Here is a 144,179-nt window from a genome sequence, read left to right as displayed (position 1 = left end):
TCTCCAGAGCTAGTTACTCAAAGATCATAAATACGTGGATTACAGTTTCTAACTTCATGAATTCCTGGACAGTTGACACCAAAAACTGTATTTCTATAGTAAAATATGAAGACATATCTCCCTCTAGTCCCTTTATTCACAGTGTCTTGAAGATGCCAATATCTGTAATTTGTTTGGTGTACTGATTCAGAAGTCATGGCGGACCATATAAAACATCCACTCAGCTTAAAATGACTGCAGTTAAGTCCCAACTGACTATTACCCACTTCTAGAGATCCATGTGGGTGCTAGTGATATAGACAGCAACAGCCTGAAGAACATTAAGAAGGACTGCAGAGCCCTGGGAGAGGTGGTTAGGGGCTCTGGAGCTCAGATCGGCTTTTCACCAATACTCCACGATAAAGGGAAGGACCTTAAAAGGGCGAGGTGGATTTGGCAGGTTAATAAATGGTTAGAACAGTGGTGCCATAGTTAGCGGTTTGGGTATTCAGGTATTTGCCAAATGCAAGGTCCTACACCTGGGTCGAGGCAGTCCCAGGCATAGCTACAGGTTGGGCAGAGAAGAGATTCAGAGCAGCCCTGCAGAGAAGGACTTGGGGGTGGTGGTCAGTGAGAAACTGAACATGAGCCGCCTCCAGTGTGCGCTCGCAGCCCAGAAAGCCAACCCTATCCTGGGCTGCATCAAAAGGAGCGTGACCAGCAGGTCGAAGGAGGTGATCCTGCCCCTCTACTCTGCTCTTGTGAGACCTCACCTGGAGTATTGTGTGCAGTTCTGGTGTCCTCAACATGAAAAGGACATGGAACTGTTGGAACAAGTCCAGAGGAGGGCCATGAGGATGATCAGGGGACTGCAGCACCTCCCGGATGAAGACAGGCTGAGGAAGTTGGGGCTGTTCAACCTGGAGAAGAGAAGGCTGCGTGGGGACCTCATAGCTGTTCAAGAAGGACAGGGAATTGCTTGAAGGAGTCCAGCGCAGAGCCACAAAGATGATTAAGGGAGTGGAACATCTCCCTTATGAGGAGAGGCTGAGGGAGCTGGGTCTCTTTAGCTTGGAGAAGAGGAGACTGAGGGGTGACCTCATCAATGTTTACAAATATGTAAAGGGTAGGTGTCAGGATGATGGAGCTAGGCTTTTTTCAGTGATATCCAGTGATAGGACAAGGGGCAATGGGTGTAAACTGGAACATAGGAAGTTCCACGTTAACATCAGGAAGAACTTCTTTACTGTAAGAGTGACAGAGCACTGGAACAGGTTGCCCAGGGGGGTTGTGGAGTCTCCTACACTGGAGATATTCAAGGCCCGCCTGGACAAGTTCCTGTGTGATGTACTGTAGGTTACCCTGCTCTTGCAGGGGGGTTGGACTAGATGATCTTTTTAGGTCCCTTCCAACCCTTGGAATTCTGTGATAGCAGCCTTCCAGTACCTGAAGGGGGCCTATAGGGATGCTGGGGGGGGACCCTTTATTAGGGACTGCAGTGATAGGACAAGGGGTAATGGGTTAAAACTTAAACAGTGGAAGTTTAGATTGGATGTAAGGAAGAAGTTCTTTCCTGTTAGGGTGGTGAAGCACTGGAATGGGTTGCCCAGGGAAGTTGTGAGTGCTCCATCCCTGGCAGTGTTCAAGGCCAGGTTGGACAGAGCCTTGGGTGGCACGGTTTAGTGTGAGGTGTCCCTGTCCATGGCAGAGGGGTTGGAACTAGATGATCTTGAGGTCCTTTCCAACTCTAACTATTCTGTGATTCTCCTAATTATGCCTCAGAAAGGAAGGGGCAAAAGACATGCAAAGCAACAGGAGGCATATGCATTAATATTAGTGTTATGTTATTGGTTCCTGTGCCCTATGGTATCAGAGGAAGCTATTTTTGGCAATTTTCCTGTTATCAAGAAGGCCCAGGAAAGTAATCCAGGTGGCAATAAGTTACATAAAGCAACTTCAACTTTTCTTAAGGCATGTCCCACATGGTTTATATGCTAGCCCAAAGGTAGCAATCTTGGTACATTTATGCCTACCCTCTGTGATTGGTATTTGTTCAAGCTGAATGATCATCTGTGATGAATAAATGGCATATGTTAAATCATTGGTTTTAGTAACTTGCAAGAGAAAGCTCAGGAGTTAGTCTCAAAATAACTTTGAGACAGCTCAAAGCACCAGTCCCTCATATGCATCCATTTCTTCTAAGAGCACTTCGAGTTCCCTTTGCTTCCTTTAAGAAGCATTTCTCACTGCCACTTCTGACCAGCCCAGTCCTCGCAGGTGCCCTGGGCTCTGCTTTCTTAGGGTGATTATTTCTCTCACAGAGTAATTCCTGGTACCTTGCCACAGTTTATCTCAATAAATCTTCACCATTTTTATTAAGCTTTTTTCATGTCATGTGTTGAGCAAGTGTCCTGAACCCAGGACGACAGCAGTCTATATTACATCATTTGTACTGAGTGTTCACTGTCATCAAGAGCAGAGAACAGCCTACTGGATATGATTTCCTTTCAGAGGTGAAACAAAGGAATTTTTACTAAGCCTGAGTGTTTACTAAGCCAGCCAAATACGGCGAGGCTGACCCCAGCCTTTCACATGTGTAGAACCAGTTTCAGACTGCCACCAAACACTGTAGAGCCCACTCACCTTTCAGAAATGGTTGGTTCACACTAGCAGAGCAATGCAGGATGATTGTATTCCAGTTCAGCAGCATTTAGAGTCCCATTTGTGTAGGAATAAATAGCTACCCGAGGATCAAAGGCAGAGAATCGGAGCTTAGTGTCCATACACTGTATGCAAAATTAATGGAACATGTGAGGAGAAATTATTGCAGGTTGCTTTTTGTAATCGTTAGGATTGCCTCATTCTAAAATGCTGTTATTAAACAGATTCAAGGTAAATTGTGTCTCTGGTAATAACTAGAATACTTTCAGGACTAGATTTTCGAGTTATCTATTTGCATGTGTGCCTGCACAAATCGTACGTGCTGCATCTCTTGGCACTAGCATAGCAATTGTGTGCATGGAAGTGGCATCTGTGCACACACATGGCCAGCTAGCTACCAGGCTGGACTTGGACTGAACACCCAGGTTGTAGACACAGATCCCTCAGAGCAGTTGGCTCTTACTTTTATTAAGTTACTGTCAAAACAGTGCAGATAATAGAGCAGCAGGAGCTAGAAGCCAATTCCAAGTAATGTAGACAAAACTGAGTTCACATATCACTCAAGCAGTGCCAGCAGCTCCTTTAATTTTGCATCCATCTTTCCTAAACATGCAGCATTCAGCAGTTCACACCTCAGGTGCGATCACACCTCAGGTTAAAACATTTCTTCTTTTGTAAAACCCTCTTGCCAAGTATGCTTTTGTATTTTATTACCAATGCCTATTATTTGGATTAAGTTACTTCCTTTGTATGATTGGCTACCTTCCAGATGCCTCTAAAATCAGTAGTGATGAAGTGGGAGAAACAAAAGCAGCAGATGCTCTTCCTTCAGGCCTCACCACCCACACTGCAATGCGGCACTCAGCACTCCTTCCCCAGACCTCTGTCCTCTCTCCATCCCTTGATTTCTGGAGCTAGGGAGGGGGAGAACTGCTGCTGATGGCAAGTGGGATGGTGATAAAATGACATTTTCCTCTTACCTCTTTATAATAAGCTCTGTCAGAACGTTTAAAAACAACACAATCAAACCAAACAACAGATCTAAAAAAAACCCCAACAACAAACCCAACCACCCAAATTCCATTGTCCTCAACAAATTCCCTTGTCCTCAGGCTCTTCCTATTTTGTCTTTTGGTACCCATTTTGGTACTCACTCAACACTTGTAATTATCATAAATTTTGCTGTGTCTAACTGGAAATCTCTTAGCAGTCATTCCAATATCAGGCACTGAGAGATACATCATGACAACACCATCTCTATTCACACTTCTCCAATATGCCCTTGATAAATCATCTACTATATTTTCAACTCCTTTTCTGGATTGGCATTCAAACCTTCACTTGGTATTTCTGGAGTGTTAACAGCTGTCTCCCTATTCCTGGTGAATGCTTAGTGAAGGTTCTTGAAAATAATCTCAAACACCTAATGATCTGTTCCTAGGGCTGCTCAAGTTTTCCATAGATGCACTAGTGGGGATCATTAGGAGCACCACTGTTGCAGTCACCCCTTGTGACACTGGTATCTTGGTTTGCTAAATGCTGCTTGAGATTAGAGATACACTTATAAAAGACAATGCTGAGGTGGGATGGGAGATAAGCTGCAACACAAAGAGAGCAGATGTGGAACTGAGGCACATTTGGCTTTCAACCAAATATGCAGTGCATGCTCCATATAAACACACAAGAGAACAAGTAGGTGGCACATGAAAGCTCTTAAATCTGTCAAAGAAGAGAAGAATAACAATTCTGGATTATCAAAAATTACCTGTTTCACAATTCAGCAATAAAAAAATCCAGTGGATAAAGATTCAACTACTTCTTTGGGGTCTTGGGTTTGGTCCCTGACCTGCCAAAAAACTCGCAGTGCAACCTTTAGAAAATCACTTCATTTATTTTGATCTGCATCCCTGTCTGTAAAATGGGAGTAGTGGCATTTATTTACTGTGGTGCCAGACAGCAGAAGTTTGGAGCATGGGGGTACTCAAATGCCACAGAGACTACTACTGCTCCTCAAAAGCTGAATATTCTCCACCTTATGGAGTGGGTTTTGATGTGCATGTAGCAGAAGGCAGCTAGCAAAATGAAGCAATTAGTTCCATGACATTTTCAGCCGCCTAACGAGTTTCTCTTCTGCTTGTCACACAAGTGTTTCAGAATTGGAGCTTGTGTTACCAGTTCTCAACACTTTATGCTTTTTCAGGCTGCAATTCAACAGCTGTCTCAATATTGCAGTTGGAGCCAACAAATTCCATATAGATTTTCCTCAATATGTTGCCATTTTTAAAAACCCTTTGCCATACCTCTTTGCTGTTCATGGCTTGATCTTGGCGACCCGTTCATTAGAAATCTGTCACTTGAGTCTTTTTCCTACTAATGTGTGAACTGGAGTTGTTTGAACGTCACGGAGATTAATTTCTCTGAAAGCTCGGGTTTCTGTCCCAGCACTTTCACCCCGCTCTTCCAAGCTGCTCCAAGCATCATGTGCCTGTTAGTCAGTTCTCCACAAAAATACCACAAATCCTATATATAATATTACTCTTTCCAGCCCTTCTAATTTTGCTTTCTAAGTTCAAGAAGGTACTGTATCACACATGATATTGCAGGGCTTTTTCTGTCCAGCCCCTGTTCCTTAAGGGTTAATCCATGAAAATTTGTCCTTATAACAGCTCTATATGCTGTCATGTTTAGTGTTATTCTCCCCAAAATACTGTATTGTATTGAGGGTAGGCTTCCCTTTTACTCCTTCTGACCTAGTAAAAATCCTTCTGGTGGGGAACTGCACTGTGAATCTCTAGCCTTTCTTTCCTGTCCTTTGGTACGGTTAGAGCTGTACTAATCTTACACTTAAGTTCTCTGCAGTGATTTCACCAGCCCTAATGCCAAGTATGTAAGAATCTCGATTCATGCAATTAGGAATCATTAGAAGTGCCTGTATTGATTTAAGAATTAAACTGACAGTATCTTTGCCACCTATACATAGATCAGTATTTTTTGAAGCTTTTCATTCCTACTGTTTTGCACATCCCACAAGAAGGAGCCCCTTTCTGTGGGATGGACTCTCTGTGGAAGATCCATCAGTGTCCAGGGCTTGAACATGCTTGCAGAGTATTGTCTCTGAGAAGATTTCAATCATCTACTTTGGACCACTTGAACCACAAACATTTTAAAAACATGATATTTAGGGAAAAGGAAAATATATCTTCGTATTTGATATTACTTTAAATTACTATTATAGTATTGCATATATTTCTGGAATCAGACTGTATATATAAGAACAAACGATCATTTTGTTCATTATTAGGAAAGGAGGCATATTCTCTTTTTATCCACTATGCTTATCATGCAATCTGCACGTACAAAGAGAACATTCAAGACCTCAGGACAAATATATTCCTCCTTTTCAGTTATACTATTATATTCTTTTGCCTTCTGAAAATAACTTATGCAACTTGTCAAAATCTGCAAGTTCAGAACTATTTCTGAACTTCAGGAATATTTTTAGATCACTCATACACAGCTCACTGAATATCATCTTTGTTTTTGTAGCTTTGGCAACCTTCTTTCTTAAGTCACCATATGTTACCAAAATCTGTGAGTAGTCCCTTGCCTTCCTTCTTTCCCAGGTATCACAACCATAAATGCTCTATTTTGTGTGTCTCAAAGTTCTTTGTCCTCTGAGGATTAATCTCATCAGGCTGTCCTCCGAGTATTTCCCTAGTTCCTAGTGCCTCACAGCCTAAATAATTGCCTCCATTTCTCAACCTCTTTCAGGCTCTGTTTGCCCCATGGTGGGTTTGGATAAGTCTTCCTCAGTCCATCCCTGCTGCATGGCTCCGCCAGGTTGAAATGCTGAACTCATCTTCGGGATGGAGTGACTCATTGTCCCCTCCAGCTCAGTGTTACCTGTGGCACTATCGCTGGGTACTCATTCTCAGCTCAAACTTAGGGGATCAGTGCAGGATGACTTGAGCAGCACTGCAGTGGTGATAGTGCTGCTAGGAGACCTATGCAAGTTGCAGGGAAGAGTCAGGGCCGCATCCCCCATCTCCTGGGTAAATAGTTCAGCCTTTAAACTAATGGGTGAAGAGAGCAATTGCAACAGCCACTGTGTACTTTGTGTACTTTCCCCTGCTCCCCCTTCTAAACAGCTAAGTGAAAGGTTTTGTTTCAATTAACTTCCTTTCATTTTTTCTCTGGTGAGGAAAATGGAAAAAAAGAGTATCTTGCTTGAGCCGAGAATGCAGCTTACACGTCCTGTACCTGCAAGAAGAGAAATGTTCATTAGTGGTATCAGAGGGAACAACTCTGCATGAGTTACAGAAGGATAAACTGTCTCCTGCCACACTAGATGAGGCACGGCTCTCCTAAACAGCCCTAATCAGTGCAGTACCTCAGAATGTCTAAACTCTGTGATCCTTCCCCAGTCCAGCCCACCCTGAAACATTCCTGTTCTGCATACAGACCTCAGGTGCCTTGGTGATGGCACTGGCCATCCCTGGCAGGGTGATGTGCTGGCTGGAGCTCCTGGACACCTAACTGCAAGCAGCTTAGGCTGTCTTTGAAGGTGTCACTGCTCTTTACCAGCCAGGTTCTAAAACAGTTGTAATTTGGCAAGCTGGATCCCATCTGGGCCCAAGAGGCCCTATGCAGGCATGCCCCAGTGAGTTACAGCCATGCTGTGAGCCAGGCAGAAGCACCACCACAAGCCCTTGCAGGGCTCTTTAGCTCAGGCTGGGGAGCTGGGGCATCACAAGCAGCCAGGAGGGAGGTGGGACCATGGGGCATGTATGCTGCAGCTGTCTACAGAGGACCATGGAGCACTGCCCAAGAACACCAAGCAGCAAAACCAAAGGCTGGGAAGAGCTTTGCAATACATAAATTATTGTTGAGAAATCTGAGGACATCAGACACAGATACGAAAAGGTCACCCACATCTTCTAATGTACAGAGACAGCACTGGTTACTCTTAGTGAACAGGACATGCTCTCATATAACTCTTTTTCCTGCCTGCTGTCACTGCTATAAAATATTATTTTCCAGTCTAAGCTCCATCCTTTCGCCCCCTCCACTGCATCTGGTTTTGTTCCAATTCTGTCTATTGTTCTCCTTATGCATGCTATAATAATAATAATACTGATATAACCTCATACCCTCTGCTAATAGAAGTCAGTGTATGAACTTCACCAAGGGTCAGCACCCTTATTTCTGTTTCACAGTAGCTAAACAGAGCCATGAGGAGATGAAGTGATTTGCTGGAGACCATTGACCAGATCCTTGACAGCTGTGAGACAAGAGGCCAGGTCCAACGAGACCTTAATCCTTGCCTACCCACTTAGAAACCGTTCTTCCTTTCCAACACACATGCATGCAAACAATGCACCTATTGTGGGAATAGGAAATTAACCCTGTTCTTTCAGGATGAAGAAACCTTTCACTACTGTTAGCAAAACCTGCCAATTCTGTGGACACAACCATCTCTGGACTGGAGCAATAGCTGCATATATTAACATCAGACACAAACGCCTCCTCACTGAATGGCACACACACAGCAGAGAACTTGCCACCCAGATTTCATCAGACACAGGCAGATCACACACAGGGCCAGCAAATTGCGCATGGGCTTGGGGCTGGCAGAGACCACCACACTTCCGTCCCAGCCACAGACTGCATCACCTGGATCTTAATACTTCCCACTGGCAGGTTCATGCTTCACCTGCTGGATGCCTTCCTTTTCCCTCATCTTCTCCCTTCTGCCATCAGGAAAGTGGACCCACCTTTCCCACAAGCTGTGCCTGGCAGTCTTTCTTTTCCTGCATTGAGGCTCTAGGTAACTGCAGATTGGTCCAGGAGGGAGAAAGGGTGCCCCCAGTGACCCATACAGCCCACATCTTCCCAGGGCTCAGCCAGGCAGAGCAAAGAGTTAAAAAATGATGAGGGATTTCTCTGTGAGACACGGAAAGGACTAAGAAAACGGAAACTGGCCTGAATTTAAACTGAAGGACCCCATTCTCCTGCCAAACCACTCAGTTCCTTAATCAACTGGGGCCTTGTTTCACAGTCAGTCATCAGAGGCTTTAGAAAGTGGTTCAGACAAATCTGTAACGGGAGAGCCACAAAGAATGTCTTTTTTGTGGCACTCTCTACCTAGAATATGTAATGCTTGGGGATAGGCCTGCCCTCAGTGGTGCTTCTATACCACTGGAGCACAATATACAATGATGCTATAGGATACTTGCACTGCTGAGCTCCTGCTTATTTAAATAAGCATTTAATTAAGGCAAGTCCTGTAGAAAATCAAGCACTGAGCTTCCCCAATGGTACTTCTCCTCCTCCCCAAAATAAAATCTTCGTTGGTATTAGGAATGGGTTTCAGAATCACTGCAGTCTGCTCCAAATCAGACTCCTCTTTCTCTCATTGGCCCTGCAGTCTTGTCACTTACTAGATTTCTAGCTTCTAAGGAAACACTTAATCCTCTTTTTTTTAGCTCAATTTAGTAATGCTTTCAATGATTTCTGATAACTGCACTTTTATTACTCATTATAGAGTCAGGAGGAAAAAAAATATCCCACATAATAGCAGATATCTGATTATTCTGGGAAACTTTGAAGTTCCCTTCTGCAGTGGTATTCTTTGATGTTCCTATTAAATAAATAATGATTTTTACATCTAAGGGTTATCTGAGAGTGCAAAATACACCATGATTCTCAGTGTAAAAAAATCTTTTCATTGTTAGCCACAATAAACATCAGTGGAAGCTGTGATTCTGGAGTGCTTGAAGCTGACCTGCCCAGGCATGGGGCAATGTATTTTTTTCACATCAACTATTTGTGAAGGAGAAACCAGCGCTGCAGACAGAGGTATTGCAACAGGGGGAGGAAAGGAAGATGTTAGATCAAAACGGAAGAGGCACACAGGCAAAAAAGAAACTAGCAGACGCTCTAAAGGCAAAAAAGCATCAGATTAGAAACAGAATATGAGTCTTTTCATAAGGTTTTCAGTCACAGCCTTGGGCTCTTTGTATGACAGTGGGAAATAGGATGACTTTTCTGGAACTGTGCTGCCTTAAAAATAATAACAAAAGAAGATCAGAATTTACTGTAGAAGGAACTCGTTAAAGACTTCAGCAATAGTACATGCAGTATGTGTTGTGTAAAGCAGGCCACCTAAATTAATTTGTTCTATTTCGGTACCTGTACAGCCCTCTCTTAGGTCAGGGCTTGTGGCTTGTGCTGTTTGCTTGCTCCCATCACTGTGCCTGGCAAGTGGCAGAGCTAGGGGCAGGCTGACCAGGCTGTGCATCCCTGAGCTCTGACAGAAAAGCTACTGTAGAGCCCATGGGCTTAAATTGGAAGGTGTGCTGTCCGGGCAGCTCCCAAATCTCCTTCATCATCTGACTTTCACCCACATCATGCTGGCGTGGGGAAGCCAGACTTCTGCACACAAGCCTTGCAAATCCCACATGCACGCTGGTTTGGGTGCCTGGTGCTGGGCTGTAGGCATGACATTCCTTCAGGAAATGCAAGGGGCTCCCAGTCCACCTGCCTGAGGTGGGCACTCACCCAGGTAAAGCCTTTACTTGTGCGTGTCAGAAAACACCTCCAGCAGCACCCACTCTGTGAGCCATGCAAGGAGGAGGATGGCTGAGATTCACAACAATACTGCAGGCAAGAGAGTAGAGCAACAAAACACCAACACTGAGCATAGAGGGAACAGAAGGAGCAGGACAGAGAAGCAGAAGCTGGAAGGAGTGCTCCCATATTTTTTCCTGCCTTTATGCCCACTTTTATGTCCTGATTTCTATGAGATTTTTTTTTTTTTTCATTACAGACAAAACCCAGAAATCTTCTCCATCCTTCCCACAGCTACCAAATATTTTTCACACTCCTGGAATGGCATGCCTTTCACTTCCTTCCTTATCCCTCACTTTCAGCTCCCACCTGCACCTCCTAGAACCTCCCTGAGCCACTGCTCTTCTCAGCAGTCCTATAACACTTTTTGTTAGCACTCTGCAGCCACACTTATCTGACAAGACTGGAAGAAGTAATACCACAGACTTCTCGATGCAGAGACTCAATCTCATGCTCAGAAGGAAAGCCCCCATGCAACAGTTTGCTGGAAGCTGGGAACTTACCCTGTCAGTACGCCACTCTTCCGAATGTCCATTTACAGAAATCAGAGGTGATCATCCTGGGAAGTGTTTGCATCTGAAATGGAAAAGTTATGTTTAAAATAAAAGCATAAGAAGAGCAACAATGAGAGGGTGTTTATTTTGAATGCCAGTGGAGCAGATAATACCATGGCTGTATTCCTATGTGATCACTGTGCAACCACATGCACCCTCCAAACCTTGTCTCATCCCTGTCCCAGAAACCCTTCCATCCCTGTCCCAGAAACCCTTCCATCCCCTCCATTTGCTCCTGAACAGGAGCAAACATTAGTAAAGTGAATTGGAGAGAGCTGTGACCAGTAGTAAAGTGAATGGGAGAGAAGGCATTTATCTAGAAACTAGAGCTGCTTCCTGGCCTTCGGACTGTTGACCTGTATTAATGGATCAGCCAACCCCATCAAACCACCTTTGGCTGACTAACTTCTTCCAAAGGACGTTTCCAAAAGAAGGCTCCTCTGTTGCAGTCCTGCTCACTGGAGCTTAGTGCAAGGCTCTAGGTTTTGTGTGGCTTCTACCTGAGGTAGCTAAGAGGCATTTCCAGTGGTTTTCTGTTTTTCAGTCTCCTGAGCTGCTGAAACCAGTTTATCCTAAAGCATTATTCAGATTAGTTTTCCTGTAATCCAGTTTCCTTTTACTCAATCCAGTCTAAGTGAAGGCTACCAAACAGAGTAGTATTTTTCCCTCTGTCCTACCGGACAGGGCCTCCTCAGTCAGATTGTCATATGCATAGTTATAGCCCGACACAAACTGAACCTACAACACATAGAATGTCAGCTGATTTGTACTGGATGAGCAACATGATCCAATTCAGCCGACGGCTTGAGGATCCCCAGAGGTGAAAGAACAGAGAGGGCAGGAATGCATATGTGGGACGTGGAGAGGCCACCTCTGTTAGAAGCAGCTTGCATTTAGATTGGGTTAAGCATTTCATGAACCTACAGCCTTAGTTACACTGGATTTAGCTTCCAGGCCCCCCTAGTTACCACAATTTGCAGCATCCCTCCCAGAGGCTAGTCCACAAACTGTACCACACAGCACATCATCCTCTCCAGCACTTCTCCCTTTGTGTAGCCTGTAAGCTGGATGCAGGGGTTTATGCACATCAGCACTACTAGCTTTTGACCAGCCAGGGCAGGCCAGAGCTGTACTTTCAATGCTCCTTTCGTGTACTTGGGTTGCAGTAGTCCAGAGAAGCCTTAGGCCTGGGGTCTGTCCATGTTACAGCATGGCAGCTATGCCCAGCCACAGGGAGGAGTATCTGGACGGGATGACACACTGCTGCTGCCCATCGGTCAGCAGTTTCAGACAAATGTGTTTAGCATCTCATGAGCACGCTGTGATCAAGTCCTGGGCAGCTCAAAAGGCCACAGGCAGGTAAATTAACAGAGGACAAACATTAGCTCCAGTATATGTGGCTTGCCAAACTGCGGTTGGTTTCATGTCCTCATGAACTGAGTTCAAACATGACAGCAGTTCCTAATGCAACAGGAGACTTCAAAAAAGCCCTAAACCCAGCACCATAGGGACAGCAACTTCTGCTGCCTAAAATAAGCTGATTGAAATTACACAAGAGGAAGGGGGTGGCAGTATTCAACTTCCACCTTTTCCCAGCTTCTGCAGTTTTTCCAGGGAGAGTGTTGATCTGCTTAAGAAATGTCACCTCCTGTAGATTCACTTAGTGAAAGTGCTTACAGGAACTTTTAGGAAGTAACCATGGACTGCATACATGGTTCTCTGCCCAAAGTCAGCCCAACGGCCTTGCTTCTTTTTCTTTACGTCTGTGGCAAATCTGTTGCACAGGGCATGGTACCATTGTCCTGGTTCAGTAAAGATCATGAGCATATCTATAGCTTTGTCCAGCTGCTTAGGCTGCAGTTCCATCGCTGGTTAAGTGAACTTAAAGTCGTGTCACTCTGGTCTTCTTCTTTCCCTTACACTGGCTGCATGTCCCCATCTCTCTCCCTTACATCAGCAGTGGCATTTATCTGACCCCTGGAGCTGAGTGGAGCTCCAGACTCCAATCTGGCAGAGAACTAACTCCACAAGAAAAATGAATATTTTTTTGCTAGTTTAAACTACCATAAAACCACATCCATAAAACCATGACTGATCTGAGCCCTTCATAAGACAATTTCAATGGGCAAGTTACTGTAAATTTAGGCTCCTCTTGCATTTAGCATTCTGCAATATGTCAGATAGATTTCAGAACCATAGACAATTAAATTTTGGAAAACATGAGTAACTACAGACCTCCTTCTCCAGAAAGCCTTTCTTTCCCGACTCTTGAGGAAAAAAATGCAACTGTGTTTTCCAGCAATTTCTTTTTTAAAACACTTTCAAAAACCAAAAAGCTTACAAGATTACGGGAAAAAAAAAAAAGAAAAAAAAAAAGAAAAAGAAAAAAAAAGACCATTTTAGTAGAAGAAGCAAAAATCTTGAATAATTTCTCGTAGTCTTTTACTGGAATCCAATAAACACATTACCAAATTACACTGTATATTTTACTAGGCTAAGATATATTTGTGTGTATTAGAGGCACAGCATGAAGAAAAACAATAAAAAATATTAGCCTCCTTCATATAACTCAGTAGAGTTATAAAATATCTAATTGAATAAACTCCATTTGACATGAACAAATGGTGACATTTCCATGCAATGTTGTCTTTTTGGCTTCCTGACAAAGAAAAGCTTAAGGAACCATGATTTTTGTTTCCTAAGGGCAAGTTCTTCTATTTTTATAAACTCAGCAATCAATATTAGAGTATGAGCATAAGCACTTTTAATTTATGAACTGTATACTTTCAGTGTGTTTAATAGTTTAATCCTACGCATGTTGTTATAAGAGTGGGGGTTTTTGCTCTACTGCATAGGATTGCTTAATGGAAAATATTGCATTAAGGCATAAAAGCAGCCATATATGTAGAAAACCAGAAAAAGAATAATTAAGACACAGCAAAATTAATACTATGCTGATTTCTTGTAAGCAGAAGAGCACCATTAACTTGAAGGAAAACACAACCCCAATAGGGAGCCTGCACTGATGTCACCCACAGACGGAAAGCCATCAGAAGATATGAAAATCCTCTCTGTGATTACTTAGATGAACAGGCTTCTTCCTCCCTGGCAGACACTTAGCACTTTTCTTTTTCCCTTACAGAGTAGAGCTCAGCACTCCTGAGTTTTGATATTTGGCTCAGGTGCAGTTTTGTTCCCAATTTTCCCAACTCTGATGATGTGGTTTGTCCAGCATGTCTCCTCCAAAACACCTCTCCAGCACCTGTGTTTGAATTGACTGGTGGATCTGCCAGTTCGCGTGAACCTGGGAGTCAGAAGGGGTTGCATGTTTAAACTGACCTAAAAAGGACTTACCACTAACACTTGTCTATGAAAATATCACTGCTATTCATCTCGGAGAATAAGAACTAGACTTTCATGAGACTAGCTATGGAGTGAATCACTGCTGTCCATTATTCACAGCAGAAATATAATGTGACCTGCTGTTAGCATTAGGGAGAGGACAGTTTTTCCCACCAAACCCATGTTCAGATCTGATAAGGATTTTTCACAATGAGTATTTATCATATAGAAAGCAGGCTTTTTTGCTTTGTAATATTGATGTTAGTCACAGATGGGCTGCTGGTTGCCATGCGGATGATAATGCTCCAGGGAGTTTCAGTTAATATTAAATGGAAAGTGCTCAATTTGCATGTCTCTCTAGAAACGGCACAAAAAACATCTTGAGAATCAATATTGATAATACTCTGAATGTGAAGCAGAAAATAAGCACACACAGCAACAAGGAACACATATCACATGGTGACTCCTATAGCTGTTAAAAGACGGCAATATCTTGCAACAGGAAAAGCAGGACATTTAAAAGAAGACAAATATCAAATCTGGCCTATCCAACTTTGCCAAAAATAACATCACAGCCAATTCTTCATAACTGCATTCTAATTAAGACCATGCATTAATTAACGGATTGCAGAACATCTGTATGCTGCCACAAACTTGCCAAATGCATGTCCCAGTGTAGGTGAGCACTATGTGCAAGAAGAGCACACACAAAGAGCAGGCAGACCGAGGCCAGCTGAGCTGTAGGTCATGTCCTAGGAGTGTTCAGGGGCTGGGAAGAGACCTCTCACCACCCTTTGGCAAGGGAACACAGGGCTGAGGCGAGCCCATGCTTGCATTGTTGGATGTGGGCCTTTTTGTTCTTTTTGGCCTATGAAAATATAGTGAGACAAAGCAGTCAGCGAGGAGGTTTGTTTCGTAATTCTAACTCTCAACCCAAATCACACAGAAGAAAAGTGATATTTGCTTCCCCAGCTGCTTCAGGCTAGGATGGTGCTCATGACCATGTGGATCTAATGGCTCACATGGCTCTTATCTTTCCCAGAGGAGTCTAACTTCTCAACCTGGTTATACAGTCAGTAATTCATGAAAAATCATATCACCTCAAGAGCAGCTACATCGGCCAAACTGACCTCTCTTGATTGCCTGCTGTATTCTCTCAGTGTCAGCTTTCTTACTTCTGTTTATGGGGGAAATATAAGATTTTCAGGAAAACCTATGTAGGGTGTATTTCTTACCCCATTTTATGTTACCAGTAGCCTGACCACTGCTGAGTATTCAACTAAAATAGATTAAATCAACCCGTAAAAACAGAGGATGTTTCAAATCAAGACGTGGCATTGAAGACCAGGCAAGTGTGGAGCCCTACACACTCTCTGTAGGTGAGTTTCATCATACAAGCAGGATTCTCATTTATTTGGTTAAACAAGAGTGTGTGTGTATACACAAGAGGAAAAAAAAAATGCTTTACTGGATCTGAAAAAAATTTAAGCAAGCAAAACCCACAGCAGACAGAGCTATGAAAGACACCCTGTGGCTGGTTTGGAATTTGAACCAAGGGAAAGGCATTTTCCCCTTAGCTCCTCAATGATCGCTCACAGTGTTCATCCAAGCAGAGCCCAAGTTATGTCCTAAACTTGCCAGTGAAGGACAGCATTGAGATTCTGGACGCAGCGGAAAGACTGAATACGTGCAAAACCACCAAACAACTGTCAATGCTGGGGTAAATCCTGATTCAGGGCCACTGATAAGCCATAGCAATTCCACTGACCTGGATCCAGCTCCACTCCTTCAGCTCAGGCTGGAGTCAGGCATCCTGCTCATTTCCTGATGAGCAAGGCAGCATCTTCACTATCCACACGCACACTGAAGAGAAGGATGTCAGAAACTAACCCGGAATGCAGAAGCAATTTGTGCATCACTTAGTAAAATGAAGGAAAACAGCACATGAGTAATTGGAGTCTCAAGGAAGGGAAAACAGAGAACAATATTGGCAAAGCTGAAGTAAAATACAAATGAGAATGCTTGTGTCTTCCTCCATCCGCAGCCTCAGCTCTCCAGCCTGCTTACACAGGCTTGCCCCTCAGTACATCAGGCAACTTCTCTTCAGTGAGAGGAGAAAAATCATATGCTCAGCTCAATATCTCATGATTTAATACCCAAGAAATTTGCTTAGTTTTTAACTTTTTTATAGTGTGCTATTTCAGCTGGACCCAGATAGTTTGTTTTAAAACGATCATCAGAGGTTTACCTTCTCTAACAACAGTGATTATGGATACAAATTATCTATCACATTATAGTTGTTGCCACAGAAATAAACTGCCATGTTATAAGCACAAATATAAAGAGCCTGCTGCAAAGGAAGATGTGGCAGCCACAGCTTTAAGGAAGTGCTTTTTCGGTGATAAATGATGAACCAATTCCTCCAAACCTCCTGAGCTACAGGAGGTAATGCAGCAGCTCTGGCTTGCGTCGTTATAGAACTGCGCATAATGTCTCAAATCACTTTGGCAACAGAGGGTGCCTCATACTTGATGGCTTGAGGTTAAATGGTAGTTTTGTCATACCGGGAACTCAGCTGGGACTTCCTGACTAATCTCTCCATTACAGCCTGTTCTTCTGAACTACAATCCCAGGAGCGCATGGTTGCCAAAAAGAAGTCTCTTTTTGTAGCAATAATATACATGCATGAGCACGACTAAGATACCTTGTAGCAGACCCATCCTTTCAGAAACTCCCCTTAGGCAAGAGGATTTCTCTGCTGGCCTTAGGGTTTGTGACTGTAGGCATGGGATGCCACAGAAAGCTAGAAGGGGGCAAAGTCTGCTGTGATCTAGGGGCCTGTTTTAAAGTGAGAAAAGGGAAAACAAAGGGGAAAGGGAAAGGGAAAAGGAAAGGGAAAAGAATCTGTGTGGTTTTGTTATTCTTGCATGGTCAAGGCAAAAAGTACATGGTCTCAAAAAACCTCGCTTGCAATCAGTTATAGATTTTGAGAAGAGCCATCTCCTAATCTTGCTCAGAGGATTCAATAGGCCATTAGTAACACCCCAACCCAACTGGCTCATACAAGCCCCAGTCTCATGCATGCTGGGCTGCCCCACCAGAGACGGGGTGTGTGGAGGCAACAGCCACCAGAGACCACATGCTGGGGAGACACCTCTTTGGTACTCAGGTTGAAGACATGGGTACTATGTATGTACGGAAAACAATATTGACTGCAGAGAAGTCCTGACACCCATATGTGCTGGTTTGCATCTTGTGAAGTCTGATTCCAGGGCACAGGGGTAGTAAGAAGCTGTGGTTGCAGCTACTGCTCTGTGCTACATGTTCACAGTGTGAAATAGGTTTCTGGCCTTTTCAAAGAGCACGTCTGTGCCAGGGAGGGGATGTGGAAGTGGAGCAAGAAAGGACACAAGCCCACCACTCTCACCGTAAGCAAGTTCCATCAATTAACAGAGAAGAGACACAAATGAGGTTGAAATAAAGCTCCTCATTATTTTTTATTTTCTAACCTGCCTTTCCAGCACCTCCAGAAGAATCAGAAGATGAGGCTGTGTGCATCCCTGCCTCACTTGATCCTAACACACCCTTGCTTGTTAGGGCTCTGCCTTGGCTGGGCAAAGCTGCAAGTCATCAGCCCTGGCATCTGCCTGTGTGGGAGCTGGGCGGCCTGGCAACTCCAATAGCCAACCACCTCCTGGGGAAAACAGCCTCCCTGGAAGGTGCATGAGCAGGCACGGTGTGGCAGAGCCAACAGGCTGGGCTGAACCCACCCTCCGTGCACATCGGTGGCCAGTGGCCATCAAGAACAGAACATCCAGAGGACACAGCAGCAAGCTGTGGGCATGGCCAGAGCCCACCCTCCATCTGCTCTGTGGGTACAAGCAAACTTTGCTTGCGCAGTCTCAGGCCAACTCATGTCACAAACAGCCAATTAGCTTCTTAAAAGTCAAACAAACAAACAGAGCAGGAGATTATAACTGATTAACTGAAGGGCAGGAAACATGAGAAGCTGGTTTGCTAGAAAGGAAAGCTCTTGTGCTGAGATCTCCAGTAATTAGCAGCAACAAGACCTACAGAAATTTATGAGGGGGAAAAAAAAAGTGAACCCTTCCTGTTTGAATGTTCTCTTTTCACATGTTTTGCTTGGAAGACTAGCTTTAAATACAAACACAGACTGGGTCTCAAATACAGAAGAGATTCATGCTCTGCAAAAGTCATATGCTCGGATTGCAAATCAAATGAACACGGGTCAGTGCAAGCTTCCTCCTCCCCAACCTCCCCCCTCCCAAAAAACGTCTATCTTGTTAACAGCTGTCAGATGGACAGCTCTATACTTTTCTCCAAGCACCTGGAAGGCAATTTGGTTACTGCTAGCAAATGCTTCAGGTCCTCCTTGGAACACAATTGTAGACCAAAGCTGCTAGAGAGTAAAGGGCAGACTTCCTTCGCTGCTGCTGCACGGTGTGATTCGGTAATAATTCAGCAATTTCAGCGTGGCAATAGCTTATGTGCCCTGCTTATCAGTCTGCAGTGGAGCTGCTGTTGATTGTGCAGAAACCTACCTGGTTTCATTATTCCCTTTAAGAAGTATTCTTCACCTGGCTCATGGAGCAGCAGAGAGTCTCCCTGATGCACATAATGAGATCCCCAGGCAGAGCTGAAACCCTGACCTAGATTTCAATGGCTCTCCAAGCTGTGTTTATGCACCTTCAGCATGGCTGTATTTACTCTTTGAAATTGCAGATAAACTGCAAATTAAAGGGAACCCTGAGTCTTGTCTTTTTCATTTATTTATTTATTTTATTTTTCCAGTTTAAATGCATTCATCTCTGCTTTGCTGTCCTGGCTTTGCCTTTCTTTGGCTTTGTTGGATAGTTCAGAAGAAAATTTGAAACAAAATGAGGACTTGCTCAAATAAATAGCAATAGCATACACTTGGAAAAACAGCACTAGCAGACCAGCAGTGATTTCACTGGGAAGGAGGACGGCAGGTCTGATCCTGACTGAACACACAGAGCTTGTTAGTGTGGGGTTATTATTCTGCATTATTGTGTGGGAAGGTCCCAAGAGCAAGTACAGCTCCAGGGATGCAGGCCTCTGTGCATGGTTAAGGATGGTGCTCAAACTCCATTACCAATGGAGAGGATCATTATTCCATTTCCCTGACAGCAAATTGCAAGAAAAACTCAAGGTAAATCTGCACATTGATACAAAGGAACACAGAGAATAAGGGGTGGCTCTCAAGAGTTATTTGGCTAATGGCATCATTCATCACCGCCAGGGTGTCCAGCCCCTCTCCTATGCAGGGTTATCACTTAGGTGTTTGGACCTAGCTTCCAGAAATCCTTAGCAATGCTCAGACTCTTCTGCAGCTGAGACCAGTGGCAGCCACCAAGAGGATTCTGGAAAGCCCTCACACGCAGAGCAGCCCTCCTTCCCCTTCCAAAATCCATCATGACATGGGGAAGAAAATACCCAAAGCTTGACCACCCTCGCACAGGACTGCTGTTTCTCTGTGTGCACAACCTCACCACAGAAGCTGATGAGGTGATTAGCACCCATTATTCGTCCTGTGGGAAACCAGAGGGGTCCCATATTTCCCTTGCTAACTTACCACCATTGGAAAGCATAGAGCTCTTTTCCCAGCCAGAGATGCAGGAAGTGGAATTTGGCTCCGTGAGCAGACACCTTGTACCTGTTTAAAAACCTGCCTGTGGACACACTGGAGGTCCCTGGCTGGGGCCGCTCCAGAGCAGGGCTGGTGTGAGCAGTGGGTATGTGCTCTGTGGAGCCTGCCTAAGCCTTGTTCATATTAAAAAGCAAATGAGTGGGTGACAATTAAAGTGTTGCATATTTTTGTCTAAAAATAGCTCTCCCACAATCTCACCCCACTTATTTCAGCACAGCACTGAGCTGCCATTAATTTACACTTACCAGAAAAGAGAAGGAATTATAATAGTTTACTTCCTTACATAAATATTTTCTATTTTAGTGCCTGACGTTGTGGACTCTCTTTGCAGCCCAGCCCAGAGGTGCCAGCGAGGGCTGATATACTTGCAATAGTAAAAACACACTTTCAAAACCATTTTTAGAAATCCCAGTCAGTGTTTGGGTATCTACAGAGCTGTGAAAGTCCAGCTGCCCCCAGAAGAGCTGTCACCCAACAGGAGCTTCCCAGCAGCCAGCCCTGTAAGTTAGAGGCACAGGTCTGCACTGCAGGTATAGGTGGGAGCTGGGGAAGAGCTCTGCCCTTTTGAGCCCATCAGTTTACACTCTGATTAATCTTGCTGAGAACAAAGTAACCACAACAAAACCAAACCCAAACTACGCAACAGGGCTGAGAGGTGGAAAAGAGTGGTAGAATCAGGGCCCTTTCTGCACTCAGAGTGAGGCAGGGTTTGAAGAGTTTTTAAGACTGAGAAGGGAATGTAGTTCAGCACTGAACGTGTTTGAAGCTGGAGACAAAGTCTGAATAGTCTTCATTAAATCAAGGACTTTCTTTTCACCTCTGCTTTTGCTTTGTGACAGGTACCACAGTCATTTCCCCCTCAACTGCTCTTTGTGCACACCAGCAGAGTCTCCGAGCTGAATTCCTCACCACCCTGCTCCCAGTGCCTTAAAGAGCCATGCTTATGCCCAGGAGCTAAACCTGGAATAAAGCCCTGCCCTTCATGATGGGAAGTGAGACAATCGATGCTTAGGTGAGCAGGAGTCCTCTTCCCATCGCCGATGTGGACTGTACCCTCCTGAGCTGTTATGTCCTGGGGCTTTCAACCACATGGCTATTCAGCAGGTCAGAGCCCGCTCTCACCGGGCCAAAAGTTATCCCACCACAAAATGCTTTGCAGTGAGCCTGGCAGGGATGGGGAGCCAGCCTCCTCCCTTCACAACATGCAGTTCTGACAGACAAAGCAAATCCCTAAAGCATTCCCTGCTGCACAAAATGCTGTAAGCCAGCTGTGAAGCCACCTCCTCATTGGCACGGTACCCCACACCAAAGACAGTGTCTACCTCTCAGGCTGACAGCTGGCCAAAAGAAGAGTAGAAAAAAATTGTCCAAGAAGTGACATTAGCTTTTCTTTCAACAGTTCACTGAGCAAACACTTGGAAACTGGTCCCTGTTATGAGGTGGGTATTACATTGCTGTTGTGCATCTGGGGCTGTGTCTACTCTGACCATTTCCCCCACAGATACGTTCATGACACTACCTCTACTCAAAGCCTATTGCTGGCCCTGCTCATGCAGCCTGAACGCTGTATTGCTGTTTTCAGTCAGGGCTTTTGATAACCCTTTTGCAGGTAGAAGTCCCTGTCTCTCAAGCGCTTGCACCAGTAGCCTCTTCTGTTCATTGTTAATCTTCAAAACATAACTTGGTTAAATGAGAAAATCTAGTCTTTTCCAGCCACCCTGATAGCATTGTCATGCCCTGTTGTGATGGCCATGACTCTGCCCATTAAGTCTCTCAGTCTGGGCTTATCTGCACTGGTGTGACTGTTTGGTGCATCCCCCACCCCATCTCACTCTCATCTCCAGTCTGTTCCTCTGCTCCTCCATATGGCACAAACCAGGGCTGTGATGCGGATTAGAAGAGCTTTAAAATTTATCTTGTTCGATTTACATCTTCAAAGCTCTCTGAAAAAATTTAATCTGTATTTTGGGAAAGAAAAAAAGTACATTTTTGAGACAGCTCCTGTTTAAGCACATGCGACAAAAGACAAGGAAATGGAAAGCCAGAGTGACCAGCAAGGTATGGGAACCCTTTTTCTCTCTTTTGTTGAGTGGCTGGGGCCATCACTGGTGGCACAGTGGGCAGCACTGCAGGGTTGACCCTACCTGGTAATTACAGGCATGGTCCAAGTGAAGGACCAGGCTGTTCCCCGGGCAGCTCTGTCAGGAGCAGCTTATCTTCAGGTGGTTAGACAAAAGAGTGAAAGGATGATGAAAGCAGTGAGAGGCGGAGGTGCCCACCTGTCTGTGCAGCTACAGTGGGGTGAGAGGCTGGAGGAGTCCCTACCTGTTTGAGACTGTTGTGGCTCCCTGGGCAATGCGAGTGCACTGTGGGCTTGTTTACTGCCCACATTTTGTGATGTGTCCTTGGGAAGATAAGAGACCTGTATAAATACAGATTAATGCAGTAAAAAAGATTTGGATGCATAAATGGGTAGCTTTTAGATGAGATAGCTACTGCAGGACCCCACTGCTTTAAAAAAGGAGGAGAGAGGAGTACAGGAAAGGTTATTGCCTGCCCATGTGTTCCCATGAGACACACAGAGTGCCTTTTATTTATTTATTTTGAAAGAGCACTGGAGAACCACGAGACCAGTAATGGACCATAATGAGCTAGAACTGCTGACCAGGACTTAGCTGTATTTAATTAAGACTCTAGTACATACATAGCATTAGCAAGGCAATGCCAGGGAGCAGTGTACAGCACTCTGGCAGCCTCCCCACGAAGGGCCTACTAACAGTCCATCACCTCTTCCAGAAGAAGATGTCTGTGCCAGGAGCCTTCCCTTGGCACTGCTGACCATCCGTAGCCAGTCCTCTATCCCAGCAGGACTGCGCACCCTCTCCAGTCCTGCACGTCCACAGGAGGGAAGCTCAGCCTTCAAATTAGCAATGCCTGAGAAATTAGCGATATGAATAAACAACAACCTACCAACCAGCAGCACTTGCGGATGCCCTAGGGGTGGTACAAGTTCTTTTATGTTCTTCTCAATTAGATTCACAGGAATTCATTTGGTGATGCCAATACTGCAGGCCCAGGAGTGCTACATCATCCTTTATGGGAGCATAAATACGTGTTTCATTCTGTCACATTTAGTATCGGCAATGATTTCACACACAGCTGTAGATCAGCTCCCTTTTGATCACAACCTGCCACCATTTTCTAGCCATTCAAATTTATAGCAACATTAATAGTTCAAAAATAATGGTGTTTACTGCATACTAGATTTCTATAAATTAGGAGGAAACAAGCGATCCTAACAAAGACTCCAGAAAGCAACAAAGCTGGACTGAATGTCAGCTTTTTCACCCCGATTAACACATCCTTGTCTATTGGCAGAAAGTTTCCATTGCAGCTGTGAGAAAATAATGCCATGGATTATGTCACATCGATTCAAAGTGAAATTCAAAGCCAAAGAGAAAGCAGAAAAGCATTCCTTATGTTCTTACAGAAAATATCACTGCTTCAATTAGGTGCTACAGATGCTTGGAGTAAACATATTTTCCACCAGTTTTCTTAGAATCATACCCACTTAAATCTCCAATATTCTTCTGCATGTTCATTTTTCACCCCAGTTTAATACCACGCCTCTGGGTGTTGGTGGTTAAGGGGATATTGCCAAGCAAGGAAAGCCAAGAAAAGCTGGGATAAGAAGGGAAAATATGGCCTTTTAATAGTAAATAAACTTTTCAGCCTTAATGGTATGGCTGCTGTCCGCATAACTCAGAGGAGGGAAAAAAATCTCAGTGCTAGTTGTACCTTTCATTTCTTGGACCATTTGAATGCCCAGTTCTCCAGTTTTCAATCTGCTTCCAATCCAATGGAAATAATGCACACAACTGAGCATTCAAGCCTGTAATAAATCTCATCTTTGTGTGGAATCGCTGGGATCCAGTATGGAAACAAAACTAGACAACACTTTTCAATATTTCAGTGAATATCAACATCTTTCCAGTAAAAATTTGAGTTCCAGGGAATCGAAATACACTGCTGATATAACTAGCACATAGCTGTAAGGTCAAAATTGAGACATCAAGTATCTGGAAGTATCACTTGTGAACTGCATGCAAACACATGTTCCACCTGTATGGGTCTCTTCAAAACGATAATAAAAGTCAGCAGCTTTGTTGCCAGCCAGACTAAACTGAGAGCATCCCAAACATGAATGCCCTAGAAGATAAAAACCTCCTCACCTACAAAAGTCCTTCCCAGCAGTGCTGATGGTCGGGGTAGTCCAGAGGTGGGAATGACAATGGAGCAGCAGATTCCTCCCTGGCTGCAGCATCACCTTCCATAGCACCTGTGATGGGAAACTGGAACTGTGGCTCTACTTCTGCTCACTGTTAGAGGATTCAACTTAGTCCTCTCAGTGCTCAGCTTGGTCCTGCTCATGCAGCCAAGTCCCCCTGAACGTGCCATGCTGTTTTCCACATACACCAACAGGAAGTTTTCACCCTGAGTTACTATTATGTATATCCTTCCCTTGCAAAAGTGGCAGGGGAGGAAGAGGGGAGGAAATCACAGGTTTTATAGGCATTACAAAGCAGCTCACTTTAGAGCTAAAAATTTCTGACAGATGGTACCCAACATCTGGGAGAATGTTAAAGTCCAGATATAAAATTTGTTTTCCTTATTTGTCTTTATTGGGATAGTACTTGGCAACAGTGTGTGTGATAAGATCTATTTCCTATGCCTGTCTCTTAAATTTAAACCTCAAAGCCACGTTTATAAACATTGCAACCTATCAGTTATTACTGTAGTGCAGGGCTGAATTCAGATCAGTGATGGTATGCATAAATATGTCACGTAGAAGCATATCTGCAACACTTCCTCAAACAAACCTCCAAGAATGATTTTTTTTTAAAGAGATGGCTGAAAAAAAAGAATAAAAAATAGATTATATTAGCATATCCCAGGAAAACAAATAGCTTGACCTTGTAGGAATTAAAGTAGGAGCAGCTCCATTAATCACTTAACCCCCAAAGGTTCACTGTTTTGGGAGCAGTAATCATCCCACTTTATTCATCGTTGACAGCAGCAGGCACAGCAGGGAGCACAAGCCACAGCAAACACTCCTAAGCCCTGCAATAACTCTGCACAACAGCCATTCCTAAGACAGAGGCTTTGCCTGATGAAGCATGGGAAGGCTGCCGAAGTTCCTGGGAAGTTCCTTAAGCCTCTCCCAGCCGGTCACCAGGGAGCTGTGAGTGCTCCACTGGGGAGCAGACCTGAGGATGATGCTGGGCTCCTGTCTAGGAGCCTTGCCCACCCCAGCATGTCAGGGCTTGCTGGGCTGCAGGAGCACAGCATGCTTTCCACCCATACCTTGCCCTTTCCTGCAATTAGCTCTGTTTTCGGAGTCAATGGAGAAATCTGGGTTTCCCTCTTCTGACTGCTGCCATGACTCCCCCCAGCCCTGCCAGAGATGCCGTGCAGATTTTGCTTTCCATCAACCATGCAGGAAAACCATGGGTCCTCTCTGTTTAGGATAGCAGGTCAAGTCTGTTCCCAGCTGAAATGCTCTAGGAGGAAACAACAAAGTAAAAATAGCTTCTTCCCAGCGCTGCACCAAGAGCCCTTTGTGCCAGCTTTCCAGGGGCTGAGGGAAGAGAGAAGCTCTGTTAGCTCTCTAAATTAACAGCTAGGGTACCAAGGGCTATCTACAACAGCTGCACACCTGAAAAGCCTGAAAAATATTCCCATCAGAAACATGGTAGTAAGAGACCTGGAGACATATGTCTTTTAAAGGCTGTATCTCTCCTAACATCTCTCTCTTCTTCTACCATAAACACAGGCTAGAGCAGACAGGCAAGGGAGGGATGCTGGCAAACACAGCCTGCCACAGAGCCTGTGGATAGCCCAGCTGTTATCAGCAACATAGATGGAATGGGAATATTTTCTCCAAGCCAGGTAAAATCTAATGGTAACAGTTTATTTCCAGAGCCCAAACCCCTTTGCAGTGCATTAGCAGTTATTGCTCCAGCCTTTTGCCTCACTCACCATTGCACCCAGCTCCCAAGGTCACTGTGGAGAGACAGCATCACTCCTGTGCACAGGCTGCCCAAGATGGTGCTCACTGTGAAGAGGCTGCAGGCTTCTTCCCTTCCAGCATCAATCGTGGTGTATCCTGGAGGCCCTTCCTTCCCTTCCCCAGCCTGGCTGCTGGGCTGGCTCCACCTGCCTCACCCCATCACCCTGGCTAGTCTTCAGCTGCAGCTTCCGGATTTGGGTGGCAAGGGATAGTCAGACACAAAAAGGCTAGTGAAAACCAGACTGACGTTCATTCCAAAGCATTTGGAAACCAAGTTGCTGCTCTGTATACCTAAATTTGGACACCCCAGTTTGAAAGAGTTAATTTACCAAGTTATTTCCTTGTTCTACTGCTAATTCACCAATATTAAATAGACTATTAATGCTTAAACTATAGACAAAAGCAGTCCCCCAAAGCAAAGATAATGATTCACCTTGCACGAAATGCTAGCAGGTTAGCTGGAGTAAGGACTCCACCAGTAGAGCCCTGGCTTTGTTATCGGCATCTCAGTGAAGGACAAGTGCAAAACTAGTGAAAGCTGGGTGCTAAAAGCAGCACAGAATCCAACAGCCTTCACCCACTTGTATGACACCTTCTTACAAGGGCAGATTTACAGACAGGATATCCTTCAATTAACCAGTGACATACTGGATCAGGGGCATCTTTCGCTATTACAGATTCCTGAAGTTAAGGAGAAACAAACTCTGTGGAAGACCATATCTTTTACAAGTGCTCTATGAAGTAATACTGGGGAAAAGAAAAAAGGATAGAGTCATTCTCAGCCTCACACTTCAGTTCATTACGAAAAGGTATGTTTCTTCCCTTGTGCTATTGGTGGTAGGTTGAGATTTCCTTCCTGTCACCTCATAACAGAGCAGTTCCCACCCCACAATGGTGTCTGTCTTGCTTATGGTCAGCTCAGAAACTTTGCTGGGGATTGCCAGTATCAGGTCCTGATGACTCCACCAACCAGGTCTGTACGGAGTCGTACATCAATGCTCTCAGCACTGGTGTTGCTGCTCCAGAGGGTGACCACAAGTTGCAATAAACTAAATGAGATTTTTTACCTTCTGTACCCAGAATGGGACATTTCTCTCTAGCAAGGTCAGGTGCTCTCCAGAGACCTTCTGTTACCTTTGGCCAACTGAATAATTCCATGTGAGAAGAGAAAGAAAAAGAAACTTACCTTTGCAAACATTAGCATGGGCTGCAAGAAATGCATAGATACGATGACAAGATAAAATGAGATTGCTTTTAATAGCAAAAACATGTTTTCTTTGGCCTATATGCAACCTAGAGCTTTCCAGGTGCTCAAGCTTAAACTAGTCATATAGATCTAGAGAGGCATTCATTATTTAACAAGCACAAAGAAGCCTGAGGAAATGATTGCTTCTTCCTCCTATTCTGTGCACGGGTACACCTAATCCTGGCTCTCGGATCAGAGGAGCGGTTTTCATCTGCTCTAAAAGCCTGAGTTTTGTTTTTCCTTTCATTTCCTTCCTGCTAAAGACCTCCTTGGTGCAGAAAGCCCTGAAGTTTATTCATGCTCTCCTAGCAGAAGCTCAGCTTTGGGCAATCCCTGCTTGAAGTCAGATGCTCAAGCCCCAAAGATAGACACTTGCCCTCAGAGGTGCAGTTGGAGCCCACCAGAAACTGCTGCTGGCAGCTTCGTGTTTCAGTTCTTTATCTGGTTGTCAGAAAGGGTGTATGGGGTAGAACACTCATTTCTCAACACCAGGTAAATGTAGCCTGCCAGGAAGCTGGGAAGATGCTACAGGGGCTAATGTACCAGTGACCTCGCCAAGCTGCTTCATCTGCTCCCAGACAGTGAGATGATCTTCATCTTTGCTGTGCTGCCCATGCATCCAGACCGCAGGGCCAAAGGCTGGTTGTCCAAGTCATCCCTCTGACCCTGCTGATCAGAAATGCGAGCAATTAATCTCCTGCCTAAACTTACAGCGAATGCTTCATGTCAGGGAAAACGAACTGCTCCAAGGGATTGTCCTGGGAAATTAACAGCTTTCCAGAATTAACGATTTCCAGAAGCACACACTGTTCCCAAGACAGATGACTCAGTGGATTCATCTTGTCATGGTATTTTGTTCTCAGCCTTGGACACCAGAGCCCCCAAAAGTACCTTTTGCCACACCTTTTGCCACACAGCATCCCCATTTTACAGCTAGTGTGAGACAGATGCCATGACGAAGGTACAGGGAAGCTAATTCTTGCTGCCTAGAAGTACAGATATACCAATAATACCAAGAAATACCAACAACAAGCTGGTGTTGGCTTCTGTCAGGCTTTTACCATTACAGTCATCAGCCTTGTAATGTGTGTTTCCTAACTATCACATTTAATGCTTGCTGCATTTTTTCACAAGTGTTTGTACAATTTGTGACTACTTTAACTCAATTAATTAGGAAAAAAAAAAAGAAAAAAAACCCCAATAAATCAAAAATTATCCAGATGAGACTTTTCTTATGCTCATTTTCTTAGGCTGTGTTGAGCAATATTTTCTCCACACTTAACTAGAGTGGAAACAATGTAGATTTGAGAAGGAGCCCTTACATCAAGCTAAAACATACTGCAAAAGACAGGCTTTGTGAAAGCTAAAGTAGGTCAGAATAAAACAGGCAAAACAGACACATGTTCCTCATCTATCACATAATTTTATAAGATGCTGTAAGTGAAGTTAGTTTTAAGAGCTGGCTGCAGCTGGTCTTCCTAAGGAATTTTCAAGGGAAATCAGTAGAGCTTCAGCTTTATGTTAAACCTCCATAAGGAAGCATAGTTTATTTGCCATGAAAAAGGGTATTTGTAGTCAGAACTTCATTTCTATTCATACCTCCCAAGTGGGATGTGAGTGGGGTGATGCTGTGAGCCTTCTGTTTGCCCACTGGATCAAGTCTGGTTTATCTGTTATGACCCAGAGGTATGATTTCTACTAAGGCAAAATAATCCAGCTATATGCTGTTATGTACCTCCTCCGAGCTGTAGGGAGCACCTTCTGCAGTCATTCAGGAATATCTCAGTGCCGCAAAGCCTCTCGTCAATCTTTGCAATGCCCACAGTCAACAGAAAAATAGCTGGGAAGAGCTACAGGGAAACTAGGTGGAAAAGCTCAGTCTTCACCTACTGCCCAGCAGCAGCCCTGTGACACAGAGAACAAGGTGGGATGCTAATACTTGTTCCCACACCTTTCTAAGCAAGCCAGTGATGGTTCCTATGCTCTTCCATCCCAAAGTTTAGCACTTGTTTCTCACTTCCCCCACGCTCCTATTGCCTTACCATAGATCCCAAAAATGCAATGAGATACTTTCTACCTTGACCAGGGACTGCAGTCAGCACAGAGTCCCAGGCAAGACCTTTTTCATGGAGGCATGCACACAGATGGTGATTAAATGCACCTTATTGCTGCTGTGCCCTGCATGGTGGAAATGCTCTGCATAAGGCAAAGTCAGAGCTATTGCTGCTGTCTGTAGCCAATGTATTGAACTGCTGTATCTTTCAAATGCAGTTTTACACTCTTCATTTAAAATAGCTGTGCTTTCTTTAAGGCAGAGCTGATGACAGAAAAACAATCTACCCTGGCCATTTCTGTTGCAGTCCTTGCAAAATATTTTGGCTCAGCCTTCAACTGTCTTTAGGGACTGTGTGTCTGTACTATCAAGTCTGCTTTACCAGACCTTAAGGTGGGCCATGGGTGACAGCTGAAGAATCACTGTTTAATCCCATTTGAAACTCCATTTGGCTTTGTCCTAAACTGGAACACAAAAGGTCACATTTTTGAAACCTCCCTTGAAGCGTGGGAGCTCAGAGCATTCTTGGCTCAGATGCTTCTTGTGGGGAATCAACCACATGAACCTGCTCAGATGAGCGGCTGTCAAGCTGGGTTCAGAGGCCCTGTGCTCCTCACTGCACATGTGTGTTGAACTCCTGACAGAGCACCTACCCCACAGTGAGTTAGTCACAGGAGGGTGTTAAGCTACTGTGGTTTAGCCAAAATGCTGGCACAGAGCCACCGTTGTAAAACCAGACAAGTATCAACATTTCATCAACATTTCCCAGAGGAAATTTCTCCTCTTGATTTCCCTGACGGAGAATTGCATTCCCCTCCTCCCCCAAATCAAGCGTTCGTTTTTTTCTTTTCTAAAAAAAGAAACACTACCTTTTACTGAAACCACATTATTTCTCTCAGGAAATTGTGAGGGTAACCTCCCAGCTAGCTCAGCTTAAGCAATCTTCTGTACAGCATCTGACACCAAGAGATGCAGGCTTTCCATTCAAGAGGTGTCTTCCCAGCCTGGAACACAATACCGTGTAGCCTTTTCATCATTAAAGCTTCAACCTGGAAGAAACACAGGAAACCTGTAATACAAAAGCACATGGGTATTCCAAGCAAACAAAAAACAACAGAAAAACAAACAGAGTTTTGCTGGTTTTGCAGTCTGGTCACAAGAGTCCAGATGTTTTCAGGCTGTTGCAGAATTCAACAGCAAGTTCAGTTCAGTGTCAGCCATGAGTCTGAAATACATCCATAAGGACATAAGCACTATGTACAAGATCATCTTATTGTTCTTATTGAAGTGATAAATTGAACACAAACACCTGCCATAGTTACAAGCAGATCTTTTGGAAGGACGGAAGGTAAAGGGAAGGAGATATGGTGCTTACTCAGATAATAGAGATTCTCCTTTTAATAAATGAACAAACTTTAAAGAGGGATCTAATTAAAAGGCTGTTTATACAGCACTTTAGGAAACTTGTAAACGGGAGAAAACTTGAACTTTTGACAGGTACAATGACAACTTTCAGACATCAGTGATGGATGCTGAGTCACGGGTGTTCTGGCCAAAAAAGGGTTCTTACTGATAACTCCTCTGGGAAGCCAGGGCCTATATACATCTATAGATCTATTTTGTTCTGCTACAGACCTTGTCCCACCGAGTGCATGGACAGGTTACCAAATCTGAAACCACCCAGGACACAACATGTATGTTCAATAAAAGGTGATTTTAGAAGAAGTAACAAGGGAGAGCATAGGAAGTATCTCCTTTGGAGCAGGCTGCAGCAATGCCATAAAGCCTGGAAGCTGAGCTTTGAACTAAGAGTGAGATCTTTGACATATAAAAGCAAAACACAGCAGAAAGCAAACCCTTCACAGGTATGTCCTCTTAGTAGTCAGGTATGGTGAAACCTGTGCTAGCTCGAGTGTAGCACACGAAGCCTGCTCAGCCTGACTCTAGGACCTTTCCTTGACCTACCACTAAGAACTGAATGTGCAGAATGTGTTAGTTGTACTTATTAAAAATCTTCCCATGAGACATACAGATATTATCTTCTGCCATGGCCTAAAAAACACTTTACATGACAGTTTCCTGAAAAATCAAACAAAAATTTATATTGAGCCGAAAGATGATGACAGACTTCAGTGGGATTAAGCAATTCCTCTCAGCATTTTTGCGGGTTTAACTAAACCCAGAGATTACAAGCAGAGAGGAAAGAACCACCCCCAGATTTTCCATTAAGAAAAAATAAAAGCAGTGAAGAAACATTCTGAAGGAGCTATAGAAGGTAAACAGACCAGTTAGACATGACGTACCGCAGCCTTGACCTCCTAACAACAACTCTGTTATTCCCATTCAAATCGACTGCTGATATGGTTTTCTTCTCGCCCAGCAGCTCCAGCTGTTTCTGAATGCTTCTGCTTTCCACGCTTGTAAAAGGAGACCACGCACAGGGAGGAAAGCAAAACACATTAAAAAACCCAGTAAAACCTTTGGCTCTACAAGCACCAAGAGACTGACCAAAACTGCAGCACCTCTTCAACAACTTGCTTCCAACAGCGAGAGAAACAGGAGCAGGGCAAGTATCACAGATAAGCAGGCTGCTTCTGCAGAGAAGTTCAGGGAAGTAGCAAGTCAGTGAATCACTCCCCATGATAGAGGGGAAGAAACCCACTCATAGGTCTTGAGAAGTCAGATGGACTGATTGCACCAGCTTTGCAACAAGAATCTCACATTAAAGCACCTTACCTGCTGCTTCAGAAGCACTGTACAGCCCTCCAGATGACAGAGTTGATCATTTTGAGTGCACAACATGTACAATTGACAGGAGAATAAACCTGAATCATGCTGGATGCTTTTGTCAGAACAGGAAAAAACTTAGTCATCTCACACAGAAAACCACATTGCAAAATTAGAGGTGAAGCCTGCCAGGATGGATTTAGCTATGTTTATGAGGTGCCTGTCAGTGATGTGCACACTGTCCACAAAAATTAAACAATGTACTTGATTGCTAGAAGAAGGACCAAAGATCAGTGGAAGTTCACAGAGGAGCTTGTGCATTTTCACACAGAAGACTAAGGCTGAAGATGTTAATGGTATATACACCCTGTAAGTACACTGGAATTTATAATGTGCTTTCATAATATACATTCTTGTACACGTGTTTGTGCATAAAGATTATGTATCCAAATCCATTTTCTATTCAGGCCTTGAAATTCTCATAAGTATTTTAGTTCTAACATAACCTCTATGCTCCTGGTGCCCCTACTGCCACTGCTCTGTAACGGACATGGTGGGAATACTTCCTCAAGCATGGACAGCCCTCTCCCACAACACACTGTGAATGCCCCAGCCATCACCTACCTTGTCAGACATTACCTGCAGAGATGCTAGCATCACTTTTCTGTCACCCTTCCTTAGTGACACAAGTCTGGATCACTTTCATATTGCAAAGAGAAGACACCTGAGATAAATGTCACTAAAATGATGCTCATATACAACATGTGACTTGGAAGATTAATGCAGCAAGTCCCACTGAAAGTATGTCTCTGAAACAGGGTCTTGATGGATTAATCCTTGCTAGGACCTGAAAACTGGTAACTTTTTAATGACACAAATGGTAAATTAATAAATTCTAGGATATTAAACCTGAAATAGAATAGAAAGAGTGAAGTTAATATCAATATCTCTTATACCAACAAGAAAAGTCTACAAAGATTTCCTAAACAAGGCTGGAAAGTCAGACTTAACTTCTTTCTAAAGTAAACAGTAAAAGAGGAAACAAATGCACTTTAAACAAGTTATTACAGTTAGCTGCTTGTTACATGATCTCCAAAGAGTTAAGTACCAAAGGTCAGCAGTTTTTCCAGGGTGTTTTACATTTTTCAATACTTATACTGAGAACTATCGAGCACATTACCATATGCAAACATCTCCCACAAGCTGGCTTCTGCTCCAGTTGACAGTTGAGAAGATGTGAGAACTTGAGAGGCTTGGGGACTGCTGAGCACTGCTCTGGCGTGCTGGGGTGGCAGCCAAGCCACACAGAAAAGGACAAGTCAGGTAACTTGTTACAGCAGCTATTTTTCCACTTATGCTTTTTGTGACTCCAAATAAGCATACAAAACAAAATGCAGCGGTGAAGTGCATCTGAGTGTATGCGAGGTCAGGCTTGGGAGGGGAGGCAGGCAGGAGCAGCTGTCCTGCAAAAGGGCTGAGTCACAGGGAGCTGGGATGCAGTGATGCAGTGTGGGATGGGATAGGGAAAGGTTTGGGGCACAAACACTTAGCCCTACTGTGGCCCAAGGATGACACACAGGGAGGAGAGTGGGACGCCAAGCAGCTCCAGAGGAGGAAAGTGCTCCAGGCAACATGTGGTTCTGCTCCACCAGTCACAGGTCTGGCCCCACAGCAGCAGCGATGCGTTTTGAGTTTCCCAGTACATGCTGAACGCCTGGTTCGTTATTCTCAATTAAACTTAAGTGAACCATACTAGCTCCTTCAAGGACACTGCTGTTCATGCTGCTTTTCTGCACAGCATACTGAACTGATTTAGAGGACGAGAGAAACTGGGTTTGGCAACTCAGATGTTTTGGGGTTTTGGCAATGTGACAAAACTTCCTGATGCGATGGACGTATGTAATACCCTTTCGCTGGCTGCTCTCCTCAACTCAGGCATCTGTAAGCACTTCTCTTTGGATCATCTGGAAGTGACATTTGGAATAAGTCAGATTTTAAGTAGATCATAACCTCTGCTAGTAATAGACACAAGATAGTTGGTTACCTGGATCTGAAGGGCCAGTTCTCTTCGTCTCCTGTGGAGGAATATTCAACAGATAAATCTTAATAGGTAACAAAACCACGTGGGATTCACCAGGTTAGACAGTAATTTACCCATCATTAGCAATCATTAGTTCAACATCTGCTAATACAGTTACACAGATTAACTGAAGAAGAGAAATAGCTCTGTTGAAATACCTTGTGCAGAATGGCTAACTGAAAGAACACAAAGACAAATATTCTGTATATTTTGTTTATGGTAATGTATTTACCATCCTGAATTTGCTTGCCTTTGATTTCTGATTATGTATAATCCAAATGACAAAATACATAACAATAATAAGCAACTTGCACACAGAAAAGAAGGGCAGCCCCATGGGCTTTATGCCTGTCTCAGTTCCTCCTCTGAAATGGTGAGTTCTCTGAATGGTGACTGTTAAGAAAACTCAAGCAAACAGAAACCAGTCCTCACCCAAACTGTGATCAGCAGTGCACCAAAGTGCCTTGATCCCTGTTTAGAGGGAATCTAATAAATCTTTCCAAGGAAGCTATGCATGCCAGCCCATGCTGTGCAGAGCAAAGTCAGGTGGTGAGGCAGAGGACAAGGCTGCTTTCCAGGGCTGCCAACCTCGCTGAGCATCATCGCACTCTTGGTGCTTCCATGGCACTCACCATCACCTTCCGCAGCAAAACAACATGCAGATGACTCAGACCAGCAGATCTGTGACAGTCAGTAGAGCTGTGCAACTCTACAGCCGCCAAGGAGAAGAAGAGCCATTGTTTTAAAAGCTTCAAACAAAATTAAACCAGAAGACCATAGTCTTGCACTTGACACGTTACTGGTACACAGGCCTGACCTTGTTGATAATAGCAGAATCACTTATCTTTTCAGGTAGGTATTCTGCTGTATTTAAGCAAAACTGCTTTTTCATTTTCCGTTGTCTCAATCTTCCTCAGATAATCCTGTTCCATTATACAGGCAGGACCTACCATGCCAGGACATGGGACCATGGAAAGCATTAAAGTCATATCACAGCAGCAATTTTGAAAGATGCCTTGAATGCACAGGCACAACCATCTGCTGTGTGTATGTATATGGGTTGAAGACTCTGTATGCTGCCAAAATGCTCCAGACCCATGAGAGATTCCTGTGGCAAAGCCTTTGCAAGCTGGAGAATATTCCCATTCATTTATCTCTCCCAGTAAATTGGCCAAAGCCACCTCCTGCAGCTTGAGCCTCAGCAAAGCTCCTGGGCAGGGGTTTTATTTCTTCCTAGGATCCTACACACTCATAACGCTCAGTGCTCTTTCCACTAACAAGGCTGAAAACCACAGTGCAAGCAAGGATGAAAAGCCGCCGGTGGCACACGTGTGATTTGGTATGCAGCCCTAGTCTCATCCCCATCACCATGTGCCTCTGTTCCAGTCCCGAGAGAAATTTGCTGAGTTTGCTCGGAAATGGAGTTTCTGTCAGGCATCAGCTTCTACATATGGCTTTGAGGATGCAGAAATACTTCTGCATCATGAAACAGACTTATGTCTTCCTCCTTTGTCTCGGTAGTACATACAATAACACCCCAAAACACATGCGTTGGCATGAAAACAAGAACAGAGATAGAAATGCCTGCAAACTGTTCAATTAAAGATTCAAAAGTGAGAGAAAACAGGCTTAAAATACAATGAAACTGCTAGCTGTCCACAACTAATTCCTTTCCTGCATTTAAGACAACATTTAACCTAGAGCAGAACTGCTTTCTCAGTGCTTTAATGCTTTTGTGGAGAGCTAAAGACGCAGGCTTGACAGTCAGTACAATGTAACAAATACAAACCCCAGGTTCTGGCACAAGAAGGTATTTTGGAAGTTCAGACCAAGGTCCCAAGTAGAAGCTACTGCCAAAAAATGCATCTGATGTAAGAAAACAGGTAACAGCAGGGTTTTGGTAAGCAGGTAAACTTTATTAGAAGGCCTTGTTGTCTCATGTGGGTCATGGTTACAAGGGGCAGCAGTACCATGAGCTGACAAGACATTAATCTCTGCAACTCTAACTACGTTTCCTGACTGCAGTGCTGACTGTCATACATTTAGCACGCAGAACTCCAGAGCTTTAGAGCACACAAACCATTAATCTAGCAAAGCAAGCAGCTCCTGCTCCTCAGGTCATAGGGATGCTCTGTCCAGGAGCCCTGCTGCATTTGTAAACACATTTGCAGTTTTCATATTTGCTTCTTTTTTAGGATATTATGAGCAAAACTCAGGTAAATACTTCCCCTTCAACCAGAAAGAATTCAGTGGTGGCATCACTCCGCAGCCCGGCTTTAGAAATTGATGCAGTGAGAAGGAGGATGACAAAGTCACTGCAGAACAGCTGGAGAAAGCAAGGAGGAAATGAAGACAGGCAAGGAAGAAGTCTCTTGACATTTCAAAGCGTGGTTCTGCTTTACAAGAGGGCTTAGCACAGCACTGTGGGTTTTCCACATTGTCTTTGTGGTACTGGGATGAATTTTCTCATGCTGAAATCATAAAGAAGCTCTAGCAGCAATGAAGAGTTAAACTGAAATTTTCCAGGCTTACATACTGTTACCACTGGTGAAAGTAATATGACATAAACTGAAGTAGCAATTAGAAGTCTTCCTTCCCAACTGCCTTTGGCAGTACTCGGGACTCCCCAGTGACTGTGATTAGTGTGGCATAACTGCAATATAGGTGAGCACTTACTGTGCTTTGAACTTGATTATCTAACTGATCTCAGCAGCGCAGGCTGAAGGACCTTCCCTGCCTGGGTATCTGAGAGCATGTATGATCAATAAAACAAGCACCCAGGAAGGTGTTTAAAGGGAGGCACTTTTAAAAGCTGTTTTCTTGTCTACTAGTCTTCTGCTACCTTTTAAAGAAAACCAAGTACTTCTTAACCTCCAAATGAATCTGAAGCTGGATGAGCATGGGTTCGAGGGCATAGCAAACATTGATTTTTAAATACATCACTAGTTTTGTGTAACTTTGGAGGAGGAAGCATGCCTGGCGGACAGCAGAACAAGGACCACACTGGGGAAGAGAGAAAAACATTCGGATTAAGTGGGAGGAGAGGGAGAGGAGGAAAAATCATGATTTTCTGCAGTTTGACGGTATTTGACCCAGAAACTACAAGCTTGAGAACAAGAAACTACTTTTTATTTTTTTTAATGCTTATTTCAAAGTATTTGTCATCACAATTCACCCAACGTATTTACATTAACCTGCTTTGCTTTTGCTTGGAGACTTGGTATTTAAAATGTTTGTTAGAGACTAAAGAACATCCTCTGAGAAACAGATCTGCTGGTATTTCTGGCTCGGCATACTCAGGCTACAGTTTTGAAAGGTTGGGTTTTCAGGGTGCTTTGTTTCTTCTCTAAAAAGGAAACTAAAAAAGACTCAGCTTTCGCTGCTGAAACTGTATTTTCTCTTGGCCTCTTCCCACACCGCACCCCCCCCCCCCCCCCCCCCCCACACTTCATTTAGAAAAACAGCAAGAGTTGCACGTTTGAGAGCTTGGCTTTTCAGTGACCAAGGCTGGAAGGATTTTGAGGGCTCTCAGCTTCAAACCCCTGTTCCTGCCCAAATCCTGTATCAACATAAGCTGCAGGTTTTGATCTTCAGAAGAGCGCCTAGCACTTGTTGTCCCTGAGCAAGGCTTTGCTGGTGGTAGCATCATTGATCCCTTTTATACAGAGTGCACCAAGAAACAAGTTTATATGGAATAATCTAACCTTAAAAAGGATAGGAGATCTGACACATGAAGCCATGCCACGAGCTGCTCTGCACACTGCTCCTGCAGTAATCCAGCAGGGTGGAGAGCAACATCAGGACAGGCAAAGAGCCCAGAGGCAGAGGCTGCTTTGCCCACAGCAACCTGGAAACCTTTTCTATCTAAAACTTTAATTTGTTAGGACCTCTGCTGAATGGCATTTAGATTTATGCACACCGCAGCCCCTAATGCATTCTTGCAAGTGTAATTTACTGATTTTTCAGTTGACCTACTTCCAATCAGGCTTGGTATTAAAGAAATCTTTCAAAAGGCACTAAAAGCTCCGCTGCTACATGCTAAATGCTTATTTGTGTGGCCCCTGAAAAGCAAGAATGAGAAAGGCAAACCTGATAGCATTTTACTTTAATTCCTGATGAAGCGGGAGCTGAGGTCCACTCTTGGCCTGGGCCACTGGTGCTGTGCAAGCAGTGCACTCCATCCAGCTGCTTCCTCACAATTCCAAGGCTTCCCAGGTGCAGCAGGTAGCTGTAGCCACCAACTGCCTAGTGCTTCTGCCTCCAAACCTTTCATTTTCATGTGCTTTTAAAGCTGCACCACTGAAATCAATCATGTTGAGAGCTTTTTCCCAAGCCAGGTGTTTCCCTGAGGCTGAGTTTTTGGGGAAGATTCTAGTGGGAGTGTTTGCATCAGAAATAAGAAGGAAAAAGAAAATTACTCATTTTGACTCAGTTAAAACCTTACAGTGGCTGATCTGGATGCGGAGCAGTGGTTTGGCATCATGGAGGGTGCTCTCAGCGGCCTTCAGTGTTTCTGCAAATACCTGCTTCAATAGGCTACGTCCTATGCCACTGCAGAAAGACACCCAGCCACAACTGCCCCCCAGCTACGGGATAGTGGATGCGATGGGAAGAGACAGAGAGTTAGAAGGAGAAATTAGGGGTACAGAGATAAGAAGGAAAGCAGCCTAACACAGGGATATCAGCTGGGATGAGTGCGTTTGAAAGGAGCCATCATCACTGCAAATCTCCCCAAAGACAGAGCCAGTTTCTGAACTGTCTCACATCTGCCCATGGCATCCAAGGGAAAAGCACGTACCCCATCCCTCCCAAATGCTGCCTGTAGATGAATCACTGGGAACCTTCTGCTGCTGCTTACTCCAGGACCTTGCTGAAGGATGGTGGGAAAAAACAAAATATATGGAACACATAAACTGCACTGGCTGAGATAGAGCATGAACAACACCCCAGGAAGGGAACCGAGTGCTTGGGAGCCTCTGTGATGCCAGGAGCTGGAGGAGAGCCTGCTGGATCCCTCCTGTGGAAACTCGACTCAGCCTCTCCCGACCCACAGGCTCTCTCGGGCTTCTGCCTGGCGCTGGCAGCTCAAGCGCGTTGGCTTGGACCTGGAGAGTGAGGCACAGAGCACGTGCTCACTCCCCCGTTGGACTTTCCATCTGCACTGCCATGAGATCTGCTGGTACTCGGCATTGCCAGCTCCCGTTAGCAGCAGTGTACAGCCAACAGAGACAAACTGGGAGCCTGTGAGCAGGGAGGGCAGCTTTGCATAGCTTCTGCTTGAATGGATGCTTAAAATCTGCAGGCAAGCAGCCAGGCAGTGAGCAAAGGGAGGAACCTGGCCCTTCACAAGGGCTGTGCTGCCCTGCAAGACAGCAAGGCCCTACTGCCTCTGTAAAGCTTCACCACAAGCAAAACAGCAGCTCGTTTTGGTATCCTCCTGCACCTTGTGTCCTCCAGCTCTTCCAGTATTACTTGAAGCAGAAGTGAGCTTAAAAACACCAGTAGCATCTGAGGTCACAGCGTGTGCAAGATCCTAGGGCTGCCTCTAATGACCAAGTGTGCTTACATCAGTGATTTTTTGCTGAGTACAGACGTAATTTGAATAACAGACTTGAGCTGTTCTACACAGACAGACTTACTCTGAGCAGAGCCTGCTGTGGCCTGCCTGCAAAAGCAGCCCCATGCACATGATTTAATTCTGGGGCTACCCTGGTGTAACTCTGGAAATCATTGGCCCTGAAGCATCACGGCAAGGAGGTTCATGTCAGTATTAACAGCCTCTCTGGATAGCTTCATTCCAGCATCCCACTTCACAGCCCTCTGCTGTGTGCTGCTGCTCAGGTCTCATCAAGACAAGAGGTCTCCTGTGCATCTAAATGCTGGCAGCAGGCAAATTGTTCCTTTTGAGCACCAGCATTAGAGGATTAGGCTTGTGATCGAGCAGAGCTACTGCCATGCATAGAATCATAGAATAGTTAGGGTTGGAAAGGACCTTAAGATCTGGAAAGGCGCTGTGGTACCAGAATGTGTGGGGCAAGGGGACACCATGGCACTACAAGCCAGTGCAGACAACCACTACAGCAAGGATATCAATGCAGCTCTTGCCAGCTAAATGAGGGACCCTGATACACACTGACCAACAGGTACTGTAACATGGCAAAGGGCTGGCAGTCGGCTGGTGAGGGGTCAGACAAATCCCCGCCCTGCTGAGCTGTCACTGGTCCCCAGCCTACACCACCAGCTGCAATTCTGACATAGGAAACACCACACTTAACACCAGTCATTTCCTCTGCACACCATCAGCTGCTGTGGATGTGCAGGAGCACCTCCACTGAGACCTGCTCCTTCCCTCATGGGGCACGGCTCCCACCATGTACCCAGAGCCCATGCACCCTTCCCCAGCCACCATGGTCACCCTGCTGCTGGCCCAGCTCTGGTGCAGTGTCCCGTCTTGCTCCATCCCAGGGGCCTGTTTTATGCTCAGCCCCAGCTCCCGGCTGCTCGTGCTCCAGCCATGGTGAGTCAAAAATCACAGAAAATAAAGCTCCTCTCCAGTAAGCAAGGATATTGTGCAACAGCCTGTGTATGGTTCTGAACAAAGAATATGTTGTCTGCCTTTTATTTATGGGGTATTAACATGGGAAAGCAGCTTAGCATTGACATAACAGCCCCCAAACTGTTCTGTTTAGTTCTCCCACCAAACTTAATAAAATAATATTTGTGTCAAAAGTAATTAATACAAAGCCCATGGCACAACCATAATTCTCAAAGGACATCATAACCTGCCAAACTCTTTCCAGAGAAGTCTCTGTATTTGCAACGAGCTACATCCCTACACAAGCCACCAAGCTGTCAACAACAAGCCGCAAGGGTGCTCACCCCCAGCTGCCTGTGAAATGTCAACTGATCCCCTGGCTGAGTAACAGCTTGTGGGACAGACACCCAATGGAGTCTCAGGTCCAACATGCACAACGGCAAAGGATTCCATAATTCCCCAATACAAAGTAGTGAAGCTCTGCTTTGGTAACTTAGGGCACACACAAGGCACCCCTATATTACGTACAGGAGTGAGGAAGTGCCAAGGAGGCATTTATCTACAGGGTCTTCTCAAGCAGGGAAGAAGCTCTGAAGATGGCATCCAAACAGAGCTGGGAGAAAAACAGCTTATCTCTAAAACTAGGGAGACTGAAGAAGGACGAGCAACTGTTTCTTGTTCCGGCGGCTCAACAGGCTCTGCAGGATCATGTCCCTGGCTCCGGGCTGCAACAAAGCGTTGGTAAACCACATGCCCGAAGGGTCGAGAGACACGCATGGTTCCTGAAACGCAGAGAGAAAGCAGTGAAGTGGTGGGACTTGACCAAGCAGAGGGCTGCCCCTCTCCTGCTCAGCTGAGAGCTGGCAGAGATTTTTAAAATTTAAACAAAAATTTAAACTCAATTTAAATTTTAAAAATAACTTTATAGGTGGTTATATATTTTTTTTAACCCTTATAAAAGGTTTTTAAAAATCACAATATTCAGACTCACCTTTACCAAAAAGAGGTCTAAAGGGATTTTTGCAACCCACCATAAAGAAAGGCAGTGGATGCACTGTAACTTTACAGGCACGTATTAGCACTGTATTCCAAATAAATATTGTCCCAAGTTCTTCTTGAAGCTAGGGGTGGTTTACAATAACACTGTGACCCTGATTATTGCAGGAGGGTTGCTCCCAGCTTTCCCTCAGAGACATGAGAGAGAAACTATCCTCACTGAAAGATCATTACTGTGAGTTCACATAATCCTGCTTTTAATCAAATGATAATTTAAGTGTAAATTCCACTTCATGCTTCCAGAAAAACATTGCTCTAATACCCACTGCTGTTAAAACCCCATCCTCCAAGAAGATCATTATCACAGTTGCCATGTAACAAAGCAGGAAAAAAACAGTACAATTCAGGATTTAGGCAGATATTTAATCTATATCTCTTCTTCAAAAATACGAGTTTTATGTAATATTAGAATCTCAAATAGTTACAGAGCCCCTAAAGCTAAAGTAGGACAGATAAAGCACAGAAATATTTAAGCTTGATTTTTTTCCTTCTGGAAGATAAACCTATGCCAACAATATTCTGCTAATAATCTTCCTTGAGTAATGTGTTTACAAGCAATTGCTTTGAAACCATCAGTCCTGTGAAGTTTTAGGGACCTAATTGATTTGCTCCTCACTGGCAAAGGTGTGAAAGCTGGAATATTGACAGGGATATCAAGGGAGTTGAGATGCATTAGCATGAAGTTCACATCAAATGCAAGGAGAAAAGCAAAAGAAACCACTAAGAAGTTTCGGTACTCTCAGTAAAAGCTGACATTCAAACCACTGCTCGCACCAGGGTGCACTATTATCTGCAGAGATGATAGGCCATTTCATCAGCTGGGGTACCATGATGATGTGGCTCATTATTCTTGGTAAATTATGCATGCATGATGAGGGGGATCAGGAGTGAAATCAGAAATCATTCCAGTTCATCATGCGCCAGATCACTGGAAAATCATCAGTACACACTCCAAGCAGGCAGCCAACCAGCGCACAGGCTGTACGGTCAGGTATGAGCTACACAGACATATTTCCATTTCACTTGTGATTACCCTGCTGCTGAAGAGTAGGAAAGGATCAGAATGATGCATCAGTGTCTCCTATAGTGAGCTGGAGAATTAAAAAGACCTCAGTATGTATTCCAGATTGTCACAATGATTCAGAATTACCTGGCTTAGAATAACCAGAAATGAGCAAATGCTTCAGGGCCTGGCAAAGCAGCAGGGCTGCCTCCTCCCTGCAAGCAGCAGGATTGCCACCTACACCCACCTGAGCTTAAGCAGGAGGAGGACTGAATTCTCCTGTCATTTAACATCTTCACATCAATGTGCATGAAACAAAGGCACACAGTAATATTGGGCTGGGTCCTTCTCCACATGGCCCCAGTGGAGTGCAGGGAAAGCTTCAAAGACGAGTGCTGGAGGGAAGAACAACCCATATATTACATATATATATGGTTCTGCTCTGACATATAAAAATACACAAGCATTCAAACCCTTGAAGCAGCCTGACAGACAGACAGGCTCTCACTTCCCAGCCATCCCTCACTTCAACGGAGGGATGCAGGGATTTTCATACCAAACTGGATATTCCAGTTCCTCTGAAGATAAGCCCAAAATAGATTCCAGAGTGTTTGCTTATTTTAATACATATGCAAGCCCATCCTACAGTGGGACATCCTCCTTTTGGAGGTGGCTCACCAGTGGACGAGTGTTTGGTGTTAAAAACACCGAGACCCAGAGGAGCTGTTGTGGAAGGTCTGGGATGTGGTGGCTCCCAACAGACCCCCTAGCAGAGTTAGGCACCCCTGGGTGCCCTAAGCAGGGTGACCAGCCATCCCCCAGCACACAGGGAATGATGCTGTCACTTTTGCCACTAACGCATGCCAAGTAGCCACAGGCAGCTCAGCAGCCCCCAGAGCTCTTGGCCTTTTGGAAGAAGAGCCATGTTGCTGCCAGCCCCACATGTGTGCAGCCCTGTCTGTGCTAGAGAGAACCAAGGCCAGCAGCGGAGTGAGACCATTAGGGGTTTTATCTCCATTGTCCAGCATAAAGAAACAAGACTACACAGGCAGACTGTCTTAACACCACCGATGCTCAGGTAAAGCACAAAACACAGTTGATGGACTCTGGTGAAGACCAGCCAGCACCTGGTGCAAAGTCATTTTGTTACTCCCCAGCCCAACACGATGCTTCCAAAGTTGGCTTGCAAGCAGGCTTGTGCAGCAGAAGCACCGCGACTAAATAAATAAGGAGATGGGGCCATCAGCATTGGTAAAGCACCACCTCATGCTGAGGAGCTGCTGCTGCAACACCGGCTGACCATAGTCCCATGCCATGTGGTGCCTGAGGGCCAGAGCACAAGCTCATTCAGTCCATGGGAAGCCCTCAGCAGCCGCAGGAGCTCTGCTCCCCTCTGGGGATCCAGGACAGCAGCTGAGTGCTCTTTATCAGTGCTGGGGAGATATGACAGGTAGAGAGCAGAATAACAAAAGCTCCAAGATGTGACTTGCGTAGGGAAAAAACCCCAGGCAACTTAGTATTAGTTTCCAATGGCATTTCAGAGGCCAGCCAGGACTTCTTTAGAAGAAAAATCCACATCACTTCTCAAATATTGTTTTCTACAGAGACTTCGCTGTGTTGTGCTTAGCTGGTGTTATAACAATAAACAGGCACCTTTGCCTGAAGGGATTGCAGATACTGCCAAAGCAGGCAATGTTTTAAACCTACAATAACCTTTAACTAATTGCAGAAGTCAAGCCAGACAGCCCAAACAGGCACAGAGCTGGGATTTGGGCAGGTTGGGAGTGTGCTTCAAGGAAGAGTGACACAGCATGGGCTTTTACCCAGGCGCTGCTGCCAACTGGCGTACAGAGGAGCTTCACATCACCATAAAGGCCAGAAACCGCCTCTGAAAACCTAACTACTCCTTGAACGCCCATACAGCTAACACTTTGGGAACTGAAGCCAACGTGTGACTTCCCAGCCTCCCTGGCAAACGGTGCGGACCAAGAGGAATGCGGAGGTGCATCTCCCAACACGGAGACACATGTGACTGCTCTGAGACACTGGGAATGCTGGGGGAGAACCCATTTCAGCTGAAGGGAAGGCTGATTGCAGCATGGCACACTTGCTGGGAAGTGTTAAAAGCAATGCCAGAAAGCAAGAAGGCAAATGACTCTAATCAATTCTCCCTCGCCTCAGACAACCAAGGCTAGCAGGGAGATGGGATGTGTTTGGGAAGCTGCTGAGCTTTGCTCATTAGTTGCTCATGGTTTTTCACTAGTGAAGATCAATGATAGCTCATTAAGCATCAGCCCACTTATGGGGTCAGTGGGCTGACAGCTCCAGTACAGCTACTGGAACATTTTAAGCAGGTCGGAAAGCACATTCCTATTCCAAGGATCAAAAGCATGTAAGTAGGGTATTCCAAACAGGGGCATCAATGCAGATGCTTTTGGCAGAGCCAGTGAGGTGGCACTGGTTGCCTTCCAAGGCCATGTAGCTGTGACGAGACCTGGGGTCCTTTCAGGGGGTTGTGAACCGAGGCCCTTTCACCTGACCCACACCTTAGACTGTCCTGGGCAGTTTATGTTAAACTGAGCTGATTTTTATAGTGACTGCTTATGAGCCAGGAGGATTTCATTTGAAGTCTTACATTGTTTAAAAACTATATATTTAATTAAGAGCACCCTTCCCACAGCATGGTCCATAAAGCTTTCACTGGAGATGCTCAATTGAAAGGATCTGGAACTCATCACAGTACCATCTGCCTCTCTCCGAGAGGTGATCAATCATCCTGAAAGTTAAACACCCACAGAGCCTTAATCTGTTCTAATGTTGAAATCAACCTATTTTAAACAGTGAAAGGGAGGACATGCTGTCCCCTCACGGCACAGCGGTCAAGCCCCCGCTTCCATGCCTGACAAGCTACAAAACACCAACGTTTCCTAATTTTTACAGTCAGTGCTAAGACAGAGATCCTTTTCCTTACGGAAGACACACGGGCAGAAATGGAGAACTGTGTGTGACACTGGTGCATACACTGTCCTTTACAGGGGTGAGGAAGCAGCGTGCATCCTGACACAGGAGCCTGCGGGTGGAAGAGCACTCCCCAGACCTGCTTTCCTTCTGCCCACACACAGGAACTTTGCCTGGAAGTAGACAGGGGCAAAACTAATGCTTCATCCTGCCAGGGTTAACATGAGGGGTGCACAAAGGGCTCCTTCTCCACAGGATACAGGTAAAATCAAAAGTCATCGGAAACCAAATAGATACTGGTGGCTCCTTTTCCTTCTGCTAAGAGCAGACAAGAGGCCAGGCCAGGCCAGATCTATGAGATAGCTTAATCTGTCCCAGAGGAACACTGATCAATCAACAGATAAATACATGGAGATTACTTATCCCTTGTGCTGTCTGCAAGCTTTGGTATTGAACAATGGGGGTGTTTTGGTCCACATCAGATCAATTCCTGAGAATGAAAGTGGTTTCTGGTGCTACTGAGGTCAGTTTCTCTCTGCCTAATGGTGGCTTGGTGCACAGGCTGGGTGCTGCCATAGCCCCTGGTCCCCTCTGATCCCCAAGCTGCCTGGGACAGCCATATGTGTCCAAGAGGCATCACCTGGCCTTTCAGAGAGATCAAGGGACCTGAAAGAGCTTGCCAGGAGAGCAACAACCAGCCTTTTAGATCCTGCTAGCATCGCTGTCAACAGCAGCACATTGCTTTACTGTTTGGATTTCAGATGCACCAGTGCAAGCCATCAGTGCTGGTACTGTTATATGAAATACCAGGGGAAAAAAACCATACAAAGCATTTACTATCATTTCTGTTCCTAGCAGATGAGTAGGCAGTCTATTAAGAGAGTTGAACTGAATGTAGGATTTCTGGTAACAACCTGGGATGAGACATGCTGTCATCACTGGCCTAAAACAAGTCCTGCTCAAAAAAAAGATCCCTGTTTGTCCAGATTGGATACAAATTGTTTGTTTTCTTAGACAAGAACACTGGGTAGTCCACAAGTTCATGATTCATTCTCCACCATGAAGATCTCCACCCCAAGTTTCTCTAACAGACAGCTGTTTATTGATCTGCTAAACCTTCTCTAAGCTTACCTGGAGACACCAAGCCAGCTTCATTGCGCTGATCTTCATCTACAGTGAAAAACACATGGGGCAGCTGAGGGTTCTGCTCATCACTTCACAGTTCAAGCTCCTGAACGTGGCTGTCCTGTTTTGGAAACAAGCTGTAGCCATGAAGGCTGCAATTCTGGAAAAGGCACGGTGGCCTCAGAAAGCACATAGATACCTCCTACTCTGGAAAAGGCATGGTGGTTCAGAGAAGCACAAAGATACCTCCTCCAGAATTGTCTCCATCGGAGCCTAATTGAAAGGGAAGTAGTTTAAAATCAAATTAAATGTGCTGCTCGGTGTGCACATGCAATATCTAAGAGTTTCAGGACTCCTTAGATAGGTGAAGAATAATTCAAGTACGCTTACAGACCCAGACCTCGCAGAGACTACAGACAAGCCTTCTGCTGCCTCTGCTGAACCTTGTTACAATAGGGAGCGAAAGATGAGAATGTGTTGGGCAGGAGAAGGGGTGGAATAAAGTGGAAATATTTGGGGATTTCATGAGAATGTGAACTGGGGGAGTTACAGAGGAAATTTAGGCATTGAAGTTTTATGCTTAAATATCCTGCCTGCGTTTTCACTGTGCACATCCAGGACACACTTACATGTTGGACAATTGTCAAAAGGACACCAAGCCATACCATCACCTGAAAGAGGCCACAGTAGGTATCCCGGGATAAGTGAAAACAGAATAAATCTGACAGATGCCCTACATTTATGGATTAAAACAGAAATGTCCCTGACAAGCTCTGAGCCCAAGCCAGTTGCACTGTGCTGCTACATGCCAACAATGAGGCAACCAAGGCATGAAATGCAACATCTGTCCCAGACCTTTTCAGTCTTGATCCAGCTGAGGATCTCGCAGTCCTGGCCATTTGGCAGACCAGACCATAACAGATGAATCCAAGCCTGGGTATGGATCCTCCTGTAGGAGCACTTCCACCAGCGGGAGAACTGATGGGTGAAAAAGGATTTCCAGAAACACTTATCTGCATGATAACTCATTGTCGCTGGGAGCCAAAGGCAGCGATTGTTCCCCTGCCATCAGCTGTCTGGTTCTATTCTTCTGTGTTAAAACAAGAGAGCAAAAGGCCGCAAGACCTGCTGCCACTCTGAACTTCACCCACAGGCCCATGGAGCTAGACTTGGAGACAGCTTTCATGACGAAAAGGGTTCTTGAGGTAACAAAGCCATACTGGGATCAGTGAAGACTGATAATTAAAAGCCATGTCAGATCATCCCCAAATCAAAAATACAGTCGCAGTATGTGCTTTGGGAAAGAGCAGAAAGGGACACAATTTAATTTTCTTTAAGTCAGCACATAAAATCAATGACTAATGTCTGAAACACAGCAGCCTCCGTGGTGCCCACTGAGATTTCTCTGGAGAAGAGGGAGAGAAATGTATTCAAGGCATAACACAAGTAGCACGAGTTAAGCTTTTCTAATCCTCTCTCTCCCTATCCCCAGGTTTCACTCCAGTGTCACTCACAAAGCTGTGTTTTTTCTAATGTCTGCATCTGACACATTTTCAAAGCCCAAAAGTGAACAACACTCAAAATTCAGTGAGAGCCGCTTGAGAACCGCTTTCCAATATTTATGTGAACAACCTCGGAGCTTTGAAAACATCTCAAAGCCCCCGCATCCCACAGAGGCCCTCCATTATACCCATGAGCTTTGGGTTTGGCCCAGAGCACAGGAAAAGCCTGAACTTGTGAAACAGAGGTTAGTCAGATTTGACTAAACATCTGGTCATCATCAGCGTGGAGAGCAGCACTCTGAGATGGGCGTTTATGATATTGGCCCCAAACAACTGCCATTTTTTACAAGATAGAGAATGCAAGTTTGCTGTATACAAGGCTGTTTATTGGCTCCCGTTATTGTTTCCATCGGCTTCCTTTCCAACATCCAGTCACAGAAGAAGCACTAATCGCATCCAGCAGACACCTCCCCAGATACCCGCCGTGTACTTCACTCTGTCAGCAGCAGCTGCACTGCAGTCTGCCCCACAGAGTCAGCTCCACCATGGGCCCGGGGCAATCCCACCGTGCATCCTCACTGCTCCTGGGTCTGTCCGGGCTGTTTGCAGCACATTCAGATCAGCTCAGTGGGATTAGAAGAGATGTGCGGCTCCAAGTGCAACGATAATGCTTACAGAGTCTGCAATTATACAGAAAATGTAGGCCAGCAGTTGCAAATTTGACTCTGTTTGGCAGCAGGGACTCCCTAGCACCTTCTGAAACCCATCCACTCTCGTCAGAGGTGCCTTCTTTGAGGCAGCCAAGCTGGGAAAGCGTTGGCCAGAGATGTGTGAATTAGTCAGTAACTCTGTGAGTAACAGGAAGGGAGGTATAAGGACCCAGACTGCTGCCTCGTCACACCGGCTGTGGAGCTCTGCAGAAAATGTTAAGAGCATTATTCACCCTGCCACTCACTAGGGAAATACACTTTCACTGCAAGGCACTGCGGGATGGTGCCTGTCTCTCCTCTGCAGTGTCTGTATAACACCTACACTGGAGACCCTTCCAATACCTCCATGGGACAAGTGAGGAATGTGAGCTATACTGAGACTAGGTCACCACAAATGCCCAGAGCACGTAGGAAGAAGTGAGCTCCACAACTTCTTTGGTGAAACAGAGAGGATTATTTAATGAAACTGTGTGGGGCAACATCTCCCAAAACCCAGCTGTTCTTGAGACAGCAAACCTGCCAATGGCCAGTGCGTACATACAGTGCTATTCACTATCACGGTCTTCAGGCAAGCTCAACCCACCTCAGCACTGTTCCAGAGGAGAGACCCCCATGTGATGCTGGCTGGGCTGGGGATCCTCAGCCATGAAGAGGTCTGTTGATACCACCAGAGCCCTCCATGAGACCTCGCTGAGGTAACTGCATGGTGCAGGTCCTACTACTCTATACAGACTGCAAGCCGACCATACCCAAACCTTGCAGATGGAGATGCATATAGGCTTACCTGTGTCTCTGAAGAGCCTTGCTGTGCACATCAGGGTCCTTCGCACACTACACCGAGCTTGGAAGGATTCAGAGATTACATACTTGAGGATGCACTTTACTGAAGGAAGGTCACAATTCCAGATTGTTTCTCTGTGTTCAAACAATCAGGTTAATAAATCAAAATAAGCTCTCACAAGATTCATGCTCAAGAAGGATTAAAAACATCAAGGGTTATGCCAGAAATAGTAGGCTGAGATACAGGGTTTGACCCCTCTTTTGCTAAACACACAGAAAACATCTGTGCAGTCAAGCAAAACTATGTAGCAAATTGGATCAAGATGGTTGTGACCTTCTTTGTGGGCTCCCCAGATCTTTTTTCAGATGAAAAATAAGCAAATTAATATGCAAGACTTCCAAAGCTGTGATGTGCCTCAATTTACAGGAAGGCTTTTATACCTCTAGCTGAACAGTGCACAGATTGCTTTCTTTAGAAGAGCACAAGACAAAGAATAGGAGCATTTCCACAGCACAGCGTGAACCTCGCCATTGTCTGTAGGTTAGATTCAATGCGCAAGTGCAATAAAAATGATGTCGTGCTGACAAGTTAGTGTTTTATTCAACAATATCCTAAGAATAATTCAGTAGGGATGATAAAATAGCAAGTTTATGCCTGTTCAGCACTAGATAATAAAATTTCAATATTCAGCCGTCACTTAGTAATATCACCAGCAAATGAGAGAGCCCTGTTACATGAGGAACTTTATAAACATATAACAGGAGACCCAGTTGTTGCCAAGAGAAGTCACACGAACAAAAGCACACTGGAAATTGACTAATTTAGGCATCTTCTCCAAAGGTTCTGTCGCCATTGCATTTACTCACCTAGGTTCCTGTTATTCCAGGTGGATATTTCCAGCTCTTCGGTCAAACCAAGAGCTTTGGAGTAAGTTCCTGCATATCCCATAACTCTTATTTGGAAGTAATGACCATCAAATCCTCTGAATGTGGGCTAAGAGAAAGAGTATTTGTTTACCTTGCACAAGCGTTGACCTTCTGCTTAACCCAGAGGAGAGTTTAATAGGCACAACCATACCTCATTTAGCATTTCCATCACTCACTCTCAGCTGTTTGCCTTCACGGATGGCCCATTCCAGCTTTGCTGCTTGAGCACGATCCCAGTGGAGCATGTTGCTGCAGGCAGCCTTCCCAAGGAGCTCCTCCACCCGTGAGGAGGAGCCGCTGGCTGCTGCTGACAGCAGAGGCTTTTGAAAGACGATGGGGCTAAATTCAGTTGTTGTTGCTGAGGTTGTGCTGCTGAGATCTTATCACTCTGGGAAGCACACATGGAAAAGATTTAAGCAATTACAGACAGAGAAAGCAGAACAGAACATTAGATCTAAACCTACACCCATCAGAAAGGCCGGCAATGCATTGCCTCTTGATAAGTACTGAACCTGCAGTAATGTCCTTTGCATGTGAGGACATTGTCCCTATAGAGGAGGACATGTCCCTGTAGAGGGGGGGTGGCCTGTCTGCCAGCTAAACTAGCAAAGGACATGGGCAGGACAGAAGGTGTGGTTTTAGGCTATCACTGGAAACTCCTAATGCGAGTGATTATTTATACAACGGACATCCTCCTGAGAACAGCAGTACTCCGGACCCGCCTTTCTTTTGGTACGGTGATGACACAGGCTAAGCCACTTTGAAACTGTGTGAGGTACTCCCATGTTTTAACTGGAACGCTATCGTAACTTTTTATTTCTTGGCTTCTATTACTCAGTCAGGAGCATTTCTTACAGCACTGGGCCACCTTCCAGGCATAACATCTACCAAAGGCCCCGAGTATGTCCTAGTTTTTCTCAGAACACAGCACAGGGCAAAGTAACTACAATTACAGCACGTGCAGAAGAGAAACAGCAGCAGAGAGGCCCAATAGTAATGAAAACCAAACTGAAAAAAGAGCTAACCAAATCTGCCTAATCTATGGCCCCAGGAGAAAATCGTCGTGAACAACAAACAAAACCAGTATACAGTAATGCTTTGCAGAACCAGCATTGCAACACAACTCTGCAAGGCAACACGTGAGCAGGGGCAGCCCCAGTATTCCCAAAACCCAGCGCTGCTAGATCAGCATCCTTCTGCAACCAACAGGTAGGAGGCGGGAGATGAGCACCCCTAGCCTGCACACCAAAGGGGCACCCATGGGTGGACATGGACCTGGGTACCAGAACACCCAGAGGAAGAAGCGAGCCTCCTGCAGTTGTATAACTTCTAAAAACAACAATATGTTGGATGACTGACTTAAACCCACCAGAAACAAGCACAACAAAGACACATTAGGATCTACCTCCCTACTATCCAAATCACTGTACAGTACACAACTCTAACAAGCACTTCCTGACTACAGGAAGGGTAAAAAATCTAAGTGCTGCTAAAACTTAATTGTCAAGCACAATCAATGCTTCCGCCAAAGTAGGACCATTCAGTCCCCAGGATCTTCCAGCAGCCTTTGGTAATAAGCACCTTAAAAGGCAGGAGAAAGATAGGAACAGTTTCATGAACACCTGTAAACACAAAAGGAGCATGGAGAAAAAAACCACAACATTCATGAGTTATTTCTGATCCCACCACTGACATCTCTCTGAGTAATCCTGTGACCTAGAAGTACTAAGATTCAACAAGAAGTGCCTTAACTGTAGTCTAGCTGCCTGTAATTGACATGGAAGAAAGATGCACTAAATAGCTTGTCATTCATCCAGGCAAGAAGGACTTCTTCACTGTCATCCAAAACTCCCTTTTCTTCCCCTTCCTACACATGTCAAAACTTCCATTCCACCCATCACTGATCAGCATTCATGAAGCTATTCTCAGCCCCCAGTATCCCTATTAAAGGTGACATTGCACCTCACTACCCCTCAAACAAAGAGAAATTGTAAGGATTGCAACAGGGAGTTGTGATATGGTATAAGAAAGCAGAGAAACCAGCCTAAGTACCCAAGATCCTGCAGTCTCTATTTATGCCATATATCTGCATTCATCCTCTTCCTAACTGTTCTCATCCTTCTTCCAAATGATAATGGGGACTTTTTTCATACATCAGACATAGGGTTTAGACCCCTGGATGCCTATTCAGGTGTAAAGTCTTGGTGTACTGTTGCATTTATGTTAAGCCAGCTCATAACCACTCAACAATAGACAGTGAATTGGCTATTGTTCAAAGAAATCACTTATCAAGGCCATGCCCAATAAAAACAAACTGTTAGGGCAAAGTTTTGAAGTGTATGAAAAGAGAATTAAGGAAGGAGGGTGTTGTTGCAGCCAATGTGTAAGATTAAGAGATGAGAGATCTGTTTTTTATTAAAAGGACTCTCACTGTGCTGTTGGGCAAAATCCTTTTATTTTCATTTCCTTCGGAATAAAATGGGAATAATATTATTTTCCTACCCAGTGGAGAGGTTTAAATCATTTTGGCCCTATGGCTCACAATGCCCAACCTATCTATGAAGCCCACCACAAAATCATGTTGGCCTTACTGCTCACAATGCCCACCACATCTATGAAGCATGACTTAAAAGACAAAACACAACTCTACCGACCATGTCTGATCGGCTGAATTTTTAAACTCAAATTAACTTTCATCCAGCTTCCAAACCCCAAGCTGACTGCACGCCATTAGGCTAGGAATAAGCATGAGCAATTACACTCTGCAGGGTAATTTTCTGGAGAGCTGGAAGCCCCAGGGGAGAGGCTGGGGAGGAGAGCACCTCTTCAACCGTGACCGCATGGCTGCGCCTATGACAATCTCATCAATTCCGTGCCTCAACGCAAGGTCCCAGGGGTGGCTGGAGCCCAGGGCACGCTCTGCACCCCTGCCAGCTCCTGCTCTGCGCACCCTGCATTTCAAGGCATTAAATCGCATTTATGCAGCTGAGACCTCCATCGTCCCGCAGAGATAACCGAGTCTTAACCTGCTGCCTCTCTGGAACAAGCGGGTGCATTGCATCCTTTGCAGCAAGATGAGCGGCTTTGCAGTCTCGGTGCCGAATGAACTAGGGTTTCTGAAGAAAGGCTGAGTCCAAGTCCGAGCGGTGTGAGCCGCAGATGTGCAGGACCTGGGAACAGCTGGGCTGGGAGGATGGGACTGCTCTGCTGACGCCTTGCTGGTCTGAGGGCGATCACATCCAGGGCTTCATTTCCCACATTTCTGGGGAAATTACCGCGCTGCCTCCTACATGCTTCGCAAAAGGACACAGTCGTGCTGCCTCCGGAGCCTGTCCTGCGCTCAGCTCTGACATGGCGCAGCTGGAACTGCTACCCACTGCTGTGAGAAATTGCTTTCAGTCATTAAAGGGGGGGGGGGGAAAAATCACTCCAATCTTGGCAAAGCCTCATAGGAAATTTTCAGTTTCTCCCACGCATCCTCTGCATCAGCAGGGTTATTACTATTATTATCATTACAATTTAACATTGCAGACAAACAGCTTTTAGAACATAAGGGTGACTGCTTTGGCTTTTAAAAATCGGCCAAGATGTTGTCAATGTTAAAAGAGGCTGCTGCATGCCCATAACATCTCCTTTCCCATTACCATCAGCAACACCATGCAATCCCCTATAAAGTAGAAACACATGCTGGAGCATTAATGAAAATAGATGGATAGGCTGAGGTTGCCAATGTGCGTTTCTGTGTGCAGATCAAACAAGACAGAACACAAAGGAGAAACACACAGAACAAACGCTCTCAAATAATCACCCTCCAAGTAGTAACTGCACCACGACAGATTCCCGTGCGGACAAATCCTACCAAGGAAAAGCAACTGACATATCCAGACAGGTATCCAGGATGCACCGTGGGTCAGCTGCTTGTCCTCACCCACCTCTCAGAGGCCCAAGATCCGTATGGCGGATGTGGATGGAGGACATCTCCATTCAGCATTTGCCTTGCAACGCTTCCCAAGTATTTTCGTTGTCAATACACTTTCCTTCACAAACAACTTAAAACCAGGTTCTGATGATGGTCTGAGGTTTGTCATTGGTCCTACTATAAAAGCATAGAAGAACGCAGAACACTCAGGAGACCATCAAATCTCACAGCTACACTGGAATCAAGAAAAGCTCAAATTAAGCCTGGAAAATTCCCATCCTGGTCTGTTTTTGCTAAGTTGCATACTACCCAACTGCAGCAAACTGCACAGCAGTGCTGCAGGGGCTCCGGGACTTGGGCAGCCCCCACATTCCCAACACCCTGTTCCCTCTTCCCCAGGGAGCAAGGCTCTGGAATCACTACCTGGCTGGCTCACCACAGATGGCGTGAGTCACTGTGGGGAATAGAAGTAGTCCAGACACTTCCAAACACTCTGAGACACCCCCTCATGAATCAAACAGCTGAAAATAAAACCCAGCAGCCGGATAAGTGGAGCAAGGGCTGTGAATCTGGGAGACATTACAGGAAAGAGCCTTATGGGTCCTCCTGCCTTCCTCTCCTCCCTTTTTTGTTTGACTAAAAGCAGAAGGGGTTTTTGGGGCATGGCTTTCCACATCTCTAGTGAGCTTAAGTAACCCAGCTTGTGCAAGTGGCTGTGACAGGGCTGTCTGGTATTGCAGGGGGCCACCGGGCTGACGTCAGCCCATGACTTGGCAGCTTTCATCCTGAAACCTGAATCCCGGCAACTCTCGGCTCCCAGCTACCATGCATGATTCTTCTCGGGTCACCCCGGCTGCCGCTGCTGGGTTTGCTTATGCTGCACTCCCCAGGCTGGATTCAGTGGGGATGAGCTGTGCCAGGAGGACATGTGGACAATGAGGAGGAGAAGAAGCCGTTCCTGGCATGTGCTGTGCCCAGCCGGGCCTGGTACACGGGTAGGGGCCATATTCAGCCCCCAGTATGTCCAGAAGGAGCATGTAAGGCCATTAAGGACCCCCACGTCAAGTACTCACCTTACTGGTGCCAGCAAATTACAGACTGAATATGATCTATTTGAATAAGAGGCACCTTGATAAGAGGCATTGATCATCTGGGGAGGCACAGGGACTGCGTAACCCATGCCAACACGGTACAAGATAGAGCTTGCCCACGGCTCAGTTACACGTCAAGCAGTGCAAGGGACTGAAAGCCCTGGGTACAGATGAAGGCAGGCAAAGGCAGCACACTGACACAGGAAGAAATGAAATGCTGGAGAGGCATTTGGCCTGTCATCACTTAAAACTTGCAAACACAACAGCGGTTAGTACCACAGTTAAACAATGAAACTGGGGGGAAAAAAGAAGTCGTCTCCGCTAAGAACAATTGCTGAATCAATACAGCTGCAAAAAGTAAAACTTTGGCTTTTCCCTAATAGAAAATTCTTGGCTTCCCATGGCACCTATCTTGTCTCGACTGTGTTAGCACCTTGTGCCATGTGCTACAGACTGAGGTGGCTCAGCAGCTCAAGCAGGCTGTCAGAGAGCTGCAGCTAAAGGTGGCCAAAACTTCAAGTCTGTGAGAAGTCTAAACCTCTTGAAATCTGGTTTCGCTCTGATTTGCAACAAAAACTAACATTTGCAAGATTTCTCGTCACACAGAATGACTTTCCCGTCTAAAAGGAGTATCTGGTAAACATTAGCATGAGGCATTTCCGAAACCAGCTATTCCCTCCTCAAAGCCCAGTAGCTCTGAATTAAATCAAGATGAAAAACCACAGTGAAATTGTCAGGGAACCTCTGCTCCCATCCTACCCCTTTCCCTGGCCCCCCAGCTCACACGGACAGGCTGAAACCTTCACAGCCTGCCTTAGGCCGTGGTTGTAGGGCTGGGGATCTGGGCTGCAGGGCAGGGAGCCAGTGCTGCCTGCAGTGCGAAACCACCGAAGCTGCAGGTGAAACCAGCTGGGGGCCAAACCACCCCTGCGAAGGCCAGTGGGAACCCAGCGGGACCCTAAGCGGAGCCCAGGCATCGGGATTCAGCATCCCATCCGCTGAGACACTTCTGGTGGTGCCAGAACCAATCCGATGAGTCGCTTTCCAACAACTCAACTCACTTCGGGAAAGTGTATCTATGGTCTTAAGCAATGGCTGGACTAGCATGAGGCCAGCACAACAACCACCATACCCAATGGGTAAGGAAGTGCCTGGGAAGTGGGATATCAATGCCTCGAAATGCTACATTTGATGTACAGCACAAGGTTTCACAACACTTCTACTTCATCCCAGTTACTTACACCCATTCCAGCAACCATCACCAGTTTCCCCACAGCTGCGTTCAAAGGAAGGTGCTCTTGGTGCCATTCCTAATACACGTGGTCATGCAGTGAGGATGCTTCCATCTAACATGGCCAAGAAATAAGGGAGGGAGAGGAACACAACCAAGATCCACTTACTTAGATTCACTAGACACAAAACCTCTAGCCTTTGGGATGGCCAAAACATGTTCCCTTTGTACTCACTCTCAGAATTACACTTCCCGCATTGGTCTGGGAGTGTCCTTGAATATAATCAATCTCCTTTGTTTGCTTTAATTGGGACTCCCTGGAGCATTTTAAGCCAATTCTGCAAACAAAAGCAAAACCACAAACCATGTTTCCACTCAACCTTACACCACTGAAGCTTCAGATTCAGAAAGCAACATGGGAACACCACGGTGCAGGTACGCCTCTCCATCACCAGGGAGTGACCAGCCCACGCAGGGGCAGCTGCCTGCACACAGGGCAGCAGGGCAGAGCACACAGCAATGCTCCCTGCGGATGGCTTTGTGCTTCCTGGCTCGGAGCAGGGCTGGAGCAAGCAGCTGGCAGCGGCGCTGCTCAGTGTGGGATCCAGCTGAAGAGGGAAGTCCAACAAGCCAGATAGGCTCATTGCCAACATCTAGGGCAGGCCATAACTGCCATTGTCTCCCAGCCACGCCAACCCTGATAACATGCTCTCCCAGCTCTCGTTTTTGGCAGCAATAAACACAGGGGAAAGATTTCCGTCTGTGGCAGGGTGAAAGACCAGCCCATGGGAACAGGCGGGTGTTTAATGACAGGATCATAGGTGCACATTTTTGGCCTAAGCACCCAATTCAATCATTCCTGTGAGGGCCTTGAGAGTGGTGAGCTCCAGCTAGGGGCTGATGACAGCCCTCCCATGTCTGCAGCCTCTGACCAAGCAGCACACCATCTGTGGACAGGAATGGATAAACTAGGAGATACAAGGGAAGATTAGCCTGATGCTTTGTTTTATATATATAGTACCACTCTAAGCTGCAGTCACCTATCCCATCAGGCAGTAATTCTCAGGCCCTAGAAAAATTGTTCCATATGGGATCATAGAACGGTTTGGATTGAAATGGGCCTTAAAGCTCATCTAGTTCAAGAAAAGTGAGAGGCACTGCAGAGGCTACTGCTTACCCAAAGTTTTTCCCTTACTGGTACTCAAAGGCGCACTGGGATTTAAGACTAAGGTCCCGCCAAGTAGGTCACCCCGCTCCCTTCTCCTGGGAACACCACTACAGTGTTAGGACACTGCCCTTTGCCCCCGGCAGAGGCACGGAGCTGCCTGCCCTCCTGGCCCACACCGCTTGGACCCTTCTGCACATCAGCTGCAAGACCCCATGAACATCATCTGTGGGATAGCCTGGGAGGGAACAGGGAAGGAAAATTGGTGATGCTGGAATACAAAGTTGGGGCCAAGAAGAGATGCTCTTGTAGCAGGGCAGCAGTGGGGACAGCGACTATTGCAAAAGAGGCTTCTCCCCAAGGCAGACCTGGGAGGCAGCAGAGCAAAGGCAGCACTGGCTGATGGGTGCTGCCTGCAGCACTGGCTGGGTGTTTCCCTGCCACGCAGGCACCAAGGGTGACTCAGGGCTGCGTGGAGCTCTGCAGAGACCTTTGCCCCCCCCAGCCCAGTGGGAGTGCTCACTGCCACCATGTGAAGAAAGAACAAAGGTGGCCCAGGCGCAGGGCAAAGAGTCAGAGCTCCAAATACACCCCTTCCTATCGCAGATGCCAGAGTGCAAAGAGATGATGCAGGACCTGCACTTGCTCCCATCCCCACACCCACCAGGCATGATCTCAGGTACCAGCATGTCACAGCCAGCAGCACAAGGGGAGAAGTGACACAGTGGCACAAAGGCTGTGATGCCTCGGGTGCCTTCTTCTCCCTCCGCCTCTCCTGCCACTCCCAAGGGAGCAGCAATGAGTAAAACCTAAGGCAAGAGGCGGAGGAGGCGCTTTCTCCAGTTCTCCAGGCACTTTCCACCTCTTATTCTACACCAAGAATCCCAGCTGTGTCAACAGGAGGGGGTTACTTCAGAGCAAGGGACATATTCCCACCTCCAGTCGGTTGTCAGGGTCTGTCTCATCCCATCTTCCATTTTTGGAAAGCGAGAATCAATCCTACCAGCTATGACAGCTGAAAGCCCCAGCGTCTCCTGCCTGCCCCATGCCTACTCAGGCCCGCTCCCTACAAGGTTGCTTCTGATGGTGAGATGGAACTTGAGATGATCCCAATTAAAGCAGCGAGGCTGTCAGAGTTTCAGCCTCACAAGTGAGATGAGAAAACTAATGGTGACACCGAGTATCTGCAGGAGCAAATTTACAAACCTAATCACCTCCCAGCATAGCCAGGCTGCCAGTGCCTGAAGGAGGGTGATAGGGGAGAAGAAAGCTTTCAGGGCTCTTAAAGAATATTAATTCACACTAATAAGAATCAGATCTGTCCTCACCTGTAATCAGCAGCAGAACTGAGATCCTGAGCTGGAATATTAATGCAGGTGCTCCACAGGAGATGGAAACCTCTCAAAACCTCTCTCAAATTATGAGAATTAAGCATTAGGAGAGCAGCACAGCACCCTGCAGTGCAGCTGTGCATCAGGAGGAGTCTGCCGGCAGAGGAGGATGAGAAACTCAGTGGAAGTATCACTGCCTCCTGGCAGTGCCCAGGACCATGGACCTGTACCGGCTGCTTCCCAACACACCGATTTTAACCTGCAGGCACCCTCCTAAACTTGGGCGTGATCCCCGTTTCTTCTGTGAAATGCAGGGCAGCTGAATTTTTAGTCCAGGTTGGCGGGTGCATCCTCTGTGCTTAACGAAAGCTGGTAGATGGAAACAGGAGATAAATCGCTTACTGAGACTGCTGCTGTATTTTGTTATTGTGTACGAATGCCATTACGTTTTGAGGGCAGAGGAAAACCTCTGACACTTCTTTTCAACTGGGTACTAAGGATTGGAGGTGTTCAGCTTGAGATATGGTACTGAAAATGAGCAGCTCTTCCTGAAAATGGAGCTGATGGGGAACACCTGACACCGAAAAGGGAACAGATCCAGTACATCACTTGCTGCTGAAGCATAGGCTGCAGGCACACCTGATTGTGGCAGAAGAGGAGCCTGACTAAGAGCTATCACCCTGAGGAATACACTGCAGGAGTATATCAGGCAGGTCTTTTAAAAGGCATTTTGTTCTCTTGCGTTAGCTTTCCTGTGTGGTTGACCACAGGGGTTACAAAGCAGCAGGGCACCTCTGCAGCACTGAGTCACGGTAGAGATGAACCAGCCCCACAATTAGGTAAAACCCACAGCCATATAGGCACTTTGCTGGAATGGAAGTGCATCATAGGCCAGGTTTCTTACCAAGACCCAAATGGGACACTTGCATCATTCCCATACGTCCTAACCTATCCCCAGGAAGCGCCTTCTGCTGAGTCCCTCTCCCATGTTCCCTGAGCCCACAAGCAAGCAGCGCCCTGAGGCAGGGATGTGCTTTCTGCACTTACTATCAGGGCTGAAAAGACTGAAGGTAAAAGGAGTTTTCAACTCCCTAAGAACAAAAGAAAGGTCCTGGTGAGCCTTGCATGAAAACACTAAGGAGGAGGACAAACCCCTGTTAGCACACGCAGGTTGGCAGCTCTGAGCCCCCGGCCCTGACACATGCACACTCCCACTCCACTCCCTCCTGCCCGCACTGCCCGGTCAGACTGACATGACCAGTATTTGGTGTTTTACTCGGGGCTCTCTGGCAAAGCCCCGCAGCAGGACCTCCGGAAAGGCTGGGCCTGTCTGCGGGAGATGCCGCAGGAATGGGCAGGGAGATCCTGGCATGCAAGAGGGCAGTGGCCTTCCTCCAACCCCAACAGTGTCTGTGGGCGAGTGGGGATGGAGAGTCCTCCCTGTCCTGGAACATCTTTCCATTACTCCTGTGCTGAGAGGTGAACCATTAACCCACATGGCCTGGCAGGGGGAAAGGAGAGAAGGATGTGCCAGAGGGTGCCACGGGGACACCCCCCTCTGCCTCTCTTTCACAGCCCAGACCTCTTGGCTTCACTTTGGTTTCAGCTGAGATTTCCTATTCTTCATTATTAGAGATTTCTTATTCCCTGACTATTCTTCGTTATTAAAGAAAAGCAAAGCCTAAGGGCCTTTGAGCTTTGTAATTTGCTCTGCAAGCAAGGCACAGAGTGTCTGCAGCCATGACCCCAGAGTGCTCTGCATCTCCTTCTGCTCTGCCCCACCAAAACATAGGTCCCTCTTCCCACCCTGCTCCATTGCACAATGGACCATTGCCTTCACAAAGGGGAATGGGATTAATTTATGACAACCCAAGGGCAACCCTGGGGGCTTGACTATTGATGAAAAGGGAATACTCTAATTTTTTAACCTTTGAGATTAAATTATCCACAGTTAAAACTAATTATTTGCTTTTTTTTCAGTTATTGAATGATCTGCTGTATAATTTTTTAGCAAAACGTCTTTGTAACAGGCATGTAGGTATTGTGCCTTATTTTTCTCTGCACTCAGCAGATACACAGTAACAAAGGCATATAAAATTGCAGAGCATCCATGTCTGAGGCTGCCATTAAAACAGTAAAGTACGGTAAGGAACAATTCTATTTTTCCCTATCACTTAGACAACAGGTCTTCCCAAATTAACTAGCTTGCTGGCAGACAAAAATGAATAAAAGAGAGAACAATTTGCTTTCTTTGTTGCTAATATCTCTATTTTTTTCCCCTTACATATCAGGTTATTTTAACATTCACGAAAGTGAGGATTAAAATCCTCAATTACTGGAAGGCAGGAGAGACAGAAGAGGCTTATAGGCAGCTCAGATGCACTGGACCACAGCTGAGCCTGGAGACCTGATGCTGCAGAAGGACAGACCCTGGTAGGGGGACCCCTGGGCAGGGTAGGCTGCAGGCAGCTGCCCACCTCCCAGCTGACACAGTGCTACCTGCAAGAACATCATCGCCCGGCATGATCCGGGGAGGGGAGGATGACCTGGAGCGGTTCCTCCAGTCGGCAATGAGGAGCGGGAGGCAAAAAGTGGGGTGATGCCGGCAGGCTGCCGAAGACCCTGGGCTCAGATCGCAGCCGCAGCCTGCCCGCAGTCCCCATGCTTCCGTCCGCTGCTGCTCCTGGGGGTGAAGCCCGGGGCCCGCAGTCCCCACTGGCACCGCGCCCGCGGGTGAATCGATGCCGTTTGCGGGCACCAGGAGGAGCTGGTGCGTCAGGGACGGGCGGCCATGGGCGCTCGCACCCCGGCCCTCAATCCCCCTCCCTCACCCGCACCCTGGCCCTGCAGCCACCGGCCCTGCAGCCCCGGGAACAGATCCAGTGCATCCCAGGCCGCTACAGCCAGGCTAGGCGAAAAGTAGAGAAACAGAGACATGGATCCTTAAAATAAGGGGAAAGAAAGAGGAAAAAGGAAAAAGGAAAAAGGAAAAAGGAAAAAGGAAAAAGGAAAAAGGAAAAAGGAAAAAGGAAAAAGGAAAAAGGAAAAAGGAAAAAGGAAAAAGGAAAAAGGAAAAAGGAAAAAGGAAAAAGGAAAAAGGAAAAAGGAAAAAGGAAAAAGGAAAAAGGAAAAAGGAAAAAGGAAAAAGGAAAAAGGAAAAAGGAAAAAGGAAAAAGGAAAAAGGAAAAAGGAAAAAGGAAAAAGGAAAAAGGAAAAAGGAAAAAGGAAAAAGGAAAAAGGGAAGAGAAGAGGAGGAGAGGAGGAGGAGAGCAGGAGAAGAGGAGGAGAAGAGGAGAAGAGGAGAGGAGGAGAAGAGGAGGAGAGAGAGGAGGAGAGGAGGAGGAGAGGAGGAGAGGAGGAGAGGAGGAGAGGAGGAGAGGAGGAGAGGAGGAGAGGAGGAGAGGAGGAGAGGAGGAGAGGAGGAGAGGAGGAGAGGAGGAGAAGAGAGAACAACCAAAATGAGGAAAAAATGAGGAGGGGATCTGCACACTCCGGAAATGCCAAGAGGTAAGGGGATGGGGCACCTGGCTGGACTCCAAGCAGAGCAGAGCAGCAACAGAGGAAAATTTACACTACTGTTTACAGCACATACTGGATGGATGGAGGGACCCCTCAGTCAGTGACCCCACACCCTTTCCATGCAATTTACGGCAACAGAGACCCAGTGTCTTGGCTGTGCTGTGTGGAGGTGGCAGGAGCACACCATGGGGCAGCCCAAGGAGGAGCGGGAGCTGCTGCACATTCTTTGGCTCACAGAGAGCATTTCTGGTTTGTGTTCCCATCACAAACACAGCGTTTCTGATACATGTGACACTTTTAACTCCACCAAGCAGCTGTGAAGCTTTGCCCTACGTACGGAGCACAGCAGCCACACAGATGAAGAATAGCCTGCCCGAGCTGAGAGAATAGGAACTCACCCCACAGACCTGCCAGTGTAACTCTGGGAAGCTCGGCTGTGCTCACTGCACCACCTCAGGGTTTACCCAGGCATTCACGAAAGCTGAACTTGGCCCAAAACCCAGGAAAGAAGAGCGCATTCAGCACTTGCTTCCCCGAAAGAATCAAGTTTGCCAATTTCTCCTTAGCTGGAGAGGCCAAGCCTGCGGCATCACTACCGATGCCAGCAGCTGCCTGCCAAGGTCAGGGCTGCCTGGGTGCCCGCCAGCACCCTGCCGGGCACAAGGAGTGGGCTGCACTGGGGAGCACTCCCGCTCCTCCCGATCTCCTCGGGAATACCGCTGTGCTGCTTCAGAGGAGACAAAGGACCATTCCTGTAGCCAGGGGCTAAAACAGCAAAAGCAACAGCAGCTGCCTCTGGGTTGTGGTGACTCCAGAACAAGCTCTCCAGCTTCACATGGCTGGCTGCAAATGGCTCCCACTCTCAGCATGCTTCCTGCTCCTGCAAAGAGAGACTTCCCTACTCCATCACCCAGACTGTGCAACTGGCCTAGGAGAAAAGCTTTTCCATTTGGCCTGGGATTGTTCACCATTGTCGCTTGTGAGGACAGCCACAGCAACATAGAATCATAGAATAGTTAGGGTTGGAAAGGACCTGAAGATCGTCTAGTTCCACCACCCCTGCCATGGGCATCTCTGCTACCTCCAGGGAATAGGGTCACCCAACAGCACAGCTTTCAGGAGACCCAGGGTCATGCTCTTGCTCCCGGACATATACAAGTTAATACCCATAAAAGTGTGCAGAACTCCTGCTGCTGCGGCTCATCATACCCTGCCTCCCCTTGGGCCACTAGAAGCCATTGCCTGTCAAACTTGAGTTAGGAACAAAGGAGAGGCAAAGAGAAAGAACTCTCCAATAAATTCACACTTTCATGTAAAGCAGAATTCAGATATTGAAGGAGAAAATACTTCTTTGTTGTGCTGCTTGGAAGGTAAGTATGAGCAGATTTGGCTTTTCTTTTTATATTTTCATTCCTCTGTCATGCCTTTCCCACCTCTTTCCCTTTGAGATTTACTTAATCCCACTTGAGAAAAGGAAGTGCTGATCAAGATGGGAGCTATTTCAGCATCTGTTGCTGAAACATGACTTCACTCCTTGTATCCTTTTTACTCTCCAGCGTTCAGCCAAGACTCTTAGCTTCTCTTGTCTTCTGTTAATTAAAACAGAACTAGGATTGCCTGCTGCTAACTCACACCGGTCTAACAGAGCCCAGCCTGCTGCTGGGTTTATTTTGGTAAGTGTCATGAACAGGTAGCCACAGGTCTTTCTGGAGCCCAGACTGTGCTCTGTGAGGGTTTGCTTTTTGTGTGCACTGTGCTAACTGGGGGAAAAGCTCTCTCAAGGACTTCTTTTTCTTCAAAAATATTTTAAAAGAACATTCTTATGTTTCACATTTTGCATAAAATTTACAACATTCTTTTAAATAATCATGAACAGAGGAATTGAGAAGGAACACAGGGAAAATCGATGCAACCACTCTGACAACACAACTACCTTGGTTCCAATATGTCAGAGAGGGATGACGAGCTCCCCCCTAGGGCATCCAGCTGCTTGGGCAGCTTAGGCAAACTGCACTGTCTAACCCCATCAGAAGATGTCACTGGCTACATTTAGCATCTTGGAATAGTCATATGGCTTATTCCTACTCATTGCACAAAAATCCTCCAATCTATTCTGCATTAAAAAACCAACCCTTTTTGTAAAGACGGTGTTACTGTTCCTGCTTTGCCTGCAGCCTTTTTAGCATCACTCAGTGGAAAGCAAGCATATACATCAGTGAACCCACTACTGAAATGTAGTCACAGCTTCAGAGGTAAGCTGAGCATCAATGGTCACAGCACAAGCAGGCACAACACACACACACAAGTGCTCCGCTGTCATTTGGAAATGATGAGCCCCATCTGGCACGGTTGTTTTCAGTCATATGAAGAACTCCTCCTCATCATCCTCCGCTCTGCTGTCAGGACTGGTGCGCTGTGCCTGCGAGTGGCAGCTCGACGCTCTTTGCCCTGTGTTTTTATCCCATCTGGCTGCAGCCTGCAGCCGCTGGGTGCAGCCCCGAGAGGGCAGGGTGCTGCCGGCCCCGGGTCGCGGCTGGAGCAAGCTGCTCCGCAGGTCCCGATGGAACCGGCTCAGTGCGCCGCAGCTCGCAGCGCTGCCCACGGCCAGCCCGGTGTCCACGTTGGTCTCGGCTGCCTGCCGGCGCGCACGGCCCTCCGGCAGAGAGGCCTGCAGCTTGCTGCTCCCTTGCCTGCGCAGGGACGTGGCTTCCCACCACGGCCAGGCTGCTGCACCGCCGAGGGAAGAGCAGAAGCGGCTGTGGAGGTCACCGCTGGCGGGATCAGGAGTGAGGGCTTTGCTCTGGTCGGGTTTTGTTCTGCCCTTTGTGGTTCTCACCTCCTGGCTTCGCCGCCCAGGGTTGCCCCGCTTGAGAGGGAGCTGGGCTGTGACAGAGTCCTGCAGGGTTGTGTCACTGCCTGCACTATTATGCCGATGGGAAAGCCCAACGATTGTTTCATGGCGCTTGGAGCTCTCCTGAACCTGTTGAAAGAAGTTTGGAGAGAACTCCATTAATATATCATCCTAGCTCAACCAAGTGCTGAAATCACCTGCAGCATGAATCAAAGCCCCACTAGGGAACAGCATAGGAGTCCTACAAGCCTGGGTGATGGCAGCTGAAACTTAATGTAGATAAAGTGATGCACATGGAGGAAACACAATCTCGGCTTCACATACAAAATGCCAGGCTGCAAGCTGACTGTAACTCAGGGTCTCATTTCTGTTGCAGACAGCACCGTGTTAGCATCAGTTCATGCCTGGCAGCAGTCTGGAAACCAAATGAAACCTCGAGGATTATTCCAGACAAAATGGAGAACATCACTATGCTCAGTGCAGCTCTAGTTCCAAAGCTGGACCATGGTGCCTGTCCCTCACCTGCAGCAGACAACAGAGTGTCATGGATCTGGAAATGCTCAGAAATGGACAACAAGGATAATTGCAAGTACTGTAAAGGAGCAATTGTGTATGATGAGAACTTTAAGCCTGTAGAAATATTAAACAGTAATTAGTGAGCAACTTCAGCAAAAGAGGGAGAGGATGTGGTTTATTTGCTTCTTTATCGAACTAGGTGGCCTGTGTTAACTCCTCACCAATAAAACCAAGACTTCCTGCAGGCTCAGGGGGAATGATAACTCCCTGTGGGTGGCATTCACAAGCAGACCCTTGGACTGGGTTTGCAATAAGGCAGAAAGTGTGCATGGTGTGTGTGTAAATACTTTTCAGGTACTTAGAGTTAAGATTTACAGCATTAACTGAAGAGCTGCAGAATAAAGTGCCATGTGCTAGGCTATCAGCTGCATAGAGCAGGGACAGGAGTTACACATCCCCTGGCTCAAGTAGGCTCCAGCTTCCTTCACCACGAGCACAGTGCAGCACAGCTGCACCCCTCAAGAAAGCTTCCAAGTTTCCTGCCAGTGAATTCATGTATGTCCATAGCTTGAAGACATTGTGTCTATAGCAGGAAGAACCACAGAGTGATTTAGGAAGGAACCTTTGAAGTCCCTGGACCCCGGTCCCCTGCTCCAGCAGGACCAACTTCAAAGAGACATGAAGGTGCTCATGGCCTTGTGCAATCCAAGCGGGTGGCAAAATAGTTTATGAAGTGATACTGAATGAGCAGTATGCAAAAGCAGCCCTGAGGATTAGTGTTCAGAGTAGCATGGCAATAGGCTGTGCAGAATAATTAACTTGATTTGTTATAAATGAGCTCTGGAAGGAAAAAGAAACAACACAGGGTGGGCAAATCATTTCAATACCCAAACTACAAGAAAAAAAATCAACCAGAGATGGGAGGGTTTGTTTGAATGGAAGGAGAACACACTGACCCAAACTGCCCTCCTGCTCACATGCATAATCCCCACTGTGTATCATCTCAGCACAGTCTCTCATCAGTTTTTGCTTATTTGTATTCACAAACCTCAGGACCACACACTTGAACAGACAAGGCAGAGGTTTCCTATGACATTTCTTTGCCACTTTTGCCCAATGATGACTCACTCGAAAGATCACAAACTCTATTGCATGCGATGCTGTGTCAACACTACACTTACAATACATCTGGTTTTGGATGTCAAAAATCTGCTTTCGAAACCATTTAGAACATAATGACTTACAGGAAAAGAAGAGGCTGCTATGTTCATTTAATTCAGGCAGGGAAGGGAAGACGTCAAACTAGCCTGCTCAAAAACGCTTTAATACATTCAATGTCAGACAAGCAGCAATGATGTTAATTTAACAATATGAAAACATTCCAATGATCTGTGCAAAAACCTCCTCTCAGAGCACCACAGACACATACCTGAAGCAGAATTGTGTTTCCTTCATAGTCTCGCGTTTGCCATCTGGTGCTACTGATGGGAACACACGGGTTAGGCAGCAGAGGCACCAGCTGCCCGATTTCTTGCACCTTGAACTGCAACGCTGATGACTCCTTCGGCTCAGTAGTCACCCCGATGGGCAGCTGCTTCAAGCAGAGCTGCACAGCAATAGTGTGGGTTGCATACAACACAAAGACACAGAAGTTACTTTTCTGCACGGTTGCTTCTTTCTGTAGGATCATCTCATAGAGTCTCACTGCATCCTCATAGTTGTCAAAAGTGCAGTAGAGGGTGACACGCAGGATTTCGGGGCCACAGCGCACCCGCCTGATGCCCCACACAGGCATCTGGTCATCCAGGCTATAGAAGTCCTGGTGAGCGAGGGAATAGGGGTAGCTTTGCCCATTAGCAATCTGGGCACAGCGGTAGCGCCAGGGTGGACGCTGGAATTGCTCATGGACCTGGAGAATCCGTTCTTCTCCCAGCCCCTCATGTAGAAAAAGAAGAACAGATATTCCAGGAAAGCCACAGCTTCTCTTACAATATCTCTCATGGTATTTCAGTGGAGTAACCCTCTCAGACACAAGGAAAAGGCGAATGTCCAGGCAGATCCACTCTAAAAGCCGATCCAAAGTTTGCTGCAGAAGCAATGAATGTCCTGAATTGGCGAGGAGATGCACTGTCAGAGAGTCTGCTCTGTCGTCCATCGCAAAGGTTCCTGACAAAAGAGGGTGCCTTCCCTCTCCTCTGCTGTTGGGGCCTCAGTAATATGAGGTTTGTACTGTAAAACTTCAACAGAATGAATTCAATCTCCTACTGTCTTTGCAATAACCCAATGAAATACGCAGGTATGCAGTTAATGTACATGAGGAGGCAGGCAAAGAGTGACGAGGCATTATGTGACCATTTCCAGGTCATCCACATCACAGCACAGCTCGGCTGAAGGCTCATCTTCCGACTCCAAAACTTGAACTCTGGTCACTGTGTACATGCGGTTGACATGTCCAGAAACACCCGTGTCCTACTGCTCCTGCCCTCCACAGGGCACCAGAGATTAAGAGCTCTGAAACACAAAAGCAGTAACTCTCCAAGACGAGTTGATGCTGTAAGAGCACTTGCCTGTCAGCAGTGGAAACGGACGCTCCAGATACAGGCAAATCCCACCAGTGCGCACCTCAGTGCAATCCCCCCCCTTTCAAAGGCGATGTGGCACGGAGTTTGAAGAGCTCAGCATATTTTCTGGTAGTCAGGGGGCTGGCCGCAGCTCACTGTGAAAAGCTTGTGATCTTTGTGAGGCACACCCTTCTGGGGCACGCAGATAAGCTATTCTTTAAAAACGAGGAAGGAAAACAGGCTAACCAAAGAAAAAAGGGCCGTGTGAACACAACAGATAACAATAAGGGCAGATACGAATCAGCTTTAGGAAAGAAGAGCTTTGGGAAAAAGCTCTGCTCCTAGTTACGCGTTTCACAACACGGGTAGCTCGCTGACCAGCTGCAAAGCTGGTCCTGCGTTGTAATATATAGCCCATAAAAGCTGGGTACCAGCCTCCCTCCTTTCAGTGCCCTGGTTTTGCCTCTTTTTCCTCCTCCTTCTCCAAGATACTCATGTAACCAGCACCCTTAAGCAAACTCTAAGGCTTTTTTCCTTGTTCCTTGGGTTTACAGATTGGTACTTAGTTTAGCTTATTGTGCAGACTACAATATAGGAATGCTGAAAATACACCTCTTTCCAGGCCTCTTCAAGCGCCTAGACAATAAATCACACTGTCCCTTCACCTCCTTATTTTGCCAGCCCAAGAGCAATACATACAAGTCAAGCCAACCCCCATTTTCTATACTGAATTAACCCCACTGCAGCCAGTATTTAGGGCCTGTGACGATGCATCCAGCTCCATCTAATTAAGAGCAACACATCTCTCTGACATACCAATCTCTCTGTCAAACAGCCAGGCACACAAAAGCAGTGGCTCACCATGCAGAAAGCCCAGCTTTAATAAGAGCCTTTTACTCAAAACTCTGAACTATATATATTCTTAAATACAACGCTAGCTTTATATTCAACTTTCCAAGCAAAATCTCCAAGATTTAAAGGTAAAAGTAGCAGTGTCCTGGTTTCCTTTGTGTAGCTCACTCTCTCTATTGGAAATAAACATTCATGTTTTAAAACTGGACTGATGAACACCAATGCACAATAAAAATAATAAAAAATTATTACTAATATTAAAAGGCTGACTAGAAAATGAGTAAAAACCCCTAATTTGCACTCACAGAGGCAAACCCATCTGCTAACTACTGCCAAGCATGTAACAGCAACAGCTGGGAGGGAGACAAAAAATCCAGCCTTTGGACAATTGCAGGAAGAGAGCAAAGAGAAGAGTGCAAGTGCTCAAAACATTAACGCATGAACTCTGAACAGCACAATTTTACTGAAACATGGAGAAGGAAACGATTCATCAACTCTTTGCTATAGGGCATGGGCAAGCCGTCATCTGCCTTTCCTGCGTGCAAGGAAAAGGGAAATTTTGCTTGTGCAAGGAAACACTGAAACTAAGAAAGTTCATGGGGCTCAGTTTGCAGCTGGAAGCATGAGCTGCATTTCAGGGTCCCTGTTAGTGATGGTGCCGTGCCATCCATCACTACAGGATAGCGCAGCTCTCTGCCTCCATCTTCACTTGAATCGCATCATCCAGGCTGTTTAAAACCCTGTGGGGTAGCATCATCATAGCAAAGAGGATATCATAGCAAAGAAGATAAAGTGCTGGTAATGTGAGCTCCTGCAAAGCAGCCATAGCAAGTAAGGGCTGGTGAGCCAGGAGGAGCGGGGTTAGGAAACTGCAGACACCAGCTCTCCCTCTAGCTCCTGGGAGGGTTTCCAGACTGGCAGGAGCCTCCCGCAGGGACTGCTGAAGGTGACCAGCATCTCCCCTGTTCAGAGCTGGGACGTGACGTAGCTGCCATCCGTTTCCAGCATCACCAGGTTTACAACAGCCAAGAGACTGAGCCTATGCACAAAGAGGAATAAATGCTGAACCCTTCCACCATGCTGTGTTTGCTCTGTGAACAGCACACTTGCTGGGGCGGGATGGGGAAGCAGTCTCACCTCTGAGCTCTGATGGAGCTGCATAGAGAAGAGTTTTAGACCTGGTTCTCAAACCCATAAGCTCTCCAGCAGCTCCATGTCAGGGGTACCCACCAACATTCATACCATGAGCAGCATGAGATGAACCTTTGCTTGGGGTTGCCTTTGCTTGAACCCATCCCTCAGAGGGCAGCCCCACAACCCTGGCTATGCACAGTCTGCTTCCCCTTTCCCTAGCTTTCCAGTCTGGCTGCCAAACGGAAAAGCCCCATTATTCATAGTGACCTACTCAACATGCCAGAAAAGACTCATTTAAGAGACTAGAAAAACAGCTCTTCAAACTTATGCGAAGTCACTCTGCTGAGGGAAGGCAGGGGGGAGAAGTCACAATGTGGTACTCAAAGTGTATCAGAGCCCTGCTCCCACATAGTGGTGACTGACAACACAGCAGAACATGCAGCAGACTGCGAGGGTAGTCCAGCTTTGCATAAAAGCAGGTCAAATATTAATACTGGAATCTACCACCTATATAAACACCAATAAGCCCTGCCTAAAATGAAGTCTGAATGTAAGTAACTAACATGCTTTATTGTGCGCAGCCTCAGAGAACACTGTCTGCGGTATTTTTCAACTCTTGTGGTGGAAAGGCACAGCAAGATAATTAAAAATGCCTTTTTATAATGAACTCTTAAGATGTGCCTAGTCCTCCACAGTGCTCAGAGCCCTTCACTCTCCCCGACACCAACAAGACTGATGATGCATCACAGGATTTAATAAGTTCATAGTAACATCTGTAAGGAACCTACTTTATAAGGACTTAGGCTTTGCATACTAGCACATAATTAACTTCAGAGAGACTGGGTGTGAATTACCTAGCACCCCGGGAGCAGGCCTAGTTAAATGCATGCAATGTCTTGGGCTCACTAACTGTTAAAAGACATTTTTTGGTTTATGGCTACCTCAAAGTCACCCTACAGCAAGGACAAAACCACTAAATTAACCAGTTAGGTGACAATTACCTGCCGCATAGGCAGCACCGAGACAAAAATCAGGATTAATGTGTTACTTGAATGCAGTGAGCTTTTCAAAGAGTTTGTATCTTGCTTCAAATCTTCTGACTCCAACATCTCTTCAGAGGAAAGTAAAACCCCAATGACCAAAAGAGTAAAAACCCATCTAACCTGATACATTTATTTAAGTGGACTTCTCTCCCAAATGGTTCTTGTTCCTTCTTTTTAACCACCTAACAAGGAGTAGGAATCCAAAAAGGGTCTGTCAGCAGACACACAGAGAGCTCCACCGCACACTGAGAATCAGGATCCAAGCATACATGGTCACAATGAAGAACAGGAAGGAAAACCGAGCCCCGTTATAAAGAGGGCAGGGAAGCTTGCTGCAGGCTGCAGCTTGCCTTACCTTACATTGCTACCCATAGGGCTGACACTCAGCTGCTGCTGGGAATCACAGCTCTGATGTGGCAGCAGCAGCACTGGTGTAGCAGGCTGCAACTCCTTCCACTGATGGGACCCAGCGACTTGAGACTCCTGCCCAGAGAAACACTATGCTGGGAGATGCCCGGACAGGATAGAGTTTCAAGGCTCATGGGAGACAAAATGTAAACTAAATGAGAGAGGCTCCTCCTGACCCTCAGCCACAGCAGCTGGGGGAACGGGCATCCTTGCAGCACTACAGCGCACACTGTCAGAGGGACAACTAGGATCAAACCACATTTTCCCTGCACATTTAGTGACTGCATTTACAAAAGTGAAGCAAACAAGTTATCCTCAAGCTACATGGACCTTGGTGCAAGTGCAAGGCTGGGGAGCAGCACTGAGACACAGAGATGAGGAAAATCACTGGCAACAGACCAAACTGTGACCCTGCCGAAGCCCATGTTAGAACTCTCACTGCCTTTGAGGCAATCAAGCTTTTACCATTGCTACCTGAATGATCTCCCAGGAAAAGGAAAGTTGAGACCAAGGACTGAGTTTTCAAATACACACCAACATCAACAGGATCTTGGAAACCTCACATTAAACCAGTTACTGCAGTGATGTGAATGAGACTGACACCACAGCTGCCAGCCCAAGCAAGTTCCCATCTGCTTCAGCAAAGGGAAAGGCAGTGGGGAGAGAGAGGATGCTGCTGCGGTCTCTGATGGTGTCAGATGAGAGCTAGCCCACTGACAGCACCAACTATGCAGCAACACCGCCACCCTCCAACCCCTCTTCTGAGACCCAACAGCAAGACAAGGGTCAGGAAGAGGAACAAAGAACCTCTGTGTATGTGAGTCAGCTTTTCCACTCCTGATGCCCTAAGATGCATGAGGCACACATGGTTATACAAATGCCTCTGACAGATACTGGTGCCCTTCCAGTTACATGGCTGGTGGCCACTACAGCCACAAACAGCACAAACAGCAGAAAGCAGGCTCTAGTCATTCAGATGGTTCAAATCCAAGCAGTTTGAACTCGGGTAAAAGTAGACAGCCGGCCGAGTTAAGTGCATGTAATCAAAGATGCACAAGTTTCTTAGCAGAAACTCCTATGCAGTTCAAGCCTTGATGCCCGCAATAGGCACACGCTGCATGCCCCAACATGCTGTGAAGTGCACTTTGCCCTTCAGTAACAAAGAGGTCACAAAAAGGCACTGCATGTCTTTGCCTGACTACAGACACGCCACCGCAGCCACAGAGTTTGAGAGATTTGGATTTCTATGACCTGGTCAAGGCAGCTTTTGCATTCAGCTGCAACCAAATTTGGGCTATGTGACTTCAGCAAGTTATGGGGCGCTTGCAGACAGACAGATTCTTCCTCAGTTTTCAGCTTGTTTATATCAGAAACCCCCCAAAGCACTCCATACACACAACCCAAGACCCACTAAACATAATGAGCCAACAGGAGGTTACAGCAGGAATCAGTATTAGAAAACAAAGTCAAATCTGTTGACTTAACTACACAGAGCCAAAATCCAACACTGTCCCGAGATGGTATCTTCGGGAGCCCTCTGCCCACATCCCCAGCATCAATGCAACTCCCAGCCAGATGTGTGTGGGACGAGGGGGCAGACAGCTTGCCTACACGTGAATTGAAGAGCCTTGCTTCAGCCACTCATTTCTGACAGATGTAACCTACCACGTTTTACATCCGTTACATTTCAGTTGAAAACCTCCCAGAAAAAGAAAGCAGGTACATCCAAACAAACCAAGACTTGCAGGGCCCCGCGAAGTGTTTATTTAATGAGCTTACATTCAGCATTGCTGAAGACAACTCAAGCCAAAATTCTTGGAAGGTCAGCAGCAGACGCTAAGAGAAACTGCACCCTACCGAGCGTTAATAAGAGCAAGTCCCCAGGAGCTTGTGAGCTTGCCAACGAGTCCAACCTCCAGCTTAACAAACAAGCCAGGCCTACGCAGAGTGAAGACTTCTAATTAATCCTTTTCCTGAGGACAACCCTCCCAAGATACAGAATGATACACCCCAAATTCTAATTAAAAAAAGACAAGTGTTGGCCCGCATCCCACATTATGTTGGAGTTACAGATTTGCATAATTAAGTTGATAACAAACGGTGTGGCAGACAAGCTGCAGGATTATTAGCTTCATCCTCAATAGAGTTTCAAAAGAAGCAATATCCAAACATCAGGTATTAGCAGAAGTGACTCACAAGGTCTCAGAAACAACTCAGGTGTTACTGGTATTTAGGGCACGTTCTAGCAAACTTTGCAAAGAAAAAGCTGCACACCAAGCTATGAACTGCTATGAACTCAAGGACCATAGTGAGGCACTATCAGGCTCTGACGCAGCTTCACTCTCAGGACTTCAGGACTCTCCACTGTGATTTCATTCTTCCCAAGAACAGGACTGCTAGAAGCTACTCATCAACAGTGAATAGAATCTGCACCTCCTGGTGGATTCCCCTTCCCTCCCAGCTTCTCCTCAGGCAAAGAGCAGCATGTGGCTCTCGGATCACCATCTCTCCAATTCCTTGTCTTGTCCACAGCTAATCCACATCAGCAGTTCCAGGACTCGAGGAGATGAGACAGGCCTGTCTCTTCTAAACAACAATACGCCTTCTTGCTTCAGGACAAACAGCTGCTGAGAGCAGGCAGACTGTGTCAGGCTGCCTGGAGACCCAGGCAGATATTGCTGTGTTAGTTTCAGTCACACCACATTTGCAAGATTTTCTCTAAAGGCAAAAAACCCCATGAAAACAAAGGTCAGTTTGTGTTTGGCATGAGAAGACTGAAGGACCAGGAGTACCTGCCTGAACCTCAAAGCCTTAGCATGAAATGAGGCAGAACCACAGTTTGTGAGAGGGCTTTCCTAAAACAGCTGGTCTGTCCTTGAAAAACCTGGCTTCATTCCGAATGTAAAAATAAAGAAATTCATGTTAGGTGCAAATAGTGGTAAGCTCCTTAAAGCCAGAACCAATGCTGTAGCTTTCCACATACTGGGTAAATAAAATATGATCACAACAAAGGCTTCAGGTACTAGCATAACAAGAATAACACACACATAATAAAATGCTCAAAGTTTAACAACCACCTGCCCACAATCATCTCAGAACAAGCTTTGCTCCGCACACCTCCCTTGCTCTCCCCGGAGATGCACCTTCCTGCCTGCATGACAGTCGATGTGCTATGGTGAGAGCAGAAAAGCCCCCCCACTGCAAGCACGTCGCTTTGCTGCCTAAACATTGCTTTCCCGTGTGTGCACTGCACCACCTTTGCTTTAGCTTCAGCTTCTGACAGATCAAACATCAATGCTTTGCAACTGTTTGAAGGATGAGGCATACAAATCAAGTGAATGGCAGCAATACGGTGTTCAAAGAGGAAGAGCAGAATAGCAGTCATTAAGATAGGAAGGTTCCTCAGTGGCTGTTGTACCTGGAATAAAAGCTGAGTTTTGAACTGCAGGAGGAAGAATAATTAATAAAACATCACTGCTGTAAGTTCAAACGTTATTTCTTTTCCTATCCATAAACTTCATCTCAGTGAAACTAAATTCATTAGCTCCCATGGACTCGCTCCCCAGAGTTCCAGTTTTGGAGGAGAAATGAAGAGCAAGACCCTGACAGAAGTGGAGCTGTTTTACAAACCTGACACGTATTAATGCCAACACAGCAGCACCTTCCTGCAGGGAGAGCTCCAGTCACACATTGGGAAGGTCACACCGCACCTGGGGAGACCTGCTGCTCTGAAGGAGACCACAATACCTCAAAATGTAAGCCAGGTTGCACTGATGTGGCTGTTGTTGCACAATGCCTGTTTAGCACTGCTGTTTGTTGAAGGTGTGACATGATTTTCATTTAAAACAGCATCTTTACATTATTACATTGACATTCATTTCTGCCATGCCAGATACAGAGTTAAAACATGGATAAAGTCAGCTGAATCATTCAGAACATTCAGTCCAGTTCAGGCACACTCTGGGCACACTTCCCCACACACCGAAGAACAGAAAGTTAGGTGAATAATTCTCCTGTTCTTTTAATCAGCTTTCAGTTGGGTACATACAAAGTTCTGCATTTTACAAACACGACACATTCTACGAGGCAGAGGAGCCATTAAACTCATGTTTCAGATTGAGCACATTGGTTATTTCATTTACTGTTCAAGATAACAAAATTACTATTAACCAAAACTGGACTTTGGTATAGACACAATAAGATGATCCCTCTTACCAGCACTACACACAGCTGTGAGCCTAGCTCTGGATTATCAAATCTTTGTTCTAAAGCCACAGGGGCTCCGAGTAACTGGGAGCCAAGGATGAGCACCCACCTTGTTTCTAACCACTGTGATTAACAAAGCAGATACCAATTTAGCTATAAGGGTTCTGGCCAGGTTTGGACATACAACTAGTGGTCACACGTAGTCCCAGTTTTTGCTGCTTTTGACAAAAGGGGAACCCCATCTCTGTGCAAGCTTGTCCCCTAAACCATGCACCATGACAGGCTCTATTACCATACATACATGTGCCACCTGTACAATTTAATTACATCTGAGTGAAAAATATTTCAGTCATCCAGAATATTTAGTGCAATGCTTCTGTTTTTAAAGGTCCAGAAAAGTAAATCTTTTGGCAGCTCCCAATTCTCAATGAGCAAATGCAAAAAACCCATACAGTATTACACTGAGAGCTTTAGGGTCAACTGGGCAAAGTCTGTATTTAGGAAAGGAGGTGAGAAGAAGCATTTAATTCAGGAGTAGCTTAGCATCAAAGACTCAGTCTGCTTTGCAGACATGACTAACGTCAATTTGTTCTGCAGCAAACAGGGAAATTGCATGGATTAATCCTAGGAGACAAAAAGAGCAAGTCAAAACTGTAAAGACAGTGAAGATAGAAAACAGCAAGAACTGAATGATGGAGATACATACAGGACAACCTTATTTGTTACGACAGCAAATGAAGTCTACTCTCAACCCTTTAAAATAAAACTTGTAGACAAGCAAAGCACATGCCTTTGTACCTTCAAACAGCTACAAAACTCCAAACCTACTTCTAATTAAAAAAATTAAGTTGCAAACTCCATCTTAATTATGTCTTGTTACTGCATTTAGCTCCATGTTAAGGCAAAGAAACCAAACTTACTAATAATTACACTCAATTTGTGTGACTACAATCCTACCAATGAAATTATAACAAAATTACAAAGGAGTTTTAAATGGAAATTAAGAAAGGCAGCAAAAGTGAAATAAGATAAGGCATAGCAGAATTCTGCTACGGACTGTAAGAGAAGTCCCCCAAATATACACAGAGCTTTAAGGCACATGCATCAAACTCACCTTAAGCAAAGTCTGAGTGACATCTTGTTCTCTCTGACCAGTTTTCACATTTTCTTTGGATCTTCTTGTTCAATGGTAAAGGGCACATTTCCAAAAGGTGACATCAGCAAAAAATCACTTTATGAATAATCAGTGTCTTCAAAACTCTAATGGAAACTAGACTCTTAGCATTTCTTACTGAAGATAGCCATCATCACCTGTTATTATTTTAGCAAACACTCTAGCCCACGTAGCTTGTAAAAATAAACACCCTTAAACACATAATTATACAGTCATTCATACAACATTCAGGCTAAGCACTTCCAAAAGCCACCAGAGGTAGAAGCTTCAGCTGATGCACAGGAGAAATGCAATCACAACATTAAGGATGAAGTCCTCCTATCATGGATAGCAACATTAGTATCTGTATAAGCTTCACTGGGGAAAAAAAAAATAAAAATAGATGAACACCTTTCTCCCTGAAAAGCACATGGGAAAGCATTAACATGCAATTATCACAACATTCATGCATAAAAGAAAACCTTCACATTGATACACAGAAGAGCGAGTTACACTTTGAGGAAGATGTTTCTGATGACTTAAAACACAATCCAAACCCCAGAACTCATTCAACCTCTATTTAGCCTTGTACTATGGCTAAACAGTGATTACACTTCTACTTAAGTTTTGCACATACTGTACAGGGACACACAGGCGTTTTAACAACGGTCAGCATCACATTTTTAGAATGGCCTATGGACTAGCTGTTTTCTTTCAGAGCTAAATTCTTGACGAACAATGGCAGGAAATGTCCCTCAGCCACCTCCCCTCTGATGACTTAAAAGCTAATACATGTGTGTGTTGGCGGGTGTGCAGTACTTAAGTAAAAGCTTCTTACAAAAGCTTCAGAATAGTCACGCTAAAAATATCACCCAATTCCAGGCTTCTCTCTGTAGAAGAAACATCCTACTACTTAACAATAGCCAGGGTTTGTATCTTAACAGGCCAGAGAGGTGTGAAATTGGGGACACATTATGAACACTCTCCAGTCCAATTGCTATGTCACACCACCACCACATATTTTATACAGCTAATCAAGAAACGCTCTGGCAGTATATCAATGTTCTACAACTAAGTTTTTGTTTCAACTGCAGGACTGCAACTACTACACGCTGGGAAGTACATCCCAACTCTATTTTTTTGCATCTACGGACAAAAGTAATGTGAACCAAGAAAAAAAAAAAAAACAACAAACCACTTGTTTGGAGTTACAACAGAAAACAGCTATGGCTGAGAAACCACGTGATATATAATATGTGCACTGGAATGTCACAAATATTGTTTAATAAAAACTCTGCAGTACAATGAACACTTCAAACAATTTCTAACTCTGAGAATAATGATGCCACTAAACTGCAATTTGTAATCTATTTTTGCAGTATACTGATAAGAAAAAGGTTCCAGGGTAAAAACTAAAAAATTCATTACAGTAACAATTTTTTATTGCATGTTTAAAATGCACTCTTAAAAACAAATAGCGCTTGCTGGCTTCTCTTTAATCTCCTGAAATATGCACTTAAGATGGGAAGCCCTGGGGCTATGGATCCATCTATGATGTTTATGAACAAAATAGAATCCCAATACATTTCCCCAGGAGACAGTACTTAGTTCCAAAAGATTGTCGACCCTGTACTCTAACACACTTATTTGTTTGTGTACACTAAATCCATTTATTTTAAATTTATTTTGTCTACATTTAGTGAAATAAAAACATAGCCCTGTACAATCCACCATCAGCAGTGAGTACAACAGCAAAAATTATTATACAGTTTATACACACTAAAATCTTTTCCTTCTTTCTATAAAGAAACCAGAACAAACCTAATCAATATAGAGTTTGATTTAGAAGAACTCAAATTACAGAAGGGAAAGCCAAAATTATTATGGTCATTTCTGAGCCTCCAGAAGCTCCTGATTCATGTTGTTGGAACAGTGAGTGCAGCTGGAAGAGTGAAACATGCTCAAGTTGTCTTCTTGGGTCTTCAAAAAACTACCAAATATTTAAATTAAACATGGCTAGTTAAAGGAACATTGGAAGCAGAGCAATATAACCGAGAATTCTGCCCTACCAGTTGTGGTTTCTTTTAAACCCAACTTATACAATGCGCGAAGTGCTAAGCAACACTACAGAAACACATTTACATCAACACTGAAGACCTGGGGAAATGAAATTCCAACAATTTTATTTTTTTAAATGAGCTGTATTTTCTAAATTTGTTTTTATTTTTCTGTTTTCATACAGTATTGAAAACAAACGCGGCACATTCACATTTTCCCGAAGAATTGTAAGGATGATCTCTACAGGGATAACGTTGAAAAGCCTGAAGCTCAATCAATTGATGTTGAAAACTCTCAAAAGGAGTAAAAGGCTTGATCTGAATGGTCTAGAACATGTACTGTAATTTAATAGAAGAGATGGTCGTCTTAATATTAATGATTTAAAAGAACTTCCCAGTTCATGCGAAGAGTATAGTCCAAGAATAAATCAAATTTTCTGAACGCATTTTATGCTACGTAAGTGTATACTTTGCGATCCTCAGGTGTTCGTGCCAAATATTCTCTCTCAATAAGTCCTTCAATACGTTTTTTAATAACAACTGGACTTGGTAAGAATCGGGCCTTCAGCTGCTGAGTTACCTAAAAAATAAGGTCAAAACCAAAAATGTAAGACACCACAGGACAAGTAAGATCGTTAAGTATCCTAACTGACCAAAATAATCAGAAAAATACATTTAGACAGGGCCGGCTATAACTGTGAAGTGTAAGAAGCAGTCTGCAAACTTCTGACAGTTCCCCCCATCCCATCACCTGCTTGATCATTTTTGGGTATGATTCAAAGAACTGAACCTCTACTGATGGATGGTCACAACCCGAGAATCCTCCCAGTTTCACAGCCCTAAAGGAGTTCAAGAATGGAAAACATGTACTATTCCCAAAGGTGCCAGAACTCAGGAGTTAAGAGCAGCAGGACTTTCTCTTTCCTAAGAGCTCAAATCTCTCAAACGTGGACCCAACAGTCAGTAACAGCATCAAAGCAGAAAATAATTCACGTTAAGTACAGAGGGTTTTGTTGCCAACTTATTTCAAAGAATTTGATAACACCACAATAGGACTAAAAGGAGGAAGTAAAATTAGATATACCCATGAGTACATCCTAAACTGAAGGGTAAGGATTTAGATCTCTTCAGATACATAGAGTATATGATACAGAGAGTAAGGAAAGGGTTGGGGGAGACGGGGGGGGAAGGGGAAAGGATGGATTAAACACGGCATCTCTCAAAGCCCTTCAGAATCACATCAGAGCTGTATAACTTTCATGAATTAACAGGGAAAACAAAAAGAATTCCCAAGCCCATATCAAAACTGTGTACAAGTATACCTCTGCTACTAGCACATTGTGTTGCATCTTCTTTCTAGATTTCATTATCCGAACTATAGCAGCTTCTATCTCATGTTTTCTGTCATCATCTACTTTCTGCCTTGTTTCTTTCCTTTCTGGATCAGATTCTCCTTGTTTGGCAGCAACTTAAAGAAAAGAAAGAGAATGTAAAGCATATTAGCAAATTTTAAATTGATTTCCTTGTGTAAGTGTCAGCTTTCACTATTTATTTCATCAAGTTATATTTTCCTGAGTTTTGACATTCTTAAACTTGATCTTTTTGATGAAAAGCAGCCTTAAGAACATATAACACTTTTTGGCATGTTTTGATAGCAACTGACAAGGTAACAATCTGTTGTTTTATTATTGCTATGTTAAAATTTGAACAGCATTCAAATCTGCTTACAGGCACCACCAACCCCCATGCTCTGATTATTTTTCTTTAATATAGCAAATAATCCAGTAATTAAAATAGAAATGGATTAAAAGTTTACTTCACAAACTAGTTAAATACTTTAAAAGTTTGTCAGTCAGAGGAAGCAGTCCAACTTTATCTTCTCCAACTTATTTATATTCCTTGTATTCTGCTCTGCTCTTCTATTCATGCTTTATTTCTACCCTTATGTCTAGCTTTTCTTACCCTTTCACCCAAGCATCATTATAACCAAGCCTTCCTCCAACACCGACACCGCTATACCACTTCCCCCCTGCCCTTCTTCACCCCAAAGCCTTGAGTATTTTCAATTTTCAAGAGATTGACATAAAAAGTCTTCTGTGTAAGACAGAAATATAAAACCACAAAATCAAGTTTTGCTCTAAAGCTACCCTCACAACCCCAAAATATATTCCTTATTCACAGACAACTTTGGAGTGGAAAACAAAAAGCAGAATTTCATTAAAGCTCTAGCAGTTGTCTCAGAATTTGCTTTAATTATGCCAGGGAAATGCCTTGGGCCTTGATCAGAGGATTCACAACAGCCCCATTTAGCTGCTGCTCACCTGCTCCCAAGAAAAATTCTCAAAATACGGGAAAAGTCCTGATATCACAGCACCCTGCATGTGCATGGGGAGACAGCCTAGCTCTCATGCTGAGGGATACACGCAATGTCATGTACGTAGGTACTGTGTTTTACATGCATACATCCCTGCAGACAGTGTGCTGCACAGAAGCCCAGCAAGTTATATTACATGCAACACACAGCATGTAAACTACCAATGCTGCATTTAAAACACTGCCACTGATGATGTGTATTTTATATACAGAGATCTGTAAAGTCAGAAAATATTTTTAGATGTACTAAAACTACGAACTAACCTTCCAAAACACTCTAAGAAGTGTACCCACACCAATGCTACAAATCAGAAATTATTTCCAGACTAAAGGTATTAATGTTACTTATGCATAAGACAAACCAACACTTCCATGAAGTGGTGTTGTACTGATGAGGTTCTATTTATTAAACCCAAATCATTGCCTAAAAACATTACAGCTACCTGGCACTTGGAAATGACTGTTGTACCATGGGCTATAAAAACATCATTCAATTTCACAGCAGCAGAGCAACTTACAAGACAATTTTCCTATTCATGAATACATCAGTACCATATTTTCAATTTTATTAAAATTTTATTTCTTTCAACATGTCATTTTAATAGATAATCACAAATTCTGTAATGTAAAAGTCTTAACTATGACTTCCACACTTCTCTCAGTACTTAGATTTTCACTTTGATGCAACTAATCATCAACAAAAGAGATGTATTACTTAATTTCTTTTACTTGTATGGATATCAATCCTGCAAAAGATAACTTGTCATTTTAAGGCAGTTTGGGACTTAAAGACAGTAGAACATACAGCTCACTTACCCGTCTGAATCTTGACCCTGTGTAGTTTAGATGTGAACTGATCATTCACTGTAAATATATGACCATTTTCTATTTCTTTTGATTTAGGCTCTTTTGTGAGAACACGTTGTGTTGGTTTGCCACATGCAAGGGACTGTAGGGCTCTAACCAGTTCTCTTTCGGGGATATCAGTCTCTTGCTGAATTTCCTAAAGAAAAATATCTTAGTTAGTCTTTGACTATGGCAGAACTAAGTACCATGTTTCGCAACAACAGCGTTGATTGCTTAATGTCTACCTTCAAGCACACAAAACACTTCCGTGACAGTTGAAGGTCTTGAAAAGTTTGAATTCATTCAGTAGCAAAATGATCCACCTGGGTCAATGCCCAGACAGTGATTCTGTCAAGTAAATAGTCACCATGAGCCAAAAATAGAGAAATGAATAACCAGCAGTTTCATTCCACTGCAATTTTTGAGAAGGCTGAAAGGATTTGTTCACTGTTTCCAACATTTGCTGAACAGTGAAACCACACATTCTAATTAACTCAGTGATAGAAACCATCCACAGTGTTCATGAGCATTCCTAAGAACTGTGTAAATGCATTTGCATTCAGCAACACTTTTGAAAATAAGATCTTTACAAAGGAGAGGCACGTGTTAGGTAAGTCACACCAGTGATCATGAATTAGTAAGCAAATTATACTGGATGCAGAATGATGTGTAACCATGCTCTAGGAGTAAGGCAACTACTACTGCTTCCTGAAAACCTGTCTACTGAGCTCCCACTTAGAAGTTCATTTTAGCCTTACCTCTATTTTCTTTCTTTTTCTAGTTTGAGGAAACTGCAGACTTATCTGATTTCAACACTTCCATTCAGACTCAAGGGACCTCTAGCAGCTAAAAATTAAACTACCAAATAGAAAAAATAAACCTCACAGACACGTAACTGTCTGCATGAGATGTCACGTTCTCAGCTTTGACACCTTCAGTTCTAAGAGCAATAGAACTCTTATACTGTCCCCGTAAATTCCTAATCCTCATGGCGCACAAGTGAAACTGATGACCTTCAGGCTAAAAGCAGCAGTAACGACTCCCAGCAATCAAAATGCTAAGACCTGTGAAGAACTATAAAAAACTTGTTAAAAAGTTAAACACTGACCAGAAAAAACCCAGACTTTGGAGTACAACTAGTTTATATTAAATGATGTTATTTCTTGAGTACACTCAAGTTTTTTAAAATCAATCCAGAAAAAGATGCTACAATTTCTGTGGTCACCCACCATGGACAACATGCAATAAAAACAGTCTGGATGTACTGGCCCCTGTTCAGACTCTGCAATTAAAGACAGCGCATCTCAAACACAGCACCTGCTAGACAGCCTCATATTTTAACTATCTGCTAGTAACAAAATGTCTCTTCCCAAGCAGCACACAGAAAGTTACTGTTTCTTCACTTTACAGAATCACAGAATCAACTAGGTGGGAAAAGAGCTTTAAGATGACCAAGTCCAACCATTACCCCAGGACTGCCAAGGCCACCACTAAACCATATCACTGACGGCCTCATCTACACATTACTTTATTTGAAAACACAACTGTCACCTTTGTCGCTTTCACAAATTCTTTTCCAGATCCAGCAAAAAGTAGTATTAAAAAAACCCTCCAAAACCAAACAAAAAATCTCCACAACCTCAAACCCACAAACACCCAAACCCACTACAATCCTTTACATGGTCACAACAAATAGTCTTACTGAAACAGATTGATCAGCATAAATTTAACAAACCAAAGGCGACACTTAGATTTTAGGACTTAGGTGAAAGTAAAATCTTGAGGCTACAAACCAAATACAGCTTATTAATGACATGCATGTTCCCAAACTATGATTTTTTTTATCAAGACTTAAAATGAATCCTTTCAAAACTAAATCACTTCGACAAGAAAATATATATACCCTGCTTTTGATGGAAGTGAAACAGCTAAAAAGGAATTCACGTGGTTTTTTTTTTTTTTGATGCTAAACTTCACACTAACCACTATGTATTTCTGTTTATTTTCTTTACTTCACTCCACAGCATTCCAACTCAGCCACTAACATATGTGAACCATTTGGGCTTCAGAATTTATAAGCTAGCATTAAAATAAGAACGACAGGAAGAATTGCACTGCAATATGCTGCCTTAGAAGAAGGCAAAAACTTTAAGTTGGATAAAAAAGTGCATAATTATGAATGTAAATGGGGATAACAGATGTTCTTGTGCTCTCTCTTTTTCCTTCCGTCTGTAGCGTATCACTTTTCCAAACATATTTTTATATAGGTCTTTGATGTAACACTGAAAAATTTATACATTTTTCCCTATCTCCAAAAATGCCTTAAAGACCACACTGGAGTCATGCACAAGAGCAGTACTGATTACCCAGTCTTAGTTCTAAAAATATTACCAGCTGAGCTTTATCTGGAGGCTACAAAAGAAATGGTACTAGGTATGAAACTGCCTCTGTCCAGTTCTACATATGAAAAAAGCTTATTAGAAGGAAGATGTGAAGAAGGCAATCAGAAGGAAAACGTCATTTTGTTGCAATGTTGAAAATTTAGTTTGTTTTTTATTTGCAGATTTCCACTTGTGTATCTTCCAAAGCAGAGATCAGCAAAAGAGAAAACAGGTAAGCCAGTTTTGAACAGTAATCTAATTTTTGTAGAATTATGCAACAACTTCTACTACAGTCACATATGTATTTCTTTGTTAAACTGAAAGAAGACCCAAACATTTTCCTTTTTTTTTTTCTTCACATTATCATTAAAAACTGTTAATTTCACCTTCTAAAATATTGAGATGTACTGTAAGCTAACAGAAAGATATGCTAAGTATTAGATGAGGCTTGATTAGAAGAAACGGAATTCTTTGTAAATATTAGCATTCTTTGAAGGTTTACATGGAATTCCTTTCTCTTAGATTCAGGTAGCATTAACTTCAAACCATATGTCCACCAGTTCTTCTGCATATATAAAATGTTTCTGTACAGGAATACAACAAATACATACATTTTTGTGAAGGAATTTTACTATGCAACAATCCTTTAAGTTTCTGTAGTATCTTATGCATTTCTGTATCATCATTATCCCATTTTTCTCGTAATCACATGGCTTAATGGCTATTAGGATTATTGTGAGGATCTTGTCAATTTTGCAGTTAGTAATCATACTGAGTGCAAAACAAAATACCAAAGTGCTCAACTGTGAGGGCAACTTCAAATTAATCTGTTCAGCTGAGAATCTGCAGAAACACTTGTATATCAGACAGTTTTGTGCTGATACAAGTACATACCATGTCATCTCTCATGCTATGTCACTGTAAAAGCACTAATGGGATATGACAGAAAAATAACAGTTGCCCAGCACTCAGCAGTTTATCATGGTATTCAATAATCAATGAACAAAGATAAAATTCATTCTACTCTAAGTTCTCATAAGCTTTCCTGGCTGGAGTTAAAGACAACTCCCACACACTTCACCAAAGAAACCAAACAAAAAAAATATGCCTTCTTAATGTTTTAGTTACAGTGGGACACTAAGTAAGAGTTTAAGAACTCCCAAACCAGAAACAAACAGAACATACACACAACCTAAAAGCACATGGACATATTTATCTATCATCTGGTCTGAAGTAAAATAAACCATAATTTAGAGCATGTATTAAAAATTGAACTTTTCACTGCTCTACCATGTGTCATTTTTTCATATATGGGTAAGACTGTACTACTCATAAAGCCTACAATTTTGTGGAATAAGGTAGCCACCAGCCCAATTTCAACACCAAGAAAAAATGAGCTGTTAAGTTCCCCTCTTCTCCCTCCCACTGACTCCTCCCTGCCCCCAAGAATTATGCAGAGAAAGTACTCAAAGCTGTAATGCTCCTACTCAGATTTCACAATACACAAGACTTTTTTTGCTGTAAAATAATCTTTTTTTGAACTACGAGTTGCTTATTACAAGCCTCTCATCAAAACCTGCCTTCCTTAATCCCAATTGAGACTGTGTCAAAGAAACATTCTTCATTAACAGGCTAGAAATATGCCAATAAGCTGAAAACAAAATCCAAACAAAAAGGCAAATGATTACTATGCACAGCACAGTCAAAAGTAGATGAAAAACCTGGAAATCCAGTCTGATTCAAACAGCACCCATGCTGCTCTTCAAGGCTGCCAGTGCTCTCTCAAACAGAAGATAACGTCTAAAGCAAAACTACTGACATTACTATACAATGGTCAAACCTCATAGGCACAGGATCCTCCTCCACTCTGAAAGCCACCTTCATCATTGTCTATCAGCTGACCACTTCAACCTTTCCCAGCATTGCCCCTCAAGTCTCATTGTTAAGAATCTATCTGGACCTTCTTTATTGTCTTTTCTGGCTCACCAGCTCAGAGAAGGGATGAAATTTCTTTGATTCATCCTACAGCTAACTCCAGCATGCCAATTTAAGCACAGTGTTTTAAAAGCCAGGATATAAACACTTTTCCACCCTTTCACCTCTAAATCCAATTTGTCAAAGATAAAACGAGCAAATGGAGCCACCAGCTGCATTCCAACTTCAGCTTTTCTATAGCTCTCTGGCCTAGGAATAACCACACAATTCATCAACATTCTAAAAACTCCTATCCCCGGATAACTCCCTCCCTTAGGACTGCTCCCCGGGTGCATTGCTGATGATCTGCTTCCTGTATTTATTGGCCTGATCCACACTCAAGTAGAAGGAGAGACAGCTGATCTTCAGAAGTCTATTCCAGAGGTCAAGGAAGTGCGTAGAACAGTTACTTAACATCATATGAAAATACCACAATGCTTACCTCAAATGTATATTTTTCTCTGTTGTTAAAGAGCATTAATATCGTCATCTGGAAAGTGGAGACTTGCAATATATGCTTCCGTGTGTTTGAGCCAGTTACTTGGGCACCTCCTACGCCAACCTCTGAGCCATCTTCCTGTTTTAAAATTCCAAAACTGCTATTAGATTATACCCCACTGCAAAATATCTTACCTCACTACAATGAAGTTATATGATGAAATATCTACCTAGGAGATCAGTGTACACAAGTGACAGAACAGCATACACCTGCCAGTAGTTTATCACAGGGTGACTGAGGTTGGAGTCTTCTCTATAGGTTCTATGATCCAGCCACCGCTCAGACTATCTACAGCAGGATGCCCAGGGCTGTGTCCACTCAAGCACTGGGCATCTCCAGGGACAGAGACTCTACCACCTCTCTGGCCCCTTTTCCATTACTCCAGTTCTCTTAGCTTTAAAATTATCAAGTAATACAATTTTAACACCCTTACAAAAGCACATAATTAACACTTTGTGCTATAATAGTTTTTCATTCTGCATTTCCTTCTACATTCCCAAGTATCACACCATTTCTAAAATGCTAAGCTAGGGGTAATACTGGTCTAAATTATTACCAAATTATTTTCTGGTATACATAAACATGCTAAGCATTAATACTTCTATTAACTCTACTAAGATTCTTGAGTTTCAAAAAAGTGTTGTCCACATTGCCAGCACTCTGCATATGAAAAGCAGGCTAAAACTTGAGTTAACAACACTTTTTCACACTAAAAAAATTACAGAGAAACAAGTTTCATTTCGCTTTTGACCAATTAACAGCCAAAAATCCCCAAAATATTCAACCACTGAAGTCCCTTCAGGATCAAAATTACTACTTTCCTATGAGGTAATGAACAGATGATGCAGAGTAATGCATTCAAATTAGATTTCAAATCGGACTTGGACAAAACTGCTACAAAGGAAGAATCAGACTACAAAGGCAATGAAAGGCATCTTTTTCATGTTCTCATACTATCAGTGACTAAGCCGTCATTTTATAAAATCCTGAAGTTATCACAAATGTGCATTTGCTTATTTTTAAGAAGGATACAGTATTTTCATAATCTTGATACTTTACCTTTTTAACAGGCCCATAGAAAGTGGCATTGAGATCTGCAGAACCCATATGGTGCTGGAGTGTCAGCTGTCGCCCACTATGTTTGGCTAAATAAAATCTGTAATATAATTGAATTGAAAACTTAATACATAGCTCATTTATCCGGAGAAAACTGCTTTAAAATTGCTGAACCCAGGACACAGTTACATAGACTTTTCACAGACATTAAGTTAGAAACTTCTAAATTTTGCTTTTTCAAAACATTAACTCTTGTTAGATTTCTACTTTAAGTAGTAGCTCCCCAAAACCCAAGCCTCATAATGTGATCATTGCGGTCTCCAATTTTCACATGAACTGAAGAGCAGCAGTATGCTAGCATGTCTTTAACGGTAAAATATATCTGTATGTTAAGTTTATAAAGTATCCTCTTAAAACCTCTACTGAAAAATCTGCTTTAATAGATACCTTCTAAATATTTCAAAAGCATGTCTGGGAGCTGGAGGGATGTTGCATTTCGGTGTGGCTGACTGTGTAGGCCAGTAACCTGTTGTGAGGACCCGCACTGTAAGATCAACACCACCTAATGAGACCTAAATATAATTGGAAGAAAACATACACTATTTTAAAACAGGACCATGTTTCATCATCTTTCTGTATCAGCATAGAATGCATAGAATTTTCACAGACTAAGAAAAATACAGAAAAATACATGTATCTATGCATATTACTTTTATAAAGCCAGACAAATGAATTCTTCATTATCAGAATAAATGGTACAGCAAAAATCCTCCACATTATTTCCTTCTGGCATTTAGGAGTGAACAGAATTTAACAAAAAAAATTCTTTATCAGGAATGAAATATCTGTGATTATAAACAGAACTCATAATACATATAATAGTTCTTTCTAAACAGGTTTTTGACTGCATACAGTAAAGTCAGGTTACTAAAGTTATCAATTTCAAAGCAACTGTTTATAAATTTACTCTCTGGAATCAGAGAGTAATACTGAATACCTAAGATTAAACCACAGGGAGCTTTCCCTGCAATTTATCTCTGGACTGCAACGTAACAGTTACTCACTGTCACAGACACAACCTAGGCACATTCCCTAAAGACAGCTATAACTATAAATATTCAGCACTTGTTAGGAAACATTCTACAGTTGAATTGCTGATCTATAAAGTATTTATATTAGAAGGTGATAAACATCTGGCTATCAGCAAGGCACAATCCTCACTAGGTATCTTAGCTAAGCTGAATATTATTAAACTTCATTCAAGGAACACAAATTGAGGACAAGAAAACCCAAAGCATACTATATCCAACTTGTTATAAAGCAACTACACAGAAATAGATGATATTATATTTCAGTAGGTCAAAACTGTCAAATTAACTCAGGAACTTTCACTATTAAATAGCAGAGTAGCATTTCCACGCACTGCAGAAGAGTTTTTATACTGTGCATGTTGAATGTCTGTGTGCATCAGCAACCTTGTGCCTAGGGAACTTCTGAAAAATCTAGAGAGACCGAGAAACCCCTTTGACTGAATTTCATTAAGCTTTAAGAGGAACAATTTGTACAAGTATGTAAACACCCATGTAAAGATTGTTCTGTAGCCAACATCACTGCTCTGCTTCTAATTTCACATCACTGATGTTACGAGGCTCAGAAGAGAAATGCAAACAGGCATCCAGACACAAAAACCTAGTTCATCTGTGAATCACACAAAAAAATAAAGCTTCAACAGTTTTCTCTACCAAAGTGTAGGGAAAAGTCATCAGTGCAGACAGAAAGCCACAGAAAACAACTTTATCTAGAACCAAAACAATATGGCAACTGTTTCCCAATTTTTTTTTTTACCTTAGCCAGACCAGAATGCATCATTAATTTAGAATGCCTCACCTCAACGAATGGAAGCAGTTTATTTTACAAGATGTCTTTTCAGCATAAAAATATGAGCTAATGGAAAGTGTCTTGAAGTGATCTAATCTTTATAAAATAAACGGATGTTTCAGGACTGCAGTTGTAGAAATTACTCATCATCTATAAGCTTGGACTTTGCTTGGTGCTGAACTTTCCATTTACTGACAGAAAACCAATCACCTGCACAGTCCTTGGCACTACCTGTATCTCAGGATATAGAATCCAGCAGGAGACTCTGCAGGTAGGATTATTTAGAGAAGAGCAGCTGCCCAACTCCTCTAGGAAGCACCAGACATAGTCAAGGTACACAAATTGTTTAAAAAGGAGTAGAATAGACTACTTCATATAAAACACAGTACCACCAGCAAGTGATCAGTAACATAAAATTCCCAAAATCTTCTTGTTGGCATTTCCTCTCAAATACTATTGACACTAACAGAAATATATACATTTCCATCATAAGTAAGTACACCAGAAATCTCATTAGGTGGTCATGACTAGGCTGACCAAAGGCAATCATCAGGCGAACTGCCAGTCCTTTGCCAAGAATAAGATGAAGTTTCAAATAAGGCCTGGAAGAATACCTATTAACATTTTTAATTCATCTTATTAGCCATACATAGCTACATTGAAGAAGACAGAGACATTGTTTAATAACTCAATTTAGAACTGTCATGTGAAGCACATGAACCTTTAACACATGCCCCACCATGTACAAGTCCCACATGCTACCTAAAAACAGGGAATGCTCTAACAACCTTTTTCTTGAAACTAGTATTTCAAGCATTTTAGAGAGAAAACATGATTAGCCTCTAAAGCAAAAAAGCAGTAGTAAAGCTGCCTGTGCACCTTTATATACACCTATCCATATCCTCTACAACCTTTTCTGAAACTACATTGAGAACATCCTGTTCTTTTACTCATGATGATTCACAGCATACTGATGAGGAAGAATTCAGCTTACTGCTTCAAGACAGCAAAGATTTTAGACCACCCTGTACAACCAGGGACATGGGGCAGAGTACTTCCACAAACTTGCTTCTGGCATTCACATTCTTGAAATTGATTCATGCTCGAGAAGTGGACTTACTTACCTGCAGGGAACTATATGGCTGCTTACATATTATAAAGTGCTACTGAGGATCAGTATAGGAAAAGTGTGTTCAGAGCATGCAAACCAACCTCAAATATAAGCAATCCCTCCATTATGCAACATTCTGGAGGTCCACTTTTACAACAAGGTGTAACACTTCCTGATTGAACAACTGAGTACATATTTGGTGATTTGAATAAAAGGGCAGATCTGGTTTTTAGTACAGGCATTAGCTGCACCAGGACAATAAAACACGAGATGGTGTGTTTTCCAAACACCTGCAGCACGCAAGATTTTTCTTGTTGTTAGCATAAAATCCGTGTCCCAATGAAGGTTACCTTTAAAGAATGAGAAAGGGCACACCGGGGGTGACACGGTGACAAGGCACATGAGAGCGGGCGGGTGGGTACAGCCCGCCCCCTGCCGGCCGGCGGCGGCACAGCCGCCCGGCATTGGGCCGGCGCCTGGGCTCCTGCTGCGGAGGCCCTTGCAGAAGAATGTGGATAAGAGTGGAAGTTGAAACCGGATTTTATGGAACGAGAGTGGCACCATTCCAGCTTCGAACTAACGTTTGTATTTCGGGAAATAGTAACGAAGTTTGTAAGATAACAAGCACAGTAAAAGAAGTACAATTGGAGTGTGCTAACAAAATCCTTCTTCCCACGTGCTAGCAAACTAAAAACCACAAGCCTTGATATAAAGTCTATGGTTTGCACTGAAGTACAAGGACAAGCACACGGACCACACGCTCTTACCCCGGTCGCCTGAAGATGTTGCCTGAACTCATCCATCGTTGTGTTTGAGATGCTCATGTCCCTGAACATTCCTTCCAGTTTAGATGTGAACTGACATCCACATTCAGTCTAAAAATACAAAAAATAACTTGTTGTGCCAGCACTAGGAATACAGAGCTTCTGATATGTGAATGGCAAGTCTAAGAGTCAGTTTATAAATTTCACTAAAATGATATTTCTGGGCATTTGATTACTGGGATTCCCTTCTGCATTACTTCAGATCTTACCCTAAGTTTCGTATTTCATATAAGGATCTAACCCTACGTGTAACGAAACTTCCTTTCCTTCTCTTTTCTCCAGCATTGGATTTCTGATTTCTTTTTAGCTGCTTACCTCATCTTATTAAAAGAAAAATAAAGAAAAACCTTATCAGACCTAGGCACACCCTCTCACCTGCTTTTGAGCATGATACTACAAAAGGGAAAGAAACTTTCTTCGTGCAAGAAAAAAACCTGTTGTCTCCCAAGTGTATAATTTTAAGAGTTTACTGCAGATTACCAGGTGAGATTACTACATCTTTTGTGAATATGTTTATATATACACGCACCAACACATGCATTTCAGTTATGCATACAAGACTTTGTGTCTGTTTCTAACACATACTTAGATGTCTGTGGCAAAAGAAAGCATGTTAGCTTCAGCATCCTTATCACAGAATCACAGAATCCCAAGGGTTGGAAGGGACCTCAAAAGATCATCTAGTCCAACCCCCCCTGCAAGAGCAGGGTAACCTAGAGTACATCACACAGGAACTTGTCCAGGCGGGCCTTGAATATCTCCAGTGCAGGAGACTCCACAACCCCCCTGGGCAACCTGTTCCAGTGCTCTGTCACTCTTACAGTAAAGAAGTTCTTCCTGATGTTAACGTGGAACTTCCTATGCTCCAGTTTACACCCATTGCCCCTTGTCCTATCACTGGATATCACTGAAAAAAGCCTAGCTCCATCATCCTGACACCTACCCTTTACATATTTGTAAACATTGATGAGGTCACCCCTCAGTCTCCTCTTCTCCAAGCTAAAGAGACCCAGCTCCCTCAGCCTCTCCTCATAAGGGAGATGTTCCACCCCCTTAATCATCTTTGTGGCTCTGCGCTGGACTCCTTCAAGCAATTCCCTGTCCTTATCACCGTGCATAAGAAAATGGATGGCCCATATCACAAATGTATCCCCTGTGCTTCTAAATCACCAGGCTAGAAGAGGTAGAGAGGTAACTGTGAAGGAATTAGTACTGATAATTTGTAATTAATACTGATAATTTGGAGTTATCTGATGCAACCAGGCTTTGCTCACTGACAGAATACGAAGACCAAAAATGAGGATCAGTAAAGTTTGACCTCAAGATTAAATCACTGTGATTTGGAAGTTTCCTAGACATTTATCATGACACTTAGGAATAAGCTGCATTAGAAGGTGCTTCAAGGACTGTTTATATTTAGGCTTTATTTTTTTCTCCATCTCTTGGCCTATTTAATCAGTAAATGGAAGCAACAAAGGCAAACATGTTTCCACACACCGATATGAAGATTTTGTACTTCCCTGATCTATCTCAAACTACTTAAACAAAAAGGAATTGAGCCTTATCATCAGTCTGTAGCAGAAGCAACTAAAAAAACAACTGTGAGTGCAATAGAAAATTCAACTGTGAATAACAGAAAACCTAGGCTAATGTACAGCCTTGTCTTTAAATCCAGTTACTAGATAAACAGGAGTTATCCTCTTAATTTGGAAAGTCTTAAACTGTGAAAAATACTAGTTTTGTTTCCTAAGATTGTACTCACATCACAGGTGCTTTCCAATATTTCCTTCATTTTTTTTCCACAAAATTATTCAGAAAAACCTTTAATATTTTCTGCTGGGGCTTTCAAAAATCAATTCTGTATTTAATAGCAATCAAGATGTATGTTATATACACATCCCTTATGTAAAAACAAAAACTGTATTTATGGGGGGGGAATCAAGTAAAATTATACAGATACTGTCTTACCTTTAATTTAGATATCATATTTTTCTCAGAGTCATCTGAAACACTCTTGTTCGTGAGAAGTCTTCTTGCCAAGTGCTGTTTGTAATAGCGTTCAAAAACATCTTTCTCTTGCATAAACCTAAACAAAACCATCGCCTTATCCAATATAGTTTCTACTTCTTGCTCTGTTAGCTGTAAAAGAAAGAATTTTCTCATTTAAACCTTCTAAGTGTCTTATACAACCTAAAGTAATTCACAGCAAGCATATGGTCTAGCAGTAGCATATAAAGAAGCCCACAAAACTCATCCAAGATGTAAACGAGCCAAAAGAACAGTGCACAAAGAGTGGAGAAAAAGATAAGAACTAAAACAGATGGAAAAGCAATTGTGAGGGAGAGGGAAAACAATGGAAGGGTTTAATGTCTGAATAAATACAGTAAAAGCTCCTGGGTAAGTTTTTAAGTATTGTAAAAAAACAAGCACAGATGGATTGCAGCATTGTTAAGTATAAAAAGTCAGCTAAGAATGAAAGACTTTATATCTTAAGACTCATTTGCAAAGCCTAACTAGTGCCACAACAAATAAAATGACTACTTATTTTATAAGTAAGTAGAATTTGTTACTTGATTGCCAAAGCATAAGATGCATATAATAATAATCCAGCTTTATTCAAAGCCACTAAAGCCTCAGCTGAACCATCCTATCCAGCTTCAGGTGCCATATCTCAAAAATTTAATGAAAGAAGCTATGAAGTAACATTGAAGAACACAGTTGTACTTAAGAAAGAAGAGACAGATAGGTAATAATCCTCTGATATGCAAAAGACCTTATATTTCTGTAAGTTTCTATCTGAAGTTTTATGAGATCATATTGTATTACATATACTTTAAGGCAGTATTGCCAGTTATCTTAATGCAAAATTAATTCTTCAGAAAGTAGCTCATTTTAATTTCATCCATGTTTCCATGACAAAGAGCATAATCTTTTAATTTAATTTATACTTACTCCCTTGACTCCCTTTTTCAGCTTATCATCAATAAATAATGAGAGGTACTCAGGAGACCTAGAATTGAGGTTGAGGAAGTACTCAAAGTCACCCGCAATAGTCTGTTTGAAGAGTCGATCATTATTGAAAGATTCTTGCAGAAAGCGGTCAAACCTACTCTTCAAATCCAGTAAACCCTTAAAAAAGAAAAAGGCAAAAACATTTTCACCAATGTGATGTCATAAGTTGCAGAACAGCAGTAATAAATGAAGTTATAGAAAAGACCACATCTACAGTCAGAGTTTCTGCAAAGCTCTCTCTGTTTGGCATAGAAGCAATTTTCAGATAAGCTGGCTAACATACTGGTGTCAAATACTCAGGCAGTTTGCTTTAACAAGCCACTCAAAGATTAGGGAAGTTTTTTATTACCCTTGTTAAACAGGTTGATTTTATTTTTAAATCCACAACTTAAAAGAGGCATTTGTTGTACTTGTTAGCCTCTTCTGGTTCAAGTAATGTTGACAAAGTCACTATCATAAATTCAGGATGCAGGAAAGATGGGGCCAGGCACCCACTAACTACATCCCTAGAGCTACTTAAACAAGTTTGAGAAAACACATTGCAACAACAGGCCCAATCTTGCCAGGCTTTTCCCTCTCTAATTTCAATCTAGGGACACTGCATTATTTAGTCACATGTTTCTCTACTGATCTTTAAGAGTCACTGTGAACATATAAAAGTTAGATACAAGCAATAGCTCTCCAGTTATCATAGCGCAAAGTTCACAGGCCTGAAGTACTTCCTCTGAGCTAAATTTATTAGATCCTTAACATAATTTTTATGGTTTGCACCATCTTCACCCAGAGTTAGAACAACTGAGTGCAGAAGGTGGAAGCATCTTAAAATCACCTGAGCACCTTGCTAACTATGTATGATATGCACAGGGTTTAGACATAACTAAGACAGCATGGACGAGGGCAGGAATTTCACTTCAGAGTTAAACTTATCATGGGTAACAAGTGCCCACAAAAACTGTTCACCTTAAACACTCTTAAAATCCTCAGTTTCTTAAGTAGTTTATATGTGGTTACTTAAAGAAGCCATTCAAGAACTACTTAAAGAAGCAGTAATGTTTCTTAGGAACTCACCGTCTCACTTAAAAAGGAATGTTCTTTAGACAGGCTAATTAATGCATATTAGAAATTTTTAATTCAAAGCAAATCCCACTATCTTTCTGTTAACCAGGGTTAGCTTATGTCTCCCCTCCAGGAGTACACCATCTGAACAACCTGGTGTTAAACAGGAGAAATTGTTAGTACCTTAAATTACAGCAGCACTTCAACATCCCTTCAAATTATTGTAAGTTTTAAATCTAAATCCCCTGGCAATGTTTTTGCAATCATCTTGCCAATTATGCTCAGCATTTGGTGATGTCATGATGCAGAAGCAGTGCTGGACTCTGATGAAGTTTTTTCCTTGGTGGCATACTGTAGCTTCCTTGTCTGTCATCTTACTGCTGTTTTAAGTCCTTGAAAGATTCAAATGAATGCGGCTGAGTGAGGTTTCTCAATTCATAGATATTTTTCTATTCTTCCATTGTCCCAATGGTAGTGAAGGATAAACCTGTTTGGGAGGGGTGGGGTGGTGGGTGGTTCAGCTGTAATCATGTATCAATCTCTTCCCTAGGGCATCTTCACGAGATGGTCAGGGTACATACTAACGGGCTGAGAGGATGAGCTCTGCCAAAGCCCGCACATTATGGCTCTGTCTTCTTCAGCTTCATTATGTATTTCGCTTTTGTAGCATGAAACAAATCGATAGCATCTTTAGAATTAAATTTTTAACTCATTCTCAGTTAAATTTTTAATGATACTCCTCCTCCTTTAGGTTCATCAGGATGTAAAAGTAGTGTAAATTACTTCAAAGTAATCCAGACACTTATTTTCCACATAATTTGCCTTTTTTTTTTTTTAATCATACCATCACAAAAAGCATAACAGCCCTTAATCATTAAGCCTAATAAATTTCAAAGGGTGTTCTCTCTTCTTTTTAACAATCCTTGGAGAGGTGACTCTTGTCTAAGCTTGGTAAGAAGTTTGCTTCAGCATTGCCAGAAAATTAATAATCCAATCAACAATCTTTTTACACTTAAATGGCTTCTTCTAATAGTAACCAGTTCTAGCAAAGTTACTGATTTCAAACAAAGCAGTAGAGGTGATAGGCATACAGCATTAAATGTTTCTCACAAAGAGCAGACACAAGGGCTTCAACTACACATTTAAAAGTAAAATCTTAAAAGTTTCATGAATGAACATTTTTCCATTAAGTATAAAATATCTTCCAGCTACAAAAACATCTCCTTAAAGTTCAGTGACCTCTAAAGATTTTAATGGGTAAATTTAAAACCATCTTCTCAGAGACAATAGGAGAAAAAAAAGAGGACAAACACCCCTGAAGCATACCTTGAGATGCTGATAAGTTAATGGCACACATCACTTCTAGTGAGAGAACAAGAACGAACACTTAAGTTTTTCAACATGCAGAAGTGTTCTGTTCTCAGGGAGACTGAGAATTAAGCAAGCAATTTGTTTTGATTTATATCACATTCACCTCTCAGTTACTCTTGCCCTGAATTACTGTCATGAGATTTTTGTCTCAAACATTGATAGCTATTGTCACATAAAACTAAATAAAATGGACACAACAAAGCTATTTGCAAGCAGACGTGTAAGTCACTTGAGGCAAATATTTAGGATAATCCAAGAAGTTCTCAGCAGTTATGTAATTAGCCTGAATGTAATTTAATAAAAGCAGTTACCAAAAGCACAAAAACTGAGGGTGCACTTTTCAAGTAACTTAAGTAAAAAAGGAGTTCTAAACATGTCTGAGAATTCAGAAGCAAACTTACAGATATAGCTTATTAGGAAGAATCCCTTTTGAATCAATATTAAGCTTTACCTTATCAATAACATAAGTTAACTGCGGGAAAGATAGAAGAAAAGAAAGGTAAAATAGTTAACTACCTGAATGTAGTCGACTGGATTCTTTCCTTCTCCCTCTTCAGAAACTAGTGCTTTGCCTTGCTCTCTCAGGTATGAGCTCATGCACTCACACATTGTCTTCAGACCATTTGGCACACGGCTAAACAACTTGTACATACAAGCAAGGTCTGGAAACAAGGATAAGATATTATGCAGGACACTCTGTCTGTTATACTTCTGTAACCGACTCATAGAAAACACCGCAATAAAAGTTCAGCCACTTGAGCCACAAAGTATCCCCAAAACAGCTCAGGCACTAGAAATCTTCTTTCCTTCACTCCTGACAACATGATGACCACAGCAGTCACAAATTCAACCCAAAGACTGCATTCAGTTATTCTAGGTTGTCTGTAGCAAGGAATGTGTTATTGCTGATACCCAGGCCAGCAGAAGTCAATGTTTGTACTAAAGGATAGCACACTTCAAGATTCAGTATTATTATGTTTTCCAGTGGTATGCAAGAAAGTAGCTTCCAAGACTAAGAGTCAAATACTGTATTAAAAGTTGTTTGCTAAGGTAAAGCAAATAGATGCTTGTTTCTGTATTAAAAGGAAAAACTGGTAAAAATTTGAGTTTAATTAATATTTGTCTTCAAGTCAGCCATATAATTTTACACTATTTTGTTTCATCAGTCTAAAATCATGAGAAGTTAGGTTAAACATGACTTTCCAAAAGAGAATCATCCTCGTGCATTTATGTGAGATCTTGTCTTCACAATGCAACAAGTATTTTCTCTCAAGTATTTAACTAAATCAAACCAAGGTTATAAAAGTTAAACTAATCCCTCTATCTTAAAAATACCCTTCAATATCCTTGTACCTTTGCCCTGAAGGCTATCTTAACTAGATATTAAAGAAAAAAAGAAAAGTTAAATATAGTATCATCACTTTCCTTTTCAATATAGCAATTCTTTTTTCTTCCAGCCAAGTAATTTGCTCACTCTGTCACTCTATCACTTTGTGAAGCTGCTTTAACGAACAAAGGCCATTAATCTAAGCAGCAAGTCTGTTCCCCATTCTCAGGGCTTCAGCGTGAGCACCAGTTTCTAAATATAGACACTACAATCACTCTCTTCATTATGCTGCTTTAGAAACTTGTGCTCTATTTTTTTCCATAGTAACTTTCATTCAGTCATTCTGTCCCACATTAACCTCTGTCAGGAAAACCAAACCAAGCCAAACCCTTCTTTTTCAACCACTTCAATAAGCTGCTTCATACCCTTTAAAAACAGCCAACTTTTTCTCTGCAGCAAAGCCCCTTCCCCAAGAATTGGTCCCACAATACTTCTATTAAGTCATTTACACTAGTACTTTTTAAATAACTGCCTATGGGCCAAAAAACTTCCATGCATTTTGACAGCTGCAGACTAGAGGAATGAAAGTAATAAAATGGCTCATGGAAAACCGGTAACAAAGACTATTACCATAAATCTGTATTTTTCTTAAGAGATACCTGACTTACCAAAAAAGTACCTGTGTCTGGTACTAAATAGAAACAGGTTATACATATGGGCTGTGTTTTAAGAGCCCCCCAAGTCCCTGATGTAAGATTCTCAGATATTTGCAAAACAGAGCCACCGAAGTGTTTTTACAGTTACACAGGAACACAACTTTTAAGTTTTACTTATCCTAATTTTAAAAGCAATAAGAAGTATCGTATTTCTGTCTCACACATGATGCAGTCTTACCTTCTGTCTTCCCATTTTTCAGCATATGAACAAGCCCAGAGTTCTCCATTTCCACTATAGTTTTCATATGCTTCGAAATAAGCTCCCTCTCAACAACTTTCACAATTGGTTCTTCTGTTGATTTATCCAGACAGTGCATCACCCGTTCTATTTCTTCATTAATTCTAGCTTCTACTTTCTTTATATATACAGAAGCACTGTTTTCAGCTAAAAATTTCTGACTTTCCATCTGTGATTAACACAAATTAATACTTTAGACTTCTTTTTAAAAGAGGAAAAGGAAATGTACTATTTATTTCAGATCAGCATTTATAAACAAGTTGAAATCAAACAGCATGCCCAAGAAATGAGATCATCATACCCCCAAGATTTACATGCATGTTTATCAAAAAATAAAGGTTCTATTACTTTGTGTTGCATACACAAGGGGGTACATGCAATATGAATGTAGTATTTTTCATAATAAAACAACCTAAGCCAACTTAGCTTCCAGTTACCAACTACAGTTTTAGCTACATCTCTGAAGAAAACAGAAGGATGGGGAGAGGGAAAAGGCAAAAATTCCTTTCAAATACTAGTTCATAGCATATTTATGAGTTGTGAGGATCAACAATTCTCATTCTCATTAGTGACAATGCTGAGAACATTATTCCATGTCAAACTGTTTTTATCTATACTGGTCAGCATAGTCTTTCAGAGAAAAGATAACTTTTTCCAAAGCAGAGCTAAAAAATAAAGCTTAAATAAAAGTAATCATGTTCATTGCGGGGGGGGGGTTTACACTAGATGACCTCTGAAGGCCCCTTCCAAGCTATTCTATGATTCTCTTCATTTTATGCAGCACCAAAGAAAAACAGAGTATAACGACTTCTAAATCGTTGCGTAACATATGTTTCTGATTTTCAAATAAATATGGAGATCAGAGGATATGACAGTAGATTCTGCATAAGAACTGGGAATCTGACAGATCATCTTATCTAGATACCTTTTAACATGCTTTTACAATTTCTATCAGTTCCCAACAATAGATGAGCATGATCACATGCAACCACCATTCAACTGGCTTTTTTCTCCAAAACTATCTCACAAAAAATCCTCAGGAAATATTTAAAATGTGTTATTCGGTAGCTGGTCAACAAATGGACAGCCATTTGGATTAATTTAACTCCTCCACTCACTTCATTTTATTACAAAAAAACGAATCCACAAATATAGAAACCATGAAGGAAACAAAGCTTCCTCAAAGGCAGTCTGGCAGGTAGTCTCCCCTCTCAATTCCCAGCCTGAAACAGTTTGAACCTTTCATGCCACTAGTGTTTCAAAAAGACCGTGGCGGCAATGCAGGGATAGACTAAGTTGCATGAAATAGCCCAAAGCAGGCACAAGATTGGCATGATAATTACTTTACACGTTATTGGCACATGTAGGTCTGAACTATGTTCAAATTATGGTAATTCTATAAAATTTGTGTTACTTTTTCCAAAGTTTGTTATTTTTTTTCTCATTTCGCTTAATGGCGATGGACATACTTCGATGGACATACTTACAAGCAGCAATTACTTAAAGTACAACCCATTCTCACAATTCCAGGAAGTATTAATGACATTCCAAACAATATTACAACATTGCTGTACCTGAAAAAATTCTGCAGACATTTCCAAAAATGGAGCCTCAAAGTCTTCTTCATAGACTGACCTTCCTTCAAGACCTAGAATCATTAACATCTGGCAAGCATTTCTTATTGCGCCTCTGCCAAAAAGTAAGTTGTTAACAACTTGAGAAATCTACATGCTTGTAAGACAGAGTACATAGCAGAATAACAACTCAGAATAAAATACAAACTTCAGTCAAATACAATAAGAGAAAGGCCATCCTAAATCTGGCTGGTACATGACAGGATTTCAAGAACATTACAGGGAACAAGACTGGCTGTTTTTGTTCTAAACTAAGAAGCTGACAATATTCATTAAATATTTTAAACACTAGGAAGCAAGTCTCAAGTTTTATTAACTTGGAAAACTATTAAGTATATTTCAACACACAAGAAAATAACAAAAATATTACTTCAAAGAAAACTGCACACATAGGTTGGAATTGAGCAATTCAAAACAGTTGGAAGGTACTGTGCAAGGTTCAGGGATTCAGGTTGGTTGAAAAAAACCCCCAACCAAATCAAAAAACCCAAAAACCCAAACCCCACAACACACAAAAAAAGCCAATCCCAAACAAGCCACAAAATGAAAACGTATCAGCAAATTAAATATTTGGTTAGGCATAGAAACACATCAATAAAATGTGAAAACAAAAGAACTGCATCCAGGAAAAAGTTCCACTTTCTGGCAGTAGGGGACAATACACAGCTGTTGCCAAGGAGTATTTTTCTCTTCATAAATAGTGTGTTGGGCAATCTCAGTCCCAGAACTGCAGCCAAAGTAGCATGGAGTTTATATATCTCCACACCCAACAGCTGCTCTGAAACTAGAGAAGCACAAGAAAACTTGCAAATTCAAGTTGCAGTATCTGCAGTGTGTGGCATAAAACTTCACATCTACTAAGCTGGCTGGAGAACACAAGAACAGATTTGAGAGCTCAGAGATGCAAGTCAACTACCAAAACTAGATGGGTGAAAACATGAGTAAGAAATATGAAGGAAAAAAACCAAACCAAAAAACAACCAAAAAACCCCACCCCAAAACCAAATCCACAACAAAAGTAATACCAACCTCCCCCTCTGCCCAAAACACATACACAAAAAAACAGGTACAAGAAAACTAAACCATCTCTCAATACAGAGGAGATAGAGGGCAGCAAGAGGCAGAGAACTGTCAAAACTCAAGCTTTATAGCCAAATGCTCTGGCACAAGGCAGTAATGGAGAGATTTAATTAAAGTTTTAATAAAAAACACAATATAAGTATTAAAAAAAAATGTATTCACAAGCTTCTCTATTTACCATTACGCTAAACCTTAAATGTACAAAGAAATACATTATTCCAGATTCCAAAAAAAATTTTACTTGCCATCAGGAATGCAGCTTTAAGAAATTATTTATTTGTGTACGTTCATGATTCACTCTTAAAAAAAATGACAGGCATTATTTACAACAAACGACAGTCACTTACAAATATCTTACCTGTCTACAACTTCTCCTTTCCTTTCCCTTGCAATCATATCCAGCAGTGTTTGCCGCAGGTGATCCCTAATGCAGCCGTAGCGTACAACTTGATCTCGAAAAATAATCAAGCCCAAATTGTAGACATTCTCCACATTATTTTGTTGCACATACACACGGTCCTACAAAGCAAACATACAGGAATCAAATTAAAAATTCAGTACACACATGCTATTCAATAGCAAGAGATTGGCCATATTCCCACTGTAGAAAGGACCAAATTAATCTTCTCTCCTTTTGCCATAAAATGAAATTATGAATACCCTCAAATTCAAAATCAGTCCCATTTTCCAAAACTTCACTTACACAGAAAGTCTACTGTGCTGAATGCTGTACACACAGTATTTATGACTAAAGCATGCCAGGACCATCTACAACCTTGACACTTTTTAGTTTGTGGACAGGGGAATCTCCAAACACTGACAAAATTCATGGCACAGCCTGAAAGTATCACAGAATCATCGAACGAGAGAATGGTTTTGGTTGGAAAGGACCTTAAAGACCATCTAGTTCCAACCCCCTGCCACAAAAACAGGGACACCTTCCACTAGACCAGGTTGCTCAAAGCCCCATTCAACCCGACCTTGAACACTGCCAGGGACAGGGCAGCCACAACTTTTCTGCAAAGCCTGTGCCAATGCCTCATTACCCTCACAGTAAAGAGCTTCTTGCTAACGTCTAATCTAAATCTACCCTCTTTCAGTTTAAAGCCATTCCCTTTTGTCCTGTCACTACAGGCCCTTGAGAAAAGTCTCCCCACATTTCTTGCAGGCCCCTTTAGGTACTGAAAGGCTACTCTGAGGTCTCCTCAGAGCCTTCTCTTCTCCAGGCTGAACTAGCCCAACTTTCAGCCTGCCTTCATAGAAGAGGTACTCCGGCCCTCTGATCATCTTCATAGCCTCCTCTGGACTTACTCAAGCAGGTCCATGTCTGTCTTGTGTTGGAGGCCCCAGAGCTGAACACAGTACTCCAGGTGGGGTGGTTTTAGTTATCTACTCGAGAGATTTTACCTTTATTTATTCGCTGTGTACTTTATTATCTATTATTTACCTACTCAAACCACTTCCATCCATCCCTTTTTGTTCTTTGAGAAAAAATAATTCACTTTCACCATTTCCCGTGCATCTTCCTACCACTCCCTTTCAGGCAGAAAGTTCCCCCTCAATATTCAGTGAAATTTCCTGAAATAGCATCATTAAATGAGCAAAAGAAAAAGTAAAGCCAAAATGAGAACAGTTACAGTCAAAATGTTTATTAATTGTTACTGTAAAATGGTACATAAGGACTTCTGCTGTACCCCTCCGCCAAAAAATCACTTTTGTTCAACTCGAGCAAGTATCTTGAAACTATCTTGTTTCCTTAAGATCTCACACATACACCCCACCCCGCACTCAAAAAAAAAAAAAAAAAGGCAGCAAAGAATGAACAATTTTTGTGTGTCTATATGGGTTTAAATTCTATCTCCCTATATAATCTTAGCATATAGAAACAATCAAGCTTCTCATCTGCTACCCCTATACCATCTACATTTACAAATTGAGAATGGTCCTCAGAACAGTGTTCCAAGTCTGTATAGCCCAAAAACCATTATCCAGACTGGACTGAGACACTGCTGAGCAGACACCCTGAGTTTCTTACTGCTACTTGCAGAAATGTTCCAAAAATTGGTCTCCCCTTTTCTATTCCTCTTTCCCAACTTAACAACTCTCTAGAAAAGGTAAATTATTAATAAAGTTAGCAGCAGACAGAAAATCAGTGTATTCACTTAAAATCCAGTAGTGCTGTACCAGGTAAGCCCATTTAAAACAACATTAAGAACAGAAATTTTGTTTTACGAACTATTCCTGAGATGAACAACGATTACTTTTTCATTTCTGTCAGGACATAATCCATTCTTCTAACGTAATAGCTTGGGTAATTACTAAAAATACTGCTTTACTACCACTTAAGCCTCAGGATGATGATATCAGAGAAAGTTAAGGGGTTTGTACAACTCACAAATCTGTGATAAGGTCTTCTGAATATTTATACAGCTATAAAAAGACAACAAAACACATTCTATGAAGGATGGAGGTCAATATTTTAAATTGAGTATAAAGATGTTTGAAATAGATTATAAAGATTGGCTTCTCCACTAGTTCCATCAATTCTTAAGTGCTTTACCACACTCAGAATTAAAGTGTAAAGTTACTCAAACACCTAGAGAACAGAACTATTAAAAAATATTATGCTCCAGAGTATTAAAAAAAATTACAGATTTTAAGTTTTTATAAATTCTGCAACTAGAAAAAAATCCCAAATAACAACCCATAAGGAACGGACACCACACCCTTACTACTGTAGCAGCTGAATTTACATGGCAAAATTATTCATATACTAATTATATGCCAGATTGCCAGTTGATGACCAAAGGAAATCAAAATGCGGTGTTCATGACTGATTTCCTACTCACTCCTTTCAGACATGCAGCACTTCATTTAAATGAAAAACCAAAATTGGAACAAGTCAGATATGCCTACTCTGTGGCTCATGAAGCAAGCTCAGTTCTGCCTCAAAGCAAAAAGTTTAGTAATTGCTCTAATGAAGTCAGTTTAGTAATACATAGTAGTCTAGATCTCTGGAATACATTATCCTATTTTTTTCTGTTATTTAGAAAGAGAGTTATTTATTTCACTCCCTTATTCACACATTTGCGTCAAGAACAGAAGGAAATAAGACTCTAAATAAAGACAATCTTAAAGTACACTTTCAAAGAGATTAAAGAGAAAAATTAAAAAGTAGTGTCTAATATACTATATAACTGGAGAATATATACATTATTATCAAAGAATATTCAAGCTTCTGAAGAACAGGCAGCAGGGTATCAAAATGAATCAAAGCCATGGCCCTGACTCATCTGCACACCTTCTGTTGTGGCACTCCTAAATGTTGCCACTATGAAATAGTAACTGCACTAGAAACTTGTTTCAATGTAACAGCAACACCTCTTTAGAACGCCAGACCACTCTACAATACCCCAATCACAGTAGCAGCATTAATGTTTCTGATACTGCTGATTTGCTCTTGGTAACAGAGCACTTTTACTGTTTACTGGAAGCTCTCCCAGCCTAAGAAAGAGTAGTCTTAGAGACAGGAAGCCCCATTTGTGAACAGGTTTGACTGACAAGGTTACATCCTACTGAACAGCAATCACTTCCTGCAGGGAGAAGCAGCAGGTACTTAAAGGTACGAGTTAACTCTCAGGAGACAAGGGTGGAGTTTCAGACAGCAATTATTCATGAACTACAATGCTGCTTACACTGCAGAATAATTCTGAACTCAAGCCAAGCTACCTACTGTTAAGTATCACCAGCCACATTTTGCCCATCTCTGCATAGATGCACCTGGATGATGTAGCCTTCAGACACCGTTGTGTGTTTGTGTGTGTATATATATATATATATATATATATATATATATACACACACATAGAGAGAGAGAGAGAGAGAGAGAGAGAGAGAGAGAGAGCGCAAGGTCCTTTGATCTTAGTTCTCAAAATAAGAACAACACTTCTCCTTACTACCTTGTGCATAAGCCATGAACAACAAGAGTCATATGCCCTAAGGTCAAAACTCACATTGCAGATCTGTCAGTGCCAGCTAAAATCAAGACACCGGCTTTGTGCACTGCACAGGCAAGAAGAGCATGCTCTGCCCTCTGCAAAACACACAGCTGTGTTCATAAGAGTAATTGTTCACTTCTGACACTGCTTAACTGGCACTACCCACATGCCTATAATGCAGCCAGGGGTGTGACTGCTCTGCTTGCATATCTGGAACTGCTTTAAATTTAGCAAGTACAAATAGTAAAGAAGGGACACCACAGAATCCAGTTTAGCCCAGTTTCCCCAAGACATTCCAAAAACACTCACACTTACACAGCTTGAAAAGAAGACCAAACAACTGAACCTCCACTGCTCCTGTTACATACAGTAGCTAAATAAAAACTACTTTAAGTATGCTTACCTATGCTGCAGCCAAAAGTGAGACTGAGTTTCAGATATGCCCAAGTGCAGTACACGACTTCACTACTTCAACATGTCTTAGTACACGGCTTGACTCGCTGAAGACGCTACTTAGGACATGACTTCACTGCTTTGGTACCTCACTGCTTGCTACACAGCGCCATGAACTTACAGAGAATACTACATCTATTCTGGCACTGATTCCTGTAGCCTAAATATGTAAAACAGAAGGAGGAGAGCTAGTGCACATACCCTACAGAATACAGTGGAACCATGCAAACTTCAACTGTAGAAACTGGAATGTTTCAAGAAAGCTGGATTTGGCTTTATTGCGCAATTCAAGGCTGCAAAACCTTACAGTGGAAGTGCAACAGACCTGAAACCAAGCAGACTTTTGCCAGAGAGTAACCATGACACAAGAGAAGATAATATGCTTAAAAATGCTATAGGGCAAGCTTTACGAGTGTCTTGCAGAAGATGTTGTGCATGTAAAACAAAATCCTGCCACAAACCCCAGACAGCACGTATCGTAACAATGCACAAACCCCGGTGTACAAAACATATACCTTTCTAAAAAAAGTCTATTTGAATTAGTTTTAATTTAGAAGTGGCAAAATTAAACAGAGTGAAGATTAAGGCAAAAAGGTATTTGTTTTGACTTAGATCATATAGGAGCTAATGGGTGAAAATAAGCTTAAAAACATACATGGCATTAAACCAGATATAGTTTAAAATGTACTCTCTTACAATCACTAGGCTGAAGAATGTAAGATCAGAATTCAAGAGGATGCTAAATGCTCACCAACGTCAGACTGTGGTTTGCTGGGTACCAATGGGTACGTTTCCTGAAATCAATGGGTAAGTAATTAGGACAGCCTACAGGATACGAGGAGAAGGACTGGGTTATCTTTTATTTAGAAACATTATATAATTGAGTATACTTCTGGTGGAACACAAGCATATCAATTAACAATGCCTGGTGACTGAGTTTACAGTGTTTGGTTTTCTTAAGATAAAATACTTTAAATGTAAATTATATTAGCCGCACTCGAATAAAAAATTATAAACAACATCTGACAAGCGTATCACTATAAAACTACATCTGATTCAGACTCAAAGTAATAAAAAAGATCAAATCATTCCTTATTTTATGAAGTTCTTGAAAATTGTTTCTTTGAAGAGCAGTCAGGTCTCATCTTTGACAGATGTTCCTTGCTTTATAATTCTGTGATACTAGCAGCTTTCTCAAGCTTTTTGAACGAATACATACTAAGACTAGAAGTTTCCTGCTCTTAGTCTCTTTCCAATGAGCAGAATCACCTTTGACTCAAGAGGATACCCCAGTGACAAAGCTGAAACTTCAGATTTTTGAGACTAGTCTTGTTTTAAACCATAACTTGTACTTTAACACGTAAAAAAAAAAGTTTTCTAATGACAATTATGCACTTGAAGTCACAGAAAAGAGGGAGTCTGCCCATTCTATCAGTTCCTTGCGTTAGACAGTTCTATCTAATAAAGATCCAATTTATAATCACAAACCCCATGTTACATTATGTTTAACAGACATCAGTGCTCCTAAAGTTTGACAGCTTTATGCAAACATTCTGAAATAATTTACTATATTTTTACTTTTACACTACACATTTTATTGTGGATGCCTCTTTTCCGTTTCTTTGGGTCTCATTTTGGTACAAGTCTACAAGAGGCAAATAATTAGCCAAGTAGAGGCCTCAACCGCACACCCACTTGAAACTAGGAACTGTCAAACAGCTCATGAAAGACTATATATTCAGGTTCCTTTGTTTTTTATTCTGTTCTGAATCTAAATTGTAACATGGTGAAGTCCGATTTGTGCTTGCACAAATGTTGCAGGTCTCCATCTTCTGGAATTTCAATGGCAAAAGAGAAGACTGTCCTAACTGCACGCGCAAGCTTCAAACAAAAGTGAAGACGTTGCTCTCCTGAGCACAAAATATACTTAAGAAATAGCTCTCATCTCCCCCCAAAAGTGCTAACTGAAGCATGTAACCCTTCCCCAAAGGGAAGGCTTTGTCCTCAATATTCTGGTCCATACACAAAAAAAAATCCAAATCAAACAGGAATAGCTGATAAGACAGCTTTCTCTAACCCTGCCTGAAGGGTCAAAGATTTACTGAATTCAAGAGCAACAGATAATATTGCATTATCCTCCCTGACCACCTACATACCTTGGAGCATCCAGCACTTTCTGTACTGAAATAATACCTAGTATATGGCTAAAACATATCAGTTTTATGCATATGGCTAAAACATAATCAGCTACTCCCTTAAAAAGCTCCAAATTCCATGTCTTCGTGTTTCTGAAAATTCACCACTAGCTTTGGTGAACATTATCCTAATAGTCAGCTACTCTTGACTTTGTCCAGATACACCTAGCAGCAACTGATTCGGATTTGTCCCGTAGAGGACATATTAGTGATTCCAGGATTTCTCATAGTGAAAAATCACACATCTTCAAAATAAAACTTTCTCAATCTTTCTTTTTCCAAGATAAGATACACAGACCATTAACTATCACTGAAGCCATGTTGTCCGGTCCTCTGTCTTTAGATATGTGGTCTTTTCCCAACTTAAAAAAATCCCAAAACGCAACTACCCAAACACAACACCCAAACAAAACCACTCCTCCCTCCAAAAACCCCACCAAAACCAAACTCCATAGCACAAAAGCCAATAAATCCATTAACGAAAAAAAAAAAAAATTAAATTTTAAACTATGTGGCTTCAACAATTACTCTTTCAAATTCCTCAGCTTTTAGTAGCTTTCTAACCAAGCGGGATTTCACAGCTAATACAAAGAAGTTCAATGTAATAGCATGAGAACTTTAAGAGCTACAAGATCTTAACATCAGCTGTTCAGCAAGTAAGAGTACAATCTCAGACCACCTCCTCTTTTTTTTTGACAAATAAAAAGAAAGCATTACCTGACCTTCACTGTCTAACACTGCATGAAGTGCTACCTTCAGCATGACACTTCGGAAAACAAGATTTTACATAAAACCAAACAAACCACAGTATTTCAACACATATTTCTTTTCCTTCCTGAAGGTAAAGCCTTTGGCTAGAAGCTATGCAAAAATACACTCTACTGCATCCTCCGAACATGCACTGGCAATTTAAACATACACCAACTACCTAAAGCATAACACAATCCAGACACAAAATTCTAAAGCACTCTCTCTCAAAAAAGGCCTTTTCTATTAGCTATTAAGCAAGGAATGCTTTTCTTTTTTCTTTCAGAACTAAAAACTATGTATAATGCTTAATACTGTACCCAAGCTGTAGATGAATATCAAAGGATTAAATTAAAATTCAACATTCACGGACACAGACTGTACCTAAGCAAAGTTACCCTTTTCAAACCCTTAATCTTAAAGAACAACTGTATTGTAAGTTTCAGGACACTTTACACCATACTTCCCACAGTAAGAAAGCACCACATGCAAATAACATCTATAACCTGCCAGAATGGGTCTGACATTTTTTAAAAACCGTGAATTCCAACCACTTTTCAGATGCATTTTTCAAGTGATAATGAGAACCTGAAAGGAGAATCCAATTATAATTTATCACACACCTGTAATAAGTCTTGCATGCACATAGCAAATTCAAAACAAGGAACAGACAGCAGTCTTGGGAACAAGACCGGTAAGGATGCCTTGGTTTTTTACCCCTGCAGCTCATCTGCTCATTTTTGACAAGAGACAGTTTACTGCATCAAGTTAAAGGTGTGAAAAAGCAGAATACCCACCATATACATCAGAATGTCTCTAATCATCACCATTGCTGTTTGATGATCATTCCATGCTTGATTTAGTGTTTGTAGAAAGTTGTTATTCAAGGAGTTTAAAACATCTTCTCGCACCTGAAGCAAAAAAAAAAAAAGCAGCACAGTGTCATAAACCCAAGTAAGTTCCTCCTGCACCACCTGTATTTCAACAAGCTTTGCTTGAAAAAGAAAAAGAAAAGAAAAAGAAAATCTTGCTCCTCTAAGAACTTGAATATTCCAAACAAGTTCTTTTATTTCCTGGAGGCTGACCATCCCTACTTTGTACTTCACTTCTGTGGAAAAATAAAACTTCACACAAGTAAGAAAAAACAGGCTTAGAAACAAGAGTAACAAAATAAACCTGGATATTACAGTTCAAAGGAATGCCTGGAATTTCTAACGGTAAAAATATTTTCTACAACTCCTCAAATGTTTCATTTCCTGTGCTATAGTGTTTCCATTAATGTTAACGTTACTATCACAAGTAACCTCAGATTATTGGGTAGTACTGGTTGATGTTAAAACAGAAGTACAGGTGGAAAACTGGCCATGATGACATTTAGAAAGACTTGCTGAGATAGCATAAAGTTACAGCAAACAACAGTTCTGAAAGGAAATAATCACTTGGTAAAGAACAGACTCTTACACTAATAGTCCATAATTGCCAACAAGAAGACTCCATACTACAAACTAAAGTCATCATTTTACAAATGTATATGTTAGTTGATTCATTTGTCCCGTCAATTTCAGGCTTTATTCTTTTTGCCACTACTACTCCTCACTCATAAAAATAGAGAACATTCAGTTCTACATTTTGATTTTCACGCAGTAGGCACATACAACAGTGCTCAAGCTTTAAACACATGTAAAAGAGAAACCTGAGGGAATGTTAAAAAAAAATGATTCCAGAGTTTAAGTGTGTCAACTGACTTCTGACACAACTTGCCAAATACATCCTGTCTTTTTTGTAACGCAACAGAACATCTTTTTACATTTACAGATTTGCATTTATACTTGTGTGATATATTACAGAGCATTCAAAGAGCAAAACAAAACACACATGACAAGAAGCCACAAGCTGCACCAACATCAGACACAACCATCTGACAGGCTTCATTCTGTCATTTAATTTTTACAATGTTATTAGGCAAACAACAGTCTGCCACACTACTACATATACTCCATAAACTTAGATGAACCAGAAACATAGCATAGCATACCACACAAACACAATGGTCTCCTCTGGAGAAGCTGTGGAAACTTATCCCTGTAATATTCATATTTTCATTGAATCTAGGTAATACAGATATGTTTGTAGGCTGTTCAAAGCTCTGCAAAATCTTCAAACACCTACTCCCAAGACCTGAGCAAGGCCCCTCCTCCTTACTTTTGGAAAACACAGTATGAAGTTGTAAGTCACAGCACTATTCCTTATGATAGTGATTATCATTTAACCTTGGGTTTCCCGGGGGTGTGCTCTTGTCATCCAATCTATGGAGGTTTTAGCTAAAATGTAAATACGCATTAAAAACTTCACCAACTGTACTTGTAAAGAGTGTGCAAAATCTTCCAAAAGAGAAACAAGCATGGCATAGTTGCTTTCACTTCTTTAGTCAATATGGAAAAACACTGGAAACATTATTTGGTAGATCACCCACACTACTAAAATTTACCAAACCAAAACTAAACACCTGTGTAGTTTACAAGCACTGATAACCAGGGTAGGGATTTTTTTTAGACAACACAGAGGCAGCATGTCCTTGTAACACATCCATCACAATAATCCTACTGGACCAGCCAGTGCCAAATCACACACCAAATTGTAGCAAAAGGGGGTGGTTGCCACCAGGTAGCAATGACTACAAGCTTCCAAATAGACAGAGGAATGCAGAAATCTGTGCCTCCTCTGCTCCAAATAGTATGCCATGTGGCTCTATGGAAATATATATTAAATCCAGGAACGGGTGCAGTACAACAAAACTACTCTAAAAGTCTCTCTGTGAATCTTCTCAGTGACATTCTCCCACATTTACTTTAAGGTGCAGACAGGTTTGGGAAGCTTTCTTTCAGTTGCTACAAAAGTCAACCAGATTATTTCTTACAATAGCTGTGTAGTTAATGAGCACTGAACACACTCCTTCTATGGACCATGAAAAAAGAAATAGGACAGGAAAACTAGTATAACACACAAAACATCTTAGCCATGCAAAGGTACAGTCAAACCCCCTGGTGGAATAAATGACTTGTAATTAAAAACCCCTGGAAATCCACACTCTTCTACAGAGAAGGAAGCCCTTCCTTCAGAAACAGAGCTGCTACTCTTCCAAAGCCTTAGAAAATTTGAATCCCAAAGCATTTTTTATCAGCAGAGTGCTACTTTCAACTATCTGAGCTCGTAGTGATTTCTATGACAATCTTTGCAGCTACGCAGTAAACTGGCAGGCACATCCAGCTTAAAAAGGACTGTTCATGTACAGTCTCAAAAATAAACAACTTCATAACATACATAAGGTCATGTTCTATTTGCAAGAATGAAATCTGGTACATAACTTCAGGCTCAACTCTTAGGGAAATATAGCATCCTCCCCCGCCAATCTCTGAAGAATTGGCATAAGCTTTCAATACCTTTAAATAACTCTCTACTAAATGTACACAAAGCAGACTTATGGCCTTATATTTTTTCTCTTACAGTGCGTAGCCTGACACAGCAACACAAATAGTTTAATTATGTAATTTCCACTACTGTAAGGACAGCCAGAACCTCTTGTGTGCAGCAGCAGTATAGAACAGCACTTGCTGAATCAAGGCCTCAAAGTCTCAGAACTTCTATTAACAGAGTTTCCTCATCTTCTACAAATGTCCAAGTGGTGCAAAAACCAGTATTCTAAAAATCTTACCGTCCCAACAGATTAACTTTACCAGAAACATCTGTTCACCCCTGCAGATGCTATCCTTTTGCTGAAAGGAAAAAAAAAAAAAACCAACCAACCACAACTGAAGAATATTGATGATTCTAAATTACATTCACTACCTGGGAATTCTCTCACATCCTTTTGCCCTCCATAAAACTGCAGACCTGCACAAGACCATCTTAAAACATCATTAAGGAAAGATAAAGGCAGATAACACTTCATACACTGTCATTCAGGCTTACAGTAGACTGTAATGATCACTAATCAATTTGTCTCCTACACAACTCCTCATGCCATTCCTCCCTATTTCATAGATATCTTTTCAAACTCTAAAGGGAGCTTGAAATTACTTCCGATCTTCTTTCTCCCCTTCCTTCTGCAACAGCACTGTAGCAAACTTTAAAGCTTGCCAAGGATTCCAGACATAACTTTGCAAGCCCCAGAGCAGAAACACTTTCTTCACTCTAAATCTTCTGCACCAATACAATTCCTTCTACACTTAACACAATGACTGGCTTCATACCCTCCTTACCAAAGGAGTTTCTTGCACGCCTGCCTTCACTACTATGAAATTGCATGCACTGTTGCTACTGAACTCTAACAGCTGCAAGAGCAATGACCACCATGTTGTAATGCATTCTGGTCATGTCAGCCACAGAAAGTAACACAAATGCCTTGTAAGACTTCTTGATCTTACTGAACATGAGAACATCCAAAGCACCTCTGCCTGTTCAGTAATGCTCTAGTACCTCCTCAAACCAGCACATTTCAGTTCGTTTAAGTTTAGAAGAGTCTCCTACACCTCAGTCTGACACACACGCTGCACAGAAAAACCAACCAAACTGTACTGGGCCTGGCAAACAAACCAATCAATTCCTTTGTCTCACACACACAGAGCATGCACGATATGTTGCATATCACAGGTTTAGATTTCACTGGACTATGAAGTGTTTGTAAAAACTAAGGGAACTTTAAAAATATTATCCTGCAAACTTTTTAACTTGAAGTTTTTTTTATTCCCACACAAGTGATGCTGTTTATCATCAAGTGGTTTAGAGAGCTGCAAACTAAGCTTTGTGTGTTTATTTTTTTTTTTTTTAAACACTTTTACAACATTTGAGTAAAAGAGTAACAGTCTAGGCCTGAGAAATATGAAGGAAGAGTGTCCACATCAAGCTACAGGATTGCCGAAGGACAAGAAGGGGAGGAATCAATGAAGCACCAACTGCACAAGAATTAAATGTCTAAATTAAGATGAAAGGTTTCAGCACTTCTTATTCCACACTATTTTAAAATTCAGTTATAAATGTACTATAATAATGATGTAAATACACAGGCAAAGACAAGGTTTAGCTTGTCCTTACTCTGTAGTAAAGCCAAGGTAGTTCAAGACCGCTGACTCCTGTCAATGATGCACAGTAAACTACTTGGCTTACTACTTAACTTCATCAAGCAGCCAGAACCTGGTAACTGCAACTACAAGCCATTAGGGTCTGCATGTTCAAAACCAAGCATATCTTTCAGTAACTTGCTTGTGTGCTTGTATCTTGTACAGATCATGCTGGCACCTATCATTTTACATTAAACAGGCTGTAAAGATAATACACAGTATTATGTTGTTTTCTTGTTCAGAAGTTAAGTAATTTTCTTCTTTAAAGTGTTTGGTTTCTTTCTAATAAAGAGCAAGCTGAGCAAGCACAACTTTCATCTAGCAATTAAATAAGCATAAAAATATCTTTTAACTGTGCCACACCAAAAATGATTATTTTTCTTTCCAAGTCTGAAAACTATTTGTAAAAATTTATGAACAAATACATTGTCTCTACGTAGTCTTTTACATTACATTTAATCAACCAGCATGACTGACATACTACAGGCATGTAAATTTTTTTGTAGGAAGATAACCAGCAGCTGTGGATAGCAAATTACAATTATGCTTCAAGGATTCTAGCAATTCAAAATTCGGTTTGGCTCCTCAGATATACTTCCTGAACTGAATGTAGCCCTTTCCTAAAATCTATTCATGTTGCACATTTTCATTTTAATAAAAAAGTTAAGAGATTTCATGAACAACACTTCAGTTGGCAAAATCCCCCTCTTCTAAACTCTAGCATCCACCACTGATTCTCTGAATTGAAGATTACAAAGACTTGTGATGAGAGCATTTATTATTAATTAGCTACTTAACATTTAACAGAGAACTACTTTTGCAAAGGCACTGAAAATTCAAGATTCCTCTAAAACTGCTGTTACGCAAGCGTGAGGTTAAACAAAAACTTTCTCTTTTACAAGTACTAATGGCACAATCATAAGATGCTGTTATAGAACTGATCCTATTTCTTAATAAACAATGCACTATTTTTCCCATACCTCCATCTGTAACTGCCTCAATTTTCTTAAGCTAACCACCAAAAGGAGTAGCTTTGAGCCTACAGAAGTTATCTATTTTTCAGAGCTTTTTGACAGAGGTCAATTTTTATTTTTGTTTAATCTTTCCCTGGGATTATTTCATTTATAGGTTGGCATCATCAGACATATGGACAAATTAACCTTTTAAGCTTTACAGCATTTCACTACTAAAATTCAGTAGTTAGCATTTTTATTTAGAAAATAAAAAAAAAAAACCAAACTTCTGATCATCTATTTTATGTTACCTGCACACACAGATATAATTTGATTAATCATATTAAAGATTAGAAAAGTAGATGACTAGAGAAGATGCTCTGGATTTTTTTAAGCATCAGATACAATAGCATTAAATTGTCATTTTTTTCCTATGCTGGTATCTGTGCAACCTCTCAGCCAGTGCAGTGACACAACAAACTCAAAGGATCTTCTGCTCTTTTGTCAGCTTGCCCCATCAGCCCTTCAGAATAACTAGTTTTGCACATGGGTAGTTTTTAACATGTAGAATAGCTAAGAACAGAGATAAGAATCTCTCCTCTAATTAAACTAGGATAAACTTAAAGCCTAGGAAGAACAAAAGGTTAGTGTCATGATTAAGTATAGACTTTAAACATGGCCATATACAAGAACAAGCCACAAAAAGCCTCAGCCATTTGCCACATTTTATATGAATAGCACAGATTATGAATGCACAGATGATGAAAACAGAACTGTTTGAGAGCCACAGATGTGCTACAAGTATAGAGAAGAGCCATTAGCTACTTCATACAGGATGTTTCATCTCATGCAAACAATTAAAAAGCCCCATATGAAAAGCAATTTAGACTATACTTGTCTGGACCACACTTTTAAAAACTAAGATTTTAGAAGAAATAATACACTTCTGTGCCACAGCAGTAACTCCAGTTAGAACAAGAAACTCCCCATTATTTAGACATTAACCTCCCAACCACGTTCTGTGTATCAGCCTGCAGTGATCATTCAACACACATGACTTTCCTTTCCAAATACTGTAATAACAGAATAGATACTCCATCTGGACCCATAGCCATCGTCAGGGATCAAAGAGGGGACATTCACCTCTTTTCAGAGAGAAAAATGGATATTACCAGCTATGGATATTACCACAGAGTAAGGCACCTTCCCTACACTTAGGATCCTATTACCACGAAATATTACCTAGACTCCTAAAAAATGAGTTTTAAACTTTTTTCAGTGACATATTATTAGTCAACCCTAACCATTCCTTACAAAGACTGATTCAAGACAAGATGTATCATCTGAGAAAAGAGCTCTTCACAACTTCAGAAACAAGAAATTTCTGCATATCATTTTGACCAAATTACATGTTCTGAAAAGGCTAAAATGATAGAATGCAGACTATTCAGGACTTTTCATTGTTGCCACGCTGATGTTTTTGTACATTGCCTACCCCCTCTTCAAACCCTGTAATCCTAGCACAACTCTCATTAACTTATAAATTAGTCCATTAGCCCATAACAAACATGTTCTTACACTGGTTTTTATTTTGCTCCACAGACTGAAAAAAAACCCACAAAAAACCCCAAAACCAAAACCAAACAAGCAAAAAAACCTGACTAGAAAACAAAACAAAATTTGTTCTGAGAAAGTCACAAAATTCAACCAAAAGGCCACAAACCATTTCTTAAAAATTCCCAACTCTCAACAGTAATGCCTCAGCTTAAGTTGTTTCCTACTATACACTTTCAAATACTTGATATGATCTGACCTCCATCAGTAAAAAAGTATCAGTATTACAGCAAAAAGTATCTGGAATATGAAGTCATTTAAGCTTGATGTTAGCGCTAAGCTACCATTTTTGAGGACTGCAATACCATTTCAACACAAGGCAACATAATAATATAATCACAGAATTGTAGAATTAAGTTCTGGTTTTGTCATTTAAGTACCTATTTAGAATCCTTTTGTATAAGACACTTTGATTTTAATTCATAAAATTACATACCTTGTTTATTAGATGCTCAGTGACCACTTCTCTTAGTCCAGTGTAGAGCTTTTCTCCATGTTTATGCAATACCATTGTATATGCATTCCTATACAGCTCCTCAAAACTGAGACCGCTATTGTTCTTACGCTGGATTTCTTGGATTGCATTTTTTAGAAGATCCCAAATACTGTTCACATATTTCTCATCCATAGTCATCTGTAAAAACAGAACAATACAGTATCATTTAGACTCAAGAAAGATCACTACAGAAAGTTATCTCTGGAAACTGTAACCCCAGTGCTTCTGCCACATTTTGTTGATTCCATTATCACAAGTTTCTCAAAATTTATCAGAAGAAAAACTATTTATGAAACTCATGGGGATTTCAAGAAATAGTTATCAAAATAATAATTTGCAAAAGTTTAATGCTTTTCTACTTCAGACCTGCAAATCCACAGAACCCAACTCCAGAGCCTGTGCAGGTGGGAAGGCAGGTAATCACAGACATGATTTCCTCCCCTACACTTTCTCTTCAGTGTTGACAATGACTGTCCTCGTAGTTTCGCCCCATACTAACATGCTGCTTGGCAGCTCATAAATCATAATGCAACACTGCTCTGCTTAACCAGACCCCAAATCAACCTGTACAATAGAAGATAATAATCTCCGACACAGAGTTAGCAAACTTACTTAGTCATCTTTGTTTGAGCTAACTAGGTATTCTTTATTTACAGCAATGTACTAATGGCCAAAGAATTACATGCCTACAATATTGTGCCCTATAATTTAAGTACTTAAGAGGTGTTGAAATACCCCACAAATGTCCAGAATTAACAACTGTATTGAACATATTTCCATTGCACAGATGTGGCTAAGTAACTTGCTACAGGATATGCATCAAGTGGTTAGGAGAATATGCATCTGCTTGGTCTGTTATTCAGACACTATATACTTTAGTAGATATTTCACATAAAGCTACAACAATAAAGAAGAAATCAGAGAATGAGAGAAACTCTTACAAGAAATAGTATCAATATAACAGCAAAACATCTTTTGAAATTTACTATCTAGCACTTAGCGTGAATCAGTTTACAACTGTGTTTTACTAATGCAAGGTGCTTCAAAATATGATGCTTTATAGATAAAGCAGCATCTGGGATAGCAAGCAAGAGTAGCAACAAAATATCAGATGTCAGTATTGCTTAAAGTTTGCAATTGAGCCAATTGGAAAAAAAAACCACCAACAAAACAAAAAAACCCACACCAAAAAACAAAGACATTTTAATTGAACAAAATTTAAAATGCAGGGTTCAAAGTTAAGTTTGGTTTACTTCATACAAAAACAGAACTGATCTAGCATTTTACATCTAATGAAAAAGGCTCAAGAGGAAAAAAAAACACTATTCCCAGAATTACTGTGAAGAAAGAAAATATCCTTGAGTCTACAAATATTGTCAAAGCAGCCTTGAAAACAGAAGCTGTAAGTAGTAAAAGTGTAAAGGTATGACATTACAGAAGAAACTCATGACCAGTCCTGGTATACTTCTCCCCCACTTTCCGCCCAAAACCCACTAAGCGAGTAGAGGAAGGACACAAGAGTGGATTTGCCAGTGTTTGTAATAAAACATAATGATTGGCAGAACTTCTTTTCAGTAAAAGGACATTTTTATGTGCAATTTCAAAACGTCAATTTTTCTAGGTATTAGAAACAGAAGTACAGCTCATAATAAGGATAGGCCATCACTGCATTGGGAGGCAATGGGCTGCTGAACAAAATCAAAACAAGCTGCATCCTCCTTTTTTTTTTTTTTTTTTTTTAGTTTTGGTTAAATACAAATATTTTAATAATAAAAATAATCATACGGCTACTTTTCCCACTCTCCTGATACCAGAACTACTAGCCTGTATGTAATCAAACTGAATCAAGCATATAACTTAAGAGGTATGTCACTATATACCTAAACCAACCAACCAAATCACAAACCCACTGAAAAAAATCTTAGCTCCCTATCTCCAAAAACCAAAACCTCAAAGTAACAGAGAAACTGGGGAATGTCATCCTCCCCACTTTTCGCTTATCTTGCTATGTGTAATATTTAAAGGTCAGTTATTTCCTTTTTAATTTACATTTGCTACATTGGTGCCTCTTCAGGGAAATTATTTTCTAAAGCCTTCCTGAACAAGCAATTTTACAAGAACTGATACTGAAGACAACCATTTAGAATTGCCCACAGCAATCCAAGTAGAAAGCTTTCCAGCTTTCCTAAAAAAAAAAAAAAAAAAAAGAGAAAAAAAGAAAAAGAAAGAAAAAGAAAAAAAAAAAAGAAAAAGAAAAAAGGGTTTGATTTTAAATAAAGTATGGACTTAAACCAACACTTCCCAATGCCATTTTCTCCCTTTGTGAATCAAAAATCTCCCAGCCAACATGACAACCTTTTTATCTCAACTGCAATTTAATTGCCCACTGTATTAAAAAAAAAAAAAAGTGTGACCTGTATAAAACAAGCAAATCACCAGACACTAGTCTGAAGAGGTATTTGCAGTGCTGCTTTTATTTTTACTGGGTTGGTCAGCCAGTAAACATTTCTGTACCTCACAGATAAGCACATCTAATTACTGGGATCTGTTCAAGATCTTTAACATCTAATAACTGGGATCTGTTCAAGAAAAAGCCAAATAAGTGAACTCTTTAATCCTCCTACTTTCAATCCAAATGCTTTTTTTAAAAAATAAACAAAAATCAAGGAATGATTGTAACATCATTTGCTCCAAACTGACTGAACATAAATGCAAACCCAGCTTTCTGCCCCTTAACAATTAACACACCATGAGCCGCTTTGGAAACGCAAGAGAGATTTGTAAAAGGTAATTTTAAAGGGTACACGTGTCCATGGGATAAATATACAGAAATGTCTGAAATAGTATTATAAACTTATCTTACTACCTTTTAAGAGTAAGTGTGAAGGACTCTGCTTCTCAATGCGGCTTCCTATTCTGCTACTGACTTCAAATTAGCATCTGTGAGGCTTTGTGGGAACAGGTTTGCTAAAGTTCTAAGATACTAAGTTAGAAGAGCATTATCTTCTAAAAAAGACCTAGCTTGTTTGCAGGAATGTTTTCTAACAAAGCAAGGACTCCTAATGCTTTAAATAACTCAATTATATCGGACAGTAAGTCACTGCAGTAAAGCTTTAGCAGAAGTTTACTATTTCCTCTCCACTGCTGAAGAGTTGTTTAGCTTTCGAACAGAAAAGGCCTTCCTGTATCATTTACCCTCAAAGATATGTAAGAATCACAGTGATTAAATCTACCCTTGGAGTATTTAACTCACAGGTTCATGTTTCTTCACCTCCCTTCCTTAAGTCAGGCTTGTATGCAGATTAAAAAAAAAAAAAAAAAAACACAAAAAAGAACTAAAAAGCCAAACACAAAACCCCCACAAACAACTGAGCAATAAAGTTTGTGATGCTTTTAGAACAATTTGGCATCTTTCAGAATTCTGTACAAAAGCATCTCTAAAATCACTATTAGAGAACTGTGATTCTAATCGCCCAGTCTGGTCCAGGACTGAAGATTTATGCAACTCTCTAGTTCCCTATCAACAACAAAGCCTTTAAGCGATCCACAAATATGAATACAGGATCAGAATCCAGATGTTTTTCCATGCTCATTCCCAGATTTCTTCCAATGGTTCTATTTTAAAAATTAACTCCACAGTTGTTGTACTTGTAATGCCTTGCTTGTGCCTTTCAGTCTTGCAGATTTAAGCAAAAACTATATTACTGCTTCTGCTGGTGCTTTGGGAAGAAAACAAAAAACAAAAACCAAACCCAACAAACTCCCAGGTCAAGAAAATCTTTCAGAAGCAAAGTCCCAGTAATTTCAATAGTGGTTACTCTTGGATTCACCAAGATAGTAAGAAACCAGTGTCCAAAGAGAAGAAATATATAAATGCACTCCAGTTTATCTGAACATTACCTTTCTTGGGGAATGGGAGAGAGATCAAGTCTGTTATTGGCAGGAGAGAGAGATGTTTATAAGAAGCCGCTAGTTGGAAAACTTCCACAAACTGCTGCCCAAATGCTAATGATTCAAAGATGCAACTTTAACACACAAACATCTGAGCTCAAAGTGTAGCAGAAGTACATCTTGAGGAAATTAGACTAAAATGTCATTGTACATGAAAGTGCAATCATTCTACCAAAAAAAAAAAAAGTCAGCAAAAGACTCAAAAGATCCTTTATGCCACAGTACTGCCGTACTGCAGGATCAGACACATGCAAGCCCTTTCTTCAACAATGTTTCTCTATCCTATTGAAGTCTCCAAGAAAGAACAAACAATCACTATCAGCAGTCTACTGCCACCTGAAAAGCATGACACCAGCAGGTAAAGCTAGTAACAGTCAGGAATATATTTCTCCGTCTCTCCCTCCTAGAAGCTAAAAGTAGTCATCAGCTCTTCCAAATAACTTTGTCATTCCTTAAATCAAAAGGGTCAAACGGCTCTATTCAAGTAGCTTTGATACTAACATAAAACTCCATGCAAAATATTATCATCTCCCTCCTAGTCATATAGTTTAAAGGGAAGTGCAACATCCTGTCCCTGGGAGGAACAACCCCATGATGCATTAATATGCGCTGGAACCAACTGGCTGGAAAGCAGTGTGGCAGAAAAGAACCTGGTGCTCTTGGACATCAAGCTGACAATGAACCAATGGGCCCTTGAGGCAAAGAAGGTTAAATGGTACCCTGGGCTGCATCTGAAGGAATGTTGCCAGCAGGTTCAGGGCTCTACTCATCACTGGTGAGACACATGTGGACTGCTGTGTCCAGCTCTGGGCTCCTCTGTACAAGACACACACAGACATACTGGAGAAAGTGCAGTGAAAGGCCACTAAGATAACTCACCAGGAGAACCTTTCATATTAGGAAAGGCTGAGAGTCAGGTCTGTTTAGCTTAGAGAAACTTTGCAGGGATCAAATCAATGTATATAAATACCTAAACGGAGGGTGTACAGAAGAGGGAGCCAGGCTCTCTCCAGTGGTGCCCAGTGACAGGACCAGAGGCAATGAACACAAACTGAAACACACGAAATTCCCTCTGAAATCTTTTTTTACTATGAGAGTGACCAAGCACTGGCACAGGTTGCACAGAGAGGGTGCAGAGTCTCCATTTTTAATGGAACTCAAAAACCATCTGGGTACACTCCTGAGCAACTGGCTCTAGGTGACCCTGCTTGAGCAGGGCTGTGTGACAAGATGACCTCCAGAGATGCCTTCCAACCTCAACTATTCTGTGATGTGGTGATACATACTACAGCTGTATACTGAGGAAGCCAGAAAAACCAGGCTTACAAGTTAAATGTAACCTCTTAAAAGTGCCAGTACCTGCCTTCCAAAAGAAATGCGTTGCTGGATAAGAAAGGTGAACAACAAAATGCTTTTCACCAGAAGAACTAGGCATTTGTTCCCTAGCTTTTACTAACTACTGTCAAAGAACAACACTAAACCTCCCAGATTCATGCAGAACAAACAGATTTACTACTGGAGATCCAGATTACTTTGCATAGAAGTAAATGCTTTGGGGTGTATAGAATGGAAATTACAATTTAGCTTTTACAATACTGTTTTCTTCGAATGCAACTTTATTTCATGTTGTCAGTTGGTCGTTTTGCCCTTAACGCTACAGAACTTGCTCCTCTTGTAAGAGTTCCTTAAAAGATGAATTGTAAGGAAAGGCAGTTTACAGCAGTAAACAGTTAAGAATCTGTTGAATTCTTGATGGTTTACACCAGCTTCTTTTTACCAGAAGTAGCTACTTAGTCTTCCTAAGCAAGAGGTGGTTAAGAAGGAAGTGAGGAAGAGGTAATAGCTGGCCTACAGAACTTCAGCAGGAGTATCCAGCAGGAATTTTCCAACCAGCAAAAACAGGAGACACTTGAACAATACTCACAGTACTAGAGACTAGACATAGCTTCTCATCCTTGCAAAAGAAGTTTCTAGACAAGTTCTGTAAAGTTCTCACAAAGATCTCAGACCAAATAGGGCATTGTTAATTCCCAGAAGTTTTAAACAGACTGCAAACACACTTGCAGAACAGGGCACAAACACCACTACTCAAATTTTCTACAGACCAGCTGCAGAGCACTTATCACAATTCTATACACTACCAGGTGAAACAGATCAATTTGGAAATGATTACTGCAGCACAGTATTTGTCAAAGTTTTCAGAAAACGTAAGTATCATCTGCCTCATTCCTTTTCATGACACCCTTTAGGTCTAACGCACCAGAGCACTGGAGTGAGAACCCACTGAAAGTACAGAATTCAAGTGTTTACGCTCTCTGCCTTGAAGGAAGTGAGTAGATACCAACAAAGTTAGTTAGCAGCTCTGGGAGTAAACATTTGCACATAGTAATTGCAGCCTGTTCTCACTTCCTCATTTCCTACCCCTCAGCAGACCAAATGAGCAGGAGCTGACTGCTGCCACCTAAAACTGCCACCACAGGGGTCCTGACCTACAGTCCAAAAGGCAAGGGAGGCTGACAAAACTAACAGTCTTTACTTCCATTTCAAGACAGGGCATTCACCAATATAATATTAAATAATCTGTTACACAATAACTCAGCATCCTTAGCCAGGATCCTTCCCTCTGGATGAAGCTTGGCTGAGGTTACCCAGAAAAGGTCAAGAGCAACACATTTTCTGCCTCAGAACCTAATCACTACTTGAAATTTTATAAACCCTTCCAATATTATTAAATTTAAAATACAAGTATTGGAAATGACAGAGATCCATTGCCTAGTGTTTGCTCCAAGAATATCTCAAAATAGCATATTAGGATATGGAACTACACATTCTTCAACTACAGAGCAGATAAAATGCACCCCTATTAACGATAAGTGGAGAGCTCAACATTTATACTTCCCCAAATTTTGAGGTTTTCATCACTGTACAGCAATGAGCATATCTGAAAGAGGATATACTGGCTACACCTCATTGCCTAAGAAACATCAGCACTTAAGAAGCTAACAACTCCGTAACACACACTCACAAATAAAAACAACTAATCTCTGAACTACCAAAACAACCAGGCATAAAATTCCTCTATAGTGTTATCTGACTAGGTTGACTGTTATACACCAAAAAGCATGACTGGAAGCTAAGAAAAGGAGCATGAAGAAAGTAAGGGGCAACCTAGCCTACTGTTGTTCTCCTGCATCTAGCCCACTCTGGCCATCCGCTGAAAGAGTGACAGGGAAGTCATACCAATGTGCCACCAAAACTGATCCTAATAACCAGGCTTTTGCTCAAAGGTGACTTATAACAAAAACTGGAGATGATGATCCGGTATTATCCACATCTCCTAGGAGTGTCAGGAAATGCCTACTACACTATTATACTCCCTCAGAGGGGTGTGTGTGGTGGTGGGAATCTGTCTGTAGTTTGCTTATGGCATATGGCAGTTATCATTTACAATATTAAGTACTGACATATGTTTTTAATATATGTATTTTGCTCTTCACTCATCCCTTAAGATACAAGCCTTATCCTTGTTTGGGTGGGCAATCTCTATACTAAACTTCTCCAGATTCCTCTCGCAAGAAATATTCATGGCCTGCACCATGCTCCATTCTGGGCTCAGAAGATGAGCTGAGTAACCAGTGATGACAGTAATCCCATAAAGGTCAAGAGAAAAAACATCTCTAGTCTGACCCCAAAAAAGGCTTGAACCTCTGTAGAACAGGCAGGGCTCCACGACAATAGTCAGTAGCAGAAATGCAAGAATCGTAATATCCACCTCTCTTTCCCAGCTCTGTCAGGCTTTACGCAGCAGAAGCAAGTAAAACACACAACTAAGTCAAAAAAGGGAATCCTCTTTGTCAGCTGAAACACCCAAGAGCTGCAGCAAAACCCTTTCCTTCCTCACTTTGCTTAAAATGGTACTGCAGCAACTAAAAGCTATTCTGCTAGCATGGAGTAAAAGAGGTAACTAGATTAAAATGTGATTGTTCCTTAGAAGATGGAGTTGTACCTCCTGTGTAGTGCCTGACATATTTGGTCTACCTCCAAGGCATTGTCTAGGAGTACTACTGGTCTCATCACAAAACAAGTGCTGCTTCAGGGCGGGAGCTTGAAGAGGAAGGGGTTTGGTTGATTGGTTTTGATAAGCCTTACATCAAATGGTAATATCCTCCAAGAACTTCCTTTTCTAGTAAATCTAAAGCCCAGGAAAAAAAGATTTGTTCCTCCTCTCAAAAAACATTTGGCAGCACTATAGGCAGACCTGACAAGAGCTTCACCACACAACAGCAATTTAACAGCCTATACGAAAAGTTTAAAAGAAGTCCTTAGTAGAAAATGTCATACTGCAGCAACAGTTTTGACATGTTTAGGAGACTGAACAAATTTAAAGAAATATCAGACTAATTTCACATTTTAGGAACTGATTAAGAAAAACTAACCCTAAACTGCCAACATACTTCACTTATTCTAAATTTCAACTTTTATTTAATACAATTTATTCTTTTTCCCCCCAAATGCTTTTCCTCAACTTTAGTCTTACAAATCTGTGGAGCATTATATCCTGAAGGAAAGGGGGGGTGGGGGGGAATGAGAACACCAACTCCTCCCAACTACCTGCTTCATCTGAACTATGACTATGAACTATGTAAATTTGAGCAGTTACTGAATAAACACAAAGCAAAAGGTAATCTAAAACTTATTGTTTCATTTCTTTAAACAATACATAAACAATGGAGACAACCTGGAGAGGCAAACAAATAAGCATAAACTGAAACACAGAATTACACAGTGCTGATTCTGTGAACACAGACATCTCCCTATTTACAGGCCTTCCCACACCTTCCCACTGCCAACTCATGTTTTGTGTTATGTCTATAACTACTAATGATCAACTGTAAGAATGCATGGTATACACAAAGACTAAGGTCAACAGCCTTTCAGAAGACAGTTTCACATCATCTCTCAACTGCAGAACACAACATATTTAGTCAGCAGTAAATTGCAGAAGCATACTATTTAACAGCACCTATTTAATCCAAAACAAGGTCCATTGAGTATTCACTACTCTAAGACACTTCAGACTCTCCGATTTAGCAACTCTTTCAAATTTTCCATTACAGATTCAGACTCTTGCACAACACATGCAAGTTCATGGACAAACTTACCTATCTTTTTCCTCTCCTAGAGGTCCATTAAGGACAAGCTACATTAGTCTAAAAATCAACTTACAGGTTCAATTTGCAATTCATAATGCTCAACTTACAAAACACACCTTCCAACAGTCACTCTCACTAATACAAACAAAACTCTCATTCATACAGATAAGATATTAATACAGAATATTACTCGTCTGAGTGGGTCAATGAAAAATGAACGATAGCTCACCAGCCTCATTTTTCATTCACTTATTGGTATATATGGATTCATACAAACCAGTCTTTAAGGTTCTGTATAAAAACTGCATCAGTAAGTTAAGTAACATAGGATAATCAAAGTCAGTAAATACAGCATTTACAGTCACCTAGACAAAGCTTAACTGTCTCTTACACATTCATCTGTCTTACTATTTATTTTCTACAACACCCAAACCCCTTGAAATACATGTGTTTATTTCATATCTATGATTCTATTTTATGATTCTATATGCTTCAGTCAGGAAGGCCTGAAGGATGTTGTCCTCCAGAAGGATTGGATACTGTGGAAAAACAGTATTAACTTCTTTTCAACATAAATTTTCAAAGATGCTACTGATTACACCAGGGACTTTATTCTAGAACTGCATGATTTGCCTAAAGAGGCTAGCAGAACAATATTTAATTAAAAATACAGAAATGCCAGTTTTTAAGTTACCTCCCCCATCCCAGCACCTGCAAATATAAATGCCTTTGAAAAAGCATCATCTGTAAATGATTAAATCTCCACTTGCCATGGTACAAGCTCCTGCCCACCTGCCATCCCATTATGAAACTTGTTTTAAAAGAGTTGTATCTAGAAAGGTAACAACTGCTTTTGTGCAAGTTTCTAGAAGAACTGAACTGGTAAGAGGCCGAATATAGGAAGTTCTAGTTCAAAAGATAGTTGACACTACTATAGAATGGAAGTGCTTATATAGCCAAAGTAGTGACATTGCCTGTACTATTAACTAAGGTTCTTTTTAACACATTCAGCAACGTTTCTACAGTGTTCATTACTACAGTGCCTGAAAACGAAGGAGGATTATAAAACACCTACAATGAAACTACTTATTTCCTAAGAACACTTCAACCTATCCATAGTATAGAACAACTGTCTATACTTCTATACTAATTTGGAAACCACCAGAGCTGAAGTTTAGATTTAAGCTTACACTTCAGAAAGTCTGATCTTTCACATTTAACTCTGCAAGATAAGAAAAGCATTTTCAGACATAAATTAAGTTTTTGTCTTATTTCTATAGTTGTATTGATTATTTAAGGTTCAAATAACATGCATGGGGAAAAAAGAAGTCATGTCAGGACTGACCTTTAAGAATTGTTTAACAAAACAAAACAAAAAACCAAACAAAAAAAAACAAAAAACCACAACACCAAACCAAACCATTCTGAATAAAACAGAAGAAAAAAATATAAAGATTTGACACCAAAGATATGCCTACTTCCTCTCTCTTGACCAAAAGAATAAAAATAAATATTGATATTTTGAAGACTAATGAAAAATTCAGAGCCATCTTGACCCACTTTAGAAGCAGCAATCCTAAAACGACTTCACTCAAAGTTATGGGGGGGGGGGGGGGAATCTGAAAGGCTTGTGTAACAGCAGGAAATATGTTCCTGAAAGACAATAGCTTTAAGTTTTCAATTCTAAACAAAGTCAGTGTTAAAAGAAAATATTTTAACATAATGAAAACAGCAGAAATGGAATGAAGAAGAGCTGAATTTCTGGGAATGAATCATCACCCTCATATGTCAGGAGGATGCTGGAGGTCTAGAAGGCACAGGGAGAGACAGGTACGTCTGCACTTCAAGAGCTCAGCTACGTGCTCATGGCTGTCAAACACGCTCCTGTCAAAGGTGAAATGATAGACAGTGGAAACAGTGGCACAAAATTTTACAAACTACTGGGCATGCCTTTCCCCATCTACAAACAAGGGACAGAGCCTAAAAATTTCATTCAAGTCATTTGCATTGCACTGCAATAAAATCTTAGAACTGCCAAGGACACGCTTTTCAAAATCCAAGAACTATGCAACTATGAGCAAGCTACCACAAAGTACGTTCAACTGCAAATATCCCAAGTAAGCTGCTTTGAGGACAACTGCCCATATGCAGACCCTTACCCTGCAGCATATGGAAGGTGGCTCATTCTTCTACTAGAATTATTTCCAACTCACAAAAGTCTTAAGAAAGGAAAGATGCTTGTTCACTTACAACTTAACAAGACTTAATAGCAAAGATTAAAAATAGCTGGAACTCTGAAATTTCTATTTGATTTAGGTCCCTGACACTCCATCTCCTTTTAAAACCCAAGCATGGGACTGCAGCATCTCAGCTAAAATGCAGTAGCCATAACAGAAAACAGGTCACTGAACACAGAAGCAGCACTATCAGACCCCAGCCTGCTACTCATATCACTCCTGACCCTAAATCCACAGAAATATTTCCTCTATTTTTGATAAAATACCAAACCAAACCTAAGTTTAAAACTCCAATTCAGTATGTGATCACATCATTCCAACACTACAAAGTAGAAATCCACAGCATTAATCCAGTAAGAGGTAAACTCATGGTGGGTTTTTTTTGGCAAATCTTTTCTATTGATGATTTGAATAATATTAACATTTTAATGACTTTAAAGAATAACAGGGATGCTGCATGCCTCAATCCCAGTTAACAACTGCCAATGGAAAGAGCAATGCTGTTCCGCACACCCGTACCTTCTGTGGAAGACACAGACTCTCCTCAGGGGTACCATGTCTCCTTGCAAAAAATAAATCCCTTAGTTCATTAACTTTCCACCCTCAATGATCTGAGTTCAGAAAGCTTCCCTGAACCACAAATGGCCCATTCCTTGCCCACTGAACTTCAGTGCAAATCCCACAAGAATCATTTCTGGTTTGTTTTTCTCTTGGTTTTGGGGATTTTTTTTTTGTTGTTGTTGTGTTGTTTTTTTTTTTTTTTTTGGGGGGGGGTGTTTTGCAGGGGGGGTGGGTGCTTTTTTTTGGGGTTTTTTTTAATAAACCTACAAATAGTTCAATATTTTACAATTGTTCACAAATCAACACTATTTAAAGAGAAAATATGCAAAATATACACTGATTTATACAGACTGTAGGCACATTTCCTGAAGCCATTTCAAAACAAGGAACACAATGAATGATGGGGGGGGTGGGGGAGGGGGGATAAAGGAAGAAAGGGTGAGGGAGGGGCAGGAGGGCTTTTAGAGACCTTGGGGGCTTGATGACAACTCCTCCTCCATTATGCTATCAGCATAACAATACAAGGATTTGTACAGTAAATAAGATAAAATTTATGATAGAAAGAGGCCAGAGGACTTCTTTTTTGCTTACTTCACGAGAGGAAGGAAGATACACTTAATAATTCACTTACACATTTATAGATAATCAATACCACTACATGCTGACAATAACCTTTCTCTGGGGGGATGTTTGCACCATATAGTGCATACATCATGACTGGATGCACAAATCAGCAGTGCCTGAAGACTCACACTGGAATGAGTGCAATGGGGAAAAAAAAATATTAATTAAAACCCCAAAATATCAGTTAGCAAAAAAACCTGGTCTGCCCGGATGCTATGAACACTTTAAAAGCATAAGTAGTGTGGAAGTAAAAAGAATTTATTTCAATAAAGATTTTTCCGTGCCAAATATAAGAGAGACACACAGCCTGTACTCAGACTGTATGTAGTATAAGAAATGAATGTTGGGAATTTTATTATTTAAGCTAGCCAACTTCATACCATTCACATGCATAATTTATTATTGTCTTTAATGTTTATGCTCATTCGTACTAAACCAAAAATTGGTATTTCCACAAATGCACCTCATCCATAACCATAAACAAATAAAGCAAGTTATTGCTTACACTTTTCCATACTATTATACCTTATTTAAACTTCAAGCAAGACAGTTTCAGCCCTCAAACACTAATTTTGCATACAACTATTGAAGAATCCCAGCAACTCCACAGCATGCACCATCCAAACGTGTTTATTACAGTTCTGTCCTCCTTCCTGTACTTGGGTATAAAAGGCACTTTTCTCCTTCTCCAAAATGCGTATGTTAAAAATGTCAATGAGGAAGTTCTTCTAAGTCATCCAACAGTAGGTACTTCTGCTGATACGCCAGTACTTTCACCCGCATGAAAGAGCCATTAGAGACTTAAAAATTCTACTGGCTTTAACTGAACTTAAAAAAAATAATAGATAAGAAGTATGCTTGGCCATGCTATGGTTTTCTGCTACAGCACTTTCCTACTTCTTGTTTCTGCAAAAACTGACTCAGAATGAGAAACACAAGCTCACTTCTCCAGAGTTGCTATTCCATAGGTACAGCTACTAAAAACTAAATATAACCTCCAGTGATCATACGCATAAGGTCAAGAACCTATTTCGGACTGTAACAGAATCACCATGCATTTTATGAAAGGACTTAAACAATCCTAAGAAAATCTGTCTCAGTCTACCACAAAATGTTTTCATCACATACAGAAGGATTATCAGACATTGCAGATCAGTTGAGACGATGAAAATTTAAAAGCACCTGTACTACTGACTAATTGCCCTACAGATCAAAGCCAAAGACTTCAGAATACGTCTGAAATTGAGAAAGGCTGCCACTTACACTGTGTACACCTGCGCACAACAGATTAAGAAAAAGAAACATTTTGAAACAATGTAACTTTTTTTTTTCCCCTAAGGGAAAACTCACTTAAATTTTTATGTTCCTTGCTACTATTGTAACTCTTCATGCAGAATACCAAAACCTCCTGATCAATTTTACAGCAACTCTCATAAAGCCCTTTTACCTATCACTACCAGGGGAAAAAACACTAACTCCTGTTTAATAATGCACTACTGTATAACACAAGAATGAGGGGGTGGAGAGACCTACACCAAGCCACCTTTTCTCTTTGAAAAAGATCAACAGTGTTTCAGGTTTTTTGGTTAATTCTAGGCTTTAAACCTACTAACATTTTAGTTGTTAACATTAACTTTTTACTACTGTATAAAGTATATGAGTTAATAGCTAAGATGCTCTTACATATATGTCTGAGAATATAAAGCAATCAGGATTCACAAAGCCGACCCTGTAAAATATTAAGTTAACCAAAAGATCTTGCTGCACTGAGTGGGCTTACATTATTTTAATCAGAACTTAGAAAGCCTGCAGTAAACCATCTCCAATTCTAACCTCATCCCATCCTCCATGACTCTCTATCCACTCACTGGTATAGCATGCATGCTGTATTGGTTATAGGCCAAAGCAGAAATATAAGCATTGCTTACATAATCTGAACACATAAAAACTTAATCACAGTTCAGCACATTTTCTATGGTTTACCTGCTATAAAATGCTCACAGAAGACACCAAATGTAGATCAACCTCTTGAATCGGTAGATCTACACATTTTAGGTTGAAGCGTAAATTTAACAAACCTCATCTCAACTTGCATCAGTTCCCCAAAATTCAGAACAAAACACAGAAGCAGCCAGCATTCCTTGAGGAAAAAAAAAAAATAAAAAATATGCCTCCTGCCTACACAAAGCCTGAAACAAGTGGCTGTTAGATCTGAGGAGAATGGTGCAGGGGCAATGAAAATATGAGTCTTAATACTTTCTGATGGAACAGTTGAAGCCACTTACTTCTAAGTTGACAGAACTTTGTTTGAGGAAGAAGCAACATCAATTGATAAATGGGTTTGAAAGAAACAAAAGGCTGTCTGCCTTTTTGAACAAGACCAGATGAAATGAGAATTTTCTATGGTACAGGTATTTCAAACAAAATGAATCAGTGAAGTTTGTATACATATACATAAACACACACATACTTGAAAGACTTATTCTATTGCAAGTACATATGTAGGATATTTCTAAATACTTTTCAAAATTCATAATGTAACCATGCAACACTGATCTACTGGAACAGTTCAGAGAACTGGCAAAACACTACTTTGTAGCATTGCTCTAGAGAAGATATAGCTCTGCAGGAAATGAAAATGACTAAAAGCACTCAACAAAACCCTGACTATAAAGATCAAACCCAGTAACCTACACCAGGTCATGCTTGTTTTCAGACAGATCTGTCCAAACTATTTTACGATGACAACTGACACACTGCACTGAGAGAAGGATATGTTCCTGCAAAAACATTCACTCAACACAGCTTAACGTTACTTCCATGATTTTTGAAAATAAATTCCCCAAATGTTTTCCAAATTCTCCTTGTTTACTTCTGTAAGAAGTGCATTACTTAATTTTGTACAACTTTTCCATCAAAAACACATTTAAGGCTACTGTTTTCCACTAGCTAAACAGTCACAGCAACACAGCTCAAACACACTTATAGGAAACATAATTTATACATGCTATATCTCTGGTACAGACATCACATCTTTCCAAAAGTTTTATCTGCAAATTTAACATTCTTTGGCACCACTTTCCACATATCAACTGAATCATCCACAAATTAGGTTTGTTGCAAGCTTGTTTGAGAGCTTTTAAAGTATTCTTTTAGCCAGCAGTAATGGGCTCACTGACAGTTAAACAAAGAAAGCCAATCTGAGACCCTGAGAATATTATATACTAAACCACAGAAGGTAAGAAAACAACTCCCAACACTTCTCAAAATAGATGCACTTAATTCATGTTTTGTAGAAGTACCAAACCTGCAATTTTGCATAATGTACACACTGTGCATTCAGCAAGAATACTACTGCACTCCTCCAAATCATTAAAAAGCAACCCCAAAACCTAAAACCTTCCAAACTATATCCAACTTACATCACTGACAATTACGTGACATTTAAGAAATCAGTTTTCTACAGGAAGGTGTCCCTGCCCATGGCAGTGGGGTGGAACTAGATGATCTTTAAGGTTCCTTCCAACCCAACCATTCTATTTTGTTACTTTTAGTGTCCAACCTCAACATAATCCTATTTGTTGCAATGTGTATGAATTTCAAACAATAAAGTTTATTTAAAGACTGCTTAAGAAACAAAAAAAACTACACTCACTCAAAAGCACTCTTACTCTATTCCATCTCTCGCTTTAACTCTGCTCTGAACGCTATCTGGATAGGCCTTATACAAATATAGAAAAGCTATATATGATGAAGCTGTTAAAAGTACCATGAGCAGTTATTGAAAGCAGCACAATCAAAGTCTTCTACAGTGGTACCTGCAGTTACTTAACTACACAAACAATCTCATCAGTTCATTCTACTGAACATACAGTACTTTCATTAAAAATATTTCAGTATTCTTTACAGATTTTTTTTGAAAATGTCCAAGTCTGAAGTCTCAAGAAAGAAGGCATCCTCAACTGGATTACTTTTGATGCAAAGTTTATCGCTGTCTAAGACCACTAAGAGAAGACAAGAAACTTCTTTTTACTGTTAGTTTTTAAATAAGGAAAATAAATGCATTTTTTCTATTGCGAACAGAAAACTTGGTTAAATGTATAGAAAAGTATTTTCCTCAAGCACTTTTGATTACGACCTGCTTCAAAACAGTAAGCCATGTACTCAAAGTCAGTGCCCTTGAGGTAAGAAAAACCACAGAGCACATACCAGGAGCTAGCAAACAGTAATGGACACTTGGGGTGACAAATAAGCTGCCACCAATTACAAAAAATAATAAGGAATCTAGAATAGAACTAATTCCAGAACAGTATAAAGTCTATGCGCAACACTGGTGGTTTTCAAAGGTTTTGCTCAATTTCTACTTAGTTTCTAGTAAGGCAGAAAAGGAAAACTTTGGTGCAGTAATATATTGCAAATGACTATTTCTCCTTTCCTCTAGCTACTGTAAAATACATCAATACCAGAAATATAAAAACATTATGAAAAAAATATTAAAGAACCTACACGGGGGTAGTTGCCTCCTGTCCAATCTGGCTACTTCTAATTTAATGCAATAGTAAATAGCTACCTCCATGCAAGAAGCAAACTAATTTACAACAGACAGACCTGCTGAAGAAAGATGATCAATAAAATGACAAATTGAAGCAGCCCATGAAGTCACCTCTGGAAGCATTTTTTAATTGAGAACTGAAGTGCAGAACCACCAAATTTGAAATAAAAGAGTGAAGATCAGTAGCTCAAGTACAAATAGTACACCTTCTAAATATAGGCTCTATCCCCCACAAATATGCAACCTCATTGACAGGAATAATCCCACTGCAGTCAGTGGCACTATTTGCAGGACCAAAACTATACATCCCCTTAGGCCTCCACAAAATCCATATTAAAATTTTTGCACAAACTGCAGCTATTCCCTTCTGCAATTATGAAAGGGAAAACCCTTCAAATCTCTCAACCAAGTACATGCTTCTTTTCTGTAAACACTTCATCAACAGACTTGTCAATGAAATATCTTAAAAAACAAAATCCATTGAAGGGGACACCTGTAAAAATGCTGTCAACAGATGTCAGCATTTAAGATCTGTAGGTATTGATGCCTACTGACTTATTGAATTACTTCAGGGAGAGGATGACTTTTAAAAAAGCTTCTAACCTAGACATTCCTGAAGCAACTGAAAAGCCAGACAATGCTAGCAAAAACAGTTTCAGAAGGAAAAAACCCTGATGATCACATTTAACCTTACGCAAGAGCAATTCTCTATACTAACTGCAGATGCTCATTTACAATACTGGTGAAAAAAGTAAAACACAAACTAAAGTTCATCCCATTGCTAAGTCTGCCTTTGTTGGCTGACCCATACTGACATACTCACGGTTGTAATAAATGAATCAGTTTATCAAGTTAAAATATGGCCATATTCTTAGCATAGTTTCTAATAAGATATACATACTGGGTTTGTCATGGTTTGTTTTTCACAGGTTTACCTACTACTTGTGTGCTAGCCTTATCCATGTTGCAGTAAGTCTTTTTCTTTATTCCTATAAGCCAACACTTCTTTGAAAAGGATGTTTATAGAAGTAAATATCATTTGGAGATCAAAAACCTTTCATCAGCTGAAGCTCATAATTTCATAGGCCATTTTTTCTTTTTAACTTTTACCATTAAATAGAACTGTCAGTAGAGGGAAGCGTAAGAGATGCATAAATCAGGTTGCTACGATTAAGCTAGCTGCTGAGAATGTAAGGAATTCCCTAATTTCATCAGCAAAAGTTTTGATGAAACGAACACATTGATATATTCCTTGCAGAAGATAAACAGGTATGTCCAGTTTCTCTATAAAGGCAAGCCGCATTAGTTCTACACTACTACCTACTGGGATCAGATGTAGCATCAAAAAGTTAACGCTAAACCTTAAAAGCCAGTGACTCAACCAAGTATCTTCTTTTTAACATATACAGCGACAAACACATACATGCACACTTCCTGGCCATCCTCTGGCAGACTGAAACTTTTCTATTTCTCTCGTTTCTCAATACCATTAATAGCACTGTAGTCGTTAATGCTGTTGTAAGCTTTAATTGAACCAACTGTCAAAACACAGCAAGCTTTACGGCAGTTTAAATTAATCATCTGGCTCATTCCCCTCTGTAACTCAAAGGGATGGCATGCTCATGGCTCTACCGAACATGCATGAAAGTTACCTACACCTAGATGTTTACAGTAACATCTTATGAATAGCTGGCATTGTGCCACCTAAATCTCATAATCATACGACTTAGAGCCTCTTACAGAGCAGGGAGTGCGGTAAATTCATCAAGAGGAAACTCTCCAGAAGACGTAAATAAATACACACACACACACACGCACCCCCCTTCCGGGGCTAACTAATTTTGTTGATGTAGGCGTATTATCTCCGACTTCTTTGAGGCTTTTCCCCTGAAAACAAAGAAGCGATATCCCCCCCCCCCCCCCCCCCCCCAACGCCGTACGTGGATTTTCGTAATTGATTTGTTTGACTGATGAGGAAGACGATAATCGCGGGGACCAGTTCCTCCACCTCCCACTCGCCGTGCGGCAGGCACCACTGCTCCCCGGGACGTAGGTCCCGCACGTCCCCCCGAGCCCCCCGCAGCTCGCATGGGAGTGCCCGAGGCCACCGGCCGGCTGACAGCTCACCCGGCGCCGCTCGCACCCGCGGCCCCCTCCCAGCCGCCTCTGCTCGTGGCCGGCCCAGCCCGCCCGTCCAGCGGCCCCGGGCACACGGCGCGGCTGACAGGGCGGCGAGGCCGCGGGGCCTGCGAGCAGGCGGAGGCCGGGGCCTGGCGCAGCCGCTCAGCCCGGCCTAGGCCCGGTACTCACAGGGAAGGCTCGGATCCGCATCTTGGTGTCCTTCCGGCTGCCCGTCCCCTTGCTCAGGTTCGACATCTTCGGTCCCGGCGGCTGCGGCGCCTCCCGTCCGGAGGGGCGCCGGGAGACGCGCGGCGGGGCGGCAGACCCCGGGAGCGGGGCCGGGGGCCGGGCGCCAGGCGGGGGAGGCCGCTAGCGACCTTCGCTCCGGGCTGCGGCCCCCGGTGCTGCGCGGAGAGCGGGAGGGCCGGGCCCAGCCGAGGCGGGGGGAGCGGCGGGGGAGGCGGCGGCGAGGGGCGAGGCGGCGGCGCAGGCCCCTCGCTCCGGCGGCGGCGCTTCCTTCACCCTCCTCCTCCGCCGCGATGGCGGACAAACATCGCTCAGTGCGCAGGGCCAAGAGCCCCCCCTCCCTCTGCCTTCCTCCCCACCGCCCAGCCAGCAGCCAGCGAGACACAGATCCGGCCGCGGGGGCGGCGGCGGCGGGAGGGCCGCGGGGCGGAGCGCCGCCTGCGGGGGGGGGGGGGAGGGGGGGGCGGACGGGAGGCAGGCGGCCCGCAGCTCTCGCGACGCTTCCGCCGCTCTCGCGAGACGGCGGTTGCGCTTCTGCGGTGGGCAGGGCCAGGCGGCTCCGAGCTGCCACCATCGCGGAGGGCAAGGGGAGGTGCGCGAGAGGAGAGGGTGCCTCTGATTGGCGGAGAGGGACGTGGTGGGGCGGGGCCAAGCGGGGCTGGTCTGGGCCGGTGGGGTCCCGGTACGGCGGCTGGCGCGGTGGGTTTCTTGTGCTTCCCGCTCCGTCAGTGTTCTGCTTCTTGTGCTTGCGGTGCGTGCTTCGTTAGGGCTGAAGCGCGGGTGTCGGCACCCACACGGGAGCGTGAGCGCTGCCTGTGGAAACGGGCTGTGGCCCCATACAGGCAGCGCGTACCTCGTGGTTTGGCTGTCTGGTGTGAGCCTTGCTCTGCACGGCTAAAAACAGAGAGGCGGTTTGTTCCTATTTCTTGCCCTTTGAAGTCTCCCGGATGTCAGTTGTGCCCCTCTGAATCATGTCACCGGTAGGCGTATCCCTCCGCGGAGGCTCGCAGGATGGCATGATGCAAGGCGGGTTTATTTATTTATGTTTTGTGCTTTTGTCGCAATGCATGCCTGAGAGATGAGGGTGCCACCTGAGGCAGCTCTTACATGAGCCCGGAGTTAAATATAGGTCGTTCAGGGAGGGACGGTGGCTGTAAAAGGGAAGTGTGTCTTGGAAATGTCAGATTCTGTAAATTAGCAGCAGCGTGGTACCTCTGAAAGCTAGGCTGGTCAGCCAGGAAAATCTAGGTGCCGTTCAGCAGGGCACTAACTGAAAAGTTAGTGGATGAAACAAATCTGGGTCAAAACATGCCTTGCTCAAGCTCCCCCAGAGGAAGTACGTGGCATAGCCAGGAAAAGAATTTCTTTTAGGTGACTCTCGAACTGGCCTCTGAATACCAGGGCACCTTGTAATGTACGTTTTGCATCCAGCTCCACTTACCTCTGTCATTGCTGTTTTCCTGCAGGTGCCTGTACGCAGCAAGTGCCCTCAGGGCGCTGAACCGATGTGCTGTCCCTGAGCTAGTGTACCGTCTGTGAAGAGTTATTTCACCATTTTTGTCTCTCTGAGTTTGTTACAACCACTTCCCTATGCATTTTCATATACGACGTGGTTTTTAATCTCCTGATCAGAATTAAGTATATACGCCTAGAAAAGATGTTATATAACAGCAACACAATAAACAATGATTGCGCCATGACTATGCAATGCGAACCAGTCCTTTATAAAATTACAGTGTAGTCAAAATGCAGATGAAACAAAAATGGCAAGGGAAAGATTGCCATTTGTTAATACAAGGAACACAGCTTCCACATTGCTTCAATATAATTTCAATCTTATTTCCCCTCCTAAGTACTTCCTTCGGCAAATGAGGGCAATCTTTTATGTTAATATGGGTTTTTTTTCTCATTCCATGACAGTTAAGATTTTAAAAGGTTTAGTTTTGACTTTTGTAAAAACAGTTTGAAAAACAAAAGTGAGAAGTAAATTTGTACTGAAACACAGAGTTTTCAACTTGAAAATGTCACAAGAGTACTTTTCAACAAATTTAGTGCCGTTTTAAAAACCCAAAACTTTACCCACAGTTTTTGAGGAACTGGCATTTCTTCTTTCAAGAAAGAAGAAAAAGAACAACTTTTACTATCCATTACTGCAGATTGTCCTAGATTAATTTCCCTAACTATTGCTTTTGTGCTTCCTCTTCCTGGCCTTAAGTTTATGTCAGCCCAGGACCACCAGCGTCTTGCCTTCTCTTCATCTAAGTTACTACTAATACACATTTTTATCTGAAAGTTGGAAAAGTGCTGACTCATGCTTAGACACTGTTTAGTCTGTCACATTGTGCTCAACAGAAACCAAAATTACTCTCCCACCAAGTGATCTCAATTCTCATGTCAAATAGCTTTATTTTACACTGTGAGCTTATACCTACAACATGCTAGCATATCCATAGCTTACAATTCTGTCTGAGTTCTGTTCTGTGACTCTCCAAGCTGGAGACAATAACTGTTTTTCTAGTGCAAATTTCCTATTTCCATGCATAATATACAAAATGAAGTTTCACTAAAAATTTGCCTTTGAGCTTACACAAAGAGCTAATTTAGAGGTTCATTAAGTGCATGTAATAGTAGTTCTAGGCAGGTCAAAGCCAGAAGGAAGACAAGCGGGTGGAGGAGGATAGATTAGCATAGGAATAACTAGCCACCCAACTGTCTAACTGGGTCACCTCTGCTATCTTACATACATATCTTATGTATCTTGTGTTAGCCTGGCAGTGAAGTAACGGTTCTTGTGTGGAATGGTCGCCGTTGCTGGGAAGTTCATGTCTGCATGTTACAGCAGCCTTAAACACCTTTTACACCAATCACAACATGCAGAGGTATGAAAGCCCCAAAATAACTTAAGCTTTGCAGAAAACAGCTCAGCAATAGTCACAGCAGTCATTTACTGGTTCGAGTTTCTTTCTGAGGTCCCATCAGTCCTCTGATTTTACATACTGATGAATAATTGTGGAGTTTGCTCTGGTACCTGCTAACCCGTACAGAATATTTTCACCAGAATGATATGTCACCATACAGACTGACGTTTTTCATGGACACATGTATCTTGAAAGCAGCAGCAAATTTTAATTATTTAAACACTGGTTTTATAATCTGAGTTAGCACTTACCTTAATCATGTGAAGGGTGACATTTTAGAAGAATGTGAAGAGTACGTTACATCAGAATCAATCTAAATTTACATTTTTATAATCAGGCCTTTAAAAGCAGAACATGGCTCTTCTTTAACATACAGGAAAAAGAAAAATCAAGCCTTAGCATGTCAAAAGTCACCATTTGAAATAAAGAAATCATACCCTCATAGGCTTAATTATCCTCCACCAAAGCCAGTAACTTAGATTTATTTATTTATTTATTTTAAGTATCCATCACCTCCATGGAATTATACATACAGATTCTCAGGTCTTCTTTACATACTCCCTCACTGCTGCAACCATCAGTGGTGTGTGACCGCTGAAATACTGTCCTGGGTTGAGCAGCAGCAGTCATTTTTCTCCTTCTTAAGAGCTAGTACAGTGCTGTGTTTTGATCTTTTGGCCTGGGAAGAGAGCTGATAACGCGGATGTTTTCAGTTGCTGCTTGAATGTTTGGTCTGGCCAAGGACTTTCTGAGCCTCCTGCTCTGCCAGGGAGGAGGGGAGGCTGGGAGGAAGCAGAGACAGGACACCTGACCCAAACTAGCCAAAGAGGTATTCCATACCACAGCACGTCATGCCCAGGATGTAACAGAGAGTGACCCGGAAGGGTTGGGGACTGCAGGGTTGGACGAGGTATCGGTCGGTGCTCGGCTGGGGGGAGTGGGGCGAGTTATCATCAGTCTGAGGTGTTGTATTCTTTCCTCTGGTTATTTCCTTTATCATTATTATTATTGGTGGTAGCAGTAGTGATTTGTGTTATACCTTAGTTACTGGGTAGTTCTTATCTCAACCCGTGGGAGTTGCATTCTTTTCGATTCTCCTCTCCGTCCCTCCAGGAGCAGGGGGAGGGCAAGAAGGGGGGGAGTGAGTGAACTAGGTTTGTGGTTGGGTTTAAACCACGACAAATACACAAGCACTTCTATCACAGCAGGAAGCAGAATGACCGCATCCTGATCAGCAGAGCACTGAGGTGCCTGACTGGAAACACAGGTGTGAGCATTTTAGGGCTTGACCTCTCTTTAAGGACCTACTGCAGAAAAAACCCCAGAAACAGTATACTGTGGTAGGAAAAACTGTGACTTCTTTCCTTTTAAAGCCCAGCATTCAGAAGAGAGCTTATTTTCCTCTCTCCCCTACCCATCCTTCCATGTTCCACCCCCCCTTATTTTTTCTTCCTGTAAGTGCCTGCATCACTTTGCATGTGACGGTCACATTCAGATTTGCATGAATGATGACACAGTAATCAATGTGTAAGACAGTTCACTCACTTGCCCATGGTACTATTTTGGGAGATACAGTAACAAATTAATTTTCGACAATTTCTATAACCTGAGGGGAAAAAAGTACATATTTTGTAATAACACAGAGATATGCACCAGCAAAACAAGCATCCAATGAATGAACCGTGGAATGTTTTATAATAGATCGTATTGAGGGTTCTACCAAAAGAATCTTATTCCAAGTCTCTGAAAGAACAGCAAAGCTCAGTACAACCAGGTAAATGTATGGTTTTAATGCCTTAATCCTTCCTCTGCAAATCAAACCAGTTACTGACTGATCTGTGTACAAGGTTGATAGGTTACAACAGGTACCAGGACAACAGGTTCCTGTAAAAAGATGGTAAATATTCAGAAACATGATTTACCAGGGCATATTGCATTTCTCTTCAAAGAAACAGAATTACTACGAAGCATACTGTTTCACATCATTTCTATCCACTTTGAGACCTATTTTCTGCATGCCCTGAATGAAGAAAAAGCTTGTTTTTATCTTCCTCCATCACTGCTTCAGAGGACTTTAGGGAAAAATATAATTCAACATAATAAAACTAGATATGTAATATTGGAGAATATGTAATATTTTTTCCATTTGCTTCTTCCCTTCTACAAAAATAATGTAAATAATATTTTATTTAAAAAGGAGCACAGTTAGGTTTTATTGGGGTTTTTTTGACGTGCTGGAGGCAGTGGGGTTGGCTGGGAGGCATGGGGGTGCAGTGAAAGGCTGTGGAAAGGCAAGAAACAAAACTGGCAGCATAAAGTTATTTGCTTGTTCCCTCATGGAAACTTGTTGCTTAGAACATTGGCTGGGCTGTGTTTAAATTTAATTTCTGATGCATTTAAATACCACCACAAATAGAGTAAATGCTAAAAGATGACAGTCTAAACAGCTCAACAGTTTCCAAATTAACACAGGCTAATGTACTTTCAAATACTCTTGCAAGCAGGAAGAAAAAGAGATGTTGGTACTATCTCAACCCTCTTTTCTCATTACTGACCTGAATTCAGCTGTGCCCATCAGGAAGGGGTTTTGTCTGTTAGCCCATGCTCTCCCTTAGAGCTCTGTGTATTCCTTTACATTTCATCAGCCAACCCAACAGCATTCTCCACCACCACTTGTTGCACAAGACCTGCCCCTAGCACCGGCAGACTCGGAGTGGACTGTTTACAGGACTGGCAGCAGAGATGATGAGGTTGCTGTAATGAGCCCTTCATGTAGTGGCACATTTTAAAAACAGGTCTAACCAGACAATGCTCATAATAACCAAAATTAATGCTGTCCAACCAGCATTGGCTTCCCTTTCAGTGCCTGACCCACTTCAAGATTGTTGGAATAATACATGGAATAATAATGAAGTGCTTAACAGACTAAGTCAAGTCTCAGTTCAAGTAAAAATTCGATTCTGTAAGCATGCCTTTGACAGTCATCTTGCACAGTATGACTGCAAAATACACCAGCAAAATGATGGCCTGTAATTCACCAGCACTGCAGCTTCTCTTATGGCTGTAACTGCCTCACCATAAGCTTCTTTCACACATACCTTGGTCTCTGTCAAACAAGGACTACAGCAGCAGAATGTAACAGGATAATTGCCTGCGTCTGCTCTACACTGCCACTGCTAGAACAGGAGATGCTACCACATTGAG

At 42.3% G+C, this 144,179-nt stretch overlaps 2 protein-coding genes and 2 long non-coding RNA genes across 14 annotated transcripts; 1 reads left to right on the top strand and 3 right to left on the bottom strand.

Moving 5' to 3' along the window:
• Window positions 1–22,591: 22,591 nt before the first annotated feature.
• Window positions 22,592–32,566, bottom strand: LOC136012143 (uncharacterized). Of its 5 annotated transcripts, XR_010611592.1 has the most exons (8): window positions 31,960–32,566; window positions 31,527–31,640; window positions 30,093–30,272; window positions 25,894–27,839; window positions 25,219–25,415; window positions 24,087–24,193; window positions 22,825–22,946; window positions 22,592–22,743 (listed from the first exon to the last, which is right to left on the bottom strand). It is a non-coding gene; the product is annotated as an uncharacterized LOC136012143 (long non-coding RNA). The 5 variants fall into 5 exon arrangements; XR_010611590.1 differs by lacking the exon at window positions 22,825–22,946 and having other exon boundaries at window positions 22,592–22,788; window positions 30,093–30,292; XR_010611594.1 differs by lacking the exon at window positions 22,825–22,946 and having other exon boundaries at window positions 22,592–22,788; window positions 24,087–24,765.
• A 16,016-nt stretch (window positions 32,567–48,582) lies between these two features.
• FAM124B (family with sequence similarity 124 member B) lies at window positions 48,583–68,964 on the bottom strand. Of its 7 annotated transcripts, none has more exons than XR_010611586.1 (5): window positions 67,679–68,964; window positions 65,108–65,862; window positions 50,567–51,014; window positions 49,704–49,834; window positions 48,583–48,889 (listed from the first exon to the last, which is right to left on the bottom strand). XR_010611586.1 is itself a non-coding variant. In XM_065675008.1 (2 exons), exons 1-2 carry the CDS (start codon window positions 68,402–68,404, stop codon window positions 65,242–65,244), a joined length of 1,347 nt encoding a protein of 448 aa, XP_065531080.1. In that variant the 5' UTR covers window positions 68,405–68,964; the 3' UTR covers window positions 64,173–65,241. The 7 variants fall into 7 exon arrangements, 1 of the variants encoding a protein (XP_065531080.1); XR_010611585.1 differs by having other exon boundaries at window positions 49,704–50,693; window positions 50,778–51,014; XR_010611587.1 differs by having other exon boundaries at window positions 50,778–51,014.
• Window positions 68,965–79,772: 10,808 nt separating this feature from the next.
• Window positions 79,773–138,482, bottom strand: CUL3 (cullin 3). Its single transcript, XM_065675005.1, has 16 exons — window positions 138,001–138,482; window positions 118,553–118,750; window positions 111,230–111,343; window positions 103,398–103,558; window positions 101,900–102,014; window positions 100,266–100,494; window positions 98,561–98,706; window positions 95,558–95,734; window positions 94,574–94,744; window positions 92,549–92,656; window positions 89,240–89,364; window positions 88,796–88,892; window positions 87,680–87,814; window positions 82,853–83,039; window positions 80,986–81,131; window positions 79,773–80,243 (listed from the first exon to the last, which is right to left on the bottom strand). The coding sequence occupies exons 1-16, from the start codon at window positions 138,064–138,066 to the stop codon at window positions 80,112–80,114; spliced, it is 2,307 nt and encodes a 768-aa protein (XP_065531077.1). The 5' UTR covers window positions 138,067–138,482; the 3' UTR covers window positions 79,773–80,111.
• Window positions 138,483–138,706: 224 nt separating this feature from the next.
• Window positions 138,707–139,758, top strand: LOC136010971 (uncharacterized). The gene is made up of 2 exons (XR_010611117.1): window positions 138,707–139,083; window positions 139,524–139,758. It is a non-coding gene; the product is annotated as an uncharacterized LOC136010971 (long non-coding RNA).
• Window positions 139,759–144,179: the final 4,421 nt, after the last annotated feature.

The sequence above is a fragment of the Lathamus discolor genome, chromosome 3, assembly GCF_037157495.1.
Source record: "Lathamus discolor isolate bLatDis1 chromosome 3, bLatDis1.hap1, whole genome shotgun sequence".
NCBI lineage: Eukaryota > Metazoa > Chordata > Aves > Psittaciformes > Psittacidae > Lathamus > Lathamus discolor.
The sequence above is the reverse complement of the archived record's forward strand: the minus strand, read 5'-3'. Positions and strand labels throughout refer to the sequence as shown.

Coding starts and splice junctions, on each gene's coding strand:
- FAM124B (XM_065675008.1), bottom strand. CDS start 68,404: ATGGACGACAGAGCAGACTCTCTGACAGTGCATCTCCTCGCCAATTCA. Junction 65,863..67,678: donor GAAACACAATTCTGCTTCAG/GTATGTGTCTGT, acceptor TTCTTTCAACAG/GTTCAGGAGAGCTCCAAGCG.
- CUL3 (XM_065675005.1), bottom strand. CDS start 138,066: ATGTCGAACCTGAGCAAGGGGACGGGCAGCCGGAAGGACACCAAGATG. Junction 103,559..111,229: donor GAGACATTCTGATGTATATG/GTGGGTATTCTG, acceptor TTTGCTTTGTAG/GACCGTGTGTATGTGCAACA. Junction 100,495..101,899: donor TGTCTGCAGAATTTTTTCAG/GTACAGCAATGT, acceptor TGTTAATCACAG/ATGGAAAGTCAGAAATTTTT.